The following is a 144,179-nucleotide window of genomic DNA, read 5'->3' as shown; positions in this document are numbered from 1 at the left end:
AGTCAACGAAAGTGCATGCGCTCTTAAGGCAAACTAATGTGTGACGTGGCTCAGACGTCAACCACTAAGGGGGTCTTAAATTGTTTTTATTTTTTTTTGTTGAACATTTGTTTTACTAAATTTTGAATATGAAACTTGTAGAGATTACTGAGCGTAGTTTGAATTTTTGAATATACCCTAATGAAAGTAAAAAAAAATCATTTAATATCTAAGATACCGTAGACAGCTTCGGTTTTGAATATTTCTGGCCCTCAAGCAAAATATTGTGCTTCGGTGTGTTAAGAGACTTTTAGTAAAATTGTATGGTAGACATTTTTGTGGTACATTTTAACTGTTTATATCCCCCTGTTTTTGGCACTTTTGGCCCTTTTTCGCAATAGATGCAAAAGATACCTACTTATTGAGATTACAATAGAAACTGTTTTATTGGTTTAATGGTGGATGAGTCTATTAATTAGTAATTACTTCTTAAGCATAACGTATAAAAGATATTTTTTTATTGAAATGAGCCTATTAACTTCTATTTTTATAACGCCACGCGCAACAAGTCGGTTTTCATATAGTTTTTAACTATATAGTATTAGTCGGGAGAAAAAACACCTTTTTCGTAAACTTAACAAAACTAAAAGGAAAACGGTAAAAAAAATATTTTTTCAAAATAAAAAAAAAAATTAAAAAAAAATAAAAAAAAATTTTTTTTTTAAATTAAAAAAAAAAAAAAAATTAAAAAAAAAATTCCCTCTATGAATTTCAAACAAACAAAAAAAAATTAATACCGAATTAATTTAACTAATTTTGCATTGAAATTCCACTATTGCGTTTCATTGATTTGCTTTTTTTCTATTGCATATTTTTAACTAAAACAATTCATATTTTAACGATGTACTGAAACGTGTCACTAAAATATTTCGATACATTACGCGAAACAACATTAAAAGATGTGCAGTGGAATTACGATAATTAAATCGAAAATCCTTTTGAAAAAATCGAGTTAGTTGGCAAAATTTCCATACATTTTGGAGTCTTCGTTATTTTAAATTTTCCCTTATAAATCATAATTGGTTGTTAATAGCTTCTTTTAAACTACGGTTAATACATTTATATATTGATTAGTAGAAAAATCTTGGATGATGTTGCCGCGAAATAAGCTTAACGCAAAATAACAGATTTTTTTAACTTAAATTTTAAGGAGGAACGCCACTGTGAAAATTGAAAAAAATCGATTTGTTTTTTTGATATACCTTCTGCTCAAATATGAACGAGACGTTATCAATAAAACGGTCCGCGGATGACATAGGGCAACGATTTGCACCACTGGAAAACACGTGCACGCCATAGAGCAGAGTTCCCATAGGTTGTCTGCAACATTTGTAAGGCGTCTGAAGCCGAAATTTTGTTGGAATAACAAAATTTCAAACAAATTCTTTGTTCAACTTGAATTTCCATCGTTAAATTCGAAGAACACACTCGAGCTTGACTTGTTTACAGTAGCACAGAAATCAAACTATGTGACATATCACGCTGAAATTTGCCATGTAAGCTTATAACAGTCCTACCAAAAAACAAAAAATTTATTTTTGCCATATGTCATCCGCGGACCGTTTTATTGATAGCGTTGCTTTATTTCAAACGCGTTTTTCTCGAAACGACTTTTTTTGATACGGTGGCAACGATTTCTCGAAGACTAATGAACCGATTTTAATTTAATTTTTTTCAAAATTTTTGTTATCGCATTGGCTATCGTTGTACGTAGCCGATTTTCAAAATTTTGAAAATAACTATTTTTTGGGCCTGTTGAAAATCAAAAAAAATGGTGAAAAACACAGATCGAAATTCAAATCACCACTATTTTGTCAAAAAAAAAAAAAAAAAAAAAATCGGCTGCGTACAACGATAGCCACAGTTGTATAGATTAATAAAATGTTTGGTTTTTTGGTTTCAGATGATTATTCATTGCTGTATCGCTGCCACCAGATGACGTCATTTGTTTTTAACTCGTTACGTTTATTTACATAAATTTGTCAATTTTCAATATTTTTTTATAAAAATTTACATAAACATAATTTAATACATATATTATTATTATGAGAAGGCCATTACGCACTGCGACCAGAGCTGATCTATTGTGAAAGGCTTATTTTTGTAACCCTAGAGTTTTAGGCTTTTTAAAAATTTTAGCACAATTTTGGGTTTGTTGTTCCAAAGATTGCATGGAGATACTACGATACCACCAAGGTGATGAAGTCTCTGTCTGCCCAACGCAGGACATTCACAAAGCACATGTTCTGAGCTGCAGACATTGGTCTCGGATAGACCATTTACTAATTTGAGGTGATAGTTGTTGATAGAAGGGCTTTTAGAGCCGCTTGGCTATCAGAAAGTATGTAGATGTGAGTATCTCTCATTTTCCTGCTAAGGCATTCTCTCACAAATATTTCAATGCCATGTATTTCTGCCTGGAATATTGTCGGAATCGATTTTTAGAATTTAGGCCCATTGATTCCTGCCCCTGTTCTACCATTTTCCAATTCGGACCCATCAGTAAACCATAGCTGCGAGCTAGGTTTGAAAGTGATAGAATTAGTTCTCCAGTCTGTGCGTTCATTAATTATAACTTGGAAGTTCCTGAAGAGTATTGGTTTGGGTGATAGTGTATCATCCCTACGAAGAATAGGACTATGTAGGAAGTCTTCTAAGACCTTTAGATGTCCTTTCATATCCCCACTTTTAAGTTCAGATATTCCTTTTAATCTTAAGGCACTCGAGCGAGTTTCCCTTTCAATCAAGATTGGTAGCGGTGGTATGTTCAGGAGCACACCCAGTGCATCAGTAGGGCATGTTTTCATAGCCCCTGTAATACCATACATATAGGTATAATAAATTGCCTTTCGTCCGATCCTCGAATAATCATTCCTACTTACAAAAAAAGTTCCCAAAAATCGACTATTTTTTGACCCTCCACAGTGGCGTTCCCCCTTAAGTTCATGGCCTTTTTTCTGCATTGAAATTTCGCTTATTTGAAAACCTCATAGGCTCGTAAAATTTGACTGCTCCTTTGAGATAGCGAATTATTATGACTCAACTGTGTTTAAGGTTTTTTATGCTTTTTGCTGCTCCTCACTTTCTATCATTCCACTCTGATTATTTATGTTTAGAGAGACTTATGCAGCTATATTCCGTTGCTGGGGTTATTATTTTTACTTGTCTAATATGTTACACTTAAGCGCGAATCTACATATAAGGCTTCCAATGTATATAATCACTTCCTCAGGATTTTTGGTTTTTCATATCATCAGTGGACTTAGAGTCGCACCATCTAGATGAGGGAATCTTCGTCTTGTGAGAGCCACGCATTCGCAGAGCAGACCAGTTGTGCTCGCATTTCATCGTCCAGCTCGCAAAAACGGCTGATATTTCTTTCAGCTAACCGTAGCTTCCTGAAATAATAACGAAGACGGCATTGTTCCGTACAGTATCCACTGATAGTTCGTAAGCCCACTCTATGCAGGTTTAGAAGCTTGCTTGGTGCTAAGCCTACGATACATTTTTTTGCCTGCTCCTGTTGGGATCTTCCTTGCACCCCATTTTCTCTAAGTAAATATAACTATTTATTAATTTTACTTATTTTTTATATTCATACAAATGTACAAAAGTAGATATGTATGTAAAATAAATAGGTATAAAATGCTTATATAATTTTTCCACCTTAAATTACTAACAGCCCTAATAAAAACGATGAACATGCAACGACGCCAATGTCAAAAATAATTAATTAATTGAAATTAAATTCTCAATATTCAATGATAAATAATAACAGGAAAACTTCACTCCCTCAAACACGCCAATAAAACACTAATAAACAAAAAACTTTGGACAATTGACGGAATGACCACAAAACCAATTTTATTTTTATTATTTTTTTTGTGCTGTTCAAAATTCATGCCTACAAAGGGCGTGGTGGTGTGCACGCTTTAATTTGAACACGCATATGTATGTGTGTATGTACATTCATATACATATACATACATATAAACGCATGCTTGTATCCTGCGAGCGATGCGATGTTATTGAAGTGTTTACTAGGCGTGTGGCGTGTGACGTGTGGCTTGTTGCATGTAAACATGCGTTTGAAACAACCAAAAACGCTTATTAAAAATTTAAATATCCATTTATGCACAAAAACATTGCATAAATTATTGATGTGTGTAAAAACGAATCATATGTGTGCGTACACACATACATATGTATACTAATAACATACACACCCACATACATACATTCATACCCATATTTGCTCCAATGGCTTTATATCCATGTGAGCATAGGGCGAGTGCCAATACCAACTTGCATGGATGTTTATGTAGGTGTGGCCGAGCGCCGCTTTAACATACTAAATTTATGCAGCCATTCATTATTGGGTAATTGTGAAATGTATACTCATCATTTTTGTTCACGAGTTTGAAATTAAAGCAAACAAGGCGTATAATCCGCTAAGTCGGCAACGCGCGCATATTAACAGGTGGGTCGCGAAGACCCTAACACAAAAGCTCCAATGCTTTTAATGAAAAATAATTATCTAGTTATGAAGAATTCAGCAATAAATTAAAAACAAGATTAATCAGACAAATACATACACACATACACATACAGACATATGAATGTATGTACGAGCAGTTATGCGCCTAAAATACCTGCAATGAATAAATGTAAATATTTGGCTTATACTAAACTTTTTATGATCACAATGGGCCTTTGATTTATTGTGTGTGTGTATGTATGTGCAAGTGTTTAAATGGTTTTAGTTTTTTTGTTTTTTTTTTTTTATTTATTAATTAGATTTTTTTACAAATTTATTTATGTATGCACATACAAATACAACTTTTTTGTGGCTCATGTAGGTAAGAATGGTTGCAGGGGAAATATGCATACATATTAGAGTTAGTTTTCTTTTGTATGTATCATAAATATAATTAACATATTAATTGGTCAAGAGGAGCAAGAAAAAAAGTATAGATATTGCGTCTGTCAAATTACCACTGCACTTTGGAAAAAAGACGAATTAACTCCGTCATTAACTATAATTTATTATAGTAAATTAGTAGATCGGCTGTGAAAATACATTCGAAGCTTTTATAGTTTAGCAACAGAAATTTTTAGTTCACAATTTGAAAAACAAAAGAATGGTTTGACGTGGCAGCTTGCAACACCCTATAGATAAACATAAAAAATTTAAAATGTTATTATAACATAACATTAATTTAAATTTTTTAGTAGCAAGTAAGTGGATGAAAAAAAATTTCAATTCCATAAATTGGAAATAATATTTCTATTCTCAGCGCTCCAAAATATAAAAATTTAACTTTTTCCACAACAAATTTACCACTTAGCATCTACTACTAATGATGCAATTAATCAATCCTTTTGTAAAAAGTGGGCTGCCTAGTTGGTAGACGTAAACTAGGAACCGTGGAACGACTGCTTTCACGCGGGAAGAGCTGTTTCAACGGCGAGGCAAAAGTACAATACATTTTTTTCCACGTTGCGAAATTGTTAGCTTTTTACATTTTGGTAAAAAATTGCAGTTTTCAGCACTATTTAATACACATTTATATTTATATTTTTTTATATCTTTAATAGTTTCTATATTTCTTATATATTTACATACTCTTATTTTTTATGTTGACATATTTTTTAAGTTTTTTTATAATATAGTTTTTTATATTTGAATATATTTTTTATATATTTATATTTATTCATATTTTTATACTTCCTATTTTTAATAATATATATTTTTTTTTTCTTCAGCCGAAAGCCTCCGATGCTAGCGCTGCACTATTTTCAGTTTCTATAATAATTTTATTGTTATGTAAACCTTTATAAAATAAAATAAAAATAAAAAAATATTTTTTTTTTGTTTTTTTTTTTATTTATTCATTTACAGTTTTTTTGTTTACATATTTCTTATATTTTTATACTTTTTATATTTTTTTACATGTTTATATTTTTTAATTTATTAATTTATTTTAATTTTAATATTTATTTTTTATATCTTTATGTTTGTTATATTTTCCATTTTTTTATATTTCTATATATTTCTTATATATTTATACAATATTTCCTATATTTTTTTTGTATTTAAAAAATTTTTTCAGAATTCCTAATTCTTACATATTGAAATTTTTATATTTTAAATTTGTTATATTTTTTATTTTTTTTTTAATATTTCAATATTTTTTATATTTTTTCAGATTTTTTTAAACAAAACTTTGTTCTCTGCATTTAATGTGCAAGTACTAAAAGACTTCAACAACTGAAAACTAAACATGGTCAATTTGTGTTTTTATCTGCATCTAAGTGCGGTAGATACCTATGAAATGAGACTTTTTTGGTTACAAATTTAATCTTCAAAATAATAGCCATCGCTAGCGATACATTTTTCCCATGTCTCAGGCAATTTGTGGATGCCGCGCCAAAAAAATTGGCCGTCTTTGGCCGCAAACCAATCATCCAGCCATTTGTTGGCTTCTTCGTGAGAATTGAAGCGCTACTCGGAAAGTGCGTGGCCCATCGATGCAAACAAATGATAATCGGAAGGCGCCAAGTCTGGTGAGTAAGCCGCATGCACCAGCGATTCCCAATCTTACGTCTCCACCAATTCCCGGGTCGCTCTTGTTCGATGTGGCGGTGCATTGTCATCAAGAAAAACTACTTTCTGACGCGCTGTTCAAATCGGCCAATTGTCGTTGGTAGCGTGCACCGTCAACTCTTTCACCTGGTTTTAATAGCTCGTACCAAATCATACCGGAATTATCCCAGATTCCAGAATACACATAGCATTGCCTTGCGGCCGAAGTGATTTGGTTTGGCCGTTGTTTTTGGCTTCTGGCCGGGCGCACCATACGATCGTTTACGCTTGGGACTGGAGAAAAACACCAATTTTTCATCAACCGTAACGATTCGATGAAAAAATACTTCCTTTTGAATCGGGAGAGCAGCATTTCACAAGTGGTTTTTGGTTCTATTGCTGCCTTTCAGTCAGTTGATGCGGCACCCATTTTCCGACCTTTAAAATCATGCCCATGTCTTTCAAACATTTGGAAATGGTTTTTTGGGTCACTCCCAACTGCTCTGCCATCATTTCTTGCGTTTGACCATCATCTTCATCCAAAATTTGATGAGCTTGAGAAGCGTTTTTCTTCAATTGATAACAGAAAATCAACGATGTCCGCAAATCGTATTTTGAAGGCACGAAATTCGACATTTTTAAGAGCGACAAAAATGCATTGTTGTATGAAACGACGAAAAACACAAGACATTTGGAAAAGTTTAAAAATACTTCTAGCGAAATCTATGGACTAATAGTTGAAAGTCTCATTCCATAGGCATCTACCAAGCACACCATATTTTTTCACACTCCAAAATAAAAATTGAATGAAGGCCACTTACATTTTGTTGAAAGTGTTTTTTAGAATCCATATCAGCAAGTCTCAAATCAAAACAAAAAGCCGCACTACGCATATGCATTTTTATACAAACATAAGCATTAAACCGCGACTAGTTACAGACTAGTTACCGGGTAATGCATACATTTTTTTTTTACAGATGAAGAGTTTCTTTAGATATCCGCATATCAGCATAATAATTGCATTGAATCAACCATTTTCAGTTAATTGAAATTTGCTTCACTTAGGCGGAATATCCAGTTATACTATACCAGTATACTTAGTAAATACAAACAAATCTTCTATACTTTTGTGTGGAAAAAACCCTTGGCATCACCATCAAATGTTAAAGTAGTTATGCGACGAGTTACAAACTAGTTACTTGGTAATGTGTGCGTTTTTTAAGAAATTTAGCGCTATCTTGCAGTATGTTTATTTTCTGGAAATATTTTCCAATTCGTTGAAAATTTGTTCGCATATTTGCATGTAAGTACACGCTTATGTACATATAAGCAGTTCCGCCAGTTATGCCAAAATATTAATTTAAGCGAAAAAAGGTAAAACCTCTCTGATTGCTATTCTACTTTTTTGATGTATGTATGCAGCCCGCAGCTCGTTACGAAAAATTCAAAAAATGATTAAACAGTCAATCTACGTGCAGCGCATGATTGTGTGTTGCATGCAACCCGCACAGTTGAGCACATCAGCAGGCAAATCCATTAAGTTCACGCAGCAAGTTGTGGCATCAACAAAATTACTAGTCAGACTAAGTCTCCGATTTGCCAAAAGGCTAGAAAATATCATCAACGGTGCACCCAAATGAACGACATAAAACACTAATGCAATAACAACAATGCTGGCAGTCGCGCAAATAAATATACGTGTGTATGTATGTAGGCAATACAAACAACGGTGGCAATTGTAGTCAACAACAATAACAGTAACAATAACAGCACAGCAAAGCACTTATGCAACATCCATGATTATCAGTTGGCAGTGCAGCATGCAACATCGCAGCAGAGATGCAAGTCTGTGAACACAAAAAAACAAAAAAACGAAACACAATAACAACAGCAATCGATTAATGCACCATCGAGCGGTGGACTTGCCAAAACTACGAGTATACTCAACGAAGACAACAACAACAACCAATAGAAGAGCGAACGCAAAAAGTACGTCGTCGTACAGCGGTAGAAAGGAAATCGGCGCAGCATTAACGCAGTGCCACAATGTGGCAATGGAGTTTGCAGCGCGCATCTTGCAACAAACGGACCACAAGCACCACGCTTTGGCCCGGCAACCGCACCAACCGCATATTTGCAGTCTGTAAGCATATTGCTCGTCTGTCCGTCCGTCCGTCCGTCCGTCTGTTTGTTTGCTGTTGACCATCTTTGGTGTTGCGCTGCGTTGCGTTGAGTTGCTGCGTCGACTGTTTGCACAACTTTTGCAATAGCCTTTGTTGCTTTTTTATGCCATTGTTGTTATTTTTGTTGTTCTATATTGTCGACTATTATCAGCTGCCTTTTAACTGGCTTACTGCGTCCCGCTGCTTGGCCCTTTTTCATCGACAATCATGAGCACCGCTGGACGCCTGACGTTGTTGTCAGCTTGGATTGCACTTTTTCACTTTGCCAATGCAACAACAGCAATAACAACTACGACTGCAACAGTGTGTGCTTTTTTCGCTCACAAACAAACATCAATTTCTACCTGCAACAATTTTAATGTCTTTCAGCATCATCCCATGCCTTCTTACTACACATCTATGTAGGTACCTCTCAAAAGCCAACATTCCGGGATGCCTCCACTGCATCTCCACTCAATTTAATCTTATGATGCGGCTGCTACTTAACCAATGCTACTTACATGAAAGCGCTTTTTGTTACTTTTTTCATGTTTGTAAGGTTTTCAACCGGTTTTACTGGCTGCTGTTGCAAGAAGAGCAATCTGTTTTTTTTTTTTTGTTGATCGAGAGCTTTGTTATGGCACTGCACTGCTTTGGTCTCTCAAAGTGCCCGTGCTTTGGTTGATGGCCAGACTTTTTGGCCTATTGTTAGATATCCTTTCTGTTCTTGCTAAAATTGTTTACATATATAACTTTTTATACTTGATGAATGTAAGCTGCATTACTGAAAGGTCATTAAATGTGCATGTGCATGTATGTACGGCTTCTACCGATGCTGAATAGGTTTACTAACATCATTACCTTCGATTAAATGCACGCCACGGAGATTGCAACAATTTCAGGACCATTGTTTCAGAACAGAACCAAATCGACCTTAAGCGAGAGTTTGTGTGCCGTAGCAGTTACATTTAAATGTGGTATCTTTCTTGCATCATTTTTTGTATTTCAACAAAAGTCGGCCCAAGATATTTAAAAAATATTGAATAAAACCACATTTAACTTTGGAAGCAAAATTTTACAAAAATGGGCTTAGAAGGACGTAAAGAGGCTAAAGGTTCAATGAAATACTTTGACGGAATATTCACCAGATGTCCCGGAAGACACCTAGTAATAAATAGTTATAAATAACGAGTAAACACTAAATTTCAAATCTACTTCGGTGGTCCATTTAACCCTGAATACCTAACCATTTCTTTTTGAACGAATTGAAGAGACCTGAGGCCTTATTCTATTCTAAAGCACTTGAGTTTTGGATCTTTTAGAGATCTATTTTTCTTTGAAATAAACACAATTCAATGCATTGTCATTTTGGGAGTTTGGCCGTGCTCCTGCCCCCAATGTGTGATGTGTGGTCTTGATGTTATCCCAAAATGTAAGGGTTAAGTTGACTGCGAATGGCAGATGTTTTTTTTTTTTGAGCGACTTTTTTCCTGGCCGTAATACATTCGAGTGTATTTCTTCCATTGAATAGCTGCTCATCAAAAATATCTGCCATTCGGAGTCAGTTTAAAACTGTAGGTCAGTCCATTTGCGGAACAACATCAAGACGTTCACCGCAAATAATAATGTATTATTTTTTTAATACATTCGGAGGTTTGACAAGAAATCCAAAAGATCAAAAAAGCTTATTAAAGTCGAATTAGTGCAAACCTGTACTTAAAACTACACTGCAGGCATTTCAATTAAGATTATTTTGGGAGATGGGTCGAAACAGAACAAAATAAGCAAAGGAGTTGGGATAATCAATAGTCGTAATAAATTAATTAGGTCAGGTGAGGTAAACTTAATCCCAAAACTTGTAACTCACATTGCCACAATTGAGACCTCGGTTTTAGATCCTATGTGGGACCCAGCCACAAGTCTTAGTGGGTTGCTGGTCCTGAGATGCGCTTTATCTATCAATACGGGGAGGAACACATAGTCAAGGCTATTTAGATTAGGTATAACTGAAATGATTGCCCAGAAAGAAGGCACACTTTAAGGAAAATGCAGTCTTTGTTATCAAAACTGATCACAGGAACACGGGAGGGGCTTCAGAGTGCGCTTAACACTGCCATTGTTACAGATTAGGTTTACTTCTCTATACACCAGTCGCATATTTGAAACGTGAATTGGTGTAGGGTAGTATACTTCAGCAGGTACTCCAACCAGTAGTCTTCAATTTATCCTTGGGCAGGTTTTTCCGTTGTATGAGCGAAGCATGATTTTGTCAGCCGCGTAGGATGTTAATGCGCTCCACAACGTATCCGCCTTCGACTCCATTGCAGCATTTAGCCAAATTTTAAGCCAGTCGGGCGCGAGATAGCTAACAAAAGGTTTGCACCGCTTTTAGCCAGCACATCTGTACGATTAATCGCCTCTACATCACCAAGCAGGGTATAGTGATTCCTCTGTTCACGCAAAGTTAATCTATCTTGGTGCTGTACACAGTAATATCTTTCAGCGCTTTATTCAACCGACAAATATGATAACTGAATAAAGTGCTGAAAGCCACTAAGTCATTAAGCTTTATAGCCTTAATAACTCCTTGAATTGAGGTGCATAATTAAATTTAAATACGCTGCAGCTCTTTAGATGAAAGGAGGTGAAAATATCTTAGCTGCGAATTTGTTCACTATTATATGACATTTTTCACCTATAATTGTTGAAAGCCGTATTTTGGTAAAAAAAATAGTGACACTTTAAAGAATATAAATTTATACTTTTCTAAAACGTACATATTTTAAAACCAAAACCAAGGTGCGTCTTTTGAAAGACCCTTTATAAGTAATTTCATCCCAGTACTGCATATTACAAAGCTCTGTATTTGTGGCACCAGCGGATGAATAACGGCATTCGATTGTGAATGAAACTAAAAAGAGACTGAAATTCGTTAAGAATCCTAAGAACCTTGTTTTCTTCTATTCGATCTGAGACGCGTAGTGGCCCGTTTGACCGCATAGCACATCAAAGACTACGGAATTTTACTTCCTAAATGGCAGAGCAATCGCTTCAATACTATACATTTTGCTTAAAAAAAACCATAAGACATTAAAAGTCTAATTGTTACTGAATCTTGAAATGAAGAGAATCACAACCTCATTGGTTGCAGTGTCGATTTAAATGCAATAGCAAAAACTTTTTCTGGCGCTTACAATCAGCGTCGCCATTATGGCCAGCAATAAAGCAGGTTCCTGAGCATCTCCTTCGCACACATTTTACTGCGTGCTACCAGCAGCGATTAGGTAGCCACGCTCTTCATTAAAATCCAGCTCGCAAACTGCAACTCGCCACAAATGCCGCGCACGTTGCAACGTATAATGGCGCAGCCAGCGCCGCAATGCATACCCATTGCATATTTCAATTTGAGTTTATGTCGCCTACTGCATTTCACACAGCTGTGGCACTACTCACGTCTGCCGCCATCACCACCAAGTCGACAATTCCGAGTGATCAAGCTATCACTAGCGGCGAGGGGTTTAAACGAGCCAAAGTCCAGCTCCGTGCTGGATTAAATTCCACAAACTCATTCGTGTGTGTGTGTGTGTATAAATATCTACTGCTGTTACAACGAAGTCTAGCCTTTGAAGATACACAGTGTTGCTCCACTTTGTTCTTGCAGCTGCTCCGTAAAAGGAGCGCGTGTTGTCGCATTCCAAAGCATTAATTTATTTAACAATTTTCTATTTCCAAGGTTCTTTGTTTTGTGCATTTTTTCTGCCATCATTCTTAATTTTTTCTGCACTTCTATTTATTTCAATCACTGCATTCTTTTCTTGGGCCTTCATCTGTTTTTGGACTTGGCTTTAACACCAAAGTGTTGCCTTGGTGAATTTCTAGCGTAATTGGTGGCGACGAAATCGGTGGCTGCTCTGCACAAATGTGCCACATTAAGTATTTGTGGACACTTGCCGCATTCCCATTGTTCAACTGGCTAGCAGTGAATGTTCGCCACAAAATTGTTGGAAAAGTTGCCTTAACTCAATTACGAAAAGCGATTAAAAAAGGTGTTAATATATATTTTTGTAGGTAAGTAATTGTATTGTAATTTTATACTGAGTTTTCCTTTAAATGTGCCAGATTCACAAAGTACAGTTTGGTTGAAAAGTAGGATAGCAAAAATAAAATAACGGGAATGTGCTTTTTTAGTCAATGTAATCTTCTTCAACTTTAATACACCTAATCCAATCATTCGCCAGTAATTTTATACCACCTCTCCAATGAATTTCTAGAAGCTCTGCAAAATCCTGCTCAACAACTTTTTGTTGCGATTTTCACCAATTTGGAAAACTCATAGTCTAAAATTTGTCAAGGATTATAAGAACCCTTAGTGATATCGAAAACCCAGTTTTTTAGAAATTAGAATCCACTCAGAGTCGTAAGCACTTAAACCCCTTTCCATTGTATGGTGGTTGTTTGAAAAGTCCGTGCAAAATTACTTAATTGTTTAGGGTAAGCCTTTTTTATTTTTCGACATAGTCTGCTTTTAGGCTTACGCACTTCGTCGAACATTGTTCTGCTGGGATTTCAAAATTAGCCGTTCGTTCAGCAATCACCTCCTCATTTGAATAAAATCTTTTACCCGCCAGCCATTGCCTCAAATTGGGGAACAAATAGTAATCCAAGGAGTCCGATGGAGCCAAGTCTGGATAATAGGAGAAATGTGAAACAAATTGAAACACTATCTCAATTAATTTTGCTGAGGCATTAGGTAAAAGGGAAATCACTCGACTTCTTTGATTCAAACGATTGCCAAACACAAAGCAATAGACTGATCTGGCTGAAACTTGGTGCATATCTTCCAAAGAGATGCAACTAACTAAACATCACCTCGGTACACGCCAGTAGTACCATTTTTTGCCTTTAGCGGAGTATCAAAGGACCCTCATACCTCAGCCAAGTGCCTCCCTCTGGTCAAGCAAGCAATCCAAGTTAACGTACGATTCGCATCGCTGACCAATCGTTCCCCCTAAAATTTTCAAATTCTCTAAAGCGCAATCAGAACAAAGTCGCACAGTCGAGTTTACCCATGAAACCGAGCAGGTTTTGACAGCTGCTATCCGTAACGCTACTGCCTTAAGTCAGAAGAGGCAAAGAAGAGCGATAGTTATATCTTTCCGGAATGACCAGAAATTATATCATCATCAAAACATATCACAACTGCGCTATTGTTAGCTAAAAAATTGTTTCTGATGGAGAACGAGACTAGAACGTGGCCCACAGCTACCAATTGACGCTACCTACGAACAGCAGTTGATTTTGTATGAGTAGCTTTTTAATGCAGAAACATTCGGAGGTTTGCTATTGCCTACCGAGGGTCTGCCGCTGTTATAAAAAAAATGTTCTATCATTTAGTGATTTACGCATCATGAACACACGCTGATAATTGTGAGAGAGAATATTTCTGGTATCCACTAGTGCGGCAAGCACTAGTCCAGAAGGTTTGATTTTTTTTTTTTTTGCAGAGAGTTAAAGTTTATATCAACCTACGTGAGGCGGCCAGGATGGACTGATGGCAATAATAAAAGCCGTGACCCGGGTAAAGTGCGATGCGACATCTGAAGATGATATTTACATTTTCAATAATAGCCAGGCGGCGATAAAATATCTCACCAAGTAGTCGCCAACCTCCAAGATAGCCATGAAATGCCGCAGGTCCCTTAAGGAGATGGCTGAATCATTCCACCTAAAGGTAACATGGGTTCCTGGCCATTGTGACATTGAGGATACCTTCAAGGCCGATCAACTAGCGAGACTTGGCGCCAAGTTAACTGATGAATACAGTATGTGCTTTTTATTTTTGAGCAAATTGTAAGAACAGCGATTGTAATATGGCATAATGAACTCCCTGCAGATGCGTCCGACAGTGTGGCCGACTCTTAATGCTAAGCGCACAGAATCTCTCCTAAGCCAAAATAAACATAGTCCTAGCACACTGATTTCCGTTATAACGCATCACTGCCCAATAGGCAGACACGCTCAGAAGATGGGTGTACAAAGAGATGACGTCTGCAAAAGCTGTCTAGATGAGTAAGAGACGATCTCATATTTCCTGTGCCATCGTTCTGCTCTATCCAGACTTAGATTTACCATTTTAGGTAGACAATTTTTCAATGAGTTGGGAGCTTTCAGCTCGGTGGAAACCAGGGACGTTCTAAAGTTTCTGAATGGTTCACATTGGTTATAGGACAGATAAGGACAAACTTTCCATGATTAAATTTTACAATGGCCTGTTAATTTGAGAATGTTCCACAGTGTATAACCGCTACAACCTAAAGAGATTCTAGTTTAGCATTAAAGAAAATTAAAAAGATAAAACTATAAATACATATTTGTGCTATAACTTTCACAGCTGCCTAAAAACTTGACCCAATTTGTGCTTCTCAACAAGAAAGTTGTTTTTAATAGGGGCGAGATCTCATATTCCGACAGTTTAGACTCTTGAGTTTTTTTACATAAAGACAGATAGCAGTTTTGGCAATTGACCCAAGGAATTAAATTTCCATCGAAAATCGCTGTAAAATAATAAAAATTAACTATGAAAATGGCGGATTTCTAAAAATTGCATTTCGTAGAATTCGTCGTGCGCCATGGTGTTGAGGAAGAGCCAAATTTGTCAATGACGTTTTTAACAATTGCGGCTATTAAATTGGCTTTCAAGCCTTACAAGATGCAACTGGTGCAAGAATTGAAGCCGAGTGACCATTCACTTCACTGGTCTTTCTGAAAAAAGTATTTTCTCAGCCGAACCCCATTGTTATTTGCCTGGATGCGTCGACAAGTCAAATTTCCTCATTTGGTTTTACGAGTATGATTCTTGAGAAACCTCTGCATGCTTAATGTGTCACTGGACGGTGCGCTATGTTATTCGAAAGCACGGATGGGCCATTTTTTTAACACTGCCGGAAATCCAAACGGCCTCTGGATTATGCTCGTCTAATTTCGAACGAAAATTGGCTGTTATTTTTTTGTGGCGCATACCATTCGGGAGTGCATAGGTTCGAAATCCCGGGTAAGACACTCCAAATGATGGATCAAGTTTTTGGTGATGCCAAATACAAAACTATCTGCCATTGTATATATAAATGTATATATATACATATATAGCTATGTTCAAAAATATAGTAGTGCAGCACCTTACAACATTCATTGTCATTTTTCTACAATATATGTTAAACATTTCAAATTAATCGAGTTTACATATATTTCTAAGAATAGGATAAAAAGAGGAGAATAGTGAAAAGATACCGTTAGTTTTCCATTGGTTTGTGTAATGTTTTGACGACTTTTGCGAAGTGCACCGAAAAACGCTTTAAGGGGATTTGAGGTCATACTTCGTGAACCACTTGCCAAAGCTAAGCTTTGTTTGAAGCATTTGCAGTTGCCACAACCTGCTTAACATCTCCCTATAAGTTTTCGGTCGGATTAAGATCTGGGGACTGAGGTGGCCATAGCATAAGATCGATCTTTTCGGATGCAAACCAATCTTTCAAAACCTTGTTCGTATGTTTCGAATCGTTCTCCAGTTGAAATGTCCATTTTATAGGCATTTCTTAACTGGCGTATGGTAGCATTATATTTTGTAATGTGTCTGCATAAACATGTCTATCCATAATGCCATTTATCATAAGGATAGGGCCAACGCCATTGTAAGAAAAGCAATCCCATATCATTATACGTAGGCCACCATGCTTAAGTGTGTTCTTTGTGTACCTAGGATAATATTCGGTGTTTGGGGGACGTCGTACATACTGCCTAGAGCCTGTTCCACCAAATAAAACAATTTTGTTTCGGCACTTTTCTTCAGGCCAGACCAGATGAGCATTTGCAAATCTGAGCCGTTCTTCCACATGCTTCCCAGTCAAAAGGGGTACTTTTCTGTGACTTCTGGCATTTAGATTTTACTCAATTAGACGATGACGGAATGTAAACGTCACTGACCGAGAGATTTAATTAATTTTTGATAACTTTAGATGATGCTGACGTCCTTATCTTGCTAAAGCGCACAATGCATCTATCTTCGTTTCACGTTTTTTACACCGATTTTCTGGCTTTTTTTTTATAATGAGTCGCATTGAATACCATTTTAGGTGTGCAGCCAACAATATTTTCAATTTCCTTGTACGGTTTGCCTTTTGATCTTCGGCTAACTATCAAATCTCGTTTCTCAGCCGTGCAATTATTTTCCCTGCCCACTAGAATAAAAATTGTTACATACCCAATGAAAATCATTCACCAAAACATTAAGTACTACATTACACTACTACTACTATATTTTTGAACACAGCTGTATATCATATTTAAGTATACATTGATTAACGATGTATTGCATGCGAAACCAGTTGAATTGATTACAGCCTTAAAACCCAAAATCTGTGTCGAAATTTACGAAGTAGACGCGCCATTTTGCCAAAAAATGATTGAAAATTTGGTCAAAGAACCGACATCTGTAACCGTGGATGTGGTATGCATCGGTTGCATGTATCTTTTTTTAATTTTCAATTGCCAAACGTTACTCATTCTAATTTAATAAACTGGTTGAATAGTTTTCATATAAATTCTTAGTTTAATTTTATTTTGAAAAACAAAGTTATAATTGAGACTTTAAATAAAATCGGTATGCATTATTTTTTACGCAATGAAAATCACAATGTTTTCTTATTTTTTTTTTTTTTTAATTGCTTTAAAACAAAATCTTGCGCAAAGCCAAATTCTCATGAAAACTATTACAAAACCAGAAATCTACGAAATCAAATGAAATCCTAGCAGCGATTAGGGAAACCCAAATGATTTGATTTCTACTGCCGACAATTGTCTTTAAATCCGTTTACCATTTCGGGTTATGTTCATACAATCAAATACGCATTCAAACTCTCATTCACTCATTCATTCATACAATCAAACGCTCATTCATCGATAAGGAAACAAAATTACAGTGAAGAGGAAGAACGTGTTTTTTTTATTTCAACCCCAAAAAGAAAGCAGGCAGTCAATAACTGGTGACTGAACAACAGGCGAAAAGGCACAGAGACTAGCAGGCAGGCATACGGCCACATGGTAGACACGCCGACAAACAGCGCGGCAAAAAGTGTGCGTAAGGACACCTCTGACAAGCTGCTGTGCCACAGCAGTGCCGCATCGAATAAGAAAAGCAACAAAAGTAATAACGAAAGCAAAACATAAAAAGAAAACACAAACAAAACATGCCAAAAGAACACATTGAAACACACGCAAACACACAAACACTAGGTCATAAACATACAAACTGAAACAACACCGAAACAGATTCTCCCAACGAACGAGTGCGATCAATAAAGCAGCTTAAATATATCCTTAAATATCCTGCATAGCGGGAATTACAATAAAATGCACGAATTCCGGCCGAAAAAGGATTTCACTGCAAAGGGCTTAAAGTGAATGCGAAAAAGCAGTAAAGCAAATAAAGAAAACTGAGGAAAGTAAAACACAAAAATTCCAGTAAGATGTTGCGAAGAAAGCCTAGAGCAAGGTGGACAGGGAACGCAAAAACCAAAAAAAATTTGAAGAAAGTGGCAAATGGTGTGAGAACTGGAAGCAATAGGCGATCGAACGTAAGGTTAAGGTGACAGAAGATAGTAAAAAAGGCGAAATTGGAGAAAAATAAAATACTACAAGCAACAAAATGGTAACTTGCGCCCGCTGGTTGTGGGCGGGCAGGCAAGCGAATGGACGCACAAGAAGGCGCAGACGGTCGCGTACGTGTGGCTAAATGCGAATTGTGCAACCAGCGGCTGATTGGCGTTTTTAGCACTTTACGTAAAATTTGTATCAATACACTTACATTTTAGACACGATGATGATGGCAGAAGAAAATACACAGAAAATATGTTGCTCCTACATACTAAGTGTGTATGTGTGTGTTTTTTTATTTTTTTATTATTTTTGCTGGGTGTCACGTAAAAGTTGGTGCCACTGTCAATGTCGGCAAAGCCCGGCAGCGTTTCGGCACTTGGCCTTAGGTGAGCACAAACGTAGCAGAGCAAACGGAGGGTCTGTTGATGTCCGCTGTTTTTAACTTTCACCGACTGCTACTGCTCCTTGAGGAAGTGTCGAGGCCTCGCTAACGGCAGTGATTACGCGTGTAACTTACGTATTTGGAGCTTTTTGTTGTTAACTTTTATTTTTTAAATTCTTGTTGCACTATGCACACTGCAAGTTTTATTAGCAATTTGCGCAAAAAATCAACACAAATGAGAGCACGTTATTTTGTTCACAATGTCGCGCACCTTGCAGCCATTTGCTGCTACAATGAAATTTCGTTTTTATTTGTAAATATTTGCATATTTTTGTCGTTACTTCCTTTTTGGCATCACATGACCTCTGTTGCGACCTTTGCTGTTAAGCAACTTCATCACATAAAATTTATAAAAAAAAAAAAAAATTAAAAATTATTTTTGTTAACGCACAGTTTGTATGCTGCAAAACACAAACGCGTTTGCGGTAATTTGTCTATGGCGGTGGCAAGCAGTGCAGTTTCCTTAAATTCCCAACCAGTTTTGCAAGATATTTTCATAAGTGGCTTCTAATTTTGCTGCAATGCCAATTTTATATCAACTTGGACTCCATCAGTACTAATTGCATTCACCATCTAGCACTCGTCTCAATCATCATCATCATCAATAACATCACCAGCACTGCATGCAAATAATCATTTCATCATTACTCGTCGCTAACACTTTTGCACTTCATTCATTTATTTATTCATTCATGCATTTCGCGATTGGAACCCGGCGAGAACGATTTTTTCTTTGGTTTTCTTTTCGATTTGCATTGGGGCGGAGGCGTTTTTTGTGTTGTCTGCCGCTATCGGAACACAGTGACGCGCTTGCGGATGCTGCACAACGCTTCCGTATATTTATTTTCCGTTAATTGGTTAAGTATTTTCTTCAAAACAGCTTTATTAAAATAATTTTTTTTTTTTCAAATTAGCTGTCCAGAACGCAATTAGTTGTATTTGAAAATCATTTTCTGTACGCACACACACAAATAACACGAAATGCCGCACTCTTAGTATACGGTCAACATAGCTTACACGTCTAAACACGTTAATGCACGAAACCGAACTGAAATTGCACTGCTGCGGTACAACGTCAAAACACCAAAATAGCAAAACGACACCACTTTGCCGAGCAGAGCAACCAACTCCAGTACCAACAGCAGCACGCAGCACTGGCAGCGTTTGCGGTGCGGCGCGTCGTTCGCTTCGGAAAACCTGTTCGATGTTCGAAACGGGATACGAATGCGTGGAAAAACAACAAAGCAGCGCATAAGAGAAGAACAGCAGAGTGTGCGTCGGTGGTAGGGAAATGGGGTAACTAACTGAACCAAATGGCCAAGCAGGAAATATGAGCTAAATAATGTAATAGTAGTGGTAATCATAAAATTTTGGGTACTAAACAAAGAAAACATTGTTTTGGCCGATGGAAATCTTCATGGTGAAAAGATTTATAGATGTGGCGGGCCAAGATCAGACCATTAACCGGCTCTCAGCGAATTTGAAAAAGTCAGCAGATTGGCTGACGCCACATGAGTAATGATAACGTTGTGTTTACGGAAAAACTGAGATGGTGTTGGTGATATACAAAAAACGCATTATGGAAATAATAATGAGATGGCGCCTATAGTGGTCCCGTTACTTTGCTCTCAGCAAATTTGACAACGAGTTACGTAATTTTAGCTCCAGTATGGCCAGATTATCATTTTCGTAACTTGATTTAGCATTTTGTTTTTTGTTATTTAGTCTCAGAGTTTTAGTTCTTTCTTCATGACATTTTTCTAGCCTGTTCTAATTAAAATGTAATGTTTATAATTTTGTAAAATATACATTTTGTAATACTTAGTTAAATATTTCACTCAGTTTTTTTTTTGCTTTACATTTTTTAACATCTGGTGGCATTGCCCGCGATTGCAGGTGTTGTTGGTGCTCTTCTGCTTTCGGCAGTCAAATCCCTCTCTCGCTATTGCAGTGTTGCCTAGCTTTGGATATAAAAACGCGCTAAAATGCCCATTTAAAGAAAATAAAACACCAAATTTTTATTGAAACACTTAAAAAACTTTGTATGCGTCACAAATTGTCTTTAGAATGTGCGTTTTTTTTTAAATAAATGTGTTATGCTTATGTACAATTTAATTTATGAGTCTTTTTTGTTAAGCGAGACTATTTTGTTAAGCGACTAATTTGCTAAATTTGTGCTTATGTAACTAGATAAGGTACTCTTTTTGTAAAAATGTCAGTATGGTTTCTTTAGTATTTTCTGGTATTTTGTGGCTTATTTTTACAATTAATACATTTCTTGATGCCCTGTGTCCCACTAAGGATTGATGGCCGGAAGAAACGATTACACTTCTATGGTTTTAATCCGCATTCTGTAAATTCAAACGCCTTTTAAAATGTGTAAAAAGGTTTTCAATCTTAAGAAGAGTTGAGACAGGGGCTTTTAATATCCTTGCATAACCTTGAAAGGAGCAAAAAATTAAATTCACACTTTCAAAATATCAAATTTTATAAGAAGCAACTAATTTAGAATTAGCACTAAAATCTTCTCAGAGTAGCATTTTTTAACCTTCTTTTGTATAATAATACAGTTTTTTTAACTTAAAGTTTCGATAGCTTTAAATTAAAAAAAGACACAAACACGAAATTTCAAAATTTTCGCATTTTCGGTATAAAAAAGCACTAAATTTATTGCGAAGAGCAAATGGTTGGCAATACTGCACAGCTTGGAAAAACGTGACGTCACATACTCTCTGATGGGCGCAATCTTTTTCTATCATTCTTGCGAAAACCCCAAATCTCTCTACGCTTAGGATTCTTCGTTGCCGTCTAAACAACGATTGATTGGACGAGTGTATGAATACGTGTGAAATGAGCGGCCAGAATTCTGCTGCCAAGTCCCATGTGACACAGTGTTTGATTTCAGCGAGAGCGCGTCATGAGGTCGAGTGCCTTCAAACACGACCATTATTTTGTTATGTTTGTTTTTCTTGATACTATGGACTTTTGTTGCACGGCTGGAAAGCTTTAATTTCGATCGACATCGGTCACCTGTGATGGTCGCACTCGAATCTAATAGTTGATAATTATCGTTTCGAGTTGGGCGCGCGGATTATGGCTTCAGCGCTGTGACAATTCAGGTTTGCTGTAGGAAGTATGCCCGGTCTTCCCCATAATTTTCTGAGTTTTAGATTATCTGGTACTAGATCCATTTCTTCTTTGACTTCTGTTTTGATACTTTAATGGCCATGGGTCCTCCCCTTGGCTTTGAAACGTTTTGTGATGGATTATTGAAATAGTTCTATCAATTATTTTTCTGGCCGCTATGCCAGTTTTTGAAGTCAAAATCACGTTATTTCTAGAAACGATGAGCTTCAGAAGCAGTTTTCTTTGAATGAAGGTAGAAAATAAAAAAAAATTACATTTTTAACAGAGAATAAATTTGTGAAGAAATACAAAATTGCTAACGCGATGCTGTGGATGCTGAGCTTACTGTGTAATACATTATTATTGTATTTTTCGACAGGCGACTACCATTGCAGCTATTTGCCGGAAAACGGCAAAGGAGCGTAATATGTGTTAATCAAAGTCTCCCGTTATTGTAATTGTGTTTGTAGCAGCCTTGCCAAGGCCTGTGAAGTTATGTGCCCCACCAAGTGTTGTCATCCAACGGCATTCTCCAGAAATGTGATGTTTTGACGTGATCAGACTATAGAGACGGTGGTGTTATATAGATTGAAAAAAATTGAAATTTGAAAAGGTCGAGCCAAGGAGCACCAGGAGGTTTGGTGGCTCCTAAAAATCTCAGGCTAAAAAGCCCATTGTATTTAAAGCTCTGGAAAGGGGCTGGATAGTCAAGGAGGGAAGGATAAAAGTATCCGAGAAAGATATAGGAAAGAATAGAGACAGAGATAGAGATAGTTAGTCCTGTGAGAATTTTCCTGATTCTTTGGCAAATCTGTAAATATCCTCCAGTTTTAGAGGACGAATATTAATCATTCTCACGACATCAGAAGCCAATACTCGTAGCCGTGCTCTAGCAAAGGCAGGACACTCACAGAGAAAGTGCTCAGTGCTATCCACCTCCTTCAAGCTTGCCAGGCATACCGGGTCCTCGATGATTCCAATGGTGGTCATATGCTGGCACCATGGGTTGTGTCCTGTAATGATGCCGACCATCAACCGAATGACTTTCCTTCTAAGGTTTAGTAGAAAGTTTGACAGTTTTCTGTTCGGACTTGTCACAAAACACTTTGCAGTTCTGCAGCGTTCTAGACCAGACCATCGCTCTTTATGTAGATTGCCTACATAGTCGCTGATCCAATTCTTGATTCCTGCGGAACTGATTCCGATTATTGGCTCTGGCCCCTGTGAGGGCACCGCTGATCCACGGTTGGCCAATTCGTCGGCAATTTCGTTTCCTTGAACATCGAACTATATGGGTTAGTTTGAGTTTACATGGAAAGACGTGGTTACTATGGTACAGGGCTTCTACCCAAATAGTACATTTGTTTGGTATCTCGAAATCTATTCTTGGTAAGTAAGACTTTAATTTATTGCAACATCCAGAACGCACCTACTCGTAATTTTGTCAGTTTTACACGGGTCTCACGAGGTAACTTGATTGAACCTTTTGACTGCAATGTGTGGTGGTTGATCTCCGGCAATGGCATTAAAGATTTTAACTAAATCTGAATGAATGATATTTGTAGTTTATTATTATTACAACAGCAAGAACTTCTCACATTCTTTGATTCGATACGAGTATAAGTCTAGCTAAACCTCGTTTTTCAGCTCGCGGAGATGAGTTTTGAGATAACTGAGAGGTGATTCTACATGGAGCAAGCTTATGCTGAAATGGTTCCCGCAGTATTAACTTAACATAAAATGTCCATTGCTTCTTACTAGTCTCCGGTGCTCAAGAGTGTATGGGAGCAGCATAACTGAGATTGTTCTGTCAATCGACTTGTGCACGCGCGATGTGGTGATGCAGTCCTTTTTTGGCGGATGAAAACATACAACATATTACTCTTTTCCGCGCTAGCACTATCTTCAGAGCTACTGAGATTGAAAACATTGTATATTAAGGTACAACCGCTACAGTTTTTGAATTCCTTGTGTATTATATTATGTATAATACTCAAATAATTTTTGCATTTAACTGCATTTACTCCCATATCAAAATTTCACTGAAATCGTGCAAGTGAGTACTACGAAAATAAAGTTCGAAGTTATAAAATTTTGTTTTCAGAATTAACATTCGCTAGTTACTATTTCATCGGGCATGTAAGCTTTATCCACTACTTATAAACAGCAGCTGATGACTTTTAGCAAACTGCCTATTTTTGCTGTATTTTTAAGCGTTATAAGTAATTAGAAACCGCTAGAAATGTATAAAGCAGTTGTTTTGATTAAACAATAAAAAAATAAGTATTGTAAGCTATACAATTTTAATTTAGACATTGGTAAAATGCCATTTATAGAATAGGTATGTAACTTGTCCCATAAATCAACTCGCTTTTAACACGTTTTTAGCTACATATATGAGACGTTTCAACTTAAAGAAAAACTGATCGAAAGTCAATTGAAACTGAATTTGATTTTATGAAAATTTTAATTTAAATTCCGACAGGGATACACCTTAGCCATTAATTTTCCATTCTCTTCATTCGGTCAAAAGAGCAACGAAGAGTTGAATCTCAACTCGAAATCACCTATCAACAGAAACTCGAATATTTTCGAACATGAAATTAAATTGAGTTGGCAAGAAGAGATAAAGGTAAAAAATATAAATAAACCAGATGTACGAAAAATAGCATACAGCCATGGCCAAAGTGTAAGGCAAGACTCCCTCAAGCAGCAGCAGGTTTCACGCCTGCAAGAGAGCATAGGATGAACTGAGAAGTTGTTATTGAGTAGGGAGTCAGAAGGGCAGAAGAAAAAGCAAATCAGCAGGCACGAACACTTGCACTCCAGCATCCAAATCTTCGAACTGAATCGAATCCGCAACACATGCACATATATATTTATGTAGGTAGAGCAGCAAAAGCTAAGCGATGGCTGTGACAGTGCCAACAATAACAATGAACCTCAGTGCATAGATTTAAATGCAGGCACATTTGTAAATATGTACGTCCACACATGCTCATACGTATAAAGGTACCCCAATGCAAATTATGCTTAGAGATATATGCATGTGAGAGCAGTTTTGGCAAAACAGGAATTTTAGAGTATATGTCTCAACGAGTGGTGGGAGCAATTGATATGAGTACATGTACATACGTATTTATGTATGTGTGTGTATATATGTACATAAATGTAGGTATCAAGGTGAAACCTGTTTAGGAGTTTGGTAGCTCAGCCGGTTGGACGGGCGGTCAGTCGCTGGATCGGCTGGTTTGTTGTGTTTAGGAGGTGGATATACACACATACATATGTATGTGGGAATTGTAATAACGCGACTGGTGGTATGGCCAAGGTGGTGAACCATTGATATCATCTATACAGAGCATAAATTCCTGTTTTGAATGATCCAATTAAAATCCTTTGCTATTAAAAAATTAAGGTTTGAAAAATTAGACCAATTTTGAAAATTAGTATTAGACTTAAATTAATTTAAAATGGAATAAAATGGAATGAAATAAGAATTTTAAATAAAATTTATTAACAATGATTAGGGAGAATTGAGTAAAAAAAAACAAAAATTAATAAAATAAGAACAACAAAAAAACCGAATTACATTAAATCAATTCAAATAAAATAAAATTAAATTTTAAATAATACAAATAAAAATTTTTAATATTTAAAATTTATGATTAATAATTAGGGAGACTTGAATAAAAAAAAATTGAATAAAATAATAATTAAATTAAACCAATTTAAATAAAATAAAATTAAAATAATACAAAAACGGAAAAGATAGAAAGAAAGAAATTTTTTAAATAAAATTTGTTAACAATAGGGAAAATTAAAGAACAAATAGGGGAAAATTAAAATACATAAATTAAATGAAACAAAAGTTAATATAAATTAAACATAAAATAGAACAAAATAAATTAGAACTTAAAAATAAAATTTAGTAAAAACAATTAAGTTAAATAAAACTAAAAACCAAAAAATTAATAATCAATTAAAAGGACTTATGTACATAAATAAAAATTAATTGAAGAAAAATAAAATTAAAAAAACTAACTAAAATATTAACCAAACAAAAAATATTAATAAATAAAACTTAATTAAGGCAATTAAAATAACATAAAAGTTGCATTCAAATAAAACAAAAATGACGTAAAACAAAATGAAACCAATATTTTAAATAAACTAATGAAGTAAAATTAAATTAAATAAAACAAGGGAGAATATAATAAAATAATATGGAAGCAATGAATTAAAATGAAAAGAAATGAAATAAAAATCCAATCTAAAATAGAATTAAGTAAAATCAAAAATTGTAAATAAATTGAAAAAAATAATTAACTTAAGCAAAAAAAAATACCGAACATAAATAATTAATTAAAGTGATAAATGTAAATTAAAATAAAATTAAAATATAATAAATAAAATAAGGAATAATAAAATAAAATAAATTAAATAAAAAATAATAAAATAAATAAAAAGCGAAAAGTAAATAAAAGAAATAAAATTAAATTAAATCAAACAAAACGGATTAAGTTACAAATACATATATTAAAATAATATATATAAAAAATGGAAAAAATAAAATGAAATATAAACGCAAATAAAATTTAGTAAAAATAATTCCATAAATTTTAATGAAATGAAACAAAACAAAATACAATAAAATAATATGAAGGAAAAAATCGAAATTAAATGAAGTCAAATAAAAATCTAGTTAAACTTAAAATTATTGTAGAATAAAATAAAATAGAATAAAAATTAGATTTGTTTCAAATGGAATAAAATAGAATTAAAATTTAAAGTAAAATTTAGTAAAAATAATTTTAAATAAAAAAATAAGAATGAAGACTTTATAAATTAATTTAAAATAATACAAATAAAATACAAATTATAAAACATTAACAAACTTATTAAAGTAAAATTAAATAAAATAGAAATTATAGAAAAGTAAAATAAAGTGTAAATAAATAGGCGGCCGCCGTAGCCGAATTGGTTGGTGCGTGACTATCATTCGGAATTCACAAAGAGAACGTAGGTTCGAATCTCAGTGAAACGCCAAAATTAAGAAACAGTATTTTCTAGGTAATCGCGGTCGCCCCTCAGCAGGCAATAGCACACCTCCGAGTGTATTTCTACCATGAAAAAGCTCCTCATAAAAATATCTGCCGTTCGGAGTCGGCTTGAAACTGTAGGTCCCTCCATTTGTGGAACAACATCAAAACGCACGCCACAAATAGGAGGAGGAGCTCGGCCAAACACCCACAAAGGGTGTACGCGCCAATTATATATACATATATATATATATATATGTATATATAAAATAGAGTGTATGTTTTTATATACAATAGAATGAAACAGGATTAAAAATAAATTTAATTAAAAACAGAATCAAATAAAACAAAAATGGATTAAAATAAAATGAAATAAAATTACTTAATGAATTGTAGTAAAAATTATCACGTAACATTAAAATTTATAATATAAAACCAAATGAATTAAATGTAAAATATAAAACACAAAATTAAAATATATTTAAATTAAAATAGAATAAAATAAAATAGGATAAAAGTACACTGAAGTAAAATAAGTTAAGAACTATAGATACCAGTTTGTTAAGATAAAACAAATGAAACATAATAAAATAGAATAATGTAAAGGCAATAAATTAAAAAAACAAATAAAGTACTGCAATATAAAATAACACAAAATAAAGATTTAATTACGTTAATTTAAATTAAATTCAAATAAATAATAATACATTTTTTTTTAAATATTTTTAAAATATAAAATAAAACACAACAATATAAAATAACACAAAATAAAGATTTAATTATGTTAATTTAAATTAAATTCAATAAAATAATAATAAAATATTTTTTAAATATTTTTAAAATATAAAATAAAGCACAACAAAATAAAATAACACAAAATAAAGATTTAATTACGTTAATTTAAATTAAATTCAATAAAATAATAATAAAATATTTTTTAAATATTTTTAAAATATAAAATAAAACACAACAAAATAAAATAACACAAAATAAAGATTTAATTACGTTAATTTAAATTAAATTCAAATAAATAATAATACATTTTTTTTTAAATATTTTTAAAATATAAAATAAAACACAACAATATAAAATAACACAAAATAAAGATTTAATTATGTTAATTTAAATTAAATTCAATAAAATAATAATAAAATATTTTTTAAATATTTTTAAAATATAAAATAAAACACAACAAAATAAAATAACACAAAATAAAGATTTAATTACGTTAATTTAAATTAAATTCAATAAAATAATAATAAAATATTTTTTAAATATTTTTAAAATATAAAATAAAACACAACAAAATAAAATAACACAAAATAAAGATTTAATTACGTTAATTTAAATTAAATTCAAATAAATAATAATACATTTTTTTTTTAATATTTTTAAAATATAAAATAAAACACAACAATATAAAATAACACAAAATAAAGATTTAATTATGTTAATTTAAATTAAATTCAATAAAATAATAATAAAATATTTTTTAAATATTTTTAAAATATAAAATAAAACACAACAAAATAAAATAACACAAAATAAAGATTTAATTACGTTAATTTAAATTAAATTCAATAAAATAATAGTAAAATATTTTTTAAATATTTTTAAAATATAAAATAAAACACAACAAAATAAAATAACACAAAATAAAGATTTAATTACGTTAATTTAAATTAAATTCAATAAAATAATAATAAAAAAAATTTTTAAATGTATTTAGAATATAAAATAAAGGTAAGCAAATTAGGATTTAATTATTTTAATTATAATAAAATATTTTTAAATATATTTAAAATATAAAATAAAGCACTACAAAATAAAATAACGCAAAATAAAGATTTAATTATGTTAGTTTAAATTAAATTCAATAAAATAATAATAAAATTTATTTTATTGAATTTGCATCTGGTCACCTCATGAATGCAGTCCACAACAAAGTCTTCGAACATGCCGGCTTTCGAATCAACAAATTACAAAAAAATTCGCGCCATGTAGATTTTAAGCGATTTGAACAAGTAATTTGCTCTTCATTTGCTCTCTTTACTACGCTCTCTTTTCAAGTGTGGATTAACTTATGTTATTGAAAATAGTTCTTAGCTTCCACAAGCAGTTTGTTTGTTATATTATTTAAGACGGTATGTCCATACGTACATACATATATTTATCAAAATGCTGGATCAAATGTTCTTTTTTGCATAACGCCTGTTCTACAAATAGTAAATTGCGTAAATAAATAAATAAAATATTCTATTGTAGATAGACACATGCATACTTGTACTCGTACACACATACCCTGCAACGACACCCATTAGAAACGAGCTAATTCACTTTCTTCCATATATTTAAGGGATGAATTTTGTACGGCGATGTCCTAGGAAAGATCCGAACTAGTACTTAATTCGGTACATCAGATCTAACACGCTTTTTATTCCTTTTTCGATAGTTCTTAACCGAATAGTCGATGAGGTTAAGCATTGCTGAGTAGCCGCTGCTCTATTGGTAATGAAAGAAAGCTGAAATAAATGTAGCATATTTTTAGGGAGGCTTTTATATTTATTTCTTCATTAAGAGTATTGGTCTAAGAAGACCAAGAAGGTACGTAAATAAAAACAACATATTAACCCTCTAACTGCCACCTAAATTGATATATTTTAAACTTTTCAAAAAAGGGTCTCAACGATCCCTAGTTAATGACCTTAGATGTTCTGCCAAATTTCCACCGTGACCTTTTTATTATATTGTATGTTAAGTTCGGTATTCGCTCTGATTCGTATTTAAAAAATATATAAAATAAAATGAGTTAAGCGTTTTGCGCTAGATATTTTAAGTTAACCATTTTGCCCGCTGTAAGCATTGCAGCAAGCCATCTATACTAACAGTTTCTTCTCTCTTCTTAATTGGCGCTTTAACCGCTTACGCGATTTTGGCCGAGTTTAAGAAAGCGCACCAGTCGTTTCTTTCACGTGCTAACCGGCGCCAGTTGGACACACCAAGTAAAGCCAAGTCCTTCTCCACCTGATCTTTCCAATGCAGAGGAGGCCTTCCTCTTCCTCTGCTATCACCAGCTGGTACCGCATCGAATACTTTCAAAGCTGGAGCGTTTGTATCCATTCGGATGACATGACCCAGCCAACGTAGCCGCTGGATCTTTATTCGCTGCGCTATGTCTATGTCGTCGTAAAGCTCATACAGCTCATCGTTCCATCGCCTGCGATATTCGCCGTTGCCAACGTGCGAAGGTCCAAAAATCTTACGCAGAATCTTTCTCTCAAACACTCCAAGCGTCGCTTCATCGGATGTTGCCATCGTCCAAGCTTCTGCGCCATACGTTAGGATGGGCATGATGAGGGCCTTGTAGAGTGTTAGATACGCGAGTGCGCCGACTGTTTGTTTGAAGACAGGAGGTACTTTGTTTTGTCCTCGTTCACCACCAGACCCATTCGCTTTGCCTCTTTATCCAGTTTGGAGAAGGCAGAACTAACAGCGCGGTTGTTAAGGCCAATGATGTCAATATCATCGGCATACGCCAGCAATTGTAGGCTCTTATAAAAAATTGTGCCTGAGCGATTAAGTTCTGCGGCTCGTACGATGCTCTCCAACATCAGGTTAAAGAAGTCACACGACAGCTAGTCACCCTGTCTGAAACCTCGTTTGGTATCAAACGGCTCGGAGAGGTCCTTCCCAATTCTGACGGCGCTGCTGGTGTTGAGCAACGTCATCTTACATAGCCGTATTAGTTTTGCGGGGATACCAAATTCAGACATCGCGGCATACAGGTAACTCCTTTCCGTACTGTCGAATGCAGCTTTGAAGTCGACGAAAAGATGGTGTGTGTCGATTCTCCTTTCATGGGTCTTTTCCAAGATTTGGCGTATTGAAAATATTTGGTCGATGGTAGACTTTCCAGGTCTGAAGCCACACTGATAAGGTCTAATCAGTTGGTTGACGGTGGGCTTCGGCCTTTCACACAATACGCTCGCTAGAACCTTAGAGGCGATATTTAGAAGACTAATCCCGGCGGCCGCCGTAGCCGAATGGGTTGGTGCGTGACTACCATTCGGAATTCACAGAGAGAACATAGGTTCAAATCTCGGTGAAACACCAAAATTAAAGAAAAACATTTTTCTAATAGCGGTCGCCCCTCGGCAGGCAATGGCAAACCTCCGAGTGTATTTCTGCCATGAAAAAAAGCTCCTCATAAAAATATCTGCCGTTCGGAGTCGGCTTGAAACTGTAGGTCCCTCCATTTGTGGAACAACATCAAGACGCACACCACAAATAGGAGGAGGAGCTCGGCCAAACACCCAAAAAGGGTGAACTCGCCAATTATATATATTATATGTATCGTTTTTCATTTTTTTGTTGTAAAAAAACCTCCTGAAAATACCCTAAATTAGGATGCGAAAGCAAATCTATTATTTTGTACTGAATTACCGCATTTAAATATGTAACGATTCTCCCGGAGTTACACAACTTAGCACTTCACTTCTTTACCGGCACGCACTCATCTTTCAATCACCAATACTCGAATGATCCAAAGAGTGCTTTGGAATATTAATTTATCAGACGCCTTTTACTTTTCATAGCTTACTTCTTAAATTTCGCTTTTCATAGCTTCCCATGCTTTTGCTTTATATATATTTTTATAGAAATAAAGTTCAAATAAACTAATCTACATTGTCAGCATTTTGTTGGAACAAATTGTTTTGCAATACAATTTCCTTTCTTGGCGCAGCTACCATACTCATCGCAGAGCAGACCCTCTGTTGTCAAACTGTAAAGTAACAGCTCATGTTAGGAAAGCAATGTTAAAATACTTCATTGGGCAGATATGTTGTAACAGTGGAAATGTACGTTATGCATTTAACATTTCTGTTGCAGCACATTTTTTTCACATTGACTAGTCAGTTGAAGGTGTAAATAGGATTAAAAAAGTAACACAAAATGAAAAAACACATTTTTTTATAGTTACAAATCATATATATTAATTTCAAGTTACATTTCAAGCTTGGCGATTTTTTTACACTTAATTTTAGTTTACATTTGTGGTTATTTAAAATTTTTCGTTTTTTTTTTTTAATATATCGTTTGAATATCATAATTTCGCAGCATTTATGTTTTATTTTTTAAAAAAAGGCAAATTTTTAAAATAGCCAAAACTTTATTTCATTCATAAAAGTTTGCAAAAAGCTGCATAAGGATGTATGTATATGTATGTGTATATATATGAGTTTGTGTGTTTTTTCTTTCAACGCGACGCGAAATTCATGTAGCTTTGTAACAATTTCTATATAAATAGAGTAACTAATAATTCAAACAAAATCAATTCATTGAAAAACAAAATATCTGCTTATAAGCAATGTACTTGTGTGCGCATGTGTGTGTGTGTGTGTGTGTATGTGTTTGTAGATATGTACGTGGGAGCTAGAAAACTGTCAGTAACGCATGTCAAAGACATTTTTTGTTAAAAAATGGTAATAGTAAGCTTTTCAAAGCTGTGCTATTACACTGCTGTAATCATATGACTCTCATCGGCCTCATTAATTGTGTCGTTTTTTTTCTGAAAATGCTCCTTGCCCGAAATGATGAGATTGGCAGTTTTGGCATTACTATTCACGCATCGCGATTGATTTTTCCCATTCTTGCGTTTCTCTAAATTCTGCTCTGCTGTTTGAACCACTTCGTCCTCATCTACCTCTTCATTATCGTCGCTTTCTTGCTCCTCATCTTGTTCGGCATCATCATCAGCATCATCAGCATCATCATCTTCATCATCGTTGTTATCCACATGATTGTTTAGGGGTGATGTTTGCGGGGGTGGTGATTCACGTTCTTCGTTTTCATCTTCGTAGATGACGTCACAATTGGTTGGTATCGTTTTCGGTGGTGGCTTCTTCACTTGCTTCGCAACCTTCTTGGCCGCATCACCGTTAGCCGCTTGCATAGCTGTCATTTGTATTTGCATTTCACGCAAGCGGTCGGTTAGGTCGAATAGGTCACGCTCCTGTGACTCACAGCGGCTACGCAATTCGTCAATTTCACGCAAATCTTCAGGTCGGGGATCGCGGCGTTCGTAACGCATGCGCATCTCTTCAAAACTGCAAGAAAAGCAGAGAAAATGGAGGAAAATTATAGCAGTGAAAACAAAAAGTCTCACTACAGATGAATGAGCAATTTGACTCCAAAATAAATATCTTAAGCCAATTCAATTTTAACAGGTTAATTCCGTTATTACAACATCTACACTTTAAGCTTTAAGGATCATGCGTGACAACGTCCATTAAAGCTTTTACAGTACAACAGGATTTAGCGAATTTTGCAAATATAGACATTTTCCACGAAACTGCTAAACTTTAAAGCGTTCTAATATATTCTCTAGGGCTTCCTAACTACTTTTTTTACTGCTACTTTTATTACTTACATACATACATATGTGTGTATGTGGACTAGTATGAAAATCAAAATCCAATACTTACAGATTTGTCAGGCACCGACATTTCCTATGGAGCTGCTCAATTTCGTTTGTATTGCTGATGTCCCGTTTGTCCATAGCCGCCTTCTCTGTATCGTATGCCGCCTTTAGATCTTTCAGATCGTGTTGGTGTTGAAGCTCAATTTCTCTGTTGCCGGTTGTTGATTGGTTTTGATTTTAGTTTTTGTAATTATTAGCGAAAAATTTGGAAAAGTTTGTTAGAGTTCGAAGAATAGTTGGGTATAAAAGTAAATAATCTTGTGTTAATGGAAATGAATGGTGCAGGGACTTAATACACATTTTTGAATTTCAATTTTCTCAAAGGTGATCTACTGCGCGTTAAGAAAAAAAAATTATGCAAGCGGCATTTATATATGCATGTGGCTCAACAAATAGTGCTTTGAAGTAACAATAAACCAAATTCAATTGAGCTTCTAAAATATATTATCGCATTACCCTGGTTTCCGAGTGATTCTCTTCTGATAATCACTCGTCTCTCGAAAATGAAATACTGATCTAAAACTAGCTAATTCTATATTATTAATGCTAGGAGTTTCAAATCCAACGCAGAATCCAGCTTCCTGCCAATCATTGCTACTGTGTACTCTGTACTCCGCACAAGTAAAAATCATACTTTATAAGTCTCTCAATATATTGTGTTCGGTTTTGTCAAGTGTAAACTATTCCTAAGTGTTAAGAACCAGGATTCTTTAAATATTCGTTGGGTAGGGTAGCGGTGGGCGGCCCAGTTCACTATCTGAGAACATCTTTAAGTGCGCCCTACTGTATATCGCAAAAGCTAGGCCCCTGAAAACCTCGATGAGACGAACTTACAATTTTCAAGGGAACATATTTTACGGTGAATACCGTGGCCATGGTAGTCGTGAATACCACGACAGTCAGTCCTACGCGAGTGGAATGATCCGGATGTATATCCGCCCAAGGACTGGTCACTCCAGCACCATTCCATTGCATATAGGGAATGTTTATGCTGCTATGAAAACAACAACAAAAACCGAACAGCGAGCTTTGAAGCTTTAAAGTTTGTCAATTAAAGATGCCTCAGTTCTGCTGGCTAGACCACATAAAATTAATGTATATAACTCTTCGGGCCAAAGTATTCCAAAGTGTTCATTCATGGTGGTAGAGGAAAAGGGAGGAGCAATTGGGGAGAATTTGCCTTTACTTAGTGTTGGTGGGAGTTAGCAAAATGGAGAAGAATAATAAGAAGATTGGTTTGCAAATTTTTTGGTGGTGCAGAATTTGTACATGCCGGGGAGAGAACCCTAGAGAGCATATCCTTGAGGTTACATTCTATTACAGAGGCCAAATTTACTGCTGTATGGCGAGCTTTTCACTAAGCAAACACCCATAAGCTAATTGTGCATCAGGAAAACTAAAACCATCGCCTCCACTTGTGAAAATGTGTATGACAACCCGAGGTGGTTAACCCCACGCCATAGACAAAAAGTCGACTGTAGACTTCAACTTGGCAAATTTTCTATTGGGTCTTAAGCCTGAATCTGTAAAGAATCACTCAGGTGCTCAAAGCCTATGACCACACGGAATGACGCCTATGCGCTGCTTGGGCCTGGCAGTGTTTGGAAAAAGACCCTAATTTTTGGTGGAAAAATCATGTGGAACGAAAAAATACTTTGAATTAAATGAAGAACTTTGATAATGACGAAAATTGCTATAGATAGGTCGACTCCATTCCACACGAGATTCGTCAGTTGACAATGTATCCAACGAAAGTTACTGTTTGGTGTAGATTTTGAGTCGGTGGTGTCGCCAGTTCGTACTTGTTCGAAAATCACAGCCAATGGGAAGCTCTACAGTTCGTTAATAACCAAATATTTTGGACCAAATTGAAAGATATGGACATCAACGAGGTGCGGTTCCAACACAATGGTGAAACACGGCGAGCGCTACAGTGGACATTTCTTTATTTTTTTTTTTTCTTTGGAACAACTAGCAAGTACAGTACTCAGATAACATTAAGTCCATTGTACTGCTCTCGGGCTCCCTTTTTAGTTTTCTTTAAATCTACCCGACCTCCGAAGAAATCAGAGTAGATCTTGTTGTGCCAAGGAGCCAAGGTGGTTGCTTCTTAACACATCAGTGTCAAAGACCTCAAGCCTGATTCGAGCGAGGACCGGGCAGACGCACAGAAAATAATCCGCCGTCTCATCTTCCTCTCCACATGCTGGGCAGAGTGCACTGTTTAAGTTGCCTACTTTTCCCATGTGCTTCGCCCATAGAAAGTGGCCCGTCTTCAGTCAAACCAACTGCCTATAGTCCTTTCGGCCAAGAGGATCTGCAACAGTCGGTCGGACATGACAGGTAACATCAGTTTTGTACGATGGACATTCTGCATGAACAGTTTGAGAGTAAGGTTGTCTCTCGCTTCTCTCGCGGCTGTGGGGTGAATTGGAATTTGAATTTTTTTTTTGTGTTTATGACATTTTCAGCAGCTGCAGGTGTTAGTATATCAATTGCTGACTGGAATTTGATTACTGACTTCAAAGACAACATAAATAACTTAGCTTCTTTGGAAATTTGACTTCTCGCAACCGTGACAGCAAGAAAAGTCAAGCACACTTTGCACAAAGCGCACGTTCGAATGAAGTGAAATTCCATATTAATGCATTTGAGCACCAACTCGCACTTATAGGAAACCCTTTACACAATGTTGGAAGTACACTTTGGCCTTGATATTTCTAAAGCCTTTTCGAAAGGATAAAGTGGATTTTGTGCGTCGATTCCTCACTATGGATGAGTTTTGGGTCTATCATCATGATTCTAAATCAAAAATCGGAGCTAAAGACTGGTGCGAATCTGGTTCCTCGGCTCCGAAACGAGTTCGTGTCCAGAAATTGGTCAAGAAGGTGTCAGTTTTTCATGAGTTTTTTGGTTTGTGGATTACTCGCAAACTGGTAAAACAATAAATTCTGAATATTTTTGTAACCTTTTAGACCAGGTGATGGAAACAAATCGTGAAAAAAAGACCAGTTTGCAAAACAAAAAAATTATTTTTCATCAGAACAATGCACCATGTCAGAAGAGTATTTTCACAATGGCTAAAACCCACGAGTCAAATTGTTGGAGCATTCACCGTATTCACCAGATTTAGCCCATCAGGCTTCCATCAGCTTCCAGACACAAAAAAATGCGTGAAAATGATGGGGACAGCCCTTTCCAAATTTTCATTTCAGGGATGGAGTTCATAAATTGGAATCTTATTGGAACAAGTGTATTGATGTTCAGGGGGACTATACTGAATAATAAAGTGCATAATATTGTGTTTTTCTTCTCGAACCGCAAATCTTATTGAGCAACCTTGTAAATATATATACATACTTATAAGTAAAATCAAATTTTATAGCTAGGCCAGACTATTTTTTTTTCTAATCTTGTAAGGTACACTACATATTTAGGAAACTAGCTCGTAGTAGGTATGTAAATAAAAAATGAACGGCGTGCACCTTCTTGAAAAATTCATGCCTGTTACATCAACTGAAAGAAAGATGTTTATTAAGAAAAAGTTTGCGCCACTTCCTAGCACATTTATTAAGAAATGCAATTGATTTGAACAGCATTGGCTATGAAGCTGTTCATAAAACTAGAATCCGCTGTAATTTAACCTAACCGATAGATTTTAAGCTGTGATTCAAAATAGTGCCAATAGATTTCTGTCAGAAGCCACAAAAAAAAAATCCAAAGGAGTAAAACTCTCTACTTTTTGTCATTTTCTGCATTCAAATGAACAGCTATTATACGAGTAAGTGCATATATAAATTTATTAGTTAGTAGTGGTTGACAAAATTGTGATTTGTAGTGGATAGGCAAAATTCATTTCGCATTTAACAAATAGCGACATCTTATAAATACGACAGCGACTATGTTTAGCACTAAGCATGCCAGCGTTAATAATGGCGACATGGTCAGATAAAGTACAAACATTGATGGCACAATGTATGGACACCAACGCTTCGCAAACACAAACAAGGCAGTGAGAATTAGCGATGATAGTGACGATGTTGATGATGAAAATGTCTCATCATTCTCGAGGGCACCACGATTCGCATACGAAATGCTGTTGAGAGAGTACAGACACATGTAAGTTTAGCTGTTAAATGTATGGATTGATGCAAAAAAAAATATCATTACAATATACATACATATTTGGTTTTATATACAGGGTGGTCCAAATACAGGTGTACTTTGAAATTTCAGTTTGTTTTCATAATGTTTAGTTTTTTTTTTTTGTTCGAAATGGACTTGGAAAATTTGAGATTAATTTGATGGTTTTTAAAATAAATTTTGTGAACGATTTAAAATTTACGTCAACAAACGAGTGAATAGAATACACAAACAATTATATCTATAAGTATACAGGGTTACTGGAACTTCGTATTAGTGATTTTATTTATTTATTATTTATTCCATTTATGATTACTTTAGTTATATAAAATGGAGTACAAAGCTTAACGACCAATAAAATATTCAAATTAAAATTATTTAAAAAAAAAATTTTTTTTTCCTTTTGTCCTTATGCCCACTTTTTTACAATGTTAGTTCAAGGTGCCGATTTTTTTTCTCGTTTTGATTGAAGGGTACGTCAGTTAGTGAAAAGCATCAATAAAATTTGAACCAAGTCCACAAAGTTAAAAATGACTGAAAAAAGATTAATTTTGGATTTACGATTTTTGACAAAGTATTTCCCATCTCACATCATTAAAAAGAAAAACAATTTTGTATGGAAATTATTGCGCAAACTATTTAGAAAACTAGTATGTCTGTTTAGCTATCCGAAATGGTATAATATCTTTAAGAACTACCCGAAGCCGGATTGTTGGCTCAACTAACCGAGAGTAAAATTTCATAAGAAGAAAGAAATTAAAAAAAAATACGTGATTAAAACAAAAAACTTAAGAATTTTTTTTTCATCCCCTTTATTTATTACAGTCTGTTATATATTAACAATATGTAATTTTTATCGGTGTGAGCCGCTTTAATCTTCGTTTGATATTTTCTGCCGGTAGGTACCTTTTTTACGCATTTGTTTGTTTTGGTGGTGTGACAGTCGCTGTATATTAGGGCGTGTCGATTTAAAAATCGCTCATTGCTCTGTGAAAATCATATTCTAGGGATGAAAATAAGAAACTTTGTCGAAGGAACCATACCTCTAAAACGAATTCTGATGTCCTCCAATTTGGGTCGAACTTTTAGTGTCTTTTGTGGGGAGGCAAAAAAATCGTCCATTGCTCTGTGAAAATCGTATTCTAGGGATCAAAATAAGAAACTTTACCGAAGGAACCATACCTCTAAAACGAATTCTAATGTCCCCCAATTTGGGTCGAACTTTTAGTGTCTTTTGTGGGGAGGCAAAAAAATCGTCCATTGCTCTGTGAAAATCATATTTTAGGGATCAAAATAAGAAACTTTGCCGAAGGAACCATACCTCTAAAACGAATTCTGATGTCTCCCTCTACACAATCTACACAATATTTTTTGTCATTCATATCGTTAAGTATTTTGTTAGCAACTCTGTGGATTTGTGGGACTGTTGAGTGTTGCCGTCTAAATCCGAATTGATGGCTTGGTATCACTTTTTTTGCTGTCGAAATTGGTTCTAGTCGGTCGAACAATATTTTTTCAAACACTTTTGAAAGTATTGGCAATAAGCTAATGGGTCGATATGAGGCTGTTTTGGTGGCATCTTTTCCTGGTTTGGGTATGGCGGTAATGTGAGCAATTTTCCATAGTCGTGAGAAGTATTTAGTCTCTAACATGCAATTAAATATATTTCTTATGAATTGCAACTCTTTTAACAGGTAACTCTTTTAAAAATTTTCCATTTATTAGATCATATCCTGGAGCTTTTTTATGGTTTAGCTGTCTTATTTGATTTTTAATTTCGCTTATGGTGGTCTTTTTTTGTTTTGATTTGCGGAACGTTTATTATGTTATCAGATTTAATGTTAATGTTTTGATTATCCATTTCGCTTACAAATGTATCTAAGAAGTGTTTGGCTAGGGTATCGGCTTTTTCTTTGCTTGTTCTTGCCCATGTGCCGGCTTCTGTTTTGATGGGCTTTATGTATTACAGTGCCATTAATGTGGTTTTTTGCTCTCCATAAGGAGTAATTTGTAGATGCTGCTGTTCCCAGGTTTGCCATATAATTTCGAAGTTTACTCTCCTTGTGCTTTGTAAGTAATACTTTTAGCTCATTTGTCGCCTTATTAAGTTTGGTTTTATCTGCGGGATTTCTGGTGGTTTGCCATGTTTTGCGGAGTTTTCTTTTTTCGCCGATTTTCTCTTTAATGTAAGTTGGGATATTTTCTTTATTTGTCATTTTCGGTGTTGGTGTAGAGGAAGCAGCTGCTTGTATTACGCAATCATTGAAATATACAATAGCGGAGTCAATTTCATCTTGAGTTTTCAGTGATATATTTATTTTGACAATTTGACAACATCTTAACAATTTAAACTTTATTATTCATTAAAATTTTTTTCGACCTGACCGGCCCTAGGTAGATAAGTAGAGGTAGACTAGATGCCAAGAGTACCACAGGTTCATCTACAAGTGCCATTAGAGTGCCGTTTTGATAACATAATGTAGATGACGGTGAACACCGCTTCGAGTTTGGAAATTGGATGGCGGAGGATCTCCAGCCCTGCTTCTGTCGTACTGAAGCCAAAGTATTTTGGAGATGGCGCACGATAAGATAGAACTCTATCTGTATTGCGCTTGTTTAAGGAAGAAATTGTGCAGTTTCCCTTTAACAACAGTCAAGCGGCACCGATGGCTGAGATGGAGATAACTGAAACCAGTTCTATCGACCCCTTCCTGGCAAGCTCATTGGTAATTTCATTTCCCTTTATGTTCCTATGCGCTGGAACCCATATAAGAAAATTTTTCTTACACATTCGAGATGTTTGATCTTCTCCTTACAGGAGTTGGCCAGAAGAAAGCTGCAACTTGGCGATGAAAACGCCTTGATCGCAGCTTGACTATCAGGATCAGCTTGACAGGAGCATTCCCAGGAACTGCAGCGCAAATGATCTGGCAAAAAAGGCAACGGAGTTATATTGAATGAAGTCAGCTCATAACTCGGGAATTTCGCTGTATTCGTATAAGCCCCGGAATTTATTAGCAGGTAAATAATAGATGAGCCAAAGAAGGCAAGTGTTGACAGGACAGACAGATTTTTTTTAGTTTTCATGAAAGAAGAATCGTTAATATTCATTGACAGTTCCTCTAATTCAAATGTAACCCCCCTAAGTGTGAATGTACCGAAGCTAATAACAGATTCCACTTCAAGCGATATAAGTAAAGGTGGCACAAAATAAATCACCATAACGAAAGGTTTATCATTTTTGCAAATGGCGTCGTACGTCAATCATATTTGACTCTAGGCAGCAACAGTATAACAAACAGGCAAGCAATGGAGCGCATAAAGTTCAAAGTAAAGTTTTCCATCACTCAAAATATTTATATTTTTAGTAAAAAAAGTTATTCAAAAATGAAATTGGATGATTAATTTTGCGCCAGCAGCATTTAAGATCGTGTCCAAAATACTTGGATCACTTGATTTGGAATCGTTCAGCTCTGTTTGTTGTGGGACTTTGGCAGGCACTTTTGACGCATGGAGTTGCGATCTGATCTTGCCAGACTTTTCTGGGGGTGGCTGAAAAAGCGAGTATTTGAGCACTAAATTCGGAGGGGCAGTTCGACTCCAATAGGCTTATCTATGCAGTACTCTGAAATACCAATATTTTGTGCGCAATGCAGAAACAATTTAGTCTTTTAGGGCAGACACCCGCAGAGCCAGTCATGAGACAGAGGTAGGAGTCATCGGCGAGGTTGGGAAACTTGAGCAAGGGTTGTAGAAGGTCTGCAGGATAGGAAAAGATGAATGAATGTCAGCCTCTTGGCAGAAGCAGAAATCATATTCCACAAGTTATAGAAATGTCTACTACTTCTAATAAGAAATAACTGAGTTTTGTTCATTTCATAAAATTGTTTTTAATGAAACGAGTATGTGGACCACACCTAATAAAGGGCTTTCCAATAACAGGTGTTATTTAAATATCGAGAGATTATTCACGATTTTTTATGGCCGGAATTGGATGGTATTGATCTGGACAACGTTTATTTTCAAAAAGATGGCGCAACGTGCCACACAAGCAAGGAAACCATTGATCTTTTACGGGAAAAGTTTCAGGATTGTGTTATCTTTCGAAGAGGTTATCACAATTGACCACCGAGATCTTGTGATTTAACACCTTGTCACTTTTTTCTTTAGGACCACGTGAAAGAGAAGGTCCACGTCAACAGCCCAGGATCGATTCAAGACCTCAAAGGTGGAATTCGTGAGGCTATCGAGGGCATAACGCAGCCACTTTGCAATTCGGTTATGGAAAGTTTCATGAAAAGGATATTGTCCTGTAAGCGTGGTGGTCATTTGCCTGATGTTATTCGCCACTATTAACGACAGATCTTCCTCTTTATAATGAAATAAACTTCCGATCATTTAATATATATTGAAAAATAGAATTTTTCTTTGAATATCAAAATAACATCTCTTATAGGAAAACCCTTTATGCATAAAAATTTAGTGTAAGCCAAATATGTAGAATAAACCAAATTTAATGCAAACATTTACAACAGTTCTTCTTCACTGAAGAGAAAAAGTTATTAACAACCGGAAATGGGTGAGATTGCTGCGGTTTTGTTTGATGTGAATTGTGATTTATTTTACTGAGCGATGCAATGAATTCCAATTCGATTCCAAAAAGGTTATGCGAACAAGTAAATTTGCCATATTCATTAAGAGCTTCTAGCCATGCAGCGGTACCGGCATCTGATATCTAAGCACATATGCCAATCCAAGGTTCGGGTTGTTAAAATGATGAAATGGTGAAGGATTAATGTGGCAAATAAAGGATGCAGGGAAAAGCGGTCCAAGAGGTTCTATTGCCAATAAGGAAAGTATTTTTATGCAAACAATTGACTCTGCTTTCTTGAACCACTTTTAAGTAGGCACATAACTACAAGTAATACAGATTTTTGGAAAACAAAATTTTTCATATTGCTTTTTATTTCAACTCACTTGATTTGCTCTTCAGCAGCGGCGAGTTTCTTACGATGTCGTTCGGCGAGTTCTTGCAGTGCTTCCTCCTTTTCAGCTTGCAGTTTAGCCTTTTGTTGCTCTATGAAAATAAATTAGTTGTAGTAAAAAGAAATTCATTATTTTTCCATGCCTTTATCTTGAGTTATATAAGTGCACACGGCCTAACCCAGGTGCATTGCGAAAGAGAAGATCTTGTACTAAAACAAACTTTGCACACAGTTTTGTGGCTTTTTGACTCAGTATTGTTTGAGTTCGCGTCAAAGATGGACACCAGAAAGAGAAAGTGCGTAAAGGTTTAGAGGCTTTTCCCTTGATAAAGCCGAAAACGCAAGCCAGACGGCTGCCGAAAATGTGAATAGTGTCTATGGTCCACAACCTTATTTTAGCTAATTGGCTGTCATCGACAATCGCACTCCAGTCGATTTTGTATTACCGGAATAACCCGAACTTATGCCCGTACGTATATGAGGAATGCTACAACACCAGCAACACACTCTGAAAAGCCTGTTGTTGATAAAATAATTGAAATTGTTGAGTCCCACCGTCACGTAAACACGTTTTCGACTGACCAAGAGCTAATCATTCTACCTAAAACAATTTGGAACCGGCTGAGTTAGACTGGATTCAAGAAGAATCGATTTCTGCGGATTGTGACTGGTGAAGAAAAGTGCAGCTCTTGCAACGCCAAGCAAAGACGATCGTCGAACAGCTATAAGCCGGCGCATAAGGTGGTCAAGCCAAGATTGACGGTCTGGAAGGTTTTGCTGTGTGCTTGGTGGACTCGGCAGGAAAAAATCTACTATAGGCTGCTACCCTACAGCTAAAGGACCTGCACTCCGGCATATGAAGCAAGTAATCAATTGCTCAGAAGCAGCTAAGTTTGACCAGTAGAAAAGAATTCTGTTCCATAAAGATAAAGCAGCGCCACACACATCGATAGTAACTTGCCAGAAGCTCCGGTAATGATATCGGGAGGCTCCCTGTCTATGATGCTGGTGAAAAATTTGCTGATGAAAACATGTGTCGCAGGAGAAGTTATTGAAAGGCGACTTTCTCATTTTTGTGCTATAAGCGTTTCTATGAGGGAGGCCGAATGGAATTACACTTAAAATGGGAAGAATTCAACGAACCAAACGGAGACCCAAATAGGATCATTCTACCATAACTATGCAACTAAAGCCTAGTTAACTAAAGCCTACACGTTATGCAATAATATTGGATTTTTTTAAACTACATCCATCATATACATATTAGGGTGTCTCTTATAATAGTAATTTTAGAAAATTTATGAATTTAAATTGTTTTATTTTGTGATGCCGAAATCGCACGTAAAGTTTCGTTATAATTAAAAAGGTTTAGGAGTGCCACTTATATTTATCATGAGAAATTTGGAATTTTTTCAGTTTGTTATTATGCAGATATGAACTTTATCTAATGCAATTCTACATACAACTTATTTCAATACTCTGAAAGTGTAAAATAATACCCATACTAGTGAATTCAGCAAATCTAGTATCGGCTAGAGATATTTAGTGCATGCTGCAGATTGTCGACGAGGTTTTTGAGCAATAATAAATAATACCTCGGAAGCTACTTTCGAATTTCAATCTATCTAATAACTCTTAGAGGTTCTCTCAGCTAAATCTACAATTAGGGGTACCGTAATCATAGCGCCATAGTCGTAACCAAAACCTTAGCATTCGTCATGCCAGTCGATTAGTCATGCCATAACCAGAAACAGCTGATATTGAAGTAGCGTTAATGACAACTTTTGCATTTTGTTATAAAAACACGTATCATTTTTCATTAAGTCAATTAAGTTTTCTCGTATATTTCTAATATTCAAATTTTTATCGCAAATTTCAAAACAAATGCCAAATATTTTACAGCTGCTTACGGTTACGGGGTAAAACCAAATTTCAATAGATATATACGGCTACGGTTATGGCCATGGCGTTATGATGCGGCGCTTATAATCGTTTACAGTGAGGCCCATATATGAAAGTGAGAAAAAGTCACAAGTATTTTTAGAATCTTCTTTGAATCTCCACGTTTTCATTCAAGGCGTAGAAAATCATAGTCAATTCCGAGACTTTCAAAAAATTTAAACAAATTCACTTAAATCTTTTGTTTGGTGCATAACTCTGAATTAAAAGCCGTAAGATATATCGTGCGTTGAATAACTATAGCATAGGGTCGTATTGAAAAATTTTGACAATTTTTTATCTAATTTCGAAAGGGAAATCGGTAGAGACAGCTCTACGTAACCTTCTTTACACGACAGAGAGTTCACTGCACTGCGGCACTCACTGATCTTGGGATAGAATCGGGCTTGTTAGGCTTCATTGAGAAAATGCTAAATAGCAGAATCATTGAAGCGAATCTAGGAGAATCGGTGCTCAGCAGATCGGTGAGTGGAGGTACACCGCGAGGTGGAGCCCTCTCACCGTTTTTATGGAACGCAGTTGTAAATAAACTTCTGTTAATACATGAATCGGTGGGATGTAAGGTGATAGTTTACGCCGATGATGTTGTTATTGCTGTATCTGGTAAATTTCTATCTTCAGTAAGAGACGTAATACAAAATGCTCTAGATATACTTTATAGGTGGGCAGAAAAGAGTGGTCTAGAAGTCAACCCAGGCAAAACACAACTCATATTGTTCACCAGTAAACACAAAATCCCTCAGCCAAGTCCAAGTATGATCAGGGGGAAGCTCTTGTGATTTCGGAGGAAACCAAGTTCTTGGTACTAAACATAGATAGGAAGCTGACTTGGAAGGCAAACATCTTAGAAAGAGTCAGGAAAGCGAACCTAGGCTTTTATGCCTGTAAGAGAGCTTTAGGTAAGACCTGGGGAATTAAACCTAAGGTTGCTCATTGGCTTTACACTGCTGTCGCCAGACCCATTCTTCCATAAGGAAATATTGTCTGGTGGTGTGCTATGCAGAAAAAAACCTATTCTAATTTATTGAATAAAGTGCAGAGATCAGCGGAATTAGCAATATGCGGCGTCATGAAAACCACGCTGGCTTTGAATATCATATTAGATCTGTCACCCCTAGATTCCTTCTGCAAATACTCAGCGGCCTGTTCCGCTTTAAGGCTCAAATCGAGCACACAATGGAAGACTGTAACACATGGACATTCCATAATCTTAGACTCCTATACGGATATACCAAGTGATTGCGATTATCACACTCCCATTCTTTGCTTCGAATGGAATTTCTTAATGAAAATTCCTTCTAGACTGGAATGGCTTGAAGAAGATCCATCACCCAACACACCCGTTAAGATCTACACGGACTGACCTAAAATGGGCACCGGTGTAGGATCAGAGTTATATTGCGAAGAGCTTTCTGTCAGTGAATCTTTTAAACTACCAATTCACTGTTGTGTTTTTCAAGCGGAAATAAACGCTATTCATGAAGCCTTAAAGTGATTAGAGGTAAACAGAATATCATCAACAGATATCTGCATTCTATCAGACAGCCAAGCTGCCCTGAATGCATTCAAAATAACATGAAGGAGTGTGTTACATTGTCGCCAATCTCTAAATGAGATGGCCAAATAATATCGTATAATCTTATGCTGGGTTCCAGGCCACAGAAATACTATATTCCAGGGAACTGTAGGGCAGACCAACTTGCAAGAGAAGGTACCTGTATGCCAGACATAAGTAATTTTATGGTGGTACCTCTTGCAACTTTTAAGCTTATTATTAAGTACGCACTAATCAGTTCTGTAAATCAAAGATGGATTAGTGTCAATACCTTTGAAATTACTAGGCAAACATGGCCAAGGTTAAATCTACGTCTGTTCATGAATACTATAAAATTGAGTAGAATTCAAATTAGGACCTTAGTAGGGGCCCTCACAGGGCATTGTATCATAGTAAATCATGCAAGGAGATTAGACGTTTACATGCATGATTTCTGTCGTAGCTGCAGGAATGAGGAGGAGTTGGAAATAATTCAACACCAGTTTTATATATATAAGATCCTACTTCTTAAGGAATATAGATAATCTAGATAATCACTTTAGGTATCAACAAACTTTTATGCTTTGTCAAAAGCTCAGGATGATTCAATATGGAAAGTGATATGTAGCCCAGCCCCTGCGGCTCACAACGGACCCATTTCGTGGTCTAAGTGTCTTTATGTGCGATGCGGCTGCCAAACCTCACCTAACCTATCTAACTTCAGCAGTGAAAATATTGATAATTCTGCTACAAAAACTGTATAAGTCTAAATTTCAAACCTTTTGCAAATTAACAAAAAAAAAATAAGTAAAAGTGAATACTGCATTGATTCTTTCTCCGCTGGCTTCCAGGTCGACTGTATTTACACTGACTTTTCGAAAGCCTTCGACAAAGTTTCTCATAGAATCTTAGTTAAAAAATTAGCTAGTCTTGGCTTTCATTCTACATTTCTGCAATGGATAAACTCTTATTTGAGCAATAGACGCTGTGTTGTAACAATCGATGGTATTTCATCTACCTCCTTTGCTGCCATCTCAGGTGTTCCGCAAGGAAGTATCTTGGGACCGCTTTTATTTGTGTTATTTATTAATGACATCAAAAGTTGTTTCACATTTGCTAAATTTTTGCTTTATGCTGATGACCTTAAGATCTTCTCAGCGATCAAGACGCAAGAGGATGCCATTAGACTTCAAGCCGATATGAATAGGCTTTATTTCTGGTGCCAGAATTCACGACTTTCGCTGAACTTATCTAAGTGCTTCCAAATATCTTACTCTAAAACATCTAATATTTTGTGCACTAAGTACAGGATCTCGGCATGTATCCTGCAGTGTGTTAGTGAGTTTAAGGATCTTGGCGTCATCTTCGATAACAAATTCTCTTTTAATAACCATATAAATTATATTACTTCTAAATCTTTTTCGATGTTGGGCTTCATCAGACGAAACGCCACTAAGTTCTCTGATCCCTATACCATTAAGTTACTGTATACATCTTTTGTTAGATCCCATTTAGAATATGCTGCTTTTATTTGGAGACCTTGTAGTCAGCAAGCTATTAATAGAATCGAACGTGTGTAAAAAATATTTCTCAAATATGCCCTTCGATCCCTGAATTTTATTGATCCCATGCCATCATATTCTGCTCGTCTCATGCTTATAAGTCTCAAGTCCTTAGAGATTCGTAGGACTATACTGTGTCTGTCTTTTACTCATAATATTATTACTGGAGTAATTGATTGTCCCTACTTGTTGGAAAGGATTCGATTTAATGTTCCCCAGCGATCTCTTAGGAACTTCTACCCTTATTATGGGGGAAACTTTAAAACTACGTATGCCAGCAATGCTCCCATTACTCGTGCTTTACGGGAATTAAATGCCGTTCATAATGATGTTCTTCTTGATTTCTCGCTTTCAAGAACAGCACTTTTAAATCTTTTGAATTCTATATTATAGTTAGTTAGTAGCTAGTATAGTTTTTAAATACATATAATATATTTGTAGCTTAATCTAAGCAACTTTTGTATCATAGTCTGTAAGGATTGGAAAAAATTCTTATCAATTTAGTTTTAAAATTTTAATCACAATATTTAGAAAAATTTCAAGTATGAATATAAAAAAGTGCAAGTTTGAAGGGGCTTTAATATCGCGCTCATTTTTAACAATATTTGTTTACCACAGGCTTGTGCATTTTCTATATAAAACGAGTATTACATTTTTTGAATTGGAAAAGATTGTTGAACTTTTTTTAAATTTGCACAAAATTATATTAAACTGTTTGTGTCAGTATTTATATGCTTCAAGTGTCGAAGCAAATATTTCTAAAGCATAATTAATAGGAAAGATGAGAATAAAATGAAACCCATTCATGATGAAATGTAAAAAAAGAATATTTTTAAGGGACACCCTAACACAAATACTATCTGCGCAGCATCTTGTAACTTTGCAGTGACAATTACCCAATTCTTTTTGTTTTTCTTGCCGCATCTCTTGTGTTGCAAGCTGTAACTCCTTGGCGAACTCCTCCTTCACCTGGCTCAAACGTTCGCGGAATTTCTCCTCCATTTCCTCCCGTTCAGCCTGAAACTCCTTGCGTAAATTTGCTGCAAAATGAAGAACATATTCATATTCATATTTTATATTAGGAATATTCATAGATAAGGTCAAATGAGCAGGCAACATATCTCGCAATTGTATATCATACATAAGCATTAGGGCGGGTCAATTTGTATGGAAGTTTTGTTTTGTTTGTGGCATCGTTCCTAGCAGATTCGGTCTCTACATAAAATTAAAAACAAAAAATTTTATCAGAGCTTAGCTCCAAAGTCCATTTGGAGTCCACCAAATTTTAAGAGAAGCTACACTTGGGCCCACATAAGTCACGTAATATTTTTAAAATATTTGCAATATTTTTCATGCTAAATTTTTTTTGTAAATATTTTATAAAAATATAGTTTATATAGTATAACAAAAACTTTATCAATCAAAGTTTTAAACTTTGTACAAAACTTGCAAAAAATTAACAAATTGTAAAAAGTTACAAAAGAAATTGAACATAATTTAACATAATTTTTTTTAATCAAAATTTTTAGAACATTCTAATAATGCAATTTTATAGCGTATTCTATTCTAGTGTAATGAATTGAATGTTTAACACTAGATTTACCATTTAAAACCCCTACTGCATATAATATCTCATTCCTGTAATGATATCATGACTTTTGCAGCTATAGCTAAAGAATCAGTTCTAGGAACTTTATATTATTTTATATACTACTGTGGGCAAAAAGTAAGGTGAATTTGGTTGTAAAATGAAAAATCTTTATTTATTCTTGTAAATCAATTTCATCCCCTTCAAAATAATCCCCTCTCGATGAAATACACTTATGCCAACGATTTTTCCAATCCCCGAAACATGCCAAATAGTCCATTTCCGGTATAGCCATCAGCACCTTCTTCGATTCAGCTTTTATCTCCTCAATCGACTCGAAACGCATTCCCCGGAGTGGTCTCTTGAGTTTTGGGAATAGCCAGAAGTCACACGGAGCCAAATCAGGCGAATACGGTGGTTGCGGAACGATATGCGTGGAATTTTTGGCGAAATGGTCACGAAGAACGAGTGCAGTGTGCGACGGTGCATTATCGTGATGCAAAAACCAATAGTTGTTGGCCCATAATTCTGGTCTTTTTAGACGAATTGCTTCACGTAAACGACGCATAACGCTCAAATAATATTCCTTATTAACAGTTTGGCCAGGTAGAAGGAATTCATAGTGCTCTCTCACGTGCTCTTTTCGATCTGGCCTCGCTTTTAGCACGATATTCGCTTGATTGATCGGTTGTTTCAGGGTCGTAAGCATAAATCCAAGTCTCATCTCCCGTAATGATGCATTTGAGTTTGTCCTGATAGTCTGAAAGCATTGTTTCACACACATAAACGCGACGACTTTTTTCCAAGAAATTGAGAGTTTTCGGTACCAAACGAGATTTGACTTTTCGTAGGCCCAAATGGTCTTTCAAACTGGTTTTCACAGATCCTACTGATATTCCGATCATATCAGTAAGGTCTTTAACAGTCAACCAACGATTTTTGAGCACTAACTCCTTCACTTTATTGACGTGTTGGTCATCTGTTGACGTCGATGGTCGTCCGGAGCGCTCCAAGTCATCAACACGTTCTCGACCCTCTTTGAAGTCTTTGTACTGCTTATAAACATTTTTCTGCGACATGGTCGAATCACCAAATGCCTTCTGCAACATGCTAAACGTTTCCGCAGCCGAAATTTAATTCCGCAAACAAAATTTGATGGCACTTCTCTGCTCAATCAAATCAGACATTGTAAGAATCAAAAAGTGCACTCTTGGTCGTTTGGTAAACATAAGCGTAAATATATTACTGGTAATGACATTCACATGAAAGTTGGCCCAGATGTTACTAACAGTGCTGCCAACGCACGAAAAAATAACTAGAGCGAAATTTTAATCCCGCGAAGTTTGACAAATAAATTCACTTACTTTTTGCCCACAGTAATATTTTCTGTTATTGACACTTATACAAGTACCAGTCAAAATGACTGGTGCAAGTTTCTATGTGATGAAATGTTATTGGGGTAGCTACAACAACTGGTAAGTATTGCAATCTATTTTCGCGACAAAATATATGATTCCGGGGAAACCATGATTCTGAGAAATACAATGTGTAAATATGCAAAAAGAAATATTATGAAGGGGGAGCTAAGTAGCGTATTTTTATTACTAATTGACCATCACGTCTTAGAACATATAAGAACTTGTGCAGAATTAGAAACCTCTCACGTTTTGGAGGAAAAATGGATACTAACGCAAGCAAAATTCAAGGCATTCGTTGCAATATTGTATGCACGTGGGGCGTGCGAAGGAACAACTTTGAGACTTGAATAATTACGGAATAACAAGTGGGGACCAAAATTTTTTTCTTCCACTATGAGTAGGCGAGATTCTACGTTTCATTCGCTTCGACAAAAAAAAAATGAGAGGAGCCAACGTTTGCAAAGGGACAAATTCGCTTTAGTTTCAACTGTTTGGGATAAATTTATAGAAAAATAGCCGAAATTGCTTCAAACCAGGAGCTTATATTACGGTGAATGAGCAGCTCTTTCTAACAAAGGCCAGATGCAGGTTCACCCAATATATGCCAAACAAATTTGGCATACAATTTTGGCTGGCCTCTGATGTTGAAACCAAATATGTGGTAAGCGGCTTTCCTTATTTAGGAAAAGATGAGGCTCGAGATTCATCTGCCCCGCTAAATGAATTTGTTGTAATGAAACTTGTAGAACCATATACATACCTATGTACTATGAAAGGTAGGACCAGAACAACAGATAACTTCTTTACTAGTGTTCCTCTAGCGCTAAAATTACTGTCCAAAAACACTTCTTTAGTTGGAACAATACGTGCAAACAAGAGGGAATTGCCAAAAATTGCAAACAGAAGAAAGATGACATGGCTCGTTCCTCAACGTTGCTGTACGAATCAGAAGGATGTACGCTTACAGTTTACAAGAGTAAACCAAATAAGAAAGTACTTGTACTAAGTACAAACCACAAACAAGTAAAAATAGATAAAACTAACAAGAGACTACCCGAAAGTATATCCTTTTATAACAAAACTAAATTTGGAGTCGACATCACTGATCAAATGGCACGAAAGTATAGTGTCAAGTCAGGTTCCAGAAGGTGGCCACTTCAAGATTTTTTTAACATCTTGGATTTAGCTGGGATACATTCCTGGATATTGTATAAAAACACGACGGGTGAAACTATATCAAGGAAAGACTTTTTGTTTCGTTTAGCTGAAGAACTTGCTTCTGAATATTCGACTTCAGGGGTAAAACCACAAGAAGCTAATATTCTAAGTTCAATTGGTACCCCTCCTGTACGTAAATGGTGTTAAATAGGATATTGCAATAGTAATAAGACCACAACTATTTGCAAAATACGCAAAAAAAATGTATGCAGAAAGTGTACACAGAGAAAAATTTATGTGTGTAAAAATTGTGTATGATGTACAAAAAACAACAAAAAGTTTGATTAATTTATAATGTCTATAAGCCCATTTATATATTACAATAAATATTATTAAACTTATTTTGTTATTTTTTAAAAGTAAATAAGATCTGAGAACCTCATTGAGTATTTCACTTTAAGAACAAACATTTTGACTGGTTTTGGTAAAAATATTTATTTACTCAGGTGTTATTAATGCTATTTTTTGTTAATAAAAAGTTGTGTTGGAGGATGTTTAGGTACAAAAACTGTCTTTCTTATATTTATATTTTATTTAATGTTAAAAAATTTCTTTCTTATATTTATTTTTTATTTAATGTTAAAAATACATATACATACAAACATATAAAAAAATATAAAAGTACATATTTTTTCCTATTATAATTGCCTTGTAGCGCCACCTTCCTATTCTTTAAATAAAAAATAGATATCAAAAAAATATATTTTTTTTTTCATACCACGTTGAACATTTTCTTCCATACATTTGGAACGATTTTATACGAAAGAAAATACTCAACATGTCCAACAAAGAAATTGTTAAAGATCATACTTTCAAACCAATAGTAGCAAATACTTAAAATAAAAAACTTTCTATTATTTTCTTTGTATGAACGAAAATTCATCGGATCGCATACGAAAAAAAATGTTAAAAATTAATACAATTTCTGAATGACTTTAACACTAGATTTACCAGCTAAAGGGTGATTTTTTAAGAGTTATAGGAAAGTTTTTCAAAAAAACACACGTAAAATTCAAAAAATTCCAAAATAAATCGATAGTACAGTCCATATAATTTAATGTTTGAAGATTATTTCATGCAAATGTTGACCGCGACTGCGCTTCAAATGGTCCATCCGCTTAGTCCAATTTTGGCCATACTCTTTCCAATGTTTCGGCCGGTATCTCACATATAAATGCTTTAATGTTGTCTTCCAATGCGTTAATTGAAGCAGGCTTGTCTGAATAGGCATGAGCTTTAACATAGCCGCACAAAAAACAATCTAAAGGCGTTATATTACACGATCTGGGTGGCCAATTGACAGGTCCCGAACGTGAAATAAAATGTTCACCGAACTCGCCTCTCAACAAGTTCATTGTTACGCGTGCTGTGTGGCATGTGGCTCCGTTTTGCTGAAATCACATGTGACGCAAGTCAAGCTCTTGCATTTTGGGCAAAAAAAAGTTGGATATCATTTCACGGTAGCGCTCACCGCTCACAGTTACGTTACGATTCGCAGCATCTTTGAAAAAGTACGGTCCAATGATATCTCCAGCCCATAAACCGCACCAAACTGCGAACTTTTCTGGATACATTGGTAGCTCTTGCAATTTTTCTGGATGATCTTCACTCCAAAATCGACAATTCTGCTTATTTACGTACCCATTGATCCAAAAATGAGCTTCGTCGCTGAACACAATTTTTCGATAAAAAAGTGGATCTTCGGCCAACTTTCCAAGAGCCCATTCACGAAAAATGCTGTGAAGGGCGACGAATCGATAATTGATGGTCATCATTAACACTGGCCGATACAGCTGCGATATTTTCTTCAATTCGCACTCTACGTAAGCGTGTTGGTGGTTTGATGTTCAATAATGGAAATTTGGTTCTAAATTTAGTCGCGATAGCTCGAATAGCCGCTTCAGTGGGTCGATTAAATTGACCATAAAATGGAAGAAGCGCGTGATAAACTTTCTTAATAGAACACGCATTTTTATAATAAAATTCAATGATTTGCAAGCGTTGTTCGTTTGTAAGACGATTCATGGTTAAATTATAAACCAAACTGAAGATGTTTGACAGTGAAACAAAACACGAAACGTGCGTCAGCTGTTTAAACCATAAAAGATAATATAATAGCTAAAAAATCACCCGTTATAATATTGATCGCCATGTTAACTTCATCTCAATTATTTTTAGCTTCTTTCAAAATTTGAGTGACTCGAAAATGACTTCAGAACTTTACTCTAATGGACTTCTTTTCCTATAACTTTAAGTGGCATCCAATTATGCTACGAACGATGTCGAAATAAATTAGCCCACCCTAATAATATAAAGATCATAAATGCCACTGGGTCATAGTAGTTTATAATTCTGTGCAAATTACCAATTTGGTATTACGAACATTGCAAATCAAAATTGTTGAAACTAAAAAGCTTAAGATTCTGAATTCTCTAGGGTTGTGCATTTTGCACTACCACTAAATTCCACTATCCCTAATTTTTGGTGGCAATTAAAATAAGGGTTTTATTATCGCTAAATCTTCAGTCTTTCAGTGTTTACTGCACTATGCCCAACCCCTATTATTAACATTACTAAGCTTGCCTTCTCACCGCTTACTTAAGTTAGTAACGATGACAGTAGATTTCAAAAGGGGTATTAGTTACCTTCCAATGTCTCCCTCCGCTCCTCTTCCCGGCACATCGCATTTTGATATTCACGATCAGCGCGATCCAAATGCATTCGCATCTGCAGCAAAGTATTATCAGATTTATCCCGCATCTCTGTGAACTCGTCACTTTTACGTTCGAAACGCTCTTGCAATTCGTTGAGCTGCAATGGGAAATGCGAAAAAAAGTTTTTGTTGAAGTTTATATTTTTATAAAATTCAATTTAATTGATACCCATTAGAAAGAAAGGCAGAGTGAATTTATTTATTTTTTCTGCATCAGAAACGCGCTAGTAATTTTGTTAAAAAAATTTTGTACAAATATTGGTTGAAAAAAATTTTCTAAAGATAAACTGTCAAAATCATTTTTGTAAACCTAGCTAAGACTGATCCAGTTACTTTAACTAAGCGGTACAAAATGCTGGCTCTCAAGCAATTGTCCGGCCGGTTCTAGATTGTGCTGCGCCTGTCTGGTCGCCTGGCACGTGTGATTCGCAATCGACAAAGCGTCAGACATGTCAAAATAGTGTAATCAGGACAGCCATGGGATGTTACCTGATGCCCCTCCTAAAACATCAACACAATGGGGCATCAATGCTCTCCGTCAGGGAGCACAATAAAATGCTCAGCAAGCAGTTTCTGCTTGGATGCTTTCGAAGGTTTCATCCCTGCAGACACTTGCTAGAACCTGAGCCGCCTGCCAGCCACGTCAGGAGTCATCTCTTCAACTATTCCGACGAGATCCAGGACGAATTTACAAATACTGGACGGTGCAGTATACAGACAGACACTAAATGGCATTCATCGGCACACACCACCTTCCTAAACTCCCGTCCTCTGAATGCCGTAATCGGAGTCTAACCACCTCCTATTGCAGATGAAGAACTTCAGCTACCCCGAAAACCCCGCGTAACTTTGACCCAATTGCTTTCTGGCTCCTATAGCAGACTAAATTACAACCTATCTAGAGTCGACCTCGATATACCCAACATATGTTCAGCATGTGAAGGCTTATGAACGATCCTAACCACCTTTTCACATCCCCAACAAACGTACTCACTTAACACTCCTCTCCATCTGGACGTATCCTTGGCCAGATATAAATCTGTTTCGACGAACGAAGAACCGACTGTGGTGGAAAAAGACTCAAAAGAATCGTTAAGTCGTGTTCAGATTTACCGACACCGAACGTGGCATCCGCACAGCAATGATTCCCTCATGAGATGCGGTGCCCACAGGCATTCTATATACCAAACCTAATTAAAATATTAAAATTTGAAACTTATTTCTAGGTAAGAGTGATATTTTCATAATGTTTTAGATCTCAGAATATACATATGATAAGTATCAGTTGAAGCAAAAAGTTTTGTGAAGTTTTCTGCATAATAAAGACATCTATAAACCGAATTTTTTACTTAACCATATATTCCAAGAAATCGCTTTAAAGTTCTGCTGTTCTTGTTGTTATAGTAGATTAACAAGCTCTGTTTAGGTCGGTTTATCTAACAGCTATCTTACATTTCGACGACATCCCACCGACGGTTACCGAAAAAAAAGGGGTATTGAATGCGTTTGTATGGGGGTCAAGTGCAGAGATGGTTAGTCTTATGTAGAGTTTCTTCACTAAACGCGTATATGCTGAATGTGTGGGGACCAGCAATGCATTGTGAGTTAAAGACCCATACAGATTTGCAAACTCCATGCATTGTCCGACACTAGAGAATTCTTTGGCATAAGGTTAATCTGGGTACCTGGCCATAGTGACATTGCGGAAAACTGCGAAGCGGACAAGCTGACCAGACAAGCGACCTGTGAGATAGTTTTCCCGCGAAGGGGACTCCCATGACAACTTTCCCTCTACTCCTGGAATGATGGACTTCGCGCCAACTCAGTGAGCGCTGGGCAAGCACACAAACTTGTAAGGTCGGGAAATCCTTCTGGTAACGTGTGGATCGGCCGTGTTCGAGGGATCTTCTGAAGATAACAAAATTTCAGCGTTCAAATTTTGTAGGTGTTCTCACGAGTCACTAACCGCAAGAAATGCGTGCCGTGAGACTTGGAATTACTTCGAGTCCCTTTTACATCAGCCGTATGGAGGATGAGATAGAATCATCTCAGCACCTTCGCCTTAACTGCTATGCGCTCGTAGATCAAAAATTTAAGCACCTTGGCTCCCACTTCTTTCCTACGCTTGCAGATATAGCAGACCTTGATATCAAAGATCTAATGAACTTCTTTAATTCAAATCAGCAAATCAATCACCTTTCGTAATTCACAAAAACTCAACCCCTCCTTCGTTCGCCCACCTTCTCCTGTCTCATCTTTCGTCCTAACGGTTATCTTCACCTCTTTTCTCTTACAATGGTATTCGAAAGGATCAACTTGATTTCTTCGTCCGAGTAGGCCCACTCTTTGAGCCACCATTATCGCCTAACCTAACCACTGTAAGTAAGGAATAACACCTTGCAGCAGGGTTGCTCCGCGAGCACAATATTTAACTCAAAAATACAAAATAACTGAAGTGTTATTGTTGTTATTGTAACAGCAGTAAAGTTTCCTCTAAATAATAAGTAAGTACTGCTGAAGTGACAGTCTTTAGACAGATACAAAATTGGATCGTTCCAGTAACCCGAAATCGCTTGCGGTGGGAACGCCGGAACTTTTCTACTTCTTCTTTTGGTGCAATTCATGCAAAATATAGAGCCATCTTAAGACCTACTTTGTCCTTAAGATCGGCAAGCAGTAAACAGCATGATTTGTAGCTTCACTCAACGCACTGTTGCTTACACAAGACATCCATCAAGAATCTTCTACTACCTCCCTAATCTTGTATTCATCTCTTTGAAATGGCGTAATACTAAACTTAATATTTTTATACCCTCGATCTTGGGTTCCAGCGTAAAATATTTTATATATTATTGTCCCATTAAAAGGGTTTATTCTATTTCCATTTTTTTTTTTTTTAATTTTATTCGAAGACATGTTCCTTTAGTTGCTATGTAAATACCTCAGTTCTGAGTTCATCCTCGTTGGCGGTGTAGCGTGTCGTCAGAGCGCGAAGCTCTTCAATATGCTCAGCTTGCAGCTTATCGAGAGCCTCGCGACGCTCATCCACGTAAACAGATTCGAGTTCAGTTTTCAGTCTTGTCATCTCTGTACTGTAAAGTAATCGAAGAATATTTATTGAAAATACAATTTTTTATAAAAAATAAAAAAGCCATATTACTAAAGTTTGTCCTCCCAGAAGACGGCAGCTTGATTGCGCACCTCGCTGATACGATAAACCACTTCTCGTTCCTTATCACAGAGCGCGCTGAAAAGCAACAATTTTTTGCCATTAGTCGCAATTATTTCATTTGCAATTTCATTTGCTTTTTCACTCACTTATCACACTGATTTTTGATTTTCTTCACGGCTTTCATCTGCTCCTCCAAATTCGTTTTGGCCGTATGCAGTTCACTTTTAATATTGTCAATTTGATGCATAAGAGATTTTATAGCTTGCTCCTGTTCGGTTACAACACCACGCAGTGACGTCACCTCAGCCTGGTAAACTTTTAAACTTGCAACTTCCTGCTTACGCTCCTCCAACTCGTGCTGCAATTGTTCGGCACGCTCCGTAACCAGCTCGCGCTCATGAATAATTTTTTCAGTTTTATCTTTAGCTTGTCTCTGTATTTGACGGAGCTTCCATTCGCAATCGGTCATCACCGTTTCCTCGCGATCTAAGTGCAAAGTGAAAATAGGCATTAGAAAAAAAATAAAGCCTAATATCTTTTGCTGCAAACCAACCCCTGTTCTGTGTCCTCAGTATTTCGAATTCCTTTTGCCATTTATCCTGACAGATTTTTCGTTCCGCCTCCGAGTTCTCGAGCGCATTCTTCAGTATTGCAATTTGTGCTTCCAATTCGCCGCGTATCTTTTCGACCTCTTTGCGCCATTCCTCAGCTTCACTTTGAGCCGTCGCGAGTTGTGTTTGCAGATTACTGGCCAACTGTTTGGTTTCCTTGTACTTCACCTCCAGCTCATTGTATTGCGTTTCGAGTTCCTCTACAAGGAGATAATCAAATTGGAAATGCTCTAAAAGTTGCTTAAATGAAATTGAACTTACCATATTTTCTCCTAAATTCGTCCTCGTTTTCACTGTATTTGTGACGCAGACTTATTTTTTCGTCTTCAAGCAACTTCAATCGCTTTCGGACGAAGTCATCGTCCTTTTGTGCCGCCTTCAGCTCACTTTGTAATCCTATTAATTTAATAATACATATTAATTTGTGAGATATTAACATAAATGTGTAGGTATGTGCGTGTCATATATTAGGGTGAGCCACAAAAAGTGGTAGCAGTGAGAATTTTGTACGGCATCTCCCAGAATTGTTCAATATTGAAAAAAATGCACTTTTTGTTATATTTTTTGATTAATAATAAATGGTGCCGTAAATCCCATGAATATTCTCGTGTACTTATGGAGGATGAGGTGGAATCATCTCAGCACCTACTACTTAACTGCCCTGCTCTGGCGGGGCTAAGATCAAGGCATCTTGGCTTTGACATTAAAAATCTGATGAATTTCATCAGTAGCACAAAGCGGTTGACGCAAACGCAGCACAGTCATCGTTCGTAATCCACACACTCTAATCCACCCTCCTACCCATCTCAGCACCACCTCTCCCCGCCCTCTCCCCTCATCCCATCGGTCTTCCTCTCGCACCTCACCTTCTTCATAATCGGATCACAAAGGACGAATCCGCTTTTCCTCGTCCAAGTGTGCTCATTCCTTGGGCAACCATACCAACCTAACCTAACCTATGTATACGTAAATTTTGAAAGAGAAAACGCAAGTTTTTTGTGAACTTGATTTAAAATTATAAAAAATTATAATAAGTTTTTCACTTAAAAAAATTATCAAATTTAGAAATCTTAATAATTATAAAAAAAAATTATGCTAACTACATTTTACAGTACTGCAAATAAAGTCCATAAATGGGAAAAAGTTGATAATTTTTCTCAAAATTTTATATCGCCGAATTTTTTAAATTTTCGTGCTCATATTTACCAAGGTTTCGTAGCGTAGAAAAGTATAATTTTTGCGAAATAACGGGTTTTCAACAAACACAAAATATTAGCCGCTCATTTCAAAGGTGGCATAAGTTGAATTTCAAAATAAAAATCAACTGTCTCTTTTTGTTTAAATACATTAAAGTAATTTTTGGGGGATATTATACAATAATAAATATTTAGCACTTCCACTTTTATTTTTGGAGCACCCTAGTGTACGGGTATATGTCATTAATTTTGATAAATTCACTTACGCTCTACATTCCACGCCTTCGTCGACAATTCTTGTTCCAGTTTCTCAATTTTCGCCTGCATTTCCCCAACTTTATTCTGCAAATTTTGCACATTTTTCTGCGCATCGCCAATTTGTGTGTTGTAACGTGATTTTTGCTCAATTAGTTCTTGTCTGGAAAAGATATTAATTTTTAATATGAAGTGAATTAAATTAAAGGCGAGATATTTTGCTTAATGTGGAGTATGCAATGCAGATAATTAATAGAAATTTAAGAAAAGAATTGAAGAAAGAACTATTTGGTACATTTTAAGCAACTAAGCAGCTAAAACTCAGAGGAAGACCAGTGCGAGCTCATACAAATCGTTAAACAGGAAATTTTTTTTTAGATGAGAACCATCGATATCGATAACTTTGGTTTGACAACTGAGAAAGGCAAACTCTGGTGACATTTCTGCTCAGTAAGGCTTGGCCAGTCGTCACGAATCGTTTAACGCCAGAAAAATAAATCGGATCGCGAGGCTCATAGAGCACTGTCGGCTTCATTGGTCTTTATTTCTTCCGAAATGAGGAAGGAGCTGCGCTATCTATCCAAGCTGAACACTTTTTTTTCCAAAAATTAATCAGGTAAACATCAACGACATTTGTTTCTAACAAGACGGCGCAACTTGCGTTACAGCCCGGTTAACAACCGATTTATTACAATATTCAAGCCATCATTGGAAAAAATAGTCAAAAATTGGACTGATCGGATGACCATATAACATGTGAGCGCAGCGGACATATCCCGCATATCCTATTTCAAAAAAAATAAATCCCATGAAATTATGTATCAGATTATAATAGCAATGCATTTCATCATTATTTCTGTTTTTTATTATCATTTTATTTGTATACATCAGTGGTCTGGATGAGCAGACTCTCTCTCGTGTGAGTCAGGAAGACCTTATCAAGACAACAACGCACTGTGACCATCTATTGCAGCGGAGCTTTTCCGACTACTTCAGGCACGGCATTAGATGCTCTGGTTGGTCTACCACCACTTGATGCTTTCATCCAAGGAGAGGCCTTGAAGGCTATCTGCAGACTGAAACACAATGGAAACTTGTACGGCCCCTGTCCGGCATTGGAAAACAGAGAAGGCATGGACTTCGATCTAACGATTCTCTCCATGCCCTTTGATTCCATTCCATCAAGAGTCGTACTTGAAAAGAGATACAGTCTGGTGCCAGAGGCTCAATTGTGGTCAAACTCTGGAAATGATCACGGCAAACATTGTTCTCGCATTTTCATGAAAGGCTCCAGGACTGAGCATGGCTCCGGTTCTGGGGTCTACGTGGAATCCAGCGGAACAAAACTGCATTTTGCTCTTGGAATGCATGCATTTGTGTTTCAAGCGGAGGTGTATGCAATTCAAAAAGCGATGAACTTTGTTGTGGAAAAGCCATGGAGAGGCAGATCTGTATGTGTCTGCAGCAACACCCAAGCTGCGCTCATGGCCTTAGACAGCCATCCAACCACTTCAAGGGTAGTTGAGTCCTGTAATCCAGGCTGAGCTATGTCGGCAGATATAATATCCTGTTGCTAACATGGGTTCCGGGACAAGTGTGTATCGTGGGTAACGAGACCACTGACTCCTTAGCTAGGATGGGCTCTGAGGCCAACTTCTTTGGCCCGGAGCCCATTCTGCCACTCCCTTCTGCAGCTATCAAAGCTACGGTTAGCAAATGGGTTACTACAACCCGCAAGTGAGCTTGGCAGGCTGAGATAGGCTGCTGATAGACTAAGTTGATGTTACCTGTAATGTCCGATCATTAGGCAGAAAGGACTGCAGACAGCTTGTTGGACTAATTACGGGCCACTTTCTGTAGCCGAAGCACATGGAAAAGATAGGCATCTCAGATAGTGAAGAGGAGGATGAGACGGCGGACCACTTCCTTTGCGTCTGCCTCGTCTTCGCTCAAATCAGGCTTGAGGTCTTTGGCACTGATGTGTTAAGAAACGACCACCTTGGCTCCTTGGCACTACAAGATCTTCTCATATTTCTTCGGAGGTCGGGTAGACCTAAAGAAAATTAAAAGGGAATCCGAGTTTAAGTTCTCAAGGTGCGCCTATTGAGAGTGGGCCGGTTAACATAACAATTTTTTTTTTCATATATTTTTACGTATGCTCGCCTTGTGAAAGTGTTTTTCTACCAACTCCTTTAGGACGCTTTCACTTTTACTGTTTCAATCGACTCAAATCTTTCTTCTTTGTAATGTTAGGAAATCTCTTGACGGACTATGAGAAATGAGCCTGCTAATTATCTAGACGGAAAAAGTTTAACTTGCTTTTCCTAAACCCCGGTCATGTTTTCGGGTTGGGCTTAAGATCCCCGAAATAAAATTCCCAAATCAAGATCCCAAAAATTAAAATCAACAAAATAAAAATCCCCAAAGATGAAATCCCCATGGTTTGTGTGAAAAGCGTTTTGATTAGGCCTCAAATCATCGCGATTAGGTTAGTTTGACCTAATCGTCATATTGGCCTTCAAATTAATTTTAGTGTTGAACGATTGCTTTATTTTTAAAAGCCGTGAAATAACGTATATCATAGACAGCTCAAATGAACGAGTACCCCGTATTACGCCGTGATAAATTACACTGCGTTACAAAAATGAACTTTTTTTCTGTCCTATAAACCAAATATACTTTTTCGGAAAGGGGAGAAAAAATAATAATACACGTGTATCGGCGATTTTCATGTACACGTCAGAATTTTTTTTTTTATGTATAAAATATAGAGCTCGTAGTCCGCCTGTGTGAAAAACTTTGGATCAATTTTTAACCCTTTTTCCGTGATCCAATCGCGCTGAATTTCTGCATTCAGACTCGTGGAAATGTTTTTTTATGTAAAATTAAAAAAAAAAAAATTTTATCAATTCTCAGATTTTCTTGAATTTTTTTTTCTAAAAAAAAATTTTTTTCCCAAATTTTCGGCATAACTTGAAGGGACTCCAAATTTTTAAACAACTTATTAACCTTTAATTTATTGTTTCATGCAACACACTCTGTGTCGTTTGTGTGTTTGTTACAGTTCCGGAAGTTCCGATCATCTGACAGTTGCGCTACTAGGAGACGTATACTTTGACAATTGCTATAAGTTCTGTTGCGCGAAAACGTCTTTCTGTATATTTCATCTTACGAAAAATGCAGTGCCCGACTCGAAATAACTTTTGTTACGTTTGTGGCTTATTCGCACCAAGTAAAAATCTTAAAAATATTACGAAAACAGTGGTTAATTCGTTTCAGAAAATATTCCAGACTGCTTATGTTCCTTACTTGTGGTATACTCCGGAAGTTGTGTGCGACTATTGCTATAGAAATTTATGCAAGTTTATTGATGGAAGGTCAACAATAAAGAACTCTGTACCAACAATTTGGCTACCACGTACGGAGCACTGCAGTGAACTGGTCTACTTTTGCGTAACTTTTACTCAAACTAAAGCGTATCAATACTTTCGCCGCAACAAAACTCGCTACGCTAATGTAGAATCGGTTATTCCAGCGGTTCTGTTCTCACCAGAAGAACGTACAGCGGCTTCATTGGAGATTTTGGATGATGTTCCCGAATTAAGGGATGGAGAACCAACCGTAGCACCAACAATGCTATCAACATTTCTTGCATCGAATATAATATATATATATAATAAAATTAATAAAAAAAAAATCCTGGTTTTATATCTCTATTGTAATGCGGAGTGAAATACCTTTCTTTTGATACCCACATCGGCATATCTCATGCAATTTTTTTTTTTAATTTCGAACAGGTGGTAACCCTGTGAAACATTGTCAGTGGCAACACCTAGGGAAAAAGTCTAGAAATGTGATACACTATCTGTGTACCCAATTTCATTCAAATCCGTTAAGCTAATCCTGAGATCGTGTGGCTATACAGATACGCTTACAAGAATTGCTCGTTTAAAGTTATAAAATACAAAAAAAAATTGTGACGTTTACATGAAAATCGCCGATACACGTGTACTTTTATTTTTTATCCCCTTTCCGAGAAAGTATATTTGGACAGAATGTGTGTAACGCGGTGTTATAGTTACGGAAAGTTAGTGCAGCTTTCGTTAATAATTCAGTAAAAAATTCCACTGCTTCTATATTGGCCAGAGCTTCTGGAAAATTGTTACAGAGTTGTAAGTTTATTAAAGTTCATGAATATTATATTGAATGAAAAAATTAGTTTCATTTAAAAATTACTTTAGCCCTCTTACTTTTCAACCAACCTGTATATTACGTCAATGTAAATTTTAACGTGGGGCATTAATCATCTTCGCTGCCTTATTAATCAACTTGAAAATACTGAAGCCATTCAAAAATAAGAAATGTGCATGTGGTTGTTGTGCTGAAGCAGGAATTTGCGTCACTTACTAGTTCGGTTATTCGCTAGAATTCGAGTATTCGAAAGTGGCACTTAATCTTCATTTAAAACTATAAATTACTTCCAAACGAAATAAATCTAAATAACTAAAAATTATTTAAATTTTGACTATTTAGTCGTGTAACTTCATAAGCACAGATTTTCCTACAGGGTATTTGGCTTACTTTGTTAATTTGTGTTTGAATAGTCCGCAAGAATTGCTCATTTTTTATGAGAGTTTTATTTTTAAATACGTATACTTAACACTTCTGTTTATAATAAAAATAAAAATCGGAAAAATAATCAAAAGTTTTGGCTCTTGTGGTTTGGGTTGCGTTGTGTTGTGCTGTGAAAATTCTGAATTGAAAAGCTGTTTTCGAAATGGCATGCGCCACTACTATGAACTGCAAAGAACTTAGGCAGGTACTGATGGGAACGTAAATAAAAGTATATGCGTATTTACAATATGTGTATGTATTGTATATATGTAGATATGTATGTAGTGTAGGTGCAAGAGTTTCGACAGCAAATAAATATTAGAAGTGATCAAAGTACTCAAATACAAATATAATATAAATAATTTATACTATACGAATGGGTACTGTGCTTCACAAAAGTGATGATGCTACGCAGTTAAGAGGAAACAAATTTAGAATGCTATTAAAAAGCGGTTAACGCGAAATATGATTTTTTCTGAATTGCGCAGTTCATTCATTTGAATTATATGAATTATTGTGGTGATGAAATATAAGGTGAACTTAGAGCAGTCTGAAAACGCTATTATTTCAGTATTTAAACATTGAGGATGGCGGCTAATACCTGCAAAATACGGATGTAGAAATCTAGTAGCAGATATTCTGGATAACTTAAGATAGAATCGAGAATTTCTCAGTATCCTTGAATAGCAGCATCAGTAACGAAGAAGATGAAGAACTTTCACCCTTAAATCAGAATAAAGTGCGCACGTTTTAGCGTAAGGGCAAGCAAAGAGCAGAACAGCAATAATGTGGATTGATACCAACAACAAACCCTTTGAAGGTGATAGTTTTCTGGTAAAGCTTTTCAGCACCGAGCAGGGCTGGAAGTTAGCAAGGCTGCTAAGTGTTATTGGGTTGGAAGAATAAATAAAGGGTGATCAACATAGAGGTATCGGATTTTAAATTGAAATAAAATAACGAAATTTTAAATTAATTGGGCAATATTTATAATTTTTGTGTAGAACTATGCATGACATTTAATTTTGAAGGATAGTCCCTTTCAAATATAAGCTGCAACTACGCCGTAATTCGGCCATCCGTAGACACCAATTTTGAACGACTCGTTGGAGGAATTCGGTCGTTATCTCACGAATGACTTTAGTAATGCTGGTTTTCATTGCCTCAATCCAAGCTAGTTTATCCACAAAACATTTAGACTTTACATATACAAGTAAAAGTTCAAAGGTGCGATATCACACGGTCTTGGTGGCCCATCCACTGGTTCGAGACGAGAGATAAATTGCTCACCGAAACAACGACGCAGTAAGTCTATTGTTTCACGAGCTGTTTGGCAAGTAGCGCCGTCTTGTTGGGACCAAATATTGTGGGGACCACGGCCTTCAATTTTCAGCAACAAAACGTCGTTTATCATAGCGCGACAGCGTACGTTATTCACTGTTGCTTTGGCGTCAGCCGCGTGTTCAATCTGATTACCCTTTACAAGATGATTGAAATCTAAGTATTCTTTCATACGAAAATTAATACAAAAAGCGTTCCTCTACAGAGTCCCACCAGTAGTACTGTTGGAAATATTCACGCGTATCAGCCCCCAACAGATTTTATTTTACTAATGTGGATTCAAATCCACCATAGATCAGATTTTCAGTAAGTATTAAAGCATTTAAGTTAAAAAGCTAGAGAGAGTTTAAAGGTCTGCACTCATTGAAATCAGTGGGGCCCTTCGAACTACTCCCACTCTAGCGCTTAATGTAATGTTAAATGTGGTACCTATAGACATTGCAGGCAAAATTGCCGCTGCACGTACCGCAATTAGACTGAGGGGCTTGGGCTATAAGCTCTATCTCACATATGGGCACTCAAGCATACTCAGAAACTTTGAGTTCATCCCCTCGTCGACGGATCAGTGCGTGCCTTCGCTTAGTCGAAGCGGAACTTTCTCCACCCATATTCCATTAAGGGAGGAGTGCACCGGGGGCAGCACTTGGGGACAGAGCCTGGTTAACCTGTTCACGGAAGGCTCGAAGTTGGACGGTAGGGTTGGAGGAGGAGTTTTCTGCAAAGAGCTCCCCATCAAACTCAAGGGAAGCCTTCAATATTTCTGTACCATAACTCAGTTCTTTATTTTTGAGCTGAAATGAGTGAATTTTTTTCGATATACCATTATTTTAAACGCATCCAAATAGCATGCTCACTTTTCTGCCTCACTGTAAGTCCTCATATGAATATGTGTGTAACCATGCGCTGTTCATATTGCGTAGTACTTCACTTGGATGTGGAAATTCCGCTTGTATTTAAAAATTAAATAAATAACAGAACTGGACAGCACACGTGTACTGCTTTTGTTATTTCCTTATCGACTACTTGACTATAATTTTCTGAAAAAATTGCCACTTTTCTCTTCGCAATTTCTTAATTATAAACAATTGAGTGATTTTACATAATAAAAGTTGGCTGATTGCATTAAAGTTGAATTTTTAATATGTATTATATTGTATATGTATGTGTGTACGTAGGAACATAGTCTACTTTACCCCGACTATGACCAGAAAGCCTGTTCATACGCTCACACACACCAATATATTTTAACAGCTACATACTTTCGTGTGGGCATGTATGCGTGTTCATTTCCAATAGCAACTTAATGGAAATTCTTTTGCGCAGCTTCATGAACGTTCAGTGTTAAACAAAATTAATTGAATGGGAAATTCATTGCTGATAAGTAGGCATACACGCACACACACTGATGCGTGCATCTGTATAACGAAAGTCTTAACTTTAATTAAAAGAAAACACAAATCCAGTTTGGGCAATGGCGGGCTACATTTTGTTGATTTTTTATACGCATACAAATTCTGTGCATAGCAAAGAACATTCAAAATGTTTGCAAAAATCACAAATGCATTGAATATCGATTTTAAAATACTTTGAATTTTCCACCTAACAATTCAAAACTGCAAAAAACGCCCTGCTCCGAAAATAATCATAATTATAAAAACAAAAAAAAAAAAAACAGAAAAAAAACCAACACACAAATACGCACAAATTTAATTGGAGCCGGAAAACTAGATCAAATGTGCATTTCAGCACACAATATTTTGTGCAAACATTCGCATTAACATACACACATACAAATCTGTGTGTATTTTGGTTGCGTTGCTGTTATTTAAAACTGATATTTACGAGCTGCATTTGCTGCAGAAAATTTTTAAATTCTGTGTAGAAATATTTTACATGCGCCCACAACGCGAGCGTGGGAATTAAATACATACACACATACAAATATCACTATGCATACAAACAAAGATAGAAGAAATATCAAACAGACTCACAGTCAGTGTCACTAAAACGGGTACTGCTAATTTTTTGCGAAATTAATGAAGTCTTTATTTTTGTTAAATTACTTGTCGTATTTTTATTTAGTGAGCCCAAGGCCGACAAGCAGTACCTGAATTTGTTGTTTTATTCTTAAAACGGCCTTGAATTTATGAAACAAAATTACGAAAAACAAATATTTGGGGCCATTCAAGCAGTTTAAATTTTGTAAGTTTATTATAAAAAAAATTTTATTCGCATATCGACCAAATTTTTTTGTAAAACAAAATGCCACGCTTTTTTAAACAACTGAAGAGAATTGAAACAAATTTATCAAAATTTTTAAATTTTTAGATTTTTAGTAAATTTTCTTAAACTTTTTGTGTTTTTTATATATGTAGTTTTATAGAACAAAAAATTTCAGTTTAATTCAGTATAAGTTTGAATTCTCTAGTAGTTTTCGTTATAGGTTAGATTAGGTTAGGATGGTAGTCGGTCTGCACGATCAACTCTCTTAGACCTTACAGGTCCGTTGTAATACCACTGCACGACATGGTAACCTCATTTATTTTTCTTCGTGGAACCGTTTTATGGCTCCCAAGAAACGCAGGATTGGTCCCATCCCCATGCCACACAGTTCCGTAAGAAAATGGAAAACATATTTACCTTGACAACCTGCTCTCAATTTAGCTAAGACTGGGCTATTGCAAAGGAAGTGTTCAACTATTTTTCCCTCTTCCTCAAATTGTCGTCATAGAACTTAAAAATACGGCAGAGAAAATGAGAATGAGAAATGACTCTGAGCGCAAATTCTCGAAACTTACAGATTCTTAATAAATGTTATTTCGACCTCGCACCGCATTATACTTGAAAAATAATACATATCAGAGCTTCAGATACTCGGGTTACAAGCATTGCGGGTAGCCCGAAACTTGCTCGAAACTCGTTCATTGTTCAAGCTCGCTCGTTTGCTCGAAAATTGTTCATTGCTATCGAGCTTTCGAACAATTTTCCAGGTAAACAAAAATTGTCAATTTCATTTAACAGGATTTATTTACTTTTATTTTATTTATTTATTTATTTATTTATTTATTGGGTATAAATAATTTTGAAAATAAAAAAAATGTTGACAAAGAAGTCAAAATAATTCAAAGTATTGATAGAATTACTTGAAATAGCTCGATATACTCAAGCTCATGCTCAAAAATGTTCAAGTAATCAGCAACGAGCAGGCGTGCAAGTACTCCTTACTCATTTGCCCGGGCTATTCGAGCTCACTACTAAAGGGTGGTTAAATTTCAAGGGCCAATATTCAATGTGAACCACAGCCAAACGACAAGCTTTTTCCTACATTCCATTTGACATTTTTCAATATCAGACTAATTCAATTTGAACCATGGAAAGACACATATTCGGGCAACGCATTAAAGTTATTCTGGTTTATTATGAAAACGGGCGTTCAAATCAAAATGTATATCGATCCCTTCATATTCAGCGATGAGGCACATTTTCACCTAAGTGTTAATCCAAGAGTGATTGCCGAAAAACCAATGCACCCACAAAGAGTGACTGTTTGGTGCGGTATATGGGCCGGCGGCATCATTGGGCCGTATTTTTTCCAACATGAGGCCGGCCAGGCAGTTACTGTGAATAGTGTTCGCTATCGTGAGATGATAACGAACTTTCTATGGCCCGAATTGGAAGATATGGATGTGGACGATGTGTGGTTTCAACAGGACGGTGCCACTTGTCACAAAGTTAACGAAACAATGGCTTGTTTGCGCGAAAAATTTGATGGCCGAATAATCTCACGTCGCGGCGATGTCAATTGGCCGCCAAGATCATATGATTTGACACCGTTGGACTTTTTTCTTTGGGGTTATTTGAAAGAAAAGGTGTACGTCGATAAGCCAACAACAATTCAAGAGCTAAAGGATGAGATAATTCGGCACATTAACGGCATAGAACCTCAATTATGCCTCAGCGTCATCGAAAATTTGGACCATCGGATGGGGGTGGGCCGTTGAAGCCGCGACGGCTATTTGGCCAATATTTTATTTCATACGTAATTGAGCTATACCAATATTATCATAATAAGAAGAAATGATAATAATTTCCTTAAAAACTTGTATTTTATTCAAAATCAATACCGGCCCTTGAAACTTAACCACCATTTACAATATCTGCAGAAACTCTATGAGATCTAATGCAATAATTTGCAGTTTTGAAGCAATTTTTTTTCTGTTTTTTTATAACTTTTCAAAATTTGTCCATTTTGATTTATTATATTTTCTGTTAGAACACAACTGATATTTTTCAAAATAAAATAAAAAAATGTACGCATTGAAAACACTCCAAAAAAAACACATGTACCATTTTCGGTAACACTCACTGTATGTGTAGTATACTACCAAAATTTTCCCACTGCATATATGAACGAAAGAAAAAAACGAAGCAAATAATTCCGTCATGATTTTTATTTAGCTTTCGTTGTATTTGAATATGAAAATTCTATGTTTTCTCTTGTTTCATTTAAAATACTGAATGGTTTTCGTAAAAATTCAGGTATTAGACGAGCAATTTTGTGCAGGAATTTTGAAAATTTTCTGTATTCATGGCATAGAAAGTTTATTTGACAGACATTAGACACAAGCAACGATTACATGCATGATTCATCTGTGTGTAGGTATTAAGTGTGGCTAAACACTGGATAATGTTTACTTTTTTTTCGATGACAATTTTCATTTGAAATAATAATTAGTTCGAATTGATGTGTACATGCATTTTAAAATTAGAACACTATACAATATAGGGATGTCTGAATAGTTCGGTGCCGAATTTGAGCAAATATTAAATTTTGTTTTGCATTTTTGATTTTGCAGGAACTTTCTGAAGTTGGAAATGATTGAGGTCAGAAGTAAGGGGCAGATCATGCTTTGGAGATTAAGTAATTCAAGGCAAAATAAATGACGAAATTGCAAATGAAATAATAAAACACTGGGGCTCTTTTCTGGCATCGCAACTGCACAAACTTTTAACGAAAATAGTTCGAAACCAAAAAATGCCAACTTGAAAACTTAGAATGAAAATTCCAGTCCTTACGAAAGTCTTTACAAAAAGAAGCCCAACAACTATAACAGTATCAGCCTGTTAGAATGCGTGTCAAAGTTATGCACCAAAATTATTGCTGCTGAAGTAGCAAAAACAGAGATAAAGGAGGAATATCAAGTGTCACGCCCAAATAGATCTTCAATCGATGCTAATTTCTACCGTAATACAAAGTGTAGAGAAAGTAATTGAGTTTAGCAAGCCGGTGTATACGTGTTTCGTAGACCTCACCAAAGCATTCGACAGAGTTAGGTTAGCTTAGGTTACATAAAGTGGCTGTCTTACGACGCATCTAGGTCAAATAGAGACCCCTTATGATACCATCGGAACTATCCCATCTTTAATCCACTTGGTCCTCTTTAAAACATCCTGTGGGCTTTATAAATTTATTTAGTCTAGCTAATTTTATATTTGCACTATCCGCGATGCTGTCCACAGAAGCGATTACGAGCAAATTCAACCAATTTCTACACAGAGTCATGCACCCGCATAGAAGATGATCAACTACCTCTTACTCTTCTACATCCTGCCAGCCTCTGCAAAAGTCAAAATATGGTGCCCCAATTCTACTGGCATGCCGTCCTATATGACAGTACCCAGGCAGGACTCCTACTAATATTTTAAAGTTTTTGCTATTGCATTTAAGTAGATTGATATATCGTCGATGACGTGACTGTCATTCAGCCATCCGATATCCAATAGTAGACAATTGAGTAGTAAAGTCCTCTCTCGACGAACAAAACTAACACTTTTTAGGCTCTCATCAAGTCCATCGAAAAGCTTGGACGATGACAAACTCCGATGAGGCGTCCCTTGGATTGGTTGAGATCAAGATTGTGCGGAAGATTTTTCACATCTTTGCAAGTTAGCAACGGCGAGTATCGCAGGCGGATAGAACGATGAACTGTATGAGCATCGCAAAGCCATAGCGCAGCGAATAAGTATTCGATGCGGTACCAGCTGGTGGTGGCAGAGGAAGAAGAAGGCCTCCTCTACCTTTGCATTTTTGATTTTGAAAAGATCATGACTTGGCTTCACTTGGTGTTGGCGCCGGTTAGCTCGTGAAAGAAACGTCTGACGCCCTGTGTTAAACTCGAAAAAATGAAGTTAGTGTAGCCCATATTTCATTGTGGCCATGTCTGCCTACTAATGCTCCAGATATGTAACTATCTCCAGCGATTGTTGGCAATATTTAAGGACTACCTATCTCTTTGTAGTTTACTTGTTGCCAAAGGCATAGATATATGAATTTTGTCTTGAGTGTAGTGTCCAGTCTAGCTAACTCATCTGCCTTACAGTTACCCTTAATGTTTCTGTGGCCAGGTATTCCGAGTAGAGTTATAGAGAAAAACTGTGCGAGTATTCTTAATATTCCCGAATATTCTCTACAACAGTTTTCGAAGAGTGTTTCCATAATTGAAGCGATTCTAGAGTTGTCAGACTATCGAAAAATATGTAGATATTTCTGTTTATAATTGCGTAATTGTATATAAATACATATATATAATTGGTGCGTACACCCTTTTTGGGGGTTTGGCCGAGCTCCTCCTCCTATTTGTGGCGTGCGTCTTGATGTTATTGCACAAAATGGAGGGACCTACAGTTTCAAGCCGACTCCGAACGGCAGATATTTTTATGAGGAGCTTTTTCATGGCAGAAATACACTCGGAGGTTTGCCATTGCCTGCCGAGGGGCAACCGCTATTAGAAAAATGTTTTTCTTAATTTTGGTGTTTCACCGAGATTCGAACCTACGTTCTCTCTGTGAATTCCGAATGATAGTCACGCACCAACCCATTCGGCTACGGCGGTCGCCTAATTACTTAGCGCTAAAATACCTTCCTTAATCGCCAAAACTAGAGCTTGGAATACGCAGCAATGATCAAGTAAGCGGAAAGGTATGCTGATCACTTTAGTATCCGAATAGATACCACCTTACGACATGTTTTAACCCAAGTATTTGCAACTTTTAGAGTACCTTGCATTAGACTAAAGAGAGTATCTGGAAACTTCCCTCTTGGTAAAATAGTAACATCGTCCGTATAGGCCAGAACTTGGATTCTTCTCTCCTCTCGATTTAGCAATAACTCGTTCATCATCAGATGCCCCAGTAGAGCGGAAAGCACACTACATTGAGGAGTACCTCTACAGACTGATTTGTGCATTGCCGAAAACCCCAACGTCGCATTCACGAACCTGTTAAGCAGAAGCTGCTAGATAAAATTCACTAAAGTCTCGGAGATGTATAGATCAGACAGCGTATCTGTTATCACCCCAGGCGTAATGTTGTTCAAGGCACCCTCAATGTCTAGGAAGGCTGCTAATGTATATTCTTTGCTATAAATTGAACTTTAAATATTTGTGATAAGTGCATGTAAAGCCATTTCTGTTGATTTACCTTAACAGTCGACATGTTGCGAGTCTGAGCGACGCGAAGGCAGTATATTAATATATTTCCAATAGACATATCAATAAGCCTTTCCAACAACTTCAATTGAAAAGATGATAAAGTTATCATCTGAAACCCTCTGGTTTGGTATCCGACCTCTTGCCTACCTTCGGAATAGCTATTATATTACATTGACTTCCCGTCATGAGGAGGGAATATGGCTTATTTGAAGAAGAAATAGAAATAGAAGATTATAGAAAAAGTACGACAAGCCGCCTCTAGTTATAGATTGGGCAATAAAAATAATAAAATATCATAATAAGCTAAGCTGACGATGTCGTGATATTATCTGAAACGGAGAATAATCTCCAGCGACTTCTACTATATTTGAATTCGAAAAGACAACTCATAAAGTTAATAAGGTATTTAAGTGGAAAAAATCAAGTTGATGAAACATCCAATGCAAGCTCGCAGTTTATAATATACCAATCGAACGGGCGCTTGAATTTAACTGCCTTCGCACTCGAATAATCAGCAGCAAAGATTTATAAAAAGAATCGAAAATCCAAGTAAATAAAGCGGGTACAACATCAGGAGGCCTAAAAGAAGATAGAGAAAGAAGATGAGGAGAGAATGGGATTCCAGGCCACTTCCCTTTTACTGCTTATTTCAAACTCCACAACTACAGACCGTCTATCAATGCAGTAGCCACCCAACAGCGCATATTAAGAAACCGGGCCACGAATCTCATGTCCGTTGAAGGCGCCTTAAGAACAACAGCGGCCAGTATAACAACAGTTTATGTCTGTTCATATAAAATAAAGTTTTGCGATCTATACACTAGACGATTTTCTACTTAGTCATGGAAGGATGCATGAAGTGGTTTTAGAGTTGTGGCCAAGAACAGAACGTTAACCGGCTCCCAGCGAATTTGGAAGAGTCAGCGTTTTGTGTACGAAAAATCCGAAATTGTGTTCGTTATATACGAAAAAAAGTCAGCACAGTCTGCACTAATGAACAACCTCTGCTTGGATGCATTTGTGAATTATAGTGCTCTTTAACAGACCAGATGGTTTTGAGCAAATTTGACAGAATCAGCTGACGTCATTTGGGGTGTGTTTACAAAAACACTGAGACTGTGCTGGTGATATATGAAAAAACCCAGCAATTACACTTCGTTGCCATCTGAACATTGTCTAATTGGCCGAGTGTGTGAATGCATGTGAAATGATAAATTATTATGTTAGTGATATACGAAAAAATCAACACATTTTTCGCTTACGTTGCTTCGTTGCTATCTGAACAACAACTGCTTGGATAGATGTGTGAATTCATATGAAATGAGCGGGTAAAAGTCTGCTTACCAGCCAACGTTACTCTCACAATTTCGATTTTCATTATAGCTGATCACCAAATCTGGCAATCTATCATCCTTGAGCTCATAAAGTCAAACGAAATCGGCTGAGGCAAAGTAAACAGGTTTTCTTCCTTGGGCGAGCATTCTGACCCTAGCTTCTCTGCATGTGTACCGATCGTCCAGTGACCGGAATACACAGATACGAATTTGTAAATTGAATGACGTGGAGTCCAAAAGGCTTTCTGAGTCCTTCGTATATTGTACTGGGGCCAAAGAGTTTTCGAAATAGCATATGAAGAAATAGAGCTCCATCTCTTCTGCGCTTTCTTGAGAAATAGTTTGTGCAGTTCCCCTTTAACAATTGTCGGGGGATGCCGATGACCGGCTAGGAGATCTCTAAGGCCAAGTCAGTCCCCTTCCGTGCAAGTTCATCAGCAATTTCATTTCTCTCTATGTTCCTACGTCCTGCAACCCAGATCAGAGAGGTAACATTTCTCACACACAAGAGATTTGATCTCCTCCTTACAGGAGTTTATTAGTTTCGTTCTGCACCATGGCGTCGTCAGAGCCTTGATCGCGGCTTGACTATCGGAGAAAGGGTTAATATCTCTTTCGCTCCCGCGTTCTCTAGGCATTTTACACGCCTTCAGGATCTGCATCAAGACGTCTACTTGAAAAACACTAGTAGTATTCGGCAGTTTAAAGGATATAGATAAATTGGCTGATTTAGAGAAAACCACTGCTCCGACTCCCGATTCCATCTTGAAACCGTCAGTGAAGACAGAGGTGCAAGCTTCGGGGCAGATTTTCCCTTCTATTCACTCCTGCTATTGGGAGATATTGCCCTAGCGCGTCCCTTATTGAGTCTTGAGTATTGAGTCTGCTTCACAAATAAAGAGATATCGAGCTTTTAGGTCTCTTCCGAAAAGAAGATGATTCTTTTCAAGAAAAGCGTTTTAAATGAACTGTGTAGAATGTAATAGCAAAGTAGAGGTTTCAACGATATCATTCTGGTCATATGAACTTCGAAGATGATTCACGCTCTGGTAGGCCAATCAGCGAACATGGAAATCTTTGAGTTGTCACGAATAAATCCTCGTCCTATTGACCAGGAGCTGACAATTTTCTCGATGGTACAAAACTGATCACAAGAGGGGCTTGCAAAATGAGCTGGCAAAGGGACAAGGACTTCTGTTAATGCAATTAGGAAATTATCTGCGAAGATTAATAACAATATTTGAATAAATATTGATCGAGTAATTCGACCTACAATCAGTACTTATTTATTTCATAATAATCGCAAATAAGAGAATTTTTGGGGTTTTCTTTATTTCCCAGCTATTCTTGTGTTTCTTGTTTGACGTCCTTTGATTCCGACGTCAGCTTTGATATCAGTTGTGAGAATTTTTTGGGGTTTTCTTTGTTTCCCAGCTATTCTTGTGTTTCTTGTTTGACGTCCTTTGATTCCGACGCCAGCTTTGATATCAGTCGCTTCATATGATCACATCATGACAAAATGTCATATGATTACATTTTGATTTTGCTTTCAAAATTCCCACAGTACAATTTTCTGTTTATTTATTTTATTTAATTTCTACGCTCTTTCAAATAATCGTTTAATGAGCGTACACAAATCCTCAAAACGACGTAAAGAAGGATCATACGCCCATTCCAAACGATCGTATGAGTAAAGTATACGCAGTGGATACCATAAAAAATGTATACTCCCGCTGGTGAAAAGTGAATGAAAATTTTTTCCAAGAGCTGAATACTCGTATGTTCCCTCTCATTTGATATTCATGGTAACAAAATAATTTTTTGAAAATTTATATATATTAGTTTTTCGAAATCTTAAAATTCTTTAAAAATGAAAGAACTGAATGGGCAGCAATACGGCATTAAGGCTATAGTTTAACGTTCATATGAAATTCTTCCTGTATAGCGAAATAAGTCAACATTTAGCGCACGATTTAACGTTTCAAGTATAGTAATTAAAATTTTGGCCAAACAAAAATTTGAAAAAAAAAAAAATTAAAAATTCATCTGTTCTTAGATGATCACTACGTACAGATATTAATGTGTATGTGCGCACAGCGTTGATTTGATAGCTGCAAGTTCAGACTGGCGTATTCATTATCCTTATGTTTATGATCACCTCAACTATCAAGCTCAAATAGAGAAATAAGCAACTAAAAGGCAATCAGTCATAACAGCCATCTGATATTATCTTCTTCCTTGCTTCTCTATCTTCGTTCTCCCTCTTCGCCCTAAGCCAATTCATTTAGTTTTCTAATACTCGAGGCATATAAAATAATAATTGAAATAAAGGGTGTTCTAGTAGGGACATATTATTGTTTACAGACTTTGGCAAGTAGCGACATCTACCAAATCTACTGTTTATTACTCCATCACTGAATTACCATGGCAACTGCAGTTGCATAGGAAAAAAAAATGATTATGAATAATTTGTGGGAAAGTTCTCTCTCTCTCTCTTTCTCTCTCTCTCTCTCTCTCTCTCTCTCTCTCTGCTTTTCGTGGGAGTGAAATAATTTGTCCATCTACATAAATATATCCTGTTTTTGACCACTCTAGTTATCATAACCGAAGCCATCGATCACATTTAGGCGGAACTACGAGAATGCAATAGAAATTAAAGAATAAGTTGATCATTCAAATTCGTGTCACTGTGGAAGTGAATCGGAATTGGTGGGGAGGGAATTCCACGCATAATAGTGTACATGAAATTTTCAAATCCAAAAAAAAAAAATCGCTAATAAATAACACACAGGTTATTTTTTTAATTTCAAAATTAACCTACTCTTATTGGAAAACCCTATATTCAATTTTTGCAAATGCTTGCACTGAAAATCTTTGAATTGCGTACTGAGGTTTGCAATTTATGAATAATTGTGTGACAAAAATAAAATCTAAAACAAGCAAAATTCCGACAAACACCGTTTAATGCTGTCTAAAAGCCGTATTATTTCAACTCAATTTGCTCAGATATGCTTATGCTTGTGTGTGTGTGTGCGTGTATGTATAATCGTAATAGAAGTAGTTTTGTTTATTGTCAAATACCTGAAGACATGTGAGAGGCAGCTGCTTAACAATTCGAAGACGTCGAATAGAGATTTTGGATTTCAGCCAAAAATTCGAAAATTCCCATTCCCACCTGTGATAATGTTTTTACTTTGTTGAGTTTTTGGCTGTTTGAAAATACTTTCGAAGATAAGGTGGAATAATTTGTAATCAGTGTAACCTTTCTTTCTTTCAAAACCAGCTTTATATGCGGAAACAACCCCCAAGTCTCGTTGCACACTTACGAGAGTTGGTATCAGAAAGTCAAAAAAAAGATGTTTTTCTTATCTTTTTCTGGTTTTCCAGATTATTTGAATTGGTAGCATTCGCATTCGCCTTAAAAATCAAACTGAAAAAGTTCATTGCACATACCTCAGTTTCACCAACACTGCGTCATTGCCATTGCTGCTGTGTCCGTTCACTTTACCATATGTCAACTCACTAGTATCCTCCGTTATCTCGATCGTTGACTTCTGCTGCAAACCGTTCATGTGCGCAAAGGTTTTATTAATGCCACCACCACTGCCGAGCACACTGTCGTCAACACTACGTCTCTTTGGCGTCGCTTGATCACTGCCTTCCACATGAATTGGTATGAAATGCACATTACCGAAACTGTTTCCCGTCGCACCGTTAATGTTGATGATCTGCTCACTGCCTTTACCAAAGGTATGATCGCCGGAGGATGTTGCGGAGGAAGCGGAAGCATTTACACCCGATGCTCCGGTCGTTGACTCGACCACAACATCCGGCAAACTTATGCTCTCGATGCAGACCAAACGTTCATTCGGATCCAAGTCTGTAATATATTCGGGATCGTCGTACTGCAACAGCGTCTCATCGCAGTCCGTCGAATTGCCATCGCGCACGAAGGGCAAACGTTGATGTGCCATCAGTTGCGGCTGCTGCTGACGATTTCTATGCAATTGCATTGGTGGCGATCGGCTTTTAGTGGAGCGTGCGGCATGCGTTTCATTGTCGCTGCTTGAATGCCGGTGGCTATTCGATGACGATGTCGACGAGCAGTGAGAGTCGATGCCGCTAATTCCCGAGTCGTGGCAGCTGTTGCTCAGATTGGAGTCGCTCGTATTGGTACTCTTGAGTGCATTACGCTCAGGGCTATCAAAGTGTTGGTTGCCCTCAAATTCAATGTCAAGGTTGGCAACATCTTCGGTCTTGGCTACATCAACATCAACATCAATATCAATATCAGCGTCACCATCTGCCTCTACGTCGTCGGAATCGAAGTCTGCTGCACTGTCTGCTTCATCGCTTTCAACCAGCTCCTCCTCCTCGTTTTCTTCTTGCTCGGGCACGTTTTCAAGTTTGGTGGGATTGTAACGCAATGGCCATTTTGATTGATAAATAGTTGCTGGTACTTCCTGATCGTTAAACACTTCGTCCTCTTCGATGTCATTAACTACTTGGTCGACATCCTCATTGACAGCACTTATCTCCACACCAGCACACACCCGTTTCGGAGGTAAATCATTTTCGAAGTCGTAAAATACTTCCTGTTCCACTGGGCTACCTGCAACGTTCTGCCCTTCACCATTCAGACTGCCGCTACAGTCCACAACAGTTATTTTGGGCAATATGGGTATTTGCGGCTTATCAGCAACAAACTCGCTCGCACCACCATCACTAAGTGTATCTGGCAAGACGGTCTCGCGATATTCACCCGGTGTACTAGCGCGCGAACTGGGCGCGGTTTCACTCGGTTTGGCACTCGTCTGCCCCATAGACGCGCTATGTGGACACACTGACGGCGAAAGAGCTGCTGGTGATGAGGGTAAATTGCACGTTTCACTTTCGCTATTCGCGCTATTTGTTGATGTGCTCGGAGTTTTTGTTGTTGTTGTTGTTATAGGGAACGCACTATGCGGTGCCTCACTTGCTTTACTACATATCGTCACATCGTTCTTGCACTGATTACTTTTAATTACTCTATTAACGGCACTGCCCTGCACACACGCTTCTTCTTCTTCTTCCCCTTCACCTTCCTCTTTGTTTTTCACAATATACTCTTCACTATTTATGTTATTTGTTACGTTTCGATAACTTGTTTCAATTGCAGTATTTCTAAGCGGATCGCCTGCAATAGAGCTTGCACGTTGACGATCATCTGCTTGTGCAGCGTTGTTGTTATCCGTGCCAGCCGTTTTTACGCTACCTTTCAACTCGACACTTATCTCGCGAATAATGCCGCATTCGCCGTTGCCAGCCTCATTCAACCTCCGTTCGACCGACTCCTCTTCAAATGTTTTACTCTCTTTTTTTGCTCCAGTCTCGCTCACGCACCTCTGCGGATCTGCTGAGCGTGAGCGCGCACTGGCGTCTATTGGAGCTACTCTCACGCTCAATTGCTGTTCTCCCGCTGAATTGCTACGTCGCTGGCGCTCCGCGTCGTCGTCGATTCGGCTGACATTCTTGGCGTTATTATTAGACATCGTTATTTGATAACTATTTGTGGACCAGCCTAAGGGGTCGGAGATCACGTCAAGGTGTGTACTAACCAAATTATTTTGACCATTTTGCATTACTGCGACTGGATTCACTTGTGGGGAACTATTATTATAACTGTTTCGAGATGAATGATGATGATGATGATGCTGATGACTGTTATTGTTGACGTTTGTTGGCGCGTTGGCAGGTGCGAACGGACGGACGTCTTTCGACGAAGGCTGTTGAAGTTGTGCCAATTTTTGTTGCTGCTGCTGCTGCTGCTTTTGCGTGAGTGTTTGGGGTATTTTTTGTGTTTGTGTTTGCATTGGTGTTTGTGTTTGTGGGTTGCGATTACGATTATTATTACGTCCGCGCGCCATAAATAAATCACTAAGAAATTCTTTACTCTTTCTTAAAGCTTTACTACCAGCACCGCTTAAACTCTTTTCGACTTTCAAACTTTCCAACGCGTCGTCTTCAAAAGGCGTTTCGGTGTCACTACTCTTTGAACGTCCGCGCAAGAATGAATTCCTAAATGCTTTGCCGAGTTGCGATTGTTTCCGTTGGCCACGACCAGAGCAGCTACTCGAACCACTGTAATAGCCGGTGACACTGCTGGAATCTGTATTGGCCGCTGAGACGTCGGTTATACTTTTACTTCGCGCACCCTTTAAATTCAAACCCAATGTCAGCGATAGTCTCGATTGTCGTTTCGCTTCGCTATTTTTTTGCACCTTCGTTGTTCTATTTGTATTATCAAAGTTTCGATATTTCACTGCGCTAATTGCCGCGGCATTCGTTGTGTCATTGGCTAATGCAATTTGCTCATTCGCGGGGAGTATATCGCTTTCGTGTCTATTACCGTTGCCGTTCCTAATTCTATTTTCATTACTTGCAGTCGCATTGAAGGCCCTTTCGACATTTTCGCCACTCGCAACGTTACTCGCGCTTGCACTATTCGTGGTATCTTGAATAGTTTTGCATTGATCCGATTCGATTAATGATCGATTTGTGAATCGATCGGTTTTATTATATTTTTTGCACTTGGCGAACGGTAAAATGCGCCTCTGCCACACAGCTTCTTCGTTCGAACTGTCATGGCAATCCAACGTTTCACAGTCATGGCAAACCATATCGTCGCGCCCAGCGGATGATCGGGCGAAACGACGATTGTCCTCGTTGCTTTCGTGTACATCACCGTGGCTCGCATCTAATATGTTTTGTTCTGCAGATAATTTATTTATTTTGTCTACATTCAAATCGCCTAGTGTGCGATCATTAGTACGCAAAGTGGCTGTTTCGTTGGGCAATACAAATGATGAAGATGCTTTTACGCTGTTTGTGGCTGCCACAAACCCTTCCCCCGTTGAAGAGATCGCTGAGCAAGATTCTTCATATTCTTTGTATTCTTCTTTTGTTATGGCTGTGTCTGCCGCATCGCTCGGTGCCGTGTTGTTGGCAGCTGTTGTTTTTGCTAAATTTAATTTGTTTCCCACTTGACGATCGCTTTCGCCATCAACGCGATTGCTGCGAAAATAGACACAACGCTCGTTCGTTGCTGATTTGCCGCTTCCCCCAAATAGTGCTTTGCGTCCCGCACACGCCAAACCACTTTCATCACTTCTCGCATCAGCGTCATCGCAATAGTCATTTTCATTTTCTTCTAAATCTTTTAAATCATCGAATTCTTCTATTTCCGCACGCCTGTACGTTTTACCACTGTTTGTGTGTATTGGTAATCCTCTTCGTCGCTCATCTTGTTGGCGTTTCCTCTCCTGCTCGCGTTCGCGTTCACGTTCACGCTGCCACTCACTGTACGAGCGGTAACGCTCAATGGATCCAGCTGCATTGATTTTATTGCTACCACCACCAGCACCGTTAGCGCGCTCTTCTGGTGCTCCCGCTGAATAACGCGCTGACTTGGGACTTTTCTCCTGGTTCGAATTCTTTTTCTTCTTTGTGGAGCGCCGCAGCAAATTGAACATACTTTGAGGCGCTTTTCGGATGTGGTGTTGCTCAGTGCAATTGCGGTTGAAGTACTCACTCACAGAGGCGCTAATATGTTGCTTTATTTATTCCGCTTCTTCGCACTTTATAAAATATATTTATAGACGATCATTAACTTTTGTGGTTGTTGTTGTTTAATTTAGTTTATTTTTATTAGCTTTTTTCGTTGTTGTTGGCTTTCGTTTACAAATAAATTTGCGACTCTTCCTTTCTTGTTTTTATTATTCCTCTAAAATTCGTATGATCTGCTCTTGGTCCCGCCATCCAACCACTTCCATTATTTTCTGGATTCGTATTTTTCTTAGCTATACTTTGGTAAGACAGCTGCAGTTGTTAAATATATCTTCGATCTTTTTTCTTATTTTGTGCCAACCAGCTGAAATCTGTTCAGTTGTTTATTAAAATATTATGGAATAGAAAATTTTTATTTTTATTAAAGATTCGAATCTGTGTATTTGCAGCCATACGTACTTAGTAAATTTTTAAGTTGCCCGAGCACCTTCGCTGAAATCAAGAAAGAAAAAATGTGACAAATTTTTTAAAAACGAAATTAAACTTTATTTCTTATAATTTAAATTTTATTTAAATTTTAGTTGGAAATAGCCAAGCAAGCATTCATTTGGTTAAAAATAGTAAATTTAGAAAATTCAGTTTATGGCAACTGTTATGGCCAATTTCAATTTATATACGAAATTTGTTTACGTGAAGATATATTTCACAAGGAAAAACAGCTTGCCCCTGGGTCCAAAGTATTTTTGCAAGACAATTTCGAAAAGAATATTTTTTTACTCTAAGATCTGACTATAAATGCCGAAGATATAACCAAATATGTAAAATGGCGCCATATTCGGACAAAAAACAAACAGCTTTCGAAATTTACTTCTTATTCTTCCGCTTAATTGGCGCGCAAACTGCTTAACGGATTTTGGCCGAGTTTAATAAATAGCGGCAGTCATTTCTTTCTGTTGCTAACAGATGTCAGCTGGACATACCAAGTAAGGCTAAGTCCTTCTCTAGCTGATATTCCAAATGCAAAAGAGACCTTTTTCCTTCTCTGCTTCTATTAGTCAATAGCGCATGGAACACTTTCAAAGCCGTTTGTATTCATTCGGACGACTTGCTCTAGACAACAGAACCGCTAGATCTTTATTCGCTTGCGCTATGTCTATGTGATCGGAAAGCTCATACAGCTCATCACTTCTTCGCTTGCGATACTTGCCGCAGAATCTTTTCCGCAGAATCTTTCTCTCAAACACTGCAACCACCGTCATATCAAATGTTGTCATTGGTCATTGCCTTCAAGGAAAGCTCAGAAGGACATGGGGACTCCGCGCCATTTAGTTTCTAAGCTCGTAGCTGTGTTTATTTACTACTTACTATTGGATGATCGGCGCAAATGCGAAAAAGCTAGGTTTGCCATTTAACCCCTATTGTAGAAGTCGTGGGAACCTCTTAGCGGAGGCGATTGTTGAGACTTTTTTCTCTGTAAATGGCCGAGTTTGGCAGCTAGCGGATTAAGGTCACTGGATGCTCCTTTCTTCGACCACCCGAGGCAGTGCACTCATCCAAATCCCATCAATCTTCTCTGTTACTTCAACAGCTCTGGCTGGCTGTAGATATCTGCCTGTTGGAGGTTTTATAATGGTATCAAAACTGCGCTTTATTGCTACTTGGAGAGTGCCAGAGAATGACTCAGAAAGTGTTAGTTTTGTTCGAAGAAAGAGGACTCTACTACTCAATTGCCCACTTAGTCCAAAGTAGCACTTGTTGACAACCTCCGTTGGTTTTCAGGGTTGGCATTTTTATCGGTGTTAATAATTAATAATAATTCGGTTCCTAGATAAACGAAGCCTCTTACAACCTCGAGATAATAACTGTCAACAGTGACATCAAGGAAATGAGTGGCTCACAATACACCTAACACTACTCGGGATCTAATTTTTAGTCAAACCTGGCTAAAATTCTTAGAAATCCTCACTAAAGATGAACCCTGAGTATTTGAGTATGACCGCGAGGGTCATAAACAAAGTCAACTTGTGAACAATAGTGGAAAGCGAAAATTTGCAAAACGCGACTGAAGGCAATTTTGATCGCTTTTCTTCGATTTCCACAAGGATATCCTATTCGTTACTCAAAGCAACATATCATGTCTTTTCGCCTTTTGCTTACTCTTCTTACCGCTTAGCGAAACTTTTTAGTTTTATGTTGCCATTCTGAAGTAACTACGGCGACGTGTTTGCCGTACGCGGCCCAATCTCACTGATAAAAGTGGAATATCGTAGAATATAAATAGATGCAAAAAATGTTTACGAAGAAAGTATTTCAAAGTTCTCACACTTAACCTATTATCCTGCTTTAAGAATCTACTAGCTTATGCCAGCTTCCAAGAGTCGTACCTCAAAAGAACTCATCTTAGTGACACAAAGGTGATCCGAAATTTATAAACGCAGTACTGAAGTGCCTAGCTTCGTATATTTGTTAAGGGTACTTAAGTCTACAGGTCAGTTTTGGTGAGCGATGTTTACTGCCTCTAGAAAACCACTTTTGTTGAGAAATGCCGATATTATGTACTGGCTTTAACCAAACCTTGGTGTAACGAGTGTAGTGATCCTTAACTTCTACACAGATTACTCCGCAGTAGCATAGAGCTTAGGGTATTATATCGACGGTTTATATTCAATAATACGGCCACCGTAGCCGAATGAGTTGGTACGTGACTACCATTAAGAAGTGCGTAGGTTCGAATATCCGCGCATGAACATCAAATGATTGAACACGTTTTTTCAAATAGCGCTCGCTTCTCGGCAGACAATTGCAAAATCGTCGAATATATTTCTGCCATAATAAAGCTCCTCATAAAAAATATCTGCCGTGCGGAGTCAGCTTAAAATTGTAGGTCCCTCCATTTGTAGAACAACATTAAGATATAAGCCACAAATAGGAGGAGGACCACGTCCAAACACCTTAAGGGGGGGTAGGGTTTTTAGGGTAAAAAAAAATCGATTTTGTTTTATTTGAGAAAATGAATGTACGTAATCTCAAGAATGTTGTGTCCAAATTTTAAGTCAATCGGTGCAAAACTCACAAAGTTAGAGCATTATAACCGTTGGCCGCTCCGACTCGGCTACCTGCTATGGTCGAACTTTAAATCGATTTTCTGGAAAACGACGTTTTTCAAGTCGGTGGACACTTTTTCTCTGAATCTACTCGACCGATCTTCCTGAAATTTTGTAGACACTTTCTCTACATAATTACCGAGGTAACCCTGGGACGTTTTTTTGTTTTTTCAATTTTTATTTATTTTACAATAAACAATATTATGCGATTTATCGTCTAAAAATCGAACTTCTATTTCAAATGTTAAAAAAAATTGAAAAAAAAATTTTTTTTAATAAAAAGTAGACAGGGTTACCTCGGACAATTAATTACCTAATGAAAACTCTTTGATTTTTTGATTTCAGATGATCCAATGCTGAGAAAAACTGTCCACGGCAAATTGCCTTTTTTTCGAGACGTCTGCGTAGATCTGCTGTCAACGGCGCAATTTTGTATATTTTCTTGTGAAACTTTTTGAAAATATTTTTGAAATATGAGTTTACAGTATACTAATTGGATAAATAAATTAACATGAATCATCTTTCCAAAAAAAAATCTTAAATAAGTGCATATTTTTAGTGGAATTAACCCTGCCCCCCCCCTTAAGGGGGAGCCCGGTTTATGAGGTTTAAAAATTGCATCTCTTTGCGATTTTTTTTTTTAAAGAAAAAATTAATTTAGCACTGCACAGTTTTTTCTATCTTTTAATGAACATTTAAAAAGTATAAAAAATTTTTGTACTGGTTAAAATAAGTTGAAAAAAATGTTTAACATAGAAATTAGTAGAGCGCTGCAACGCTGGAGTTTCCAACTGGCGTACAAGATACAGCTCGTAATTATTATCTAAAGCAAAAAATTCAAATGGATTTCTAATTATCATGATTTTTTATTATAGATGAACTAAGAAAACTGAGAGAAATTCCAAAATATCAACTTTTTGGAGGTTTTAAAGAAAAAATGCCTTTCTATAAAAAAAAAAAATTCACTTCAACTTGGTATAAAAATCCTGAAAATTTTTGTTTTATCTATTTTGTTAGTTCAAATTGAAGAGAATTTAATACTGAAGGGAGCAAGCTATGATTCATTTCAAAAGGTTCATTCGTTTTTTTTCATTCATGTACGCCAATTCAAAGAAATGATAAAAATGAAAAGTCGAGAAAAGAAGATAAAGTTTGTACTATAGCTGTCCGGTCACAGCGTAACTACCTAACCTTTCTACGGAAATATTGAGAATAAGGCTCTGTAACTTTGTGTGAATATTCTGAAATATATTAGGAATCGCTTAAAACGAAAAAAAAATTAATTTTTTTGACCTTATAAACCAGGCTCCCCCCTTAAAGAAGTGTACGCGCTATTTATTCATATTTTTTCTTTGTTTTATATTCAATATGACCTACTTGCATTTTCCACGAAAATTAGTTTTTATGGTGAATGAATAGTTAACTCATCTGGATATTAATTTCAAATAAACCAAAAAAAATGTTAGCCGCGAGATTAATTCAATCAGGTGTGAGCACTACAATTTTTGACTTATCGGGAATACAATATTTTTCATTTGTGAATGCGAATTTCTCTTCTACACAATTTTTGATTAATTGGAATTTCTCTTCGGTATAATAACGAACAGATGCATTGAAAAGTATCGCAATAGATTACGCATCTTCAGGAGAGGAAGATATTGGAACAAAGGAAATATTAATGAGAGGATTTGTGAGTGGTAAATCGACTATTAGTGTTGCTCATATTCTTCGTACGCCGTACGGTCATAGAAAAACATCGGTTTAACAATGAATATCGCCTTGAAAAGGCGTTCGACCGTGCGCCCAGAAATCTCATTTGGGCGGCATTAAGAAATCATCATAAAACCTATCATCGACACCTACTACCAAGTTACCATCTAAGTAAAATGTGCGAGCAGTCTGCCGAAAAGGGTCATTGTAAATGTAAGACTACATCAAGGTCCAACTTTAAGCTCTCTTTTACTTAACCTGGTGATGGACTTTCTGGCTCTTCTAGGGTAACCTCTCTTGGACACTGCTATACGCCGACGAGAAAAGCTAAACCAGTGGGAACACGCCCTTGAATGTAACGGAATATGAATATTCCGCACAAAAACCGACAGAGATTCTTTGTATATAAGACATATTGAATATAAAAACTCGTTATGCATTGTGATAGGCTGGAATTGGCATACCAAGAATTTTATGTACTTGCGTTGAGAAATTTACAATTTCTTTCAATAAGAAATCTTCTTCCATATAATAGCGCACGTGGCTGAATATATTCGGTAACGCCGTATTGTGTCAGATGGTTGCTTGATGTTTTATTCTCGATTTAGTTGACCTCACTTTTTTCTTAGTGAGATCCATTCCTACATTCCTTCATTACCGTATAAGACATTTTTGGAACAAAATTTACAAGTAAAAATTTAATTTATTTAAAGCTAAGAATTTGATTTGTCGGCAAGTGCGACCTGCTTGTAGCGCTTCTGCTTCCACCAGTCGCCTCCACGTCTAAGATGGCCTACAACATCACCGACAGCCTTGCGGTTCCTGTCTAGCGTGGCTTTTGTGATATCTTCATGTGGTTTTGCAGTGTGTGACTGATCCATTTCCACTTTCGCCGTCGGATTTCAAGATTAATGAGTATCTGCTTCGCTAATGCCCAGAGGTCGGTGTTAGTGATGATATTAGGCCAGAAAACGCGCATAATTTTGCAAAGATTTGCTATGGATAGATACTTGGAGTGCTTGTATGTCGCGAGCCACAGACTTTAGATTCAAAGATCCTTAATTTCTTGCGGCTGGATATATGTAATGACATCCACACTTTGTCCATAAGACCAAACACAGCGCGACAAGTCGATATTCGACATTGAATGTCGGCTGCTGAGCCGCTATTTTCGTTAATGACGTTTCCGATACAGCAGAACCAGTGATGGTAAATGATTTTTTGAAAAATCCCTACATAGCCCAAAAAATTCCCTACTTTTTAATATGCTTACAAAAAATGTTCCCCTTACAATTTCCTACATTTTTTCTCCTGTGTTTACACTATAATGAGGCACTTGCAACGTCAAAATTGAATTATTTTCTTAAGTTTGTGACTTGGTGCTATTTTGGCACTTTATAATAAAAACAAATTTTATTTCAAATATATTATATATAAGTACAAATATTTATTATTGTATATTATAAACACAAATGTAAAGAAAAATTCAGCAAAAAGACTAAAAATTAGACTTTTTCATTACATTCAGTTCTGTTTAAAGCAAGGCAGAGTTTTTATTTTTTCAGAATCCGGCACGGTTTCTTTTAAGAGTGGGATTACATGGTTCACCACTTACAGCGCGACATTATGCTCAGCGAAGAACATGCTAAGTCTAAATTCGAAATTTGTGGAACCATTTGGTTTACTCGATTTTTTCTTTAAAAAATCTGTTTATTTTAGGTGTATTTTTTATTGCCTTCATATTTTTGATGTGAAACATCTATATAGGCTCACTTGTAAACCGAGTCGTCGCCACGCTATACCAAGGTATACCTATATATATTTTATGTGTAGTAGTATGAGAAGTGCTAAGCCAATTTCAAAGGAACAACTCACAAATGATGTGGGTTAAAGTGTGTTAGTATGTGTGCCATGTTAGAGAGACAAAAGTAGAGTTGCTAAAGGGCGGCAAGTTGGATGCTCTTGAGTGCTTAGTAAATTTTGGTGCGTTATGTGTTTTTGAATGTGTTCGGTAATTTGCTATGTAGATAATAGGAATTCGATTACAGAGAATTCATGGGAAACTGGGCGAAGAAATGACGAAGGTTAGTGTTTGAGTTGAAAAATATCAAAAGGTCATAGAAAGCAGAGCCACAGCAGAAAGGAGTTTCATTACTCAATTATTTAAACCAAGTGGAACTATTTTGCAATGCCAAATTTATTGCTTTATTAATTCGAAATGAAAAGTGCAAACTTATTTAATAGCAAATTCGAGATATGCCAGCTCGTAATGAGCAAAAGTTGAAATTGAATGAAAAGTTTAAGCCTATGGAGGAAGGCATATTTTAAAGACACATTTGGATTATCATACAAAGTGACACAAAATTAATCATGCTATCGAATTATTTATATTTTTTACAAATAGTGCCGTAAGTCAATCATAATTGAAATTTGTGAAGTGTAGAGCTGCTGTATAAAAACAGACAAGCAACGGCGGGCGTAAAGGTCAAAAGTCATCACCCAATATAATTTCTTTACTTATTATTTTTTTTAATTTTATTTAATAATTTTCAAATACAAAACTGGATGATTAATTTTGATCCACCTGAAAATTCAAAAAATTTCATCACTCAGTCATTTTTTTATTTAATTTTTTTTTAATATTATTTAATAATTTTCAAATATAAAACTGGATAATTAATTTTGCGCCACCAGAAACGTCAAAAAATTTCATCACTCAAAGTCATTTTTTTATTTAATTTTTTTTTAATTTTATTTAATAATTTTCAAATACAAAACGGGATGATTAATTTTGCGCCACCTGAAAATTCAAAAAATTTCAGCACTCAAAGCACACTTCAAAAAGAATTTCAATTGCAAATCAGCAGCAATCCAAGAGAATCTACTACCGAATATGGAACAACAATAGATGCTGTATTTGTGAGATATCTTGATAATATTATATTTCATCCAATACTTTTGTAACGTAAAGGGTGTTTTTTAGAGGTTAGGTTTTCAAGATGAAATAAAACGTATATAATTTAATGTTATGGCCAAGAATTTAGCTTTATTATAAAGATAAGGGTTTGCCATTATGTTTTAAGAATGATTTCGGGCAAGTGGCCGCCGCGGCTGGCGCGAATAAATTCCAGCCGAGAGGCCCAATTTTCGACCACTTTTTGCAGCAATTGGGGCCGTATGTCAGCAATAACGCGCCGAATATTCTCTTCCAAGACGTCAATCGTCACGGGCTTATCTGCGTAGACAAGCGACTTCACATAGCCCCACAAGAAATAGTCCAGCGGTGTTATATCGCACGATCTTGGAGGCCACGCCACAGGTCCACGGCGCGAGATAATGCGCTCACCAAAAGTTTCCTTCAATAAATCGATTGTTGCGTTGGCTGTATGGCATGTAGCGCCGTCTTGTTGGAACCAAAGGTCGTCCACATCAACATCGTCCAATTCAGGCACGAAAAAGTCATTAATCATGGCTCTATAGCGCTCTCCATTGACTGTAACATTATGGCCGGCTTCATTTTTAAAGAAATAGGGACCAATGATTCCCTCTGCCCATAGAGCACACTAAACAGTGACTTTTTGAGGATGTAAAGGCGTCTCAGCAATGGCTTGTGGATTATGTTCACTCCAAATGCGACAATTTTGCTTATTGACATACCCATTCAACCAAAAGTGAGCTTCATCGCTGAACAAAATTTTCTTGTGAAAATCGGGATCGGTGGCCATCTCGTTTTGGGCCCAAATTTGCACGATTTGCAAACGTTGTTCAGGTGTAAGTCTATTCATTATGAAATGGCAAACCAAACTGAGCATAAATCAAGTGGCAGCTGTCAAAAAGACCATCTACGAAAAAAGTAGTGCCAACTTGAAAACCTAACCTCTAAAAAAAACACCCTTTGCTTTAGTTATCATCGACCAATCGTCACAGTAATACCGGCAGAGGAAACATCGAATATAACTATTACTGAAGTCACAGATGATATTTAAATTGTGGCTTGATATTAATATCGAATTTTGATATCACATGTAAATAAATGTTTATTAAATAAAGTTACAATTTTCTGTAAGAAATTCGTAATACTTCATTTTTTCATTAGGCTATATTTAATTCCTGTAATAATATTAACTTTTATGCATATTACTTGTACACACACGATGTTTCATATCTGCCAGGCGTCCCATGACGGCTCACATTTTTTTCTTTTCCTTTTAAATAATCATTATTTTTGTTATAAAATGATGACTTATTCTCTAAACTTGTCTAGTTTCAAACTTTATATTATACAAAAATTATAAAAAATCAACACATTTTTACCAAAATTTGCACTTCTTTATTCAGAATTTTTACACAAAATTTGCGTACCCAGTTTTATATCCCAATGATTTTTGATAAAACCAAATTGCAAGTTTAAAGTGGCTTAAAATTCTCGGTAATTTTTGATAATTTTAAACGCTTTCTGTTAATTTTTTGCATTTTCACCATTTAAAAAAATGTCTTGTATTCGACCTTCAATTAGATTTATTTAATAGTCATATATCTGCTAGCTCAAAGTAATTTTGAATACGTTAATAAAGTTTTGTAATATCGATGAGATTGTAAATATGTATTTCTTTTTTTTTTGCCAGATGTGTATGTTTTTATGTAGGTATTTTGTATTTTATATCTTGCCCAGATGTGCGCACCCAATATATTGGCTATATACATTAATTTTACTATAAACACACTATCAAAAGCCCAACAAATCAAACCAAATAAGTATAAAAAAAGTGCCAGAACATCTTGACGTCAGCCCAAGTGATTTGCGAGTCAGCATTTACCATTTCAGATACGCCCTGCTCTACCATGTGTGAAGCCATAAAAAGCATTTTGAGTACTGAAAACCTACAGGCAAATGCACACATTCATACATATAGACGAATATGTATAAACTCATTCGAGTAGCGCAATTTTTAAATGTGGCGTTTGAATAGCTTAAAATAAACGCAATTAAATCGCGACGCCATACGCACTCATGCTGCAGGACAAGCGAAAATGCAACTACAATTACAACAACAAATGCAGTATAAACTAAAAGGAGCCAGTATTATTGCGCAAGCATTTCCGCACAATGTGATAGTAATTGAATATATGCGATTTTTTTTTCATTCATACATATTTACCTTAAAAGAAATATTCCTATTAAAGCGCTAATGAGCGCGCACGAATTGGTACTTGCGTACGAGTACTTTCATACTCGTATATACCTGTGGCTACCCTGTGGGGAAATTTTGTTGTATTATTCCAGTCAACTGGGGACTGTGAGCAATTTATGATTTTGATATTTCTAGTTTAGTTAAATCGATCTTTTTATTTGTCGTCGATACTTTCCCTTGGAAAAGGGGCGATGATCTTGTCGAGTCTTGTCGAATCGAGGCAACGCCGACTGAAGTAGAATTTTGTATACATTATGGAGAAGGCCTAAAACTGATGAAGAACGGACTAAACTTTTCGGCTTGAAATGCGCCTTTCTACCAATACCTAGTACGTCTACATTTGGAACAACAAAACTTTTGATTTTTGCCCGCTCAGAAAGCGCTGTGCGACACTCTCGTATATAACTGGATCAGAATTTGCTCCCCCATTCGTAATTCGCTCTTCAATCACAAGCCGATTTACATAATTCATGGTATAATATTTTAAGAGCAAGTTACAGGGTCCGGCACTCGAAGTGGAACCAACTTCAGATCGCTCGCTGGGCTGATGCCCGTATGTTAGTTGGCTAAATGATAGTCCAGGGTATTGCTTACAAGCACCCGGAAGCATTTTGTCGAGAGTAAACGCAAAAAAAAGAATATCAGTAATGGCTTTCAAACGTAATGGTGTGATTGCATTATGTTTGGCTGGAAGGTCACAACTAGCGATTGTTCGTCTACTAGAGTACCTTAAAGTAAATAAAAGTTTTGTTTATCGCAGCATTACTCGCTACAATGATACTGATAGCATCGCGAAACGTCATGGACGTGGTCATCAAAAGACTGCAAAGTCACGTGAAATGGTTCAGAAAGTGAAGAAACGACTTCAGCGAAATCCCCGACGATGTACCAATCGAGGGGCAAAGGAACTGAAAATATCTGACCGTAGAATTCGCCTCATACTGAAAAATGAGCTCAAAATCAAGCCTTACAAGATCCGCATGATCTCACACCAAAGTAGCAACAAGTCAGACTTGAGAGAGCGAATGACTTGCTTCGCTTGGCCGAAAGTGGTCAATTTCCGAACATTGTGTTTTCCGTTTTTCTATCAATTTGTAAACTCCCAAAACGATAGGGTTTATTTGACCGACCATTCATACGAGCATTTGAGTAATCGATTGGCCACCAAGAGGCAGCACCCGTCACAGGTAATGATTTGGGCTGCTGTAACCGCTGATGGACGCTCTTCAATCGTTTTCATCGAGCCTGGCGTCACAGTAAATGCGAAATATTATCGGGAAAGTATTTTGGAGGTTGCTTTGATGTCCAGAGCAGACAAATATTCTGGTGGCAGATCATGGAAGTTTCAACAGGACGCGGCACCAACTCACAAAAGCTCGAGTGAACCAAGAACACACGAGTGAACACACAATGGCTTTGAAATTCCCCAAGCGCGAATCCGATGAAATATTCTCTTTGGGCCATTTTGGACAGCAAAGTCCGAACTAAAAGATTCACCAGTCTCGAGGCGCTGAAAAAAGCCATTGCCATCGAGTAGGCCAAAATATCTGCAAGTCAAAGTCGAAGCAGTTTTATTAGCTTGTATTTTTGCTCTTTTATTAAATCTCTGCGGCTTGTTATATGAGCCGCAAGGTTGCTGAATTCAAGGACCTACTCTTTGGTTAGTTGTTCACAACCAACATGCAACGTAATGGCTCTTTGGATAGCACAAGTGTTCTTTTTTTAACCGATATCTTTATACTATATTTTCCGCTGTGTGACATGCGATGCCCTGGAGCTGCTGGTGTCAGTTCTGCAATTATGGCATTCTCTATTAGATGAAAGAGCATTGGGCTTAAGCTGTCGCCATGTTGAATTCCAGATGTTATTGGAAAGGGATCAATCAGGTTGCAATAGAATCTAATAGATATATTGTTGCCCGTGCTAGGTTCTATTATAATAGCTGTAACATTTTGCTGTATATTCTTCATTTAAGAATCCTTTTGTTAAGTCTACAAAGCACATGTAAGCAGGTTTGTTGAATTACAGAAGTTTTTCGCATATTTGCCTTACAATGAATATAGCATTGCGCCTATAGTTTATCGATTTTTTTGGAAACCTTTCGCCTGTAATGGCTGTTTTTGCAATCTCGTCAGCTTCTACTTTTGTGAATAGCTCGGAGACTGAGCTAAGAAGAGAGTTACCGCGACACTTTTGGAATTCTGCTTAGCCTCCTTTCTTAAACATAGGTCTGGTTAGGCTCCTCGTCCACTAATGAGGTCCTATTGCCTTCTTCAAAAAGAAAGAAAACCTTGCGTATTTCCGCGTGAATCATATTCTATCAGTCCTTTGGGTATTCCATCAATCCCAGGGAATTTTCGTTTCTTCAATCTCGTAGTATTCAGCTCAATGTTTTGGAGGTCTAGATGCTGTTGTAGCAGCATAAACATTCCCCGTGCATATACGTGGAATGCGGCTGAAGTGACAGTCCTTGGCCGGATATAAATCCGGGTCGTTCCGGTTACATAGAACCGCCTATCGTGGGTCTAGATCGCCGAACACAGTGTCATTTTGGTGTTGCTCCCTTCGTATTCCTTATGCTAAAAAATAACGAGCTTTTTGAGTATTGTGGAGTTGTCTGTCTGCCGTCGGACGCGTTCCAGGTGACTGCGCAGATATGCATGGTAGGTGGGAAAGAAAATACCACTCGCGGACCAAAACAGGCCCATTTATCATAATAAAGAGAAATGACAATAATTTCCTAAAAAAAATGTATTTTATTCAAAATCAATACCGGCCCTTGAAACTTAACCACCCTTTATATGGGTTAGAGAATACAAATAGTTTTTTTCTAACTAGAAGTTTTTCTTCTTATGTATAAATGTACAATTATCGCAGAAAAGTATATCCTTCAAGGATAAAAAGAGGCACAATAAGCTTTTTGAGAAAAGCTATACGTGTATAAACTATTGGGTTGACAACTAAGTAATTCTGGATTTCACTCATACATGGCTTCAGTTGAATTTTTAGGTTTGCAGACGTAGTACAAATGTTAAACACATTCTGTTCTTTGATAGTTGGCAATTCAGTTGTCAATCAGTAAAAAAAGTTTTTTTAACGGTTGCGTAGTTTTCGTTTGGCGTTCATTGAAAAATGGAAGATCAAAAGGAACATTTTCGTCATATTTCGCTCTTTGATTCCCGCAAAGGGAAAACCTTATCGCAAGCTCATGAAAAGTTATGTGCTGTTAATGGTGACAAAGCCTTAACAGCACGGCAGTGTCAAAAATGGTTTGCCAAATTTCGTTCAAAGCAATAATCGATTCGGCTCGTCACAGTACAACACGTGAGATTGCAGAGAAGCTTCATGTATCACACACATACATTGAAAATCACTTAAAACAACTTGGCTATGCTGAAAAACTCGATACATGGGTTCCTTACGATCTGAAAGAAACGCATTTAACGCAACGCATTAACAGCAGCGATTTGCTAAAGAAACGTAATAGAAATTATCCATTTTTAAAACGACTGAAAATTGTTTACAACAATATCAAGTGGAATAGATCGTGGAACAAGCCAGGTGAACCAACTAAAAGAACATCAAAAGTTGATATTTATCAAAAGAAGGCTTTGTTATCAGTTTGTTGGGATTACAAAGGAATTGTCTACTTTGAACTCTTACAACCCAACCGAACGATCAATTCTGATATCTACATTGAACAACTAACGAAATTAAATAATGCAGTTGAAGAAAAGCGGCCCGAATTCGCAAATCGAAAAAGTATTGTATTCCATCATGAGAATGCAAGGCCACACACATCTTTGGCCACTCGACAAAAATTATTGGATCTTGCTTGAGGTACAATATTTGAGATGAGTTTGTACTTATTTCAGGTCAGTCCATAAGTTCTTGCGTTTTTAAAGGTGGTTTTAAAATTACTAAAATAGATGTTTAAAGTATTTACTAATCAATAATATATTTTCCTTCATTATTAACAATGTCTTCCCAACGTTAGGGCAAATTTTTAGTTCCCTGCTCAAAACATTTTTTGTCCTTGGAGCCAAAATACGCTTCATATCTCTTTTTATAGCTTCTTTTGAGGAGTAGTTCTTGTTGCTCATATGGGTTTGAAGTCCACGGAAAAAGTGATAATTACAAGGTGCAATATGCGGAGAGTATTGTGGATGCGGCATTAGCTCCCATCCGAGCTCGTTCAGCTTGCCTAATGTTTGCCTTGCGGTATGAGGTCTTCCGTTGTCATGGTGAAACAAAACTTTGCGTCTATTCACTGAAGACGGTCGATTTTTGTTAAGTGCCTCATTCAGGTTTGATAGCTGATGGGAATAATAATCAGCAGTTGTCGTCTGGTTTGGTTCCAGAAGTTCATAATAAACAATACCTACCAAATATACAGGAGAATCTTCTTGGGGTGAAGGTCATCTCTAGGGGTCGGTTCTGGTGTTTCATCTTTATCTAAAGTCCCATTTTTCATCACCAGCAACGATACGGTTGAAAAAACTTTGATTTTCAAGCCGTTGCAGCAACTGAGAACACACATTCACTCTCTGCTGAACGTTGGCGACGGAAAGTCTGTGCGGAACACATTTTCTCAACTTTGAAACCTTTCCCAACTCAACCAGGTGCCTGTGAACTGTTCCATGCAATGAATTTAACCTCTGAGCTATCATATCGACTGTCAAATTTGGCTCAGTTTCCACGAGTTCGAGCAAGGCGTCGGAGTTAAAGACTTCAGGACGACCAGCGCGCGTGGCATCCTCCACGTCGCAATTACCACTTCGGAATTTTGAAAACCACTTTTGCGCAGTCCTTACACTCTCGGTATCCTCTCTGTGAACAGTGTTTATTTCTGCAGCAGCAGTTGTTGCATTTTTTCCCACTTTTATAAAAAAAATACAAAATATGCCTCTTATTAAAATCACTTGTTGAATGCACAATACAGGGTGAACTATATGAAGTGTTACCTATTCAAAACACAATAACTTTTTTGTGTGAAATTAGTTTTTATTGATTTCAAAGACAAAATTGTTCAAAAATGATTACAATTTTGACATATAATATATTCACTTTAGCTCGATATAACCACCTTTTGCCTTGACTATAACTTTCAAACGGTAAAAAAATGAGTTGCATGCTGCACGAATGTAATTTTGAGGTATTTTGGCCCATTCTCGTATAATCGCTTTTTTCAGGCCATCTATACTGGCATATTTTTTAGTCCTCACCTTGGACCAGATGGAATAGTCCATCGGATTTGCGTCTGGCGAATTCGAAAGCCATTGTTTGGTCGAAATGAAATGTGGAACATGGTTTTCTAACCATTCTTGGTTCACACGAGCTCTATGAGACGAGAAATTGCTTCGAGTGGCCATACGTAGGCTCAAATTCTCGTATGAGCGTTGGGTCGAGTAAACACGATCGTTTTGAGTGTTTATGAACTGCTCAATTAGGAAATTTTTTTCATCAGAAAACACAATGTTAGGAAATTCGTCACGTTCGTGCAAGCGCAATAACTCCTTTGCTCTTTCGGACCGAACTTTTTTTGCTGGGGTGAAAAATCGTGTGCTTTTTGGAACTTGTAAGCCTTGACCTGAGCTCATTTTTCATTATGCGTCGAATGCTGTCTTGCGATATTTTCAGTTCTTTGGCCATTTTTCTCCACTTCGATGTGGATTTTGTTCAAGTCGAGCCTTCACTTTCCGAACCATTTCTGGCGTTGTTGCAGCTTTGTTGGAAGCTTTGTAATGTATCCAATTTTTTTAATAGCTATGGTCAGCTATTTCTACATATTTTTTAATGTAATATAAGCTCCATAACTTTTTGTGGTATATGTATGTAAATATGTACAGTGAATTAGTGAGTTATTCCACTCTAGCTACTAGTCTGGTCATGAACCAATATTTCATTATATCGCGAGCGCCATTTTATAAAGAAATTGAGATAAATTTGGATACGATTAGATTATTTTATTAATTTTCAATTCTTTATGTCAAAACTCTAAAAATGTTAAAAATTAAAATATATTTTTATATTATTCTAAATTTATTAAAACGAGGTTATGGTGTGCACAATTCGATATAAAAAGGCTTGTGATTGATGTTTATTGTTATATAGAATGAGACTTTCAACGTCAATATATTAAAAATTTGCAACGTAGTAATAATTTTGCTATTTACAAGGTGGCGCAAAATTAATCATCCCAACGGAAGATTTATAATTTTGGCAAATGGCGTCGTACGTCAATCATATTTGACGCTTGTGAATTAGTCAGCTGCAGCATACAAACAGGCAAGCAATGGAACGCGTTAAGGTCAATAAAAGATTTCCATCAATTAAAATATTTTTTTATTTACAAAAAAAGTATGCCTTCCCATAATATTATATTAATAAAAAAAATTGTGTATTTCTCTACAGGGTTGAATTGTATTTGCACATATTACATATGTGTAGATATGTACGCATGTATGGACTTATGTATTTATGCGCAAAGAGAAGTAATGATTCATTTCTATGACGAGTTGTTTTTAGAACTGCGTGCGACTTTTTTTCTTACAAGGATCATTGAACTCAAAGAGCTATAGAAGAACCCGTGGGATGATTGCATAAATGTATGGCAGTTATATGTGCGTGTATGCCAAAAATATGTATATGCATATAATTTTTGTACAAATCGGAATGAGTAGAAAATTGGTATTGGAATGACGTGAGTAAGGCAAAAAAGGCAGAAACTAATTTCAACAAATTTAAAGGAATTAAGCTTCATTTATGTACGACATACTTAGTTAATTTACTTTCATATATAGAATTAATATATAGATTTAACTACTTCTCTTTTTTTAATTATCGTTAGATTTTGGATAATTTTTTTCTTGGCGGTGTTGCGCATTTTCCCGATATGAACAAGAATGTCGTCCATTCGTTATATGTAGAAACTATACAGCACCGTCAGCGAAAACAAAAAAAAAAAATTAAAAATCTATGAGAACTTTGAGCCACTTCAAACTGGGACTATGTTATTTTAAAATTTAACAGGCTATGCAATTACGTACTCAAATTTTCATTTTAAACTTCATTAAAAAATTTAAGCTTTTGCTGAAAATCTTTCGAGTTTTTATAAATATTGTATTCGTAGAAAGTTGAAAACTTTGATTTAAGTGACCTTTGTTGTAAAAACCAAACAAACAAAAAATAACCAGAAAAAAGTAGTAAAAACTGGTTCAAATTTCGCTACAATATTGTTTTGAACGTAAGTGTATGTATATATGTATCAGTATCCTATAATCAGAAAACGAACCGCGCACGTGGGAACCGGTCTATATTTTTTCTTGTGTTGGTAGGACTGTAAGTCACATATCTGTCACTTTTTAGCGCTATCGGATCATTAGTGTGTGCCTGGCCGGCCGGAAACGTGGGCAAACAATTCTTGGATTTTGCATGATGTTAACGCGCTATTGCACAAATTGTGCTGGATTATTTGACCAAACACCAAGTAAATATTCACCTGATATGACCCCGTGCGACTTCTTTTTGTTTCCCAAGTTGAAGTTAGCACTTCGTGGAAGGAGATTTCAGTCGATAGAGGAGATCAAAGAGAATGCGACGAAGGAGGGTCATGTTTTGAAGGAGATAAAATTAATTTGCCTGAAATCTAACTCTGTTTTGATTTATTTAAGGGGGTCTTCTTGTCTCCAGCGAAAAAAAAATCGATTTTTTTTTTTTTTTTTCATAATTTTGTTGTATGTGTATGCGAGAATACGCCACAGAAAGGATTTTTTGAAATTCGCTTTATCACTTTATCTTTAAACGCATTTCCCCGAAAATCGTGTTTTTTAAGCATTTTGGTCACACTTTTCATAGTAGTTATACTCCGATTTCAATGGTTTTGGTCTTAAAAGGTTCGGAAAACTTACCGCTAAGTTTCCCCGTGTACGATTTTTGAAATTTTTTTTCATTCCGTTTTTATAACCTTTTAAAGTTCAAAAAATGAGCAAAAAAAAATTTTTTTTGCAAATTGTTGCATAACTTTTGAAAAAAATTTAAAAAAAAAAATCTGTCACGGGAAAACTTAACCAGGGCAACTCTGAAGCAACGCATATCTAATTTTTGCTTTCTGATTACCCAGGTGGAAAAACCGTGACCAAAATGGAGACCTGTTTCGTTTGGAGGTGGACGTCTTCAGCGCCATTTCAAGGTCGCGGGTGTTAATTTTTTTCAAAGTCAAAACCATTTTTTAAAAGCCAAGACATGTACCTTTAAAATAAAAAAAAAAATTTTTTAAATATTCACAGGATTTGTCACAATCAATCCCCAAAAAAACCCTTCATTTCAGGGCCTCGAGACCAAAAGACCCCCTTAAACATTCCCGGTACTTTCAGATCATAGGGTACATATATTTTTTTTATTAAAGAAAATTTAAGTTATGAGGCTCTTGGTTACATTCTAAGTTTATACAGCGCACGCCCGATATCGTGAACGCTCTAAAGCGTCAACACCCCAAAACGTTAAAAGACATTTTTGTGCATTGACTACTCTAAAACGTGAACAAACCCAAAAAGCTCCATAACATGAACAATAAGTGTTACAGTTATTTGAATGTAGTTTACATTGATCTCAAGTAATTCTGAAATTGGGGAATTCCCTAATTATAAAACAGGCATTTTATTCGTAATGGCATCTTCTTCTTCTTAGCTTCACAATCCGTGGTGGACCATAGCTTTATCAACAGTTTTTCTCCACTTTATTCTATCCATGGCTACATCTCTCCAGTTGTGCACGTTCATTTGCTTAAGATCTGATTCGACGTCATCTAACCATCACATTCGTGGGCGTCCTATTTTTCTTCCTCCAATGGGTGTTAAAATAAAAGCTTTCCTACCATTTCGCTCTTTCGGCATGCGCAGTACGTGCCCAATCCATCTAATTCGTTGGGCTTTGATAAAACGTATTACATTTTGTCTTTGAACGATTTCTTCGATTTCATTGTTGTAGCGAATGCGGTAGCTGCCATCTATTGTTGCAACTGGACCATATATTAAATTTTCCGTATGATACGTCTTTCGAAGCACATCAGCTGATGAATATCATTTGTTTTCAGCGTCCATATTTCTGCGCCATATGTAAGGACGGGTCGTATCAGTGCTTTGTACATTCTTATTTTCTGTGCTCTGGACAAATCTTTTGATTTAAATAGTTTTACGTTAACGTAATAGGCGTTATTTGCAGCTTGGATTCTGTCGTTAATAGCTACCGCCGAATCTTTATCTGCTGATAGTTTAAAACCCAAGTATTTAAATTCAGTGATATTTTCGAAAACAAAGTTGTTTATACTTAGGTCATCGCGTGTCGTGTTGTTGGCTGCCCGAATCATGCATTTGGTTTTCTCGGTATTTACATGTTGTCCCTCAGCTTTTGCATTTTTATCAATAAATTTAAAGACGCGTGTAAGAGTGCTTCTGTCTTTAGCCATAATAAGAATATCATCAGCACATATCTGAAAATCTTTTTTTTTTTTTTTTTTTTTTTTTTGTTTTTTTGTTTTGATTTTTCTTTATCCATTTGTTCGAATCTCGGCGAAACCAAAATTAATAAAAACAGTTTTCTAATAGCGGTTGCCCCTCGGCAGGCAATGGCAAACCTCCGAGTGTATTTCTGCCATGGAAAAGCTCCTCATAAAAATATCTGCCGTTCGGAGTTGGCTTGAAACTGTAGGTCCCTCCATTTGTGGAACAACATCAAGACGCACACCAGAATTAGGAGGAGGAGCTCAGCCAAACACCCAAAACGGGTGTACGCGCCAATTATATATTGTCAAAAAAGTCTTGCGGTATTTTTATTGAATTTTCAATTGTTCATAAAATTGGTTATAATAATGCGATTTAAGTCAAATATGCGCCGTTTTGTTCGATGACGAGTTCCCAACGAGATGCCAACTTTATAATGCCCCTCTTATAGAAGCTCGCTTCCCTATTGTCAAAAAACTCGGAGAGCCAATTTTCACAGGACTCTCTTGTGGACAACTTCCGATTACCAAACTCGTTCGCCATGGACAGAAATAGGTGGTAATCACTTGGTGCGAGATCCGGACTATACGGTGGATGCAAAAGAACCTCCCATCCGAGCTCCCGGATCTTCTGGCGCGTCACCAAAGATGTGTGTGGCCTGGCGTTGTCCTGATGGAAGACAATTCGGCCTCTGTTGATCAAAGATGGCCTCTTCTGCATGAGTGCTGCATTCAAGCGGTCCAGTTGTTGGCAGTACAGGTCCGAATTGAGCGTTTGGCCATAGGGGAGCAGCTCATAGTGGATGATTCCCTGCCAATCCCACCAAACACGCAGAAGAACCTTCCTGGCCATCAATCCAGGCTTGGCCACCGTCTGGGCAGCTTCACCGCTTTTCGACCACGACCGTTTACGCTTCACGTTGTCGTAAGTGACCCACTTTTCATCGCCAGTCACCATCCGCTTCAAAAACGGGTCGATTTTGTTGCGATTCAGAAGCTATTCGCATGCATCCATACGGGCAAAAATGTTTCTTTGCGTCAAGTCGAGTGGCACCCATACATCGAGCTTCTTTTTGAATCCAAGCTTCTTCAAATGGTTTATAACGGTTTGATGACTCATGCCCAGCTCTTGGCCGATGCTACGGCTGCTCCTATGCCGGTCTCTTTCGATCAATTCAGTGATTTTATCGCACTTTTTGACGACAGGCCTTCCGGACCGTGGCGCATCTTCGATCACCTCTGCACCAGAACGAAAACGTTGAAACCATCGTTGTGCGGTGGAAATGGAAACTGTATCGGGTCCATAAACTGCACAAATTTTATTGGCAGCATGAGATGCATTTTTGCCTTTATCGTAGTAGTACTGTAAAATATGCCGTATTTTCTCTTTATTTTGCTCCATGTTTGCGACGCTATAACTCACGAACGACTAAAAGCAAACAACAATTAATCAAACACGTATTAGCACTTGAAAAGAGCTTTCCAAGCTCTAGCGTGAACCGATGCGACGAATACAACTAGAACTACGCGCTTGCAAAGAAAAGCTTGCGGAAATACCGCAAGATTTTTTTGACAACCTTAATATAATCTTTCCCTAGAGCTTTCCACCAGACTACCGAACCATACGATAAAATTGGTCGTATAACCGCCTTGTACAACCATGATGTATGCTTAGGTTGAATACCGCATCTTCTTCCCAGCATGTGTTTATAGGCATATAAAGCGATTTCTGGTTTTTAACCGTTCTTCAATGTTTGCGATCATAGTATAATACAGTAATTATTTTTACATTAAAAAGGCTTACTACGAACAATAATTATATTTTATTTATATTGTTTACAATTTACTATTCGTTGCCGTTGCCTGGCCAGTTTCTGAAGTTACACAACCTGCTGCTTTCAGCCAACACATCGTGTTCCTTAAATTTTACCCTCTAGTATTAACTGCAGCAGGTGATGTCTGCAATTTCAGAACATGTGCCCAAATTGCGCCGTAATAAGGCGTGGCTATGTTGTTTGCAGGAGATTATCATCCCGTTTAATACGACGTAAAACTTCCATATTAGTGGCAAACTCCGTTCAGGGAATTCTTAAAATGCTTCAAATTTCTTCTTCCCATTGTAAAAGCAAGTTTGTTCATGACTGCAACTTTCAGTGCCCAACATTCCACACCATATAAAAGCACGAATTTTGTGTTTCATGTTAAAATCATGGCATCTGAACATATTCTTACATTTGCAGAAGGTGGTTCTTGCTCTTCTATTCTTGCCCTTATTCCAACTGGCGCGTTCTTAAGCGTAGCTTAGACTGCGTAGCTTAAAACTGTTTCTATTCTCGTCTATCGTCTATAAGGAATGCCTGTAGGTTTCCTACTGACATGCATGGCAAACATGTTCACGGATGGCTCGAAGTTAGACGGAAGGGTGGGTGGGGGAGTATTCAGTAAGGAGCCTCCCATCAAAATTCAATTTAGGCTCCCGGACCACTGTAGTGTTTTCCAAGCGGAGGTATCCGCAATTAAGGAAGCGGTGGACTGGTTGCTTACTTCGGTAATTACCGTTAAGGAGGTAAATATTTACTCCGATAGCCAATCGGCAATTAGGGCCTTGTGCGTTCGAGATTGGTCGGGGAATGTCAGGCTTCTCTCTCGATTGCATCCGAATACTTCGTCGTCAGGCTCATTTGGCTTCCCGGTCACAGCGGCATAGAGGGAAACTGCTGGGCTGATGAGCTAGCTAGACAGGGAGCTTTGGAGACGGTTTCGTCGCGAAATGAGAGAATTGGGGTTCCTCTAAGAACCTGTGGTCTGCTCCTGGAAAGATGGGCCTCAAGTCAACTCAGCAAGCGCTGGGCTAGTGCGCAAACGTGCAAGGTCGCGAGATCCTTCGGGTCACGGGTAGATCGGGGATGCTCGAGGGAACTCCTAAGGGTAACAAAGCCCCAGCTCTCGAATTTGGTGGGTATCCTTACCCGGCATTGTCCGTTAGGTGTTCATGCCGTGATACTTGGGATTGCCTCAAGTCCGTTCTGCAGAAACTGCCTGGAGGACGAGGTAGAATCATATCAACACCTTCTTCTCAGCTGCCCTGCTCTCATCTGGCAAAGACTTAGACATCTGGGCTCTCACTTTTTCGCTACGCCTGCGGATATAGCCGGTGTAAATATCATAAATTTGGTGAAGTTCTTCAGTAGCTTGTTGCGGCTAACTACGAACGCAAATCAGCCACCGTCGGCGTCGTCGTAAAATGTATGGTCATCATCGTCTCTAATCCCAAGGCTCCTTCTTCCTTCCCTTCTCCTTTCTCCTCTCCCATGTATGGCCCCACAGCGGACGAATTTTCAATATTTGTCCAAGTGTGCCCTTAGCTAGGGCAGCCATTTAACCTAACCTAACTAGCTATTAGTGACTTTATTTAACAAAGTGTGCAGGTCGGGCATATTGTTTGCTAAAAGTGTAGTGTCATCGGCGTATCTTATATTATTTATGACAATACCATTGACTTCTATGCCTTTTTGCGCGCTTCAAAGGGCTTTTTGGCATAATTTTTCGACATAAATGTTAAAAAGTAGAGGTGACAGTACACCCCCCTTATACTGTTTTTAAGGATATGTATATCTTTGGTCGTTTCACCGCTTATTAAAATAAATTTTTGTCAATTATTTTTAAAAACATTCCCTCAGCTTCAAAATTAAATAAAAATGAGTTTTCTGGCTCCAATGGAACTAGAGTTACGAAATTTAAAAATGAGTATTCAAGCCAGGAATCACCGATTTCTCAAAATTTTGTCCCCATCTACTTTCAAAAATTTTAAAAATGCTAGAGCACTTATCTCATTTTTCAAAAGATTATTCGGAGATAATTTAGCCAAATCAAAAATGTGTCAGACAGTTTTTGTCGAAATCTATGCGCCTTGTCAAAGAATGTCCCAATGTAAAAATTTTGTAATTTGTTAGTTGTTTTTTTTTTCTTCTTCTACATTTGTCGAGGTCAAGTGCTTCATATTTTATTTTCTAGAAACGAAAAACAAATTAAGTATTTCCATGTGGGCATACCCACTTAGTATTTACAATTCTTACTAATGGTACATACTTGTCGAGCGTGGGCAAAAGGAAGTGTACACACACGCATTCATATATCCATATGCACGAGTATATTCGTTTGTATGTATGTAAGCATATTCATCCATTATTTAATAGCCAGACTTGTGTTGTCAATTATTGCAAAATATATCCCTAATAAATTCAGTAATTATAGACTTTACAACAAAAACACTTATTTATAAAAGTTATTTAATTATATATATTGACATAGATAATTAAGTGAGGTCGGAGAAAATGAAACAGCCTATTATAATGGGATGGAAGAGAATTCACGCAGCGTTGAATGATAACCAGCTCACCAGCGTTTACAACAAAAATGTGATCGCACACAAATTATATATATTTTTTTTTTGTAATTTGTTTGAAAAAAAGAGATAAATAATATCAAATAAAAGTTAAATTGCCAACTGCCACACCAGAATCAAGAAGATCTGTTGTGTGTGCTTCACCAGCTTCCACTCTTATTGTTGTTGTGTTAACATATATGTAATACAATAATTGTTTCATGTCACTCATGATTGTTGTTGTTGCTGTTGTTGTGCCAACTGATTCCGCCAGCCGCCACAGCCAGAAGGCGGCACTTGATACTTTGCCTCGATCACTTCATCTGCTGTTAAGCGAAAGATTTCTATATTCTTGCTTTATAATTTTTTCTTTTTTTTTTTCTTTTTCTTGTATAAACACCCCAGCATTTAACATTTAATATTGTATTATTTGCCTTGGTTGTTGTTGTATTATTGCGTTGCTTGATTTTCGGATTTTGGCACGTACCCAACTGACATTGACTGATGCGTACTCGCATTCGCCGTCTGTGCTCGTCTGCCCCAAAGCTCTCCATGACTTGTGTGGGTTAATGTTTTGCTTAAGATCTCGACGATTTTATTCTTTTTCCAAGTGCATGCACATAAGCACATACGTACATACATATGCATACATATCCACACATAAATACATTTCCCGGCACTAATATTTGTTTATTTGTCTGCATCAATACAAAGTATTTTCCGCTAATACATACACAACCTACATCCGATCTGTTCGACATCAATGCATTGCCAGTGACGTCTTTCTTGATCAAAAGCGGCAATGGCTGGCTGGTGGTGGTAGGCAGAATGCGTGAGTGGAATCGGGTGGTAAATTCTTATTTTTTCAAAATATTTTCGAATTTGTAGTATTTATGAATACTTTCTAAGGATTATATTTTATTGCCAAAATAGTTAAGTAAAATATTTGACAAAAATATTTGGGGAAATTTTTAATATTTTTGTCAATTGCTTCAATTTGCGTTTAACAAATAATTAATTTTATATTTACATATGTAAAACAGCCACTTTGTAAATATTTTTACAAAAATATCACTCAACACAAAGAAAGGCCAGACCAACTTTGACGAAGAAAGCACTAGTACAGAAAACCGGATTTTTCTTTACGGACGTTAAAATTTCAACATTCTGTGGAAAAGTGCCATTAATTTATCGAAAATATGAAGTATAAAACACTTCAAATTAAATTTCTGTCTTCAGACTTCTTCGGTAGCATTTAAAGAGTTTTTCAATTTAAATTTGCAATTTTCTTAAGTCTTTTTTGACACGTCTTCAGCAAAGCTATTCTGAAAAACACCCTCTTTCGTAATAATTAGCGATTATTCGCGTCGAGTAACCTCTTATTATCCCTTTGACAACCATTACCTGATGACGTTTTAAATATTGACTGAGCTAACAAATAATTACATATTTAGCCCGTCAGAGTTCAACCATGTTTAATAATGCCAGGTTTTGATTGGTACAGAAATAAAACGTTGAACATTAATTTTCATATTTAAGTATTTAAATGTTTAAATGTTTAAAATCTTAAATTGGTAAAATCACCAAAGCGAACCGAAACCTTCACAACCAATATTATCAAAGAGGAACAATTTAAATTTTTATTTATTTTTTTTAGTCTTTATTTTATTTTTATTTTTTATAAATATTTGTATAATTATTTCAGATGTTATTTTCACTTTTATATTTTGTACCGATTCTGATTTTATTTCATTTTTTTTTATTTAATTCTATAATAATATAATAATAATTTTGATTATTATTTTTTTCTTATTATTTCCTTCAATTTTTTATTTTATATATTTTACCTTTATTTATTTTTTCAATTATAATTTAATTTTTATTGTAATTATTGGTTTTTTACTTTTTATTTTATTTTATTTTATTTTTTTGAACTTAATCCATCTCGACTATTGCCGGAGATTACACATCCCGGATAAAATTTTCAAGGGATTGTGCTCTGGTGGAGCGTAGTCCAAGTTCTACGCCCATGTGATTACTATTGTTTAAATATTTAAAAATCTACGAACTATTGCACATGTGTCCAGTATGGTCGACGTCTGCATGTCTTCTAAGAGGTGTTGGCAGTCATACTTCTTCAAGTTTTTTATTAAATGCTTAGGCACTAATCCAGTGGACGATATAATTATTGGGATTATATTCACTTCCCACAGTTCTATGGCCAAAGCTGCATACTTCGATACTTTGGTGGAGTATGTGCTTTGGATGTTGCGATTAAAGGGCACCGCTATATCGATTTTTATTTTATTTTATTTTATTTTGTTTAATTTTACTTCAATTAATTTCAAGTACATTTTTTTATTTTATTTTGCTTTTTTTCTAATTTTATTTCGCCTTATTCTATTTAATTTTTTTGTTTCATTTTATTTTTAATTTATTTTATTTTGTTTTGTTTTACTTTCTTTTCGAATTATTTTATTTTGTTATTCATTTTATTGAATTTATTTTGTATATTATTTTACATTTTTTATATTTTGGTTTCTTTAAGTTTTATTTTTTGTTAATTTTATTCTATATAATTTTATTTTATTTGGTTGAATTTTTCCTTTTTTTTGTATTTTGTTTTAAATTAATTTACTAAAAACAGTAAAGGATATGGTGAACTCGTTCGCAGCGCAAAATCGGACCTAAAACTGTCTGATCAACCTTTTCTTCAAGGTAGAATATGATATTTCATCAAATAGGTGGATGCTTCTTTGTGAAATAAGAAAACATTTCATCCTATGGTCGATCCAGCGATATAAAAAAAAAAAAGCCACCCAGATCTCCACCCGTACCACATTTGCTCTCGTTAATTATCAATAGAAGCTTCCCAATAGTCGGCTGTGCTTTAGAGAGCGTCATATGAATTGAACAACTGTCAATTGTATTTCAGAAAACGTTAAATATATTTCAGAATAGTCAACTATAGGTGAGTGCCAAAAAGTGTCCACTCTGCTTCAGAAAAGTTGGAAATAGGTATCAAAAGTACTACAGAATATATTTTAGTGTAATCATATATATAAGTACATATCACTCATTTTTGACAAGAGTGTCATAATTCATAGTAAATTCATAACTTTGTCGCCTTTTACTCAACATTTTGGGTTCTTGTATTATGACATTGGAGCTACTAATGAAGGATACGATATCTTCTGAAACACATTAATTCTATTCTGAAATTTATGTTATGCTTCTTAAGGGGTTACATGGGTTTCGTCGGGTAAAACAAGGCCTATTTTCAATATTTTTTTTTCTATGTAAAAAATTATTTATTTAATTCAAACTTTTTTCTGTCTTATAGATATTTGAAGAATAATTTCTGAAATTTTCAAAAAAAACTTAAAACTCCTCCATTGTGACGTCACTTCCGGTGACCCCTCGAAAAAAAGGTGCGTCCGCGTTGTCAGCATAACTCTTGACAGGATCATCAAAAATGAAAAAAAAGTAAGTGTTTTAGTTAAGACCATAAACTCGTGCTTGAACGAAGGAAAGAAAAAAAGTAAAAATTGGGATTTTGGCAGACATTTTTCCAAAAAACTGAAAATTTCGTTCAAATTTGCATGACATATTTTTTTTTTATAGTTGTAATTGAAAAAAAAAAAAAATTCTTCGTTCAAGCACGAGTAAATTGTATCTCGAACACCTGTGTAAAATTTCATCAAGATCGGTTGAGTAGTTTTCGAGAACATTTGACAACCGACTTTGAAAACACGGTTCCAAGAAAAACGCGTTTAAAGTTTTGAGGAACAATAAAAGTGGCTTGGGGCGCACACCTTCCAAAAACTGTATCTCGGAAACTATCAACATTTAGGATAATATTCTTGAGATGTAGAAAATAATAAGCCAAAAAAATCGATATTTTGAACCCACGAAACCCATGTAACCCCTTAACATACATATAATGGTTTCTAAAGTACTATTGGAATGGTGTAGACGAACTGACTTCTGACTGCTCCAAATACTTTCACGCATAATCAATTGTAAGCTTCTTCATGTCGCATAACACCCAGTGTAGGGTACTTTTCGAATTCACGTCCAACTTTCGGTAGTTTTGTTGTAATTGCTGAGCGTATTTTTCATGCGTCTCCGGTTTTAATAAATTTGTATACAAAAAAACTAATTTTAAAACGAAATAAATACTAAAAATTGCTCGTTACTTGACTTTTACCAACATACGTGGGATGCTCAGAAAAGTACACAAAAAAAAAAAAAACAAATAAAATAAAAAAAATAAAAACGAAGAACATGAGTTGAAAAATAAATTATACTATACATAAAAATTGCTATAGGTTCATATTGTAAAGATTTATTTAGATAAACATTTTGTAATTTGTGCAAGGACATTTTATAAATTAATAACGCGCAGATGTGTAAATGCATTTAATTCCCTGTAAAATTAGACTGTGGCAGAAAGCAGAGAGGAGTTTTTTCTTTTTTGTATGCTGTATGTACAAAATAATAAAAACGTATGAATTCATAATTCATATTTCTTTGGTAGATTATAAAGGGTGGTTAAGCTTTAAGGGCCGTTTTTGATTTTGAATAAAATACAATTTTTTTAGGAAATTATTATGATTTCTCCTTATTATGGTAATACTGGTATAGTTCAATTACGCATAAAACAAAATATTGGCCAAATGGCCCCGCGGCCTCGGCGGCAAGCCTCCATCCGATGGTCCAAATTTTCGATGACACTGAGGCATAATTAAGGTTCTATGCCGTTAATGTGCCGAATTATCTCATCCTTTAGCTCCTGTATAGTTCCTGGCTTATCGACGTACACCTTTTCTTTCAAATAACCCCAAAGAAGGGGTTGACATTGCCGCGACGTGAGATTATTCGGCCATCAAATTTTTCGCGCAAAAGAGTCATTTTTTCGCTAGCTGTGTGACAAGTGGCACCGTGCTATTGAAACTACGTATCGTCCACATCCATATCTTCCAATTCGTGCCATAAAAAGTTCGTTATCATCTCACGATAGCGAACACTATTCACAGTAACTGCCTGACCGGCCTCATTTTGGAAAAAATACGGCCCAATGATGCCGCCGGCCCATAAACCGCACCAGACAGTCACTCTTTGTGGGTGCATTGGTTTTCGGCAATCACTCTTGGATTCATTCGCCCAAATGTGGGAATTCTGCTTATTGACGAATCCACTGAGGTGAAAATGTGTTTCGGGGTTTTTTACACTCAACATAGGCCCTTGAAATTTAACCACTCTTTATATAGATTGACGAAAGCCAATCCCAAATTTTTGCTTCAAACTCATTTTTCCAGCACAGTACAGAGCTTACTAACAGTAACTACTCAAATAAGTTCTCTTACAGACAAAGCTGAACAAGTTTTGGTTGTATTATGCTGCGACAAAGCTTGTGTTTATTTTGGAATAGTGGTGCAGTTCCCGACAATCCTATGCTGAGATTATAAAAAAAAATCAAAATAGTCCAGCGTGGGTTACAAAATACTTTTCTTAGCTATAGCACGGTTACTTACTGAAAAGTTTGGCGATTTTTTTTAAATTTAATTTCAAATTTTTTTTTCGAAAACATAGTTCGTTTTTCTACAAAAACTAAATAAATGCAAGTTTAAAAACATTCATAAAAATGTAATTATAATAGAATTTTCAAAAAAATTTCAAGTATCCAAATTGACCGTCCATTAGATTTGTTTATAATGAAGTGGCTGAAGATATATATTATAATTGGCACGGTGCCTCCATTTGTGGAACAACATCAAGACGCACACCACAGATAGGAGGAGAAGCTCAGCCAAACACTCAAGAAGGGTGTAAGCGCCAATTATATATACAGGGTGGGCCATATAGCGTTTGCTTTTTGAACCACCTATTTTTTTGAGAATGATAACACAAATGACAAATATGTTCATAATTTACTTAAAGGTTTGACATTTACGAAATGGGACGCTATACGCTTGAACAAAATTGGGAAATATTGAAAACCTATTTCCAAAGTGGTGAGTCTTCTTCTTCGTTTCTGATGAAGCTCATTTTCACATCGGTGGCTACGTCAATAAGCAAAATTGTCGGATTTGGGGCTCAGAAAATCTACACGTTACTGTAGAGAAGCAAATGCATCCACAATGAGTCACTGTTTGGTGCGGTTTTTGAAATTCCGATATCAATTGGCCGCCTCGGAGCTGTGATTTAAGCCCGTTGGACTATTTTTTGTGGGGAACCTTTAAGGACAAATGCTATGCGAACCATCCAGAGACGACTGATGCTTTAAAACACGAAATCGAAATTGCCATTCATGAAATTGGAGCCCAAACAATCGAAAATGTGCTTAAAACTTGGGTTGATCGAATGGCCTACTTTAAAGCCAGTCGTGGCAGTCATTTGAACTATATTATTTTTCATTCATAAATGACAATGTTTAATCTTCAAAATAAAAAAAACGGTTTAAAAAAATATTGATTAGTTTTTTTTTTATAGCTGATTCAAAAAGCAAATTTTACATGGCCCACCCTATATATATAATTAATTACATATATATATGTATAGTTGGCACGTACACTTCTGTTAGGTGTTTGGCCGAGTTCCTCCTCGTATTTGTGGTGTGCATCTTGATGTTTGTTCCACAAATGGAGAGACCTACAATTTCAAGCCGACTCCGAATGGCATATATTTTTTTATAAGGAGCTTTTTTCATAGCTATTAGAAAAATGTTTTTCTTAATTTGGTCTTTCACCGAGATTCGAACCTACGTCTTCTCTGAACTCCGAATGGTAGTCACGCACTAACCCCTTCGTCTACGGCGGTGGCTCAAGAATTGCTTTGATTTAAAAAAAAGTTGCTGATAGTCTATTGAATTTTCCATACATATCGAATTTACGATATCTTTTATATGGGAGAAAATATGCACCACCATTAACGCGCCTTTTGAGCCACTCTAAATTTGCTTGTTTTATCTCAGAATTTAATGGCTTATAAAACTTCAAACTTACATTTTTTCGAAAAATTCTGATTGAAAGTTTTCTAATTTTTCTAATAAAAATTTGAAATTTTTATGAAAATTTGTTGAATCTTTGTTTATATTTTCCCCCTTTTTGCTCAAAGTTTGAAAATTGCATTGGGATGGTTTTTGTGGTAGAATTAACTCCAGTGCACTATCTCTTAAGGGGTTACATGAGTTTCGTGGGTTCAAAATATCGATTTTTTTGGCTTATTAATTTCTACAACATCTCAGGAATATTATCCTAAATTTTCAAGTTGATCCGAATAATAGTTTCGGAGATACATCCTTTGGAATGTGTGCGCCCGAAGCCACTTTTATTGTTCCTCAAAACTTTAAACGCGTTTGTCTCGGAACCGTGTTTTCAAAGTCGGTTGTGGAATGTTCTCGAAAACTACCCAACTGATCTTGATGAAATTTTATGCAGGTGTTTGAGATATAATTTTTTTTTAAGATAAGATAAGAGTTTATTAAGTAGAAAAACATTACAATATTTATGTTATCGCACAATTTACAGAATATGATATAAATCTTAATTCTACATTATTATATTTGTATATTTATCACAGGTTTGGTTTTTTAAACGATTTTCTCTTTTTTCGAAGGAAAAAACTACTATGAAAAACCTCCGCTATACATCTTACAAGCTAGGGTTAATCTATTCGCATTTAAGTACCAGGGCCTAATTGAACATTAAGAAAGTTCAGTTATTAGTAGATTGTCCGAAAAACTGGAACGAGTTTTGAATCTTTTAGTCAAATTTTGTATTTGATCTGACAAAATCTTAGTTTTTGATTCATCATGAAGCTTTCTGGTGGAGAAATGCCATGGGAGTCGTAGCATCATTTTGAGTACCTTATTTTGGCAGATTTGCAGTTTCTTAACATGTGACTTTGCGATATCACTCCAGGCTGGACAGGCATATAATATTATTGGCTGAAATATAGACTTATAAATGATTAGCTTATTTTCATCACTTAAGCCTGAGCGTCTATTTATTAGGGGATATAACATTTTAATCGCCAAATTTACTTTCTCCTGTATGTACTTTACATGATCGCAAAGAGATACTTTTTTATCAAAAATCACCCCCAGATATCGTACGGTATTGGCCCACGGGATATCATAACTACCTAATTTCAAGCCTGTACTTGGTATAAAGCAATGACTTCTTTTTCTAGTGAAAAAGATAGCTTGCGTCTTACCAATGTTTAATTTTATTTTCCAAGTACACAAGTAGTCTGCCATGTTTTGTAGTGCATCTTGAAGTTTGGTTACGATTTGGTTACCAAACGCATGCGAATAAAATATGCCAATGTCGTCTGCGTACATGGCATATGAACAGTTGGCTAATTTGGGAAAATCAGAGCAATAAATAATGTACAGTAAAGGACCAAGTACCGATCCCTGGGGAACTCCAGCGGGTAATTCGATCATGTCAGAGTATTCGTCATTCAGAGACACGCAAAAGTAACGATTTTTTAAAAAGCAATTTATGATTTTTACTAGTGGTAACGGAAATTTTAAATTTATTAATTTGTAAATAAGACCATCATGCCATATCGAATCAAAAGCTTTCTCAACGTCAAGAAGCATTAAACCGGTTGATTTCTTCTGATCGAAGTTAGATTTGACGTGATTATAGATTCGTTTAATCTGATGAGTCGTACTATGATGTTGTCTAAATCCAAATTGTTCGTTTGGTATAATCTTATGGGTGTCAAGGAACAGGGATATTTTATTTTTGATAATTTTTTCAAAAACCTTGCTTAAGCTGCTTAGAAGACTAATAGGGCGGTAGCTATCAGCTGCGTTTGCTGGCTTGCCCGGCTTGCGAATTGGAATTATTTTAGCAGTTTTCCACGCATTAGGGAAATATTGCAATTTGATGCAAGAGTTTATCAAAAAAGTAAAATATATCACGGCCTCTTTGGGTAGGTGTCTGAGCATAATATTTTTTATTTCATCATGCCCTGCAGATTTCCTCAGTGGTGCATCATGCAGAAGATCCTGAACATAATCTGAATCCACGTAGTCACTTAGTGGAGTGTCTACTTCTTGCGAATTTAGTTGGTTTATAGCTGCATCAACTAAATTTGAGACGTGTGGAGATCCTAGTTGATTGGACACCTTATGATTTTCTAAAAAGTTATATGCAAACAAATTTGCTTTTTCGTGACTTAAGATTAATGTCTTATTTGACTCACGCAGAGGTGGGATTTCTGAATGTTTTCTTCGCATTATTTTACAAATGTTCCAGAATGGCTTACTTCTCTTTTCAATTGAACTAAGTTTCTTATTCCAGCTGGCATTTCTGTACTGAAAGATCTGTTTGCGGATTTGCACAGAGTAATGTTTTACTGCTTCGTAGTCAGAGAGCTGTCTGTAATGACTCCATTGTCTACGAAAATAGTTTCTAGTTTTTATTAAATTTAAAATGTATTGGGGTAGTTTGAGAAAATTGGTCTTCAAAGTTTTAAGTGGGACTGAACTTCGTACTGCTGCTATTATTTTTTCACTGAACATTATTACGTTTTTATCAATATCCTCCGTGGAATTAATTAAATCTAGGTTGGTTGACCAAGTACATAAAGAATTTTTTAATGAGGATCGATAAATCTTCCAGTTTGTCTTATCGTAATCCATTATAAAGTTGTCGATATGCTTGAAATTTAAATTGAGATCAAATTTTACCGGTAGGTGATCGGAATCAAATTTGTTTATAGTTAAAGGCTGAGATATATACGTGGGTATATTCGAGAGTACCAAGTCAATATTGGATGGGGAAAACCTACTAGACGAAGGTATATATGTTGGATCGTTTGAGTAGGAAACGCTTATGGGGAAAAATGTGGTAAATTCATTGAGTATATTTCCCCAAGTATTTGCTCTAGAACAACCCCAGTTGCGATGCTTGCTATTAAAATCCCCGCAAAAAATATACGACCCATTCAAATTGAAAAGTTTTCTTAAGTCTTTTTTGTAACTATTCCGAAGCTCCGAGGTATTTGTTCCACCTGGAAAGTAAGTACTAAAAAGCTTAAATGATTTATGGTCAGAGGAGGTTATTTTAATTCCAATATTTTCAACTATTTCTGTATTAATATTTATGATATTGAATTGCATAGACTTTTTAACTAATATGGCAACACCACCACCTACTCCAATTTCCCTATCTTTACGCACACATACATAATTGGGATGATACAATTTATCAGTATGTTTTAGCCACGTTTCCGAGAGCATACATACATCAACATTAGTTTTTGTTAAAAAATCAAAAAGTTCCATAAACTTATTTCGGATACTGCGACAGTTCCAGAAAATTATTTTAAGCTGAGATACAGACATTACTTATTACTAGAATATAGAAACTTAATTGCTAATTGTGCGATAGCGTTAAATTGATCATGTTTATTTCTACATTCTTTTAGTTTTTGTATTAATTCAAAAGTTAGTTCAGTGATTTCGCTTTCAGTGAACAAATTGCTGTTGTCACACATTGGCTCAGCGGTGCGAGCGATTGGGGAGCGCCACGTCAGCACTTTTCCAGATTCTACCGCTCTTGTATTGTCTACGTTATTCGTACGATTCGAAGGAAGAGGTGGAAACTGCGTGAGACCAAAGTCCAAGTTCGGTTGTGTATGCATATTAGGTGAAGACGGTGAAAGAGATGGGCGAGTACTTTGTCGATTATATTTCTCTTTGATGCGTAGATACGCAGCTCGATTGGGACAAGCAATATCATTCGACTTGTGATTGTCATTGCAGTTTGCACATTTGACTCTGTCGGGGACAATGCAGTCGGAGGTTTTGTGCTTACCAGCACAGTTACCGCAGTTCGGCCTCACATAGCAGCCACGCTCTCCATGCCCGAACATTTGGCAGTTTCGACATTGCAATAATTTGTTTTTTATTTTACGCTGGAAGTCCCATCGTATAATAATGCGAAAAAGAGATTTTACGTCACGTTTGAGATCGTGCAGCTTAACTGAGCCACGTTCAAAGTATACAATGTAAAGAGTGTCTTTGTAGCCTTCGAATGTTTTTGTAATTATTTTAACCTCTTTGCACTTCAAACCAAGGGAGATTAGTTCATTTTTCACTTCGTCCGTTGTTTTGTTTTCAAGTCCGTAAAGGACAGCTTTAAACGCCCTTTGATTTTTATTATCATGCGTATAGAATTGGCAAGAGTTTGTCTTTAAAACGTCTTTAATTTTATTAAACGAAATGGATGATTCACTTATTATTTTCACACCGATGGAAATTTTTTTTATGAAAAAATCGATTATGCCTTTTTGTACTAAAAGGTTCTTAATAAAGTCACTATTTTGCGCGAGAACCTTAATAGGCGGAAGCACTTCTTTCGTAGCTTTATTTTGTTGTGCAGTCACACTGCATTCCATGTCACTTTCATCACCTTCTAGCGCCTGTAGAGGTGTCCAGAAGTTTTTCCTATTAATGTTTTTATCACTCACACTTGGAATTTTAGTGTCCATAATTTTGCTCTGCTTACGAGAAGACATTGCATCTTCATCGTGATCTAGCGCAACTCGTTTAGCAATTTTTGTTTTTTTTTTTTTTATTTTCTTTTATTGCTATATTTGTTTATATACTATTTTGTTTAGTCACAGACGCAAAAGCAGGTCTGACTTAGTCAGCAGTAACACAACTGAGATATAATTTACTCGTGCTTGAACGAACGATTTTTTGTTTTTTTTTTTTTTCAATTACAACTATTTAAAAAAAACCAAAATGTCAAGGAAATTCGATCGGAATTTTTAGTTTTTTGGCAAAATGTCTGCCAAAATTCCAATTTTTACTTTTTTTTCTTTCCTTCGTTCAAGCACGAGCTTATGGTCTTAACTAAAACACTTATTTTTGATGATCCTGTCAAGAGTTATGCTGACAACGCGGACGCACCCTTTTTCACTGGAAATGACGTCACAATGGAGGAGTTTTAATTTTTTTTTTGAAAATTTCAGAAATTATTCCTTAAATGTGTATCTATAAGACAAAAAAAAATGTTTGTATTAAATAAATAATTTTTTACATAGAAAAAAAAATATTGAAAATAGGCCTTTTTTTACCGGACGAAACTCATGTAACCCCTTAAGCGGACACCTAAGGGACTGAAAAAGTTGTCCGCTTGCGGACTATGTAAAAAAAGTTAAAACTATGTTTTGAGAGGGTTAAGGAGTTATGGAAGGCTTGTTTGCTCAAAGCCAAGAGAAAGAAATTTAAAAAAAATTTTAACGAATTGTGGTATGTACTGAAAAAGTGTCTTCTTATGAGAGTGTCCGTTAGTATACAGTACATAGTTTATTTTCATTAGAAAATTATTAGAAGTAAATAAGAAATTTACAAATTGCCTAAACTTGTCTCAAAGTGGCTGTGCTATAGTTAGTTATATTACCTTATTTAACTAAAATGATTAGTTATGAGTTATGAGGCTTTTTTTTTCAAAAATACTAGAAGCTATAGTTTTAGTACTACAACGCAGATAGAGAGCAGAATAAGAGCTGATTGTTGCCAACTTAATTTTTTAGTTATGATTATCCATGCTATTATTTTAGTAAATCTAGATTAATAAACTATGTCATACTTTAAGACGTCATTCTAATATTTGGTTATGGCTCCAAGTTCAAATAACGGGTGTTTTTGCTATAAAACTAGGCTCCCCGTTATTTACATTCCAACCTTAATCCTACATAGCAATGCTGGACTAGTATGTCGGATTCCAAAATTTTCCATTTTTTTAATTTATAGAAACTTCAGATTTTTTTGGAACAGAGTATGCATCTCAAGCGTGGTACATTAAAGAAAATGGTGAAACTGTAGATAAAATTTGAATTAGATTAATTGAATTGCCATACTTATTAAAGTTCCCTAGATTTAAGGAATAAAATCGAAACTGAAAGTTGCAAAACTAAGACTGTTAGAAAATATTTTTAAAGAATTATTTTCGAGGGTATTACACCTAAAGCCTGAATAACCATTTAAAGTTATGGGGATTGCGCAAAAACAAATCAGATATCATTTTTTTTATGATTATCACTTTCTCTTTGTCTTACTAGTCCACCCGCAATCGTACACACTTAAAATTTATTTTGTTTGGGTTTTTGTTTTTGTCAAGCATTTCTTTTCATTAAATATATCATTTGTTCCACTTCACTTTTCTTCGAATTGTAACTGTTTCGGTTTAATTGCCGAATCTGCTTTGTTTACTTACAATTCTTAACTGTTAACTGCGTTCACCACCGTAGCTTTTATTCGCCGTCCACGAGAATTCTCTACTGCCGGCATTCAGCCTTCACACCGAACTTTTATGCAACCAAGTTTTGCGATACTGCCATTTTGCTTCTTTAGTAGTTATTTGCGTTGATATACTGGCATGCAACAACTATAAAGCCATTACTTGTTAAAAAGCTTGTGAATTAAGTCTATGTATGTTTTCATAGATGTTTCATAAAATTATTTCACCAAATTAATTAATTGATAAAAAATTTTCAGGAACGCGTATTCTTTTAGTATTTCACAATATTTGCTGTTAAAAAAAAGGAATAAATGAATATTTGTAACCCTTCAAAATAAACCGTAATTATATTGAAGAGAAGCCGGCACACCCAACTCTGTTGCTGTTAGTTTGAAAAGAAACACTCGATCGTTTCTACGAGTACTAATTTGGCCAGCTGAGCCAAACGGACCCAGCACACGTTCAACCGGCGGCACACACTTGTAGCGACTGATGCTGACGTCCATTCGGCCAGCCAGCGACGTCTTGGGGTGATGTCGTGCATCGTGCAAACACCAATGCCCCAGCAGTACTGCTTATGCCGCGCGCCTCCGGCAACCACCCACCCCGGCATGCCACTTGAGAGTACTTTTGCAACTACAAAAACGCTACGACAACATCAGTTGATCGGTCGGTCGCGCGGGGTATGCTGAAATAGCTGAAACATGGAACGCCAAATGTGAAACGGAATTTGAAGCGCTTAGCGGCGATCATCTGTCTACATGAGTATTTGTGCTCACTTGCGTATTCTGCCTTTGCAAATGTATGAACATATTTCTACCTTGTAGGAAAACCACTAAGTTTTGCCGCCTTGGTAGACTACTGGTGAATTTAAGGGCATGAGTAGTTCACATACCGTATTTTTTTTTCAATGCGTAATAGTTTGGAACTGATGCTAAAATCGACAGATGAGATAGACATCCCGCTGAAGATAACTCCGAAAAAGTGTTAAATTCTACAGGATATAGTATATGTATGTAAAGGCCATGCGATTTGAAAACGCATTGAGTTCTAAAAAAATGTATTTTGCAGAAAACAAAATTAGAATTACGATGGTTGCTACTTGTGTTTTGCGATATGGCAATAGGAGTGTGAGTATACCAAATCTTGCAGCGTCATTCTAAATTTTATTTAAAGTGAAATAATATAATTTCGGTTCTTTTAATAATTTTTTTTAATTCTTGTAAATAAAATATACCTTAAAAAAAATTGTTTCCAAAATTTTTTAAATTAATTTCAAAAAATGTTTTTTAATTAAAAAAAAAAATTTAATATAAAAAATTTTAATTTTCAAAAAACTTTTAATTTAAAAAAAAATATTTTCAAAACAATTTTAGAATATTTTTTTACATTTTTTTAAAAGGTATATTTAATGATATTAAAGGAGCTGTAAAACTGTTTCAAAAATTTTTTAATCTAAAAAAAAATTTTATTTTCAAAAACATTTTAGAATATTTTTTTTAATTTTTTTGAAAGGTATATTTAATGAAATTAAAGGAGCTAAAAAACTGCATTTCCAGAAGTTTTCTAAATAGATATTTTGACTAAAAAGTTCAAAATTGAAATTACAATTTTTTTAAATACATTAAATTTTCAAAAATCAAAGTGTTACTATTGATTTACTTTGTAATTTTAAATAAATTTTTTTTAAAATTCTTGAATTTTGAAGAAAAAAATAATATCATCAATATCAAATTTGGCAGCGAAATCCTCACTTATTTGAAGAGAAACAAAAACAGTTCGGTTCTTTTAATACATTTTTTCCTTAATTTTGGCTAAAAAAATATCTTTTAAAAAAATGTTTTTTAAAATTAAAAAAAGGTATACTAATTGTTTTTGTTTTATTTTTTAAAGTAGATACATTTTACCTTAAAATATTATTACTTTAACAAAATTAAAGGCGCTATTAAACTGCATATCCAGAAGTTTTCTAGATATTTTGAATAAAAGTTTAAAACTGAAATGATAATTTTTTGAAATATATTAAATTTCAAAACAAAAATCAAAATTTTTTGAAAAATAAAGGAAAATTGAGGAATTTTTTTGAATTTTTTTTTTTCATATTTTGTTCTTTTTTTTAATTTTTGGAACATTTTTTGTTTGCCATTAGTTCTGAAAAACCAATTTTTTTTTTATTTTTAAAATGAATAACTGAGACTATTCTTAATAATTGCTGCACGTTTCATAGTGTTACTCCCATAAATTTTCAAGACATATTCCAATACCTCCAGAGAATCAGCGAAAAATACCGTGTATCTGCTTAATAACGTACATATTGACGTTTCGATCAATTTGCAAACGGATGTTAACATGTAAAATACAACCACACATGTTAGCATTGTGGTAGAGCAGTACTTTACATTGATTTTCCACTGGTTCGCTGTATGTTTGCCACTACGCATCTTTAAGTGATTAATGAGCATAGTCTCAGCTACTGAAGAAATCAAAATTATAAGAAAACAATCAGAAAGGTGTGTTTTTCAAAAATTACAAAAAAAAAATTCCTTTTTTCCGAAAAAGTGTTTTTAAGAGCTGCACTTTATCACACTTGAATAAATCTCAAAATAATTAAATTTCTGTCAACATTTTTTCAGTTCACGTTTTATTATAAGAATACTCAAGCTGTCCAAAATTTAGTTCAATTGAGATGGAAAATAAATAGATCATATTTGTATTCTTATTGATATTACTAAATGAATACTTTTGTTTCGCATACACATTTAATTGGGGACTTTGCAACTGGTGTCGTACTGGTCACTTACGAATTAGTGTGATTTTTGTCATCAAATACCAATTTACGAACTAGTTTGATTTTTCACTGCAGTCTTCATGGTATTCCCTATGTGTGAATCTTCATCCGCTGGTTGTGCGCTTACTTGTGCAGTGTGTTTTGGTGTGTGTGTGTGTGGCTTGTGTGAAAAATTTTAATAACAACAAATTGCGATCTAATGCAAACATTTGTACATTAAGTGGAAAAGTTTTAAAGGAAAGAAGCATTAAAAAGTAAAAAGAAAAGGTTGTGTAAATATGCGAAATCTACGAAATCTGGTCGCCGGTAAAAATTGGAAATTAACAATACGAAAATCAAATATTGCAGCAAATAAATAAACAATACCGCACATGATATCGCGCACAGATGCTCCCGCGACCCAAATTCATTTGCTGATCTTTAGCCAGCTGGAGCGCGATTGGCACTTCATATATTCTGGAACGCGGCGCCGGTAAGCAAGCTTCTGAGAAACTAAAAGAAAAAAGTTGACCTTAAAAGCATTAACGTTTATTCAAAATAGTGCACGTTGTTTTTTTTCCTCTTCGCTGGCGCGTGCTCTTCCCTACGCCGACACTTTCCAGCTGCATACAAAATTTTAAATATCTAACTTATTAACTTAAATATTATTTGAATACTTAATCAATAAACAATTCATACTCACCTTAGGCATTTTCTCTAACTCATCCAATTTCTTGTTATTCAATGCTTAGCAGGCGCACAACAATACTCGTAACTGGCACGATTATTTGCGGTTGCGGTTAGCAGCGAGGCGTGACTATGCTCACTAAACGAGCATCTTCACAATGACAAATTGCTTATTGAGTGGGTTGACTCACCGATTACCGATTGTTATTACTTAAGTACACACCCTCCCACTATGAGCTCATAATTATGCGTTCTTGCTTTTGATTAATGGCTTTAATTCAAATAAACACAAATATGGCATGCGAATACATACGCACGTACATATATGTAATTAAAGTTCTTAATAAGTAAGTGAATATTGCGAATATGTAAAAGAATATTTGGGCTAATTTGTTTTAATTGAAACCGCATAGACTGAGGAGCTTATTTTGTAAACAGCTTTGTTTCTCTTGGTAAGCATACTATTTTTTTTTTTTTTCCTTTTTAGTTTCATATTTGCTATGTCTACATATTTTTATTTTTATTGTTTGAAAATTAAAAGTTACCCACACTTGTACATTTTACTTCCACATAGTACCTCCCACTTCTCAAGGTTGCAGCTTCATATAATTCACTCCTCTAACCAATCGCTAAGCGCAAGGTTCCCGATATTCGTAGCATTTTTCATGCTAAATTTTGTTTTGTTAATTTTTTGTAAAAATCCACTTCATTGTATAACAAAATCCTTCTAAATAAAATATACAAATTTTGTATGAAATTTAACAAAAATGTAATATATTAATTTATGAATAAGTGCGTGCGGTTTTTTTTCGAAATTTGAAACTTTATTGACGTAAAATGGTTACAAATTTAATATTCAAAATATTGTCCATCGCTTACTACTACTTTTTCCCATCTTTCTGGCAATTCACGGATTCCCTTTGTGAAAAATTCGGTCGGTTTTGCCGCAATCCACGAATCGATCCATTTTTTGACTTCATCGTAATTACGGAAGTGCTGGTCAGCCAGGCCATGTTGCATCGATTGGAAGAGATAGTAATCGGATGGCGCAAGGTCTGGACTATACAGCGGGTGGGGTAGGACATCCCATTTGAGCGTTTCTATGTATGTTTTGACCACTTGTGCAACATGTGGCCGAGCATTGTCATGTTGCAAAATAACTTTGTCGTGTCTATCGGCGTATTGCGGCCGTTTTTCTCGCAGTGCTCGGCTCAAACGCATCAATTGTCGTCGGTAGACATCCCCCGTAATCGTTTCATTCGGTTTCAGTAGCTCATAATACACAACACCCAGCTGGTCCCACCAGATACACAGCATAACCTTCAGGCCATGAATATTCTGCGCCGACGTCGATGTTGAAGCATGGCCAGGGTATCCATACGTTGCCCGACGTTTTGGATTGTCGTAATGGACCCACTTTTCATCGCCAGTCACAATTCGATGCAAAAAACCCTTTCTTTTGTGCCGTTGAAGCAGTTGTTCGCATGCCATAAAACGGCGTTCAACGTCTCTTGGCTTCAATTCATACGGCACCCAATGGCCTACCTTTCGGATCATTCCCATGGCTTTTAAACGTTTGGAAATGGTTGATTGATCAACTCCCAAAGTTTTTGCAACCTCTTCTTGCGTTTGAGCCGGATCTTGATCGAGCAATTCCTCCAATTCGGTATCCATGAACTTTGGCGGCGCACCCTCGCGTTCTTCGTCTTCCAAGCCAAAATCACCACTTTTAAAGCGTGCAAACCACTTCTGGCACGTTCGCTCAGATAGAGCATGCTCACCATAAACTTCCACCAAGATACGATGACTTTCGGCTGCTTTTTTCTTCATATTAAAATAATGAAGAAGAATTCCCCGCAAAAACACATTATTTGGCACGAAATTCGACATTTTCAAGTGTGGTAAAAATATTGTTGTTTACGCTTCAAATAAAAAACTTATACTGACGTTTGTGCCTTACGACAGTAGCTCTCCAATGAATGTTTGGAAATGTGGATCGATGGAATAATAATCAAGTTACGCCATCTGTTGTAAAACCGAAACGAACTTATTCATAGTCCTATTAATATATATTACTAGAAACTGTCATTAGAATTTTCAATTTTTTTATCAGAATATCTAGAAAACTTCTGGGTATGTAGTTTTACATATACAGTGCCAGCTCGTTAATCCGAATTAACGAGATATTCGGATTACTGGATGTGCTGTTATTATGCTTATAATTCACTATATTCGAAAATAAAACAAAAGCGAGGATTTCAAAACAAATTTATTTTATTTTTATTAATCATCAATGAAAAAATTAAAGATTTTTATAAATACATATGTACATATGTATGTATGTATTTACATATTACGTTTTTTTTTAACGTAGATAATTAGTGATGTAGGTTTGCTTGTCTTTCAGTGCACATGCTTCTAAAGCCTTGTTCCGCAATTCTTTCAGCATTAATATGTAATCTGATTGCAGACCTCGTTCCTTTGCCCAATCTATTGCAATATTTAAGGCCTGCAGAGCTTCACGATTTTTAACGTGTTTCGTAATTAAAGTCTCTGGTTCTGTGTCTGACTGTGAACTACTACACGAAGTATTGTCAGAGTTCATAATCCAGCTAAGAACTTCATCTTCAGAAATATGCACGTCATTGTTGCGGTGAAATAAGTTGGTTATTGTGCGAAATTCTTCTGTTTCTTCAACACGATCATTCTCTGGCAACTCTTGTTGTAAAAATGATAGAGGGATGTTATCATCTGAAGCTCACCTCTGAGAATGAATATGCTTCCAACAAGACTTTATAGAAGAATTGGGCACCCTGTCCCAAGATCGTTTAAGCAATTCACAAGCGTCCTTTAAACTGAATTGTTTCAAAAAAATGTCTGAATCATCCGCTACAGAGCTTACCAGTTCACACAAGAGATCTTTTTTGTAAAACAGCTTAGTTAGTCGTATCGCGTTTTGATCCATGGGTTGAATAATACTAGTACAATTTGGGGGTAAAAACATAGTTTTATATTGCCCACATTCAGATACCAGCGGCTCTCCATGACACTTCGCATTATCCAGTAACAGTAAAGCATTTTTGGGCAAATTATTTTCAATTTAATAGTCTTTTACCTGTGGTATAAACGATTAATAAATCATTCAGTAAAAATATATGTTGTCATACATGCATTTTTCGATGCGTAATATTCAACAATATGTTATTTTTTAAACGAACGTGGATTTTTTGATTTTCCAACCACAGTAATGTTAAGCTTGTGAGTTCCAGATTTGTTAGCACAGAACAAGAAGGTGATTCTCTCTTTGCTCATTTTGGTACCAGGAGCAGACTTTTCTTTACAATGCACTAAAGTTTTTTCTGGAAACATTTTCCAAAAGAGTCCAGACTCATCAGCATTGTAAATTTGGTTGTCAATCAGATTTTCAGTCTCGATAATGTCATAGAGCTTATTTTGAAAATCAGGTACAAGATCAGGTCTAGCATATAAGGATTCGCCGCATATTTTCAAAGTTCGCACAAAAATCGCTTCTTAAAATTTTGCAACCATCCGTCACTAGCGTGAAATGATTGATTCGGATACATTTTTTGATGAAGTGATTTAGCTTCTTGTCGTAAAATTTCTGCTGAAATGGTTTGATGCCGTGACCGCTTCTCTTCAAACCAAGCATACAACTTAATCTCTAATTCTTCATTCTCTCCCGATTTGAGTGTCTTGCGCTGTTTTAAAAGTTTGGAGTCAGAATTCTCAGCAAATCTTATAAAAGAATAAATATGTATTTACAGTAATATTTACAGAATACATTTTTTACACAGGTTTTTTACCTTTTAATATTTTCAGCATTTCTTTTTATGTCGCAAATTGTTGAAGCTCCTACACCAAATTTCTTTGCTAAAACTTTTCCTGATTGTCCACGATTTAATTCTTCTATTATTTTAAGCTTATCAGCTAATGACAGCGTTTTATGTGCACGTTTTTTTGGCATGTTATATAAATTGATGCTTTCGCGACTAATACCACAACTAAACTATTCGCAACAAGATGAATACACACTTACATACATAGAAGGCTCTGGATTTCAATAATGTCCCGTTGGTTTTAAAATTTCGTTCATGGTTTTGTAAAAAAACGGACTCAAAAATAAAAAAAAAATACCAGTCTAACGGTTAGACGCGATAGAAGTGAAACCTTCCGTAAAACAAACTGAGAGAGAATGAGACGAAAGCAGCATTAGGAGCGGGATAATTATAGGTTCATTATAAAATTTTTTCTGTCGAAATTCACGACACTTTTCTGCATTATTTTTCGGCATAATTGCGGTAAATATTTAAAAATGAAAATATTTACGAATATAAAAATACGGACGCAATACAGCACACGCGGTTACTATTATGAGCGTCATAACGCGTATAATACACAGACGTACTAACATACACGCAAACATTCGTAGGACGCTTGGTTTGAATTTTTTATACATATGTATGTATGCTATACTATGGCCTAGCCTATGTACGTACATACATATTTGAGTTCTGAACTTCCAGCAAAACAATGCTTATTAATATACACATATGCATCTACATACAACCGCACACACAGGCCACTCACTTTATTCCTGTAAATGCGTATGTCGTCCACAGTTAAAATTCTATGCCTAGCGACTACAAGAACAAAATGCATTAATAGGCGCAGGCGTAGTGGCCATCATCCTAGTTGCCATAGCGCTGAACAGTCGCGGCGGCGCCGAACAGTTTCAACTATTGTACTGTGCAACAAAAACTCATCATCAAAAAATTGATTTATAAATTCGACCTCGTAGTTCTAAGAGCAAGTACTTTCATTCATAAAACGAGCCGCCCATATGCTAATTTTCTCGACAATTCGAAAATAGTCAATATTGGAATATTTCGCGTAGAATTATTTGCCAATATTCAATTTTTGTCAAGTCGAGTGCCCGCGGCTCCGTAAATATGTTTGCACCCATATATGTATGTAAATATATGTTTCTAAATGCTCGACAACCGCAGCTGCCTGTTCAAGGTTACTGTACATTAGGCCGGGTCGATTTGTGGGAAGGCAAAAAAATCGCCCATTGCTCTGTGAAAATCATATTCTAGGGATCAGAATAAGAAATTTTGCCGAAGGAACCATACCTCTAAAACGATTTCTGATGTCACCCAATATGGGTCGAACTTTTTAGTTTCTTTTCTATAACTCACATTCATTCATTTACATATGTTCTGACTAAATAAATTTCTTAAGAGAAAAAATAGATAATATTATAAATAAATAAAAATAAAGAAAAAACATAGCCATTTAGCTGATTTTTTCATGTAAAGGCCAAAAATGGTGATATTTTGAAATTGGGGGACATCAGAATTCGTTTTAGAGGTATGGTTCCTTCGGCAAAGTTTCTTATTTTGATCCCTAGAATACGATTTTCATAAAGCAATGAGCGATTTTTAAATCGACCCGCCCTACTGTACATGCAATGCTGTGCCTATGAATGTGCGCTGTGCCTATGAATGCGCGCTGGATTTCTTGAGAAATTTTACCGTATGTTTTGCTGTGGCGAGGCACATATGTACATGCACACAACATATATACATATATCCGCATATATACATACATACATATATAAATTGACAAATTTGCTTATGCCATCCTTCTGTGTGCCTGGTAATGAAGCATTTTCTATACATACATATATATACGTATATCTTTTTTCTTCTTCTTTTTGGTGTCGCTTTTTCGTTTCACTTTTTCTCAAATCACTCCCAACGATTCTAAAGAAGTTTTCACTTCAAAAACAAAAATTCGGTTTAGCGAGCTTGCAACGAATGCGGCCTATAGAGCACGTAATGCGTCATAAATTCAATTCGGATTACTGGATAATTCGGATTACACACCTTCGTATTAGCGAGCTGGCACTGTATATATAATTTGCGCGTACGCCCTTTCTGGGTATTTGGCCGAGCTCCTCCTCCTATTTGTGGCGTGCGTCTTGATGTTGTCCCACAAATGGAGGGACGTACAGTTTCAAGCCGACTCCGACGAAAAAGCTTTTTCTTAATTTTGGTGTTTCACCGAGATTCGAACCTACTTTCCCTCTGAATTCCGAATGGTAGTCATGCACCAAGCCATTCGTCTACGGCGGTTACTGTTTTATAGCTCATTAAATTCTTAATATAATATAATAAAGTGAAAGCTTAGAGCCGCTCGGAAATCGCGCTGAGTTTTGAGAATAATTTGTTTTTTGCGTATGGTGTAGAGAGTTTTCTTCCATGTGAAGCCCATATTCGGGATTCTATTTAAGTTTCATTTTTTTGCTTATTTGTATAAAAAGCAAAACTTATTTATTGTTTTTCTTCAGCAATAAAATTTTGTTTTCCTTTTTTAATTTATTTGCTCAAAACAAAAGCCCAAAACTGAAAATATCGCCCTGTTTTGCTATTACGAACTTAATGGTAAATCATAACCGCTTCCATTTCTTCAACGCGTTCACAATCAATCAATCAATAACTACGGTAAAGCGTTTTCAAGTACGCCAAATGGGTGGTAAGAAAAGCTTTTATTGCTTTATCAAAAACATACAATTTTGATTAAATAATAAAATAATAGAACTTTGATTAGAATCAATTTTCGTTATTGATTAGCAAATTAAAGCCCACAAAATAATTACTAAGTGCCAATTTTTTTTGCTGTTACGTTTAATAATTACGGTTACGGAGTAGACGTGTGAGGGCATTATAGACTGCTGGCAGTCGCGAATGTGTTAGTAGCCGCGATGTTTCTGCGACAAAAGGCGACTGATTACAATCTTGTGCATAGCTGAGCTGCATGCCAGTCCCAGTGGTAAGCCAATAAATTTCTTCTACGTACCAGTTCTAGCAAATTGGACAGCTTTCTTGTTACCCTTAACATGCTGTCATGTTATGTTATGGCTCTTACATTAATATAATCGTACTGTACCTGTCAAGCCTTCTCAGTCTGTAAATGGACTTGCGCTCCATATTTGGACTTATCCATGCCCTCGCTAGCAGATTAGTTATTCAAGTAGATTAATATCCACATACCGCTTTTACATTTTTTCACTTACTTGTTTTTTTTGTACTTACTTAATTGTTTATTTATTCATATTAAGTCTAGAAATATATGATTTCTTACAGACTGGTTATACAACAAAAATACTTATAGCTAAAAACGCATACTTATCTTACAATTCATTCAGTGACAATTTCGATGTTTGCTTAGAGGACGAAAAATCAAAACCGAAAGAATTTTTTTAAATTCTTTCAATGTTCTTTGTCTTGGAGCATAAGAGGCACAAACCGCTCTAACTCGCTACTGAAGAAGAAATCATTCAATCAAAAATACTTATAGCTAAAAACGCATACTTATCTTACAATTCATTCAGTGACAATTTCGATGTTTGCTTAGAGGACGAAAAATCAAAACCGAAAGAATTTTATTAAATTCTTTCAAAGTTCTTTGTCTTGGAGCATAAGAGGCACAAACCGCTCTAACTCGCTACTGAAGAAGAAATCATTAATCTGCAAGCTTGTTTTTTTGTATTTTTGTGAAATGTAAAAATAAAGGTGCTCTAAAAAAAAGAAATCTTGCATCATACGAAGGAATTGTATAAAAAATTATGCGAATTGATTTACAGAAGAAAAAAACCGACCGCAAAATAATTACTATTAGTTCCCAGAAGATTAAAGAAAAGCTAAAGCATAATGAGTTAAAGAACGCAAAATGTCACTCTCGCTTATCCATCCAACACAACATCACACTTTTTGGGTTCCGAGCTACTCCGCAGCGGAAGGAAATTAAAGAGCGGGTGAGCAAGAGGCTCTGAGTTTGACCTTCAGCGAGTAGTAGAGGACATATTATGCCTCTAAACGAACGGTACATTGCGCTTGACTTGAGCGTAGACGCAGACCACCAATAGAAGGTGGTCTCTGACGACTAACTGCAGGGTCTCCAAAGCGCTCTGGCCAAAACTGAATCTTAAAACAGGGCGCTGCACTATTGGCACCTTTGCCTGTGAAATGGGTGTACCTCAAATGACTTCTGCAGAGGTTGTGGAGGTGAAGAAGAAATTGAGTCGGTAAAACACCTCCTATTTGAATTTCCTGTATTTCAAAGAAGCTGTTCTAAATATCTTGGCAATTATTTCTTTGAAGACTTGGGAAATTTGCAAAATGTCACATTGGAGGGACTAATTCCCTTCTTAAAATGATCTGAGTGGCTTAAGCAACTTAGCTCTATAAAGGTAGAAACTAACGTTTGAGCGTAAGCTCCTCTTTCCTGTGCTACTCCATGGCGCTGAAGCATGAGTCGTGTCGCAGACTGATGCAGCACAGCTCTTGGGGTATTCCAGAGAAATATTCTATGGAAAATCTTCGCTCCTCTTCGTTGTGGCGATAACTACTACCGCCGAATGAATCACGAGCTGTATGATGTACAAGGTGGACATAAAGAAGAGTGCCAATATTCAGTGCTTGCGCTGGCTGGGCCACGTCGAGCGTATGGATGCAGAAGCTCCAGCAAAGAAGGTGTTCGGATGACAAGTTAGAGGAGAACGACATAGCGAAAGACCATACCCCCGATGGAAGGATCAAGTTGGGGGAATCCAATCATCGCTTGATGTAATAAATTGGAGAAGGCGCGCGCAAAGCAGAGACGCCCGGCGAGACATGTTACAGTCGGCCTTAATACGGTAACGGGTTGTGGATCCTTGATCTGGTCACATAAGTAAGTAATTAAGAATATTTCCTTCTACATGGAGCATTCCCATTGCTCTGAATACTCGGAACATTTATGCCTTTCCCGACAAACTAGTTAAGACCTCCCGCGACTTACGCTTTTGGGCTCCATTGTACAACTAACGTTTTCTTCATATGTTGTGTTTTCAGATATAAAATATCCGTTTTGCTATCCACATTTCCATAGTCAAATGTTACGAGTTCATTTTCATCTTCTTTCAATTCTGGATAGGTGCTTTCATTGGATGTGACATGTCGACTTAGGACAACCGTTTTAGCTTTCTTTGCTTGAAACTTTTCACTTGTGGGCTGAATCTAATGTAATTGCTATAGAACCAGACTGCTTTAAATGTGATATACTTGGCTTCCACATTTCCACGTTTCTAACGGTGATGTATCTCTAAAATATGTTGCTGTTGTCGCTTCCTCCGTGCAAAAGCATTCACCATATCCACCATGGGCTAGAAATATACGTGTCATCTCAACTAATGCGCTATTAGCACATTCCCCTACGCATTCCCTCTCAATCCAATGATCGCCTGCAAGTGTCATTTCGTCTTTTCTATCTTTAAAATTAGAAAACAAATTTCTAACACAGAATAGAAGGTTTGGTACACCCACACCAACGATCCAACAATCTCGACTCAAAATATTCGATGCAACAAATGCAAGTTTAGAAAATGTCTTTACACTTTGCTGCAATAAGTTCGAGCCCACCACATTTTCTCGCTTGGAATGCTATTTTTGCGAACAGGATTTTCTACTTACTTGAGAATTTCTCTCATTTTATTGGAAGAATGTGCAAAGAAAATTGAATTTTTTTATTTTAATTACAATATATTTGCATTCATCATGTCATCAAAAAGTGAGTACCTCCTTTACCTTCACTTCACTCATTTTAGAGAACGGACTGCAATTAAAATGAGCACAACTGTAAATATGCGAGTATAAGTGCTAATGTTAATGTTAGTGTTGATTGTTATGTTAAATACAGGGTTGCCCATATTCGACGGACCCGTCTGGCAACCCTGTATTTTTTGACAGAGACGTTAAATCGCTTAATGACATACCGCGTTGGAAGCATCAGTTCAGGCAGATTTTTACCATGGAACAGTACACGCCACGCGAACGCTACCAAATTGTTGAAATTTACATTCAACAAAAGGAGTCAAAAGAAGAAGAAGAAGAACTAACTCATCATGTCCGATGAGGCTCATTTCTTATTGAATGGGACGGTACACAAGCAAAATTGCCGTATTTACGCCACTGAAAATCCACACGAAATTCAAAAGGTACCTCTTTACGACGAAAAAGTCACTGTTTGGTGCGACGTTAGTGCGAAAACTATTATTGGGCCGCTTGTCTTCGAAAATGAAGATGGTCAAGCTGTTACCGTCAATCAGGAGCATTATCGCGATATGATAACCACTTTTGTGATACCAATTATTCGTCGAAAGCGTATGAGGCAGTTCTGGTTTCAACAAGACGGTGTTCCACAGCTCGCACCACAATCGATTTTTTGAAGAAATTGTTTCCTCGTCGTTTGATGTCGAAAAATTCCGATTTTGACTGGCCACCGCGTTCGCCCGATTTAACGCCATCTGACTTCTTCTTGTCGGGATATTTAAAATCAAAGAATTATATTAATAAGTGAAAGACCATAGAAGAACTCAAGAAAAACATCCGTGAGGAAATAGCCGCTATTCCAGCCGAAATGTTAGCTAAAACTATGGAAAATGCTGCAAAACGGGCACAATACGCCGTACAGGCTCAAGGCGGCCATTTGAGAGACATCATATTCAAAAGGTGATGTCAACAAATCTAATGATTATTATCGTCAACATCAAAAAAATTTTGTTTTTCTTTGATTTAAAAAAAAAAACACATAGGTCCGTCGAATATGGGCAACCCAGTAATTAAATTGAATGTGCATTGAATTGTGCTGAGCAGCTTACGTTACTACAAATGAGTATTTACATAATAAAACTAGTATTGCTGTTTGCACTTATGTACATTTCTAGAAAATATGAGTAGGAACGGCGGTGAAGTGATTTATACTTCGATAGATGAATCAACTGTTGAAATCTGTGAATCCAGTCAAATTTATAAACAATCTGAAAAAATAAAAGCAAACTGAAATTGTTTGTCTTTCCCATTCAAACAGTTTATGTTGTTAAGTGTTAAACTCATTACTTAAGTATGACGCTTTATACGCAAGTGAAACCGCAGGCATCAGCTCATTGCCAATATTCTGTTATTTGGTCACGCGCACAGAATAGACGTGTAAATATCAAGGTAAATAATGAAGCGTTTATGTTTTATTAACAAATTTCTGGTGCGTTTTAAGTAAAAATGGTTGAAATTCTTATGCATAGAAATGCAGATATTAGAAATTTGGCCGAGTTTCTTTTTTAATTTGTAGTTCGCATCTTGACGAATGGACCTATACTTTTATACCACCTCCTAATTGTTTTTTTTATGAGGGGACTTTTCATGCCAGAAATACTTTTCTCTATTAGCAAATAATTTTTCTATTATTCGACATTTCATGTCCCCAGTTGGCATCTGAACTCCTCGAAAGATTGTCAAGCACAATTCAATTGGCCGCCATTCTTAAAATAAATCAACTCATGGAGCATTTTTCGGAAATTTTTAAGTAAGAAGGGTAATCCGAAAATTAGATTAGCTTCGCAAAGCATTTGTGTCAGCCCTATGAGGATTTAGTTCGTTTTATTGGCAGGTTACTCTTTTTATTTTTACAAAAATTAAACTTTAAGCCTTGATTTTGAAATTTTCTCTGAGTTCTTAATTTCAATAACTTCCAAATATTCTGGAATGTTTTCCACTGGCCAGCCAAGAGTTCGTAAATGTGTCTTTTTAGTCTGATTTGTATTCAGAAAAAAAAACAGGTAGAGCCCACTCACGCACATTCCAGAGGAGTGGTTTTCTCACTGTTATATTTTTTTTCGAGAAAAACTTTCTCGAACTATAAACTCTCGGAAGGAAGATTGTTTTCCAAAACTTTGGATGCCGGAAATTTGAATTTCAAAACAGCTGAATTCTTCTTTTTTGACAGTTCCAAGTGATGTGAATTTGGTGAAAGTTTAAGTTCTTTCAAATAAAATTGACAAAAAAGTGGAAAAAGGTAAATCAAATATAAAACAACTCATAATAAAGGTTTCCGAATAGTGGCACACAAAGAAACTGCTGAGTTGGAGCGCCAGACATAGGCACAAACAGATTTAAGAAGGCGTATTTACGATAAAGCCGGCCCACTTGAGTTGTCGCACCTCTTGTGAGTATTAAAAATTTATTTTATTAAATCCTCCATTAATTTTTCATCTTTAAAAATTCGATAAGTATTGAAGACTAAATAAAGTTGCTGCCCAATATTTGTCAATGACAATGTTTTAGTTCGCTCCGTAATAAACGCTCACGCATGTTATCAAGTAGTTTCAAAACTATTTTTTTCCTAATTTCAATTAAAATTTTTATACTGAGTTTTCACTGCACTCCAATTATAAGTTTTTATAATAATAATGAGTTATTTTTGTTTTATAAATACTTATATAATATGGATTTCATTATTACTTATTTTGCAACGTTCTTTTTGATAAAATATTTAAAGTTTTTTGCTCTTAGACGATCTTTTTAAGTTGTAGAATATATCCCCAAATTTACCATAAGTTGAAATAATAATAATATTTCTTTACGCAATTTGTTTTTTGCACGCTTTTCTAAGGAACGTATCTTCTTCTTCTTAATTCGCACGATATCCCTTACGCAATTTTGGCCGAGTTTAACAAACCGTGCCTATCCTTTCTTTCTCCTGCTAACTGGCGCCAGTTGGAAACACTAATGAATTCAAGTCCTTCCCCACCCAATCTTTCCAACACAGAGAAGACCTTCCTCTCCCTTTGCTACCACCAGCTGGTACCGCATCGAATACTTTCAGGGCGCGATACGCTGGATTTTTATTGGCTGCGTTATGTCCATGTCGTCGTAAAGCTCATACAGCTCATCGTTCCATCGACTGCGATATTCGTCGTTGCCAACATGCAGAATCTTTCTCTCAGACACTCCAAGCGACGGAGGGCATGATGAGAGCTTTGAAGAGTGTTAGTTTTGTTCGTCGAGAGAGGACTTTACTGCTCAGTTGCCTACTTAGTCCAAAGTAGCACTTGTTGGCAAGAGAGATTCTACGTTGGATTTCTAGGCTGACATTGTAAATAAACGAAGTCTTTCACAACCTCGAAATCAAAACTGACAACAGTGACGTGGGTGCCGAAACGCGAGTGCGCCGACTCTTTGTGTGAAGACAGCAGGTACTTCATTTTGTCTTCGTTCACCACCAGACCCATTCGCTTTGCCTCTATATCCAGTTTGGGGAAGGCAGAACTAACAGCGCGGTTGTTAAGGCCGATGATATCAATATCATCGGCATACGCCAACAATTGTACGTTTTTATAAAAAATTGTGCCTGAGCGATTAAGTTCTGTGGCTCGTACGATGCTCTCCAACATCAGGTTAAAGAAATCTCACAACAGCGAGTCACCCTGTCTGAAACCTCGTTTGGTATCAAACGGCACGGAGAGGTCCTTCCCAATTCTGACAGCACTGCTAGTGTTGGACAACGTCATCTTGCATAGCCGTATTAGTTTTGCGGGGATACCAATTTCGGACATCGCGGCATGTAAGAAAGTCCTTTCCGTACTTTCGAAAGCAGCTTTGAAGTCGACGAAAATATGGTGTGTGCCGATTCTCCTTTCATAGGTATTTTCCAAGATTTGGCGTATAGTGAATAATTGGTCGATGGTAGACTTTCCAGATCTAAAGCCACACTGATAAGATCCAATCAGTTGGTTGATGGTGGGCTTCAGCCTTTCCTCGCTCGAACCTTATAGGCGATATTGAGAATACTTATCCCGCGATAATTGGCACAGATTGCAGGATCACCCGTCTTATGGAGAAATAGGAATTACTTCATATAATAAGTTGCAAAGGGGTAACCCAATTTTGGTGAATTTGAAAAAATTTTGATAAAAAATTTATAAAAAAATTATTGAACTAAAATTATAGTATTTTAGTATTGCACTTTTCTCAATACTATTAATAAAATAAATAAAACTTCAAAAGAAATAAACATTATTACTGAAATATTCATCTTATCTTATTACTTTGTACAAAAATTTAACACATTTTTGGTTGTTCAGGCTACTGTTAATTCTGCAATTCTAGTTGGCTCTTGTGGGAAGCGTTTCACCTAAAAACAAATTTTAAGCATTTTATTGCATTGAAAAGCTTAAATTCTGACTTGTTTGTGTACGGCATCCTCACAATTTACTGGCGCAAAACTCGTTTAAAAATGCCTTCACACTCTTCTGGCTTGGAATTTTTACTCATGATGGGAGTAAAGTACCATAACAGAGAAACCTCTACCAGAGAGTTTCTATTCAGAATTTTTAAAATTTGTTGTTTTCATTTCATTCTCTGGTGTACAAGGAAATACCATCTAGCGCATTTTTGGCTTACCTGATTTTTTTATAAGACTTATGTGAAAAAAAGAGACATATTTGGCTTTGTTTTGTTGTTTTGGAAAATTAACGAAATTAAATTTTTTTCTGCTAAAATCATTAACCGTTCATAAATTAAAACCGTGTTATTTTCTTTTAGCTTCAAAATTTTAAACAGAAATAAAATTTTATTTTTTTACAAAATTTTTTAATGAATTCTTATTTTTATAAACAGTATTTCTCGTTGCATGTGCGACTGGTAAATTGCTCTAAAACATACGATATGTGAAAAATGTTGTTCGATAACAACTTGGTTATTTTAAATAGGGAAAAATGAAAATGATGGCATGTAAATTCGAGTTCCTTTCTTCCTTCGAGTTCCTTTCTTCCTTTGTTGTAATCTTCATTGAAACTTTACAATTCTTATTAGATAAGTAATTTGCAAAAATCAAAAAAGAAAAATAAGTATCTGCACAACATATTATATATTGTGCGCAGATAACATTGAGTACATACATTAAATTTTTCTATCAGCGGTTACATCAAACATGCGTGTGAGCTCATGACTCATTTAACTGCCCCAAAAATATGTGGAAAAATAATTGAATTTAAATCAACAATTTTACGTGACCAAAAGAACGCAGTCTGCCACTTTGCGGTTAAATTTCAATTGTGTCAGTAGCACATCTGTAATTTAATATCCACGAGCCCTCCGTAGCGTCCCTTTGCCACTTTGCGAAATACCCTCGAGCTATTAAAAACCACAAAACATTGAATGAAAATTTTGTATAAATCAGATTATAAATATAATTTAAATTTTTGGCCATTTTGCTACATCCAGACCGAATTATTCACAAGCATACATGTATACATATGCATATGTATATACAGGACTGTTTGCTGCGAGGGAGGGGCAAACAATTTTGTGTGAAATTATGAAGTTGTCACATAAAGTCCATGGAGTATTTGCGACACACGGTCAATATACTCGTATATATGTATATATAGTACATACATACACATATATGTATGTATGTATATGAAATAATTTATTGAATATTAAAAGCGAAAATAAATCGTTCGTGACACAGCAAATACGCAAAGTTACACACACAAATATGTACGTTAATAAAACAAAGTACCGCAGAAAATAGATTTTTTTTTGTATATTTATTGAAAATCATAGAAGCAGACTTCGCGTCGAGGTCTTTGAATGCTGACCGCAGTCAACAACAGCAGGCAGGCTGGCAACGTTGTCCAAACCAAAAAAAATCAAATGTTGCATTGAATAAAAGAAGAAGGGAGACTGAGCGTAGGTGCATCATCAAATAGCTAAACTGAAATTCAGGAACACAAAATCTGCGGAAATGAAAATTATATGCTAAAAAATGTTTATTGGAATTGAAAATGGCGTACACTATGACAATAACAAGCACTGTGGCGAAACGCATTCTTTTGTCTCCAAATTTTCGAACTATGAATCTGTGCTTCACTGAAATCAAATGATTTTGAGCGTGACTACCATACAAAAACACATGTGTTCGAAACCCACTGCGAGCATGAAACATCAAATGATGCAAAAGGTTTCGTCTAATAGCGGTTCCTACTCGGTAGGCAAAAGCAAACTTCCCAGTGTGATTCTGCCTTGAAAAATCTCAAATTGTGGAAAACATCAATTCTTGTCAACCTCTGCCAGAACATGAGAAATCCAATAGTAGAAAGTTTTTTCTTATGTCAGTTACGGAATGCGGTAAAGAAATATATCTAGAACGTACTACGGAAAAACAAGATTAACCTAGACACAGTGCAACAAAACGAAGCCGCACAGATAGAGACACAAGAAGACGAGCCTATAGCATGAAAGCTGACTACAAATATGGTGGACCCAGACGTGGGTGAATAGAATTGGTCCTATAAGGATGCCATTCTGGGCCCTACCGAAGTAATATAGAAAGCAATTCCGGGAAGGGTGTCTCCCCAGAAGGAGCGGAGGGATCGTTTTAGTGACCACACCCCACGACGCAGTAGACTACGGTCGCTGTAAGTGTGAAGGCATTTTGAACCCTACCTCCCACACTAAAAAAAAAAAAAAATTTGTAGTCTATTGGGCAATTAACATATCGGCACAAGAGAAGATGAAGCATACTTTTCTGCACACAGTAATAATAGTATTATAGGGCCCGTCATCTATCGTTACGGATTTGAACTAGGTATTATTTGAAGAATGGTAACACTTAGCTGTCATCTGATTTGACAGAAAATTAGTTTTATTCTTCCGCTGAACGAAAATGGTTGTGTATACGCTCAAAGAACGCTGGGAAATATTGCGACATTACTTTGAAAATCATGGTAATGTTGCAGAATGTGTACGAAAATTACGTACGGCAATGGGAAGAAGAAAAGCACCGAATGAAGCGTATGTGCGTTGCTTTGCGAAAAAAGTAAGAGAAACTGGATTGCTTATTGACAAACCAATGCGTGACCGACCGAAAACCGTGCGTACACCCGAAAATATTCCTGCTGTGGCCGAGAGTGTTCGTGAATCACCAGGAACATCAGACCAGCAACAATTGATGCACTGAAGACCAACATACGCGATGTCATAGCTGAAATACAGCCGCATACAATCGAAAATGTGTTGAAAAATTGGACCGATCGTATGGGATGGTGCATGGCTAGCCGAGGCAGCCATATGAATGAAGTTGTGTTCCATCATTACCCGGAAGGATTGTACTTCAAAATAAAAAAAAAGGTTTCGAAAAATCTTGAGTAATTTCTTTTTTATAGCATTTTTAATTCCGTAAAGTTATATGGCGGACTCTGTATATAGTGGATATTGTTGGAATGTTTTGATTGTATTGCTCCTGTTGGTCCTTTACTTACGACGAAACGTAGTTAAGAGTAGCAATGAGATTATAGTGTTATAAACTATTACAAACTCTTACTCCTTCAAGTGTCCCATTTCAGTAGTGTAAGTAATTGCATGTTCGTACATGAAGAGCCCGCAATGGTTAGACCTCTTAAGCTTGTATCGGGTGTTTATTTCTATAGCCATCGATAACTATGGTTTGACAGCTAAGAATGCCAAACTGTGTTGACATTTCTGTTGAGTAAGGTTTGGCAAGTCATCGTGAATGCTTTAAAATCGCCACAAAACCGCTTCTAAATTGTGAAAATTTACTTTGGCAAACAAAATCTGTTCGCGAAGTTTATAGAGTGAAGTGTTGCAGAAAACGCCGAAATGTCGTTCTTAACTTGTTGGCTTTGGCCTTCGGCTGCGTGGAAAATTTTACGTAAGGATCTTGGCTGACGTGCCAATAAAATACAGCCCGTGCACGAATTGAAGCCATGAGACCATCGATTGCGTAGCAGTTTTGGGAAAAGGAAAAAGTCGCAGGGGGCCAAATACGGTGAATACGGTGGTTGTCAAGTTTTTGGTCAAAAAAGTGTTCACAATATGAGCCTTGTGAGACCGTGCGTTATCATGGTGCAAGATCCATGAGTTTTTTTCCACAAATTGCGCACATTCTCTCTCAAACGTCGTATAACTTCCAAATAATATTATTTACAATATTTACCATGGAATGAACTCTAAGTGCACAACACCATGATAATCAAAGAAAACGAGTAGCATGACTTTTTTTGGTATCGGCTCATGTGGATAGCGCCATTCAGCCACATCAGCTGACTGGTTGCATGTCAATCTCATATATCCACGTCTCATCACCTGTTATGATGCGTTCGATAAACGTTGGGTACGAATTCACTGTGTTCAGCCCCCTTCTTCCGATGGATTTTCTGAACGAAATTCAACTCTCTTGGAACGAGTCGAGCAACCACGCGTCTTATGCCCAATTGATGGCGTAAAATGTTGCGAATTGATTCGTGGGACGTGCTGAGGTCACGAGCTACCTCCCTCAAACTTTAATGATGATGGTTTGATGGTTTTCCAGCACTATTTTCTTGAGTTTCGATGTTTTCATCCGTTGAAGACGTTGATGGGCGACCAGATCGGGACAAATCTTCCACAACTTCTCGGCCCTCTGCAAAAGTCTTATGCCATTTGTAGACCCGTGTTTTTGATAAATCACACTCGCCATAGGCTTTCTGCAACATTTTCAAAGATTCGGCACACGAAATCCCGTTCAAAACACAAAATTTAAGACAAATTCTTTGTTCGATATTTTTATCCGTAGTGAAAATCGCAGAGCACACCTGCGGTTGACTGATAATTATAATTAACGATTTTCTACCACTTACATATTGAGTTAGCGGGAAAGTTCTCCCAGGTATTTGATTTATGTAATTTTTGAGAAATTTGGTTATATGACAGCTGTCCAAAACTTAACCGTATTTGAGATATTCGATTTTAAAGATTATTAAAACAAATTATTTTTGTTTTCAGGTTAATTTTTGTATGTTAATTGAATGGTCTAAGTTTTTGTTTCTTTTCGAAATAATAAAAGTGTCGACAAATTTAGTTTACAGCAGATTTTGTGTGAGTGAACATGAAAAACAGATCAATAAACCGAAATTTGGGAACTTCTGATTAATTGTCTGGATGCAAATATATTTTTAGTATTTTTAAAGTTTTTTTTTCTTATTAGATATGTAGGTAAGTATATTATTGTACCAATAACTACATAGAAGCAATTTTTGACTTATCAAAACGAAGAAAACTACCTAAAAAAATATCAAATACTTGAAAGATAAAAATTCAAGAATGTCTGGAAGTATCAAAAGAATATCGCGAAGTTTACGGTTGCTCATAGGACTTTCTGGCATTTTCAAGCTCATTTCCGCTGATTTCACTGCTTATTTCAGCATTCACATGAACAGTATTGCATTTAAGTCAATGTAACATCCCTGTTTAATCTTGAAAATTTTTCTCCACCACGGCCTCAAATCGCTGCTCCGAAGACAACAGACATCACTAAGGCGGCTGACTGCAGAATTATCAAATTTGGTGCGATCTAAAACTCGATTGTGTGTTCACTTGTGTTTGCCACAATACCATTCTGCTGAAAACGGAACTCTATCATACCGAATCCTTCAATGCGTAGCAAAGGAAGGAAAGACAAACATTAGCATGTTGACCTTGACACTACTACCGACTTTTCTTTTGAAGTAAAATGGGTCAAAACTGCTCCGAAGGTGTGATATATCAGAAGGAGTAGTTGGTTATATATGTGAAACATCATATGTCAAACTGGACTGATTGCTTGATAAGTGGGAGGAACTTCCCGAGATATGGTATAAATAGACAAGCATTTAACTGCCTGCGACTGTAAGGCGCTTCCAGTCTCCAAATAATCAGCAAAGAGAGCTATATCTGTCACGTATATCTGTGCTGTATTTTCCTTCGACTTTTCGTGTTATAATCAAGACTAAAACCGGACACCATTAAGTGCGGGTGGAATTGCCTATGTCATTTGATAGTTGTATGCATTCTTATTGTAAACGACTCAAACTATTTACTCTTCATTCAAATTTACAATAAAATCATCTTCCAAGTATGTCGGCTTCGAATTGATATACTACTTTCGATATACTACTACGATTTTTCCAATCCCTGAAACATGCCAAATAGTCCATTTCCGGTATAGCCATCAGCACCTTCTCCGATTCAGCTTTTATCTCCTCAATCGACTCGAAACGCGTTCCCCAGAGTGGTCTCTTGAGTTTCGGGAATAGCCAGGAGTCACACGGAGCCAAATCAGGCGAATATGGTGGTTGCGGAACGATATGCGTGGAATTTTTGGCGAAATGGTCACGAAGAACGAGTGCAGTGTGAGACGGTGCATTATCCTGATGCAAAAACCAAGAGTTCTTGGCCCATAATTCTGGTATTTTTAGACGAATTGCTTCACGTAAACGATGCATAACGCTCAAATAATATTCCTTATTAACAGTTTGGCCAGGTGGCAGGAATTCATAGTGCACCACACCACGAAAATCGAAAAAAACTGTCATCATGACCTTTATTTTTGAACGACTTTGACGTGCTCTTTTCGGTCTGGCCTCGCCTTTAGCACGATATTCGCTTGATTGGTCAGTTGTTTCAGGGTCGTAAGCATAAATCCAAGTCTCATCTCCCGTAATGATGCATTTGAGCTTGTCCTGATAGTCTGAAAGCATTGTTTCACACACATCAACGCGACGACTTTTTTCCAAGAAATTGAGAGTTTTTGGTACTAAACGAGATTTGACTTTTCGTAGGCCCAAATGGTCTTTCAAAATGGTTTTCACAGATCCTTTTGATATTCCGATCATATCAGTAAGGTCTTTAACAGTCATCCGACGATTTTTGAGCACTAACTCCTTCACTTTATTGACGTGTTGGTCATCTGTTGACGTCGATGGTCGTCCGGAGCGCTCCAAGTCATCAACACGTTCTCGACCCTCTTTGAAATCTTTGTACCACTTATAAACATTTTTCTGCGACATGGTCGAATCACCAAATGCTTTCTGCAACATGCTAAACGTTTCCGCAGCCGAAATTTTATTCCGAAAACAAAATTTGATGGCACTTCTCTGCTCAATCAAATCAGGCATTGTAAAAATCGAAAAATGCACTCTTGGTCGTTTGGTAAAGCGTAAATATATTGATTTTAATCCCGCGAAGTTTGACAAATAAATTCACCTTACTTTTCGCCCACAGTAGTACTTGAGCCCATGAATATTGCAATAACTGAACATTTTTCGAACACATTTTCTAGAATCGATTTCAATTCTTACCTCGAATGCGCTTTTGCATCTTCTATCAATTGAAAGCCGTTGCCCTGAGGTGGTTATTTGAGTCTTAGGAAGAGACAAAATTCAGACGGAGTCGTATCAGGTGAACCCCGTGGTTGTGAGAAGATTGTTATTGAGTGTTTGGGGCAGAAACCTGTTCACAACGACTGCCTTGGGAGATGGAGGGGTGATGAGTTTTTTTCCAAGAAATTCCTCCTCAAACGCTGCATAATGCCAATATAATATTTTTTATTTGCCGCCTGACCTGTTTTTGGAATCATGATAAGCTCTTTATGTAAACGAGATTTTTAAATGATCTACTCCCTGTACTTTTTTGACGAAACG

At 36.3% G+C, this 144,179-nt stretch overlaps 2 protein-coding genes and 1 long non-coding RNA gene across 5 annotated transcripts in view; 1 reads left to right on the top strand and 2 right to left on the bottom strand.

Annotated features, from left to right (window-relative positions):
- LOC128871728 (sterile alpha motif domain-containing protein 5-like) overlaps positions 1-20,017 on the bottom strand; it is a 178,671-nt gene extending 158,654 nt beyond the window's left edge. The window contains exon 1 of the mRNA XM_054113724.1: positions 18,647-20,017. The gene's annotated coding sequence lies outside the window, so the exon portion shown is untranslated. The remainder of the gene's footprint in view (positions 1-18,646) is intronic.
- Positions 20,018-32,045: 12,028 nt separating this feature from the next.
- Positions 32,046-119,817, bottom strand: LOC128855041 (uncharacterized). 3 transcript variants are annotated; one of them, XM_054089624.1, is made up of 14 exons: positions 119,341-119,817; positions 82,664-82,696; positions 78,113-82,575; positions 59,895-60,046; positions 58,694-58,828; positions 58,375-58,632; positions 57,968-58,307; positions 57,810-57,896; positions 57,591-57,741; positions 54,582-54,747; positions 48,609-48,752; positions 42,650-42,749; positions 33,534-33,677; positions 32,046-33,155 (listed from the first exon to the last, which is right to left on the bottom strand). In XM_054089624.1, the coding sequence occupies exons 3-14, from the start codon at positions 82,168-82,170 to the stop codon at positions 32,561-32,563; spliced, it is 6,330 nt and encodes a 2,109-aa protein (XP_053945599.1). In that variant the 5' UTR covers positions 82,171-82,575; positions 82,664-82,696; positions 119,341-119,817; the 3' UTR covers positions 32,046-32,560. The 3 variants fall into 3 exon arrangements, with proteins under 3 accessions (XP_053945599.1, XP_053945600.1, XP_053945601.1); XM_054089625.1 differs by lacking the exon at positions 33,534-33,677; XM_054089626.1 differs by lacking the exons at positions 32,046-33,155; positions 33,534-33,677 and adding an exon at positions 37,303-37,625.
- Positions 119,806-120,501, top strand: LOC128855044 (uncharacterized). Its single transcript, XR_008453685.1, has 3 exons — positions 119,806-120,129; positions 120,192-120,376; positions 120,436-120,501. It is a non-coding gene; the product is annotated as an uncharacterized LOC128855044 (long non-coding RNA).
- Positions 120,502-144,179: the final 23,678 nt, after the last annotated feature.

The sequence above is a fragment of the Anastrepha ludens genome, chromosome 2 (genome assembly GCF_028408465.1).
Source record: "Anastrepha ludens isolate Willacy chromosome 2, idAnaLude1.1, whole genome shotgun sequence".
Taxonomy (NCBI): domain Eukaryota; kingdom Metazoa; phylum Arthropoda; class Insecta; order Diptera; family Tephritidae; genus Anastrepha; species Anastrepha ludens.
The sequence above is the reverse complement of the archived record's forward strand: the minus strand, read 5'-3'. Positions and strand labels throughout refer to the sequence as shown.

What these genes read in the sequence shown, in the direction of transcription:
- LOC128855041 (XM_054089624.1), bottom strand. Translation starts at nt 82,170, where the DNA reads ATGTTCAATTTGCTGCGGCGCTCCACAAAGAAGAAAAAGAATTCGAAC. An exon ending in AGAAAAACAAAAAGAATTGG is followed by an intron (nt 42,750 to 48,608) that starts GTAATTGTCACT and finishes TTATTTTCATAG; the next exon opens with AGCAACAAAAGGCTAAACTG. An exon ending in GCTGCTGAAGAGCAAATCAA is followed by an intron (nt 33,678 to 42,649) that starts GTGAGTTGAAAT and finishes AACCGGCAACAG; the next exon opens with AGAAATTGAGCTTCAACACC.